This window comes from Lacerta agilis, chromosome 6 (genome assembly GCF_009819535.1).
Source record: "Lacerta agilis isolate rLacAgi1 chromosome 6, rLacAgi1.pri, whole genome shotgun sequence".
NCBI classification, from domain to species: domain Eukaryota; kingdom Metazoa; phylum Chordata; class Lepidosauria; order Squamata; family Lacertidae; genus Lacerta; species Lacerta agilis.
In genome coordinates, this window is record NC_046317.1 from 25,779,226 (window position 1) to 25,916,020 (window position 136,795).

General features: G+C 41.1%; 3 protein-coding genes across 7 annotated transcripts in view; 1 reads left to right on the forward strand and 2 right to left on the reverse strand.

The window, feature by feature from the left end:
• Positions 1-7,462: 7,462 nt before the first annotated feature.
• HS2ST1 (heparan sulfate 2-O-sulfotransferase 1) lies at positions 7,463-91,298 on the reverse strand. Of its 2 annotated transcripts, none has more exons than XM_033151654.1 (7): positions 91,031-91,298; positions 26,390-26,628; positions 20,172-20,257; positions 14,457-14,601; positions 13,000-13,097; positions 11,731-11,888; positions 7,463-8,992 (listed from the first exon to the last, which is right to left on the reverse strand). In XM_033151654.1, the coding sequence occupies exons 1-7, from the start codon at positions 91,152-91,154 to the stop codon at positions 8,766-8,768; spliced, it is 1,077 nt and encodes a 358-aa protein (XP_033007545.1). In that variant the 5' UTR covers positions 91,155-91,298; the 3' UTR covers positions 7,463-8,765. The 2 variants fall into 2 exon arrangements, with proteins under 2 accessions (XP_033007545.1, XP_033007547.1); XM_033151656.1 differs by having other exon boundaries at positions 14,463-14,601; positions 91,031-91,296.
• A 751-nt stretch (positions 91,299-92,049) lies between these two features.
• SELENOF (selenoprotein F) lies at positions 92,050-116,316 on the forward strand. The gene is made up of 5 exons (XM_033151657.1): positions 92,050-92,159; positions 94,348-94,515; positions 109,018-109,081; positions 114,720-114,769; positions 115,367-116,316. The coding sequence occupies exons 1-5, from the start codon at positions 92,091-92,093 to the stop codon at positions 115,496-115,498; spliced, it is 483 nt and encodes a 160-aa protein (XP_033007548.1). The 5' UTR covers positions 92,050-92,090; the 3' UTR covers positions 115,499-116,316.
• A 16,086-nt stretch (positions 116,317-132,402) lies between these two features.
• SH3GLB1 (SH3 domain containing GRB2 like, endophilin B1) overlaps positions 132,403-136,795 on the reverse strand; it is a 20,017-nt gene continuing 15,624 nt past the window's right edge. For all 4 annotated transcript variants that reach the window (XM_033151661.1, XM_033151660.1, XM_033151659.1 and 1 more), the window contains 2 exons: positions 135,077-135,317; positions 132,403-132,881 (listed from right to left, as the gene is read on the reverse strand). In XM_033151661.1, the coding sequence (XP_033007552.1) occupies positions 132,774-132,881; positions 135,077-135,317 (349 nt within the window). In that variant the 3' untranslated portion in view covers positions 132,403-132,773. The remainder of the gene's footprint in view (positions 132,882-135,076; positions 135,318-136,795) is intronic.

Genomic DNA, 136,795 nt, shown 5'->3' on the forward strand with positions numbered 1-136,795 from the left:
CATCCATTCATTTTGTATTCTGGCAGGTTTATCTGGAATGCCAGAAAGACAATTTATGATTATCACATCAGTATCCGGCACTATGAAAAAAATGCCACTGAGTCCAGCCATCAAGACTGCTGTTATTGCTTTGCATAAGACTAGGGCAAGATCAGAAACAGACTAAACAGTATTGCTTTGTATCCAGAAGAAACCCTTCCCTAACCAACAAGCATCTTCTCAGTGCAACAGTACTAATTTGTATTCAGACTTCCTCTTAAGAATGTGGTACCTGGCCTTATGCTTGTCCCCCTCAAAGTTCTGCCCATTTCCCAGGTCTGTCTACTGCCTTCACCAAATCGGTTTTCCTATGTTTGCCTGAGTGAAATCCTGTAGAGTGTAGATAATATAAAACATCCATGTCGTACCAGAAAGTGTTCATTGAATATCTTAGCAATGTCTTCTCAAAGCAGTCGAGCTTCCGGTGGGTCATGCATACTTGAAGCAATACATCGTGTGCCACATCCGTTTTAGTAGAAAACCCAAATTGCACTTGCTTTGAGGATCCAATTAAAAGTATGTGAATTATCTTGCAATCACATTCATTTTAAACAGCTTAATGCTCAAAGCGGGAAGACAACTTGAAAGGGCACCATCTAAAACAAGTGTGTTTATGGGGGGGGGGCTGGCAAACTCTTGCCTGGCCCCTTTAATTTTGATGGGGTTACCCTGGGTTATTATCAGAAGTTGAAAGGTCCCGAAGCTTTTGTTTTGAACCCACAGGTGTTCTTTGTAGGGCCTATTTTTTAATAAAGAGTCTTATTTGTTTTTTTAAATTAGCTCATATTGTGAGTTACCACATCTGTGCTATGTGGTAATGAAACCCAGGGGGAGGTCACAGCAGGAGGGGGAGCTTGAGCAGGCAGAAAACATCTGGATGTCGCTTTCGAGATTCACTTGCAGCTTCTTGCATTATATTAAGCAAAGAAACGTACACTGTGCTCAACTGTGGCACCCAGGAAAAATATATTTCTACAAAAATACACAAACCTAGCTCTAAAGCAGCATTCTCTCTGCTCAGTAAGTTTGGGCTATCTAGCAGGCCATCGGCAAGACAGTATCCACCTTTAAAGATCTTTGCACAACTTATATGACATCATTTAAAAAATGTGCATGTTTTACTTCACAGCATGCTGGCCTTGAACACTGTGATATTGTCATGCTCCTTGGTAACCGAATGGCTCCATGTTTAAAGTTGGGGGGAAAGTGACCTAGTTTTACAAGCCATGCAACTGCCCATTTCTAGAGCATAAAAGCTGTATCGGACTGCACCTGTAGCAAAGTTGTACATAGGGCAGGTTCTACATTCAAGTTTAGAAATACAACAGACCACTCTCCTTTCATCTGCTTCCCAAGCTAACAGTAGATTTAACCTTCAGGAGTCTCCTTGGCTGGATGTGCAGGCCATCCTAAAAAGGGCTGAAACTCCAGACAACAGTTGCTTCGGCGCTTAAAATGCTGATGACTAAATATTTAGGAACTATCCCATTAAGAGATCAAAGCAAGCACTTAAAAGCGGAGTCAGCTGACCGTCCCTCAGCTAAAAGGACAGCTGCGGCAGAGAACTGCTAAGAGTTCAGAATTTCCATAAAGGTTGCATTGATGCATTACAGCTTTGGGGTAACAAATGGGCAGCGGGAGGGGGTTGCACCGCCTCAATCGCATGCCAAAACGTCCCTCCCTGGAGATAGCTCACTTTTACAGAAAGCAGAACATTTCAAGAGGGCAGTTAACATGTGTGTGTGTGTGTGTGTGTGTGTCTAAGTTTCAAAACAAAAGCTTCCCTGTTTTTCAAAACTAGGGGAGCTTTCCGAGTCCCAGTGGCATGGCAGCAACTGCCACCACCTGGAAGTCATCTTCAAGCCTGTGCTGGTAATTGGAGCTCCACTGCCATTTCCTTGGGGAGGAAAGTCAGGCTTGGATAGGCCAAGGTTATATGTACTGCAGGTCGGGGTGGTGGCTGGCTCGGGCTTCAGCTATCCTACTTCCAAATTAGTTGCTTTCCAGAGCCCTAACCCCAATGCTGTGCATCTGTGCCTTTGCTCCTCCTATTCACAATTTCCTTAAGGCCTAGGGGTGATGCCCAAGAGTTTGGTTTCAAAGGCAGACACTCTTACTGCGTTGCCTACCTGAGCAAAACTGGAGTCTGTTCCAATTGGAACCTCTTTAAAATATGGACACTCAATCCACAGCTAGGTCTTGCCACCATGTACTCGATCACCCATTGAATTTCAAAATTTCATAACACAAGGCTTCTAGAGTCCTACCTCCGTGTACATGACTAATGAAGGATTTCACCGCTAATGAAGGATTTCACCGCTAATGAAGGATTTCAACGCTGCTTCCTATTTGAGGCTGGTTTGACTGCAGAAATGGGACGATAAAGAGAAATCATCCCTGTGATATTTATACTTTTAAACCCAATTGTGTGCATTTTCGTACTGGCTCCCCCACCCCGTCCCCAACAAGGCAATTTGAATATGTGAGATTTTCTTTTCTGGAGGGAAAAAAAGACACTAGACTCTCCTCCCCCTTTCCCATTGGGCATTTTATTTTATATATCATTTGCATTAGGTAATCAACTGAAACACTTCAACAACAGAAAGCTCTCAGCAAAGTACGGGGGGGGGGAGAGGAATGAAGCAATTATCTCAAACAGATGTGACAAAACGGTTTTAGATTTGGGAGTATTGCACAACTGAAATCAGCACGTGAAGAGAAAGGAAAACGAGAGAGAGGAGCGACCATCTTCTAACATGGATTGTGAGGGGGGGAAAGGCACCATTTAGCTGTGTGTATTAAAAAAATAATGAGGCACAATCCAAGTTCTCAATATTACATTCGACACTGCTTCTGAAATGCTCGAACTAACACAGAAGCTACGGCTTCATTTTCTAAAATTTCATTATGAGGGGGGAAAACAAGCATCTAAACAGATTTTTGAAAGCAAACCTGCTATTAAAAAAAGTCTTTACAAGGGTTTCAGTTTATAAATAGGTGCCACAAAAGTATACATAGCTACATGGTCTTAAAATAGGATATATTCTGGCAGTTGATCGTAGATTACACGCTTTCCCCCCTCAAAATCTCTTTCTGGTCTGATCTCTAGGACTCACAAAATGATACACCTTTTAAGAGCTAAATTGGCAGTACGTGAGACAGGCTTTTCAGCATGCTTTCTCTGCAGCATAGTTTAGGCACCATATTTTCTTTATACAAAACACTTCTAATGCCACATGATGTATTCCCCCCCGCTTAAAAAGCCACAACTTGATCTGCTGTTCTGGCTGCAATCCTATGCATACTTACTTGGAAGCAAATCTCACGGAAATCAGTAAGGCTTTGTTGCCAAGGGCATGGATGCAGGACAAGCTTTTAAACACAGGCAAACGTTTAGGATGACATGGCAGCTGCCTGTATTCAGAAATGTAAAGTGTCTCGGCAGCAATACAGATTTGGAAAGAGACCGCTTTTTCAGAAACCATCGCTCAAGCCTCTAAGAATGAACAAGTCCGTAAATGAACACATTTGTATATTTTGAAGCACTTGCTCGCAAAAATATTCCATGTATAAAGCTTTGCTTCAGACCACATGGCTCTGCACGTTAAGGGTTTCCAAAAAGGTACCAATAATTAGAATCTGCTACAAATACTGTTCGGCTCTTCAAATTGCATGCTTTCATAAGTGAATATGTGAGTGGCAGATTCTAGAAGAACAAAATTCAGTGAATTCAGGAGGGAGGGAGCATCTCCCATTTGTAAGGAAGAAATGTAGGCTATTTGTCAGATTTCTAATCCACCTTCCAGAGCCTAGCTGTTCATAATTTTTTATACAAAACAAAAACAAAGGGCCCCAAACAATCCTCTAATGAGCAGTAACAAATAAAATTAATGAACCAGCGCATCAAGCACACATGGATTGAAACAAAGTCTTAAAAGTTCTTTTAAAAGCCAGTATCAATGTGGCCATGCACATTTCCCTGGAGAGGGCATTCTGAAGCCAAGAGTCACCACTAACAAGGCCCTGTATCTGGTACCTGCAATTTAATAATTGTATTGGTGAGCCAGACAGCAGAAGCTGATCTTAAACCTTGGTAGGCTCATATGGGTGCAAGCAGTCGTTCAGATATACTACTGGGGTTGTTTAAGGGCTGCAAAGGTTAAAAGCAGCACATTAAACTGTACCCAGAAATGAATAGGATATACTTAGGGTGCCTGACCATGCCAAACCATGACTAAAACAGTTTTACTTGCAGAGTAGACAAACACTCATAGACCAGTGCCACAATGCAACGTCTCCATATTTGCATCCCAATTCTACAGAGTGCTTGCATGTACAGATCTCCCATATAAATTCAACACAGCAAGGAAAGCGCACAATGATGTGAGTCTCCCATCCACGTGAATAGTACTGTCCTTCCCCGTATGGATGTGGCGTCTCATAAAATAATTTGTAATAATCCTAAATAGCTCAAGGAAATACTATCATTATCAGGAATGTTATGGCAGATATAGAAAGCCATCTAGAATTCCAGGTTTCACCGAACATGTATAAACTGGCAAAGAGAAACAGAGTCCCTCGCTAACTAGTGATTTGTAAATGAATTCCGTAAGATTTGTTCCAATGTTCCTAACTGTACTTTTCAATTCATGCATCAAAATATTTCAGTGAACTTAAATCTACAGGCAACTGTCACCAGGGATTGTGGGCTACAATTGTAAAAAATGTGTTTTATTCAGTAGCCAATAGAAGTTTATTTCTGGTTGACAATTAAACTGGGAAAATAAGTTCCCCATTGGTTTGTGTGTGGGGTTTTTTCTTGGGGGGGGGGATCAGCCACAATAGTCCTGGCATATAATATTAGGCTTGGAATCTCTGGCATACATTTTTCTGGTCAAAACACTCCTTTCCAACCCTTTCCAACATTTTACTTTCAGATCTAAACATTTTTAACACCTTTCCCCCCCATAATGGTATATTCATGGCTCTGTGTCGAGAAAGCAATGGGCGAGATCCATAATCTGTTAATATGCTGTGCAAATTTTTCTATGACAGTAGCCCCTTTATAGGATGCTACTCTGGAGGGCTCCTGACCTTGAGAAGAGCTTGGGGGGGGGGGGGCTGCCTCTTAAAGACCAGGAGAATTCAAAACAGAAATGATTCCTGATCTCCAATCTCACAACAAACCATGGTTTACAAACAGTCATCAAACTCAGGAACTGAAAACACGATTTCAAACTGGTTTGCAAACCTTGCCTGCAGAACAATGTTCCAACAAGCCATCATGGCTTGTCAGCAACACAAAATCACCGTCTGGGTTGGGATGAGGTTTCACACTCTACACCATGGGTTTGGGAGGTTATCCAGGGATTTGCAGGGAAAAGAGGGGAAGAGAAACCATGGCTTGCCTGTATGTCTGAAGGACCTGCCATGTGTGAGCAGGGCAGCCACTCATACTTGATTATGTCCCAGCCAATTTTCTAAGCACTGCAAATGAGAACGCAATCCGTATAACCATGTTAGCTATAATGGTTAGCTTTGAAACCTTGAGAAACACGGTTTCAAAGTATTTGGAATTGTCTAAAAAATGGGGTGGGGAGAAACGATTTAAGGAACAGCAGAACAGTAAACCGTGATAGCAAAGTCCAGAGTATTTTAGTCCTGAGTGAACAAGACCCCAGAGACCTAAGCTCTGAACTTCCTCCCTTACACCCCTGAAATTCAGATAATGAACCCCCAAAGCTTCTCCTTGCAGCTGTTGAACCAGAAACTGGATTTCAGTTTTTGCACTTGAAAAGCAGATCTTATACATGCAGAACATAAAAACAGCCATAGGTGAACCATTCCTTTCTAAACTTTTAAATACTGTCCATATGAGCAGACGGTATGAGTCACATTTTCAGTGTCTCTTTGCAAAGGGAAGCATTTAGATGTCTGCCTTTCACTTTGTAAGCACCTTTATTCGGTGCTCTCCTTAAAAGTAGTTTGCCGCCACTTCATGAATAAAGTATATATTATGGAAGAGAGTGCAGGGAGGATGCCCATTATAAATTTCTGCCAATATTCTCAAAATTGCCTACCTCTCAGTTCTGCAACATCTTACACAACTAGTGAGAAGAACCAAAACGTCATGAGAAATGTTATCTTCCCCAACTAGAGTGGGGCATGGCAACATTGTCTCCCGAAGCCAAACGCAACGCAAGAAATTTCATTTATGACTTAGAGTCACTTAAGCTAAGCTGTCCACAATTGCTCAAGCTTAAGATGAGCACATGGGAAACCAACACTTTCTACTTTTATTATCTACCCGTGAACTATTTTTCGCTTACTACGCTGCCAGTGTGGTCTTAGACATGGTTATTCAGAAGCCCCGCCAGGTTCATTAGCGTTTTACCCTCAGATTACTGTACACTGGGCAGCCGGAATATCTAAAATAAACCTTAACTACCAAAGCCGTTTCTACAGGCTGCCTAAATATCTTAACACCTAATTAATATACACGCACCTCTTGTTTTGAGGACATGTCAACACAGTGGATATAGTATTGGGAATTGTAACCAGCCTACCTCGTGAAGTCTGTACCATGGCTCTGAGTTAAAGGGTCCAAATGGCAGCTTTGCTAATCGTTTGCACAATCATACTTTCAGTCAACATGGTGGCACTATGCTACACCACCCTTGATTTTTGAGGCACCCATACTCTCTTCCTAACACGTAAGAATGGAATCAACAGGCCCACTAAGATATCAATCAGCCTGGACAATTGTGATTCTAGTTGTGCTCCGAGCATTAGCACCTGACGTTGGTAAGTAGCCAATTGGTCTAATGATAGTTTGTTTTGTTCTGTTTTTTGTTTTTTCTGTGTCTCGTTCAGTTGAACCAACATGGCTACGAAAACACTCTGGCTCATGGTCATACATTGGAAAAAAATTAACGAAGAACACTACGAATGACTGCTAATTGAAAAGAAGAAACTGCCTAGAAAGGCGGTGCTATTTTTATATCTTTAAGAGCAAGGCAAAAGGAAGAAGAGCAAATTAAAAGCTTTCCTTAATAGTCTCATTACCCTTTTGTAACAGGATCCCGTTTTTGGCATCAAAACATTCAGTTTACAGACAGCTAACAACTTTGTGTTCGTATAGCGGACAATTTTGGTAATGTTCTTCTATCAATACATCTATGCTGCACTTTGACATCCTATAGAATATGACGCTCAAAGGCTGGATTTAAATGAACTAAAAAAAAAAAATCTGCAAACTTTAATATATTTTAAAAAACAAACAAACAAAAACCTTCCAGTAGAAACATGCAGCAAGTGAATTTGAAGAACTGCAGTTTTTCTATAATTTTGTTAAAATGTAGCTTCCCAGTATACAACCAACTGCTAAACAACCTCGTGTATAGAAGTTACTTTAAGGTGCTAATCATGGCAAATGCACATTTACTGAAGTAACATAAAGCAGTGCTCTGAACACATTGACGTCAATTTCTTTGTATCTCTTTTGGCCAGGCCACAGGCATCCGTTTCCCTTTTCCTTTTAAGCATGATAAAAGGATGCAGATTAAGGAGGGTGTTTCTTTCTCTTTTTTTGCAAAGGGGACTCCTGGACAGACACACTGTGTATTTAAAGTTGTTGAGGTCACTGAAGTGCATTTCAGCAATGTCCAAGAGTTAACTCAAAACTGGAATTTGAACGGCAGGTGGGATGCTTCTACTTCACATACGGCAAAACTGGTGCAAAAATGTGTGAAACTAGTTATCCGTAACCTTTTGGCCCAAATACATAAAATATGCATTATTTACAGCATTTTATTCCTTTTTTTTTTCAAATGCAATGCTTTAAAACACATTATAAAGCACCTTAGTAAAAATATTCTACAGGTAAAAGTATCTAAATAGGAAACCCCTAACCATACCACAGCTCACTAGTTGAGTCATAATATGGATTCACCAGTAGTTCTTTAAAGTACAAAGAATCTATGGAACAAGGATACAGAATTCACTATTTGTTTTATATTGATGTGCAGGCAAAAGCCAGCTTCTGAAGAGGTGTTTTCCCAACATTAGTTGGAAGTGCAGAGAATATTAAAGAAACACTGCCTTGGTTTTCTGCGTTCTGACAAGATCACTATGGAATTCGAATTTTCAAACACACTGATGATCAATTTAGCTCTTTAAAATGAAAACCCCACACTGATAAAACATGGGCAAGTCCAGCTGCAGCATTTCTCAGCAGAACATGATTGAACATGATTCATGTGATATGAATTCACAAGAACAAAGCACAGATGTCAGCCGGTTATTAACATTATTCATAAACGTATACAACCCAAATCTCCATGTTGAAGCTAGGGAACCAACAGCTTCCTCTTCCCAGGAGGTTAACTAAAATAAGCTGTTCTATGAATCAAAAAGAGCGTAAAGGGAAGCCTTTCATCTTTATCGTTTCAGCAACGTAATTGGTAAGTGGTTAGTTTCTGTAAATGTGTATGTAGGCTTCTGCAGGAGTTGAAGAGCAGCCTTCTTTGAGATTAAACTGAAGTTTATACTTTTGGATTACCAACGTATCTGGTCAGCAGCCATCTTCTTTGAGGAACCCCCAATGCATTTTACTGAGCTCAAGGACCGAGGTGCCTCAGCTGGTGCATCAGCAATCTACACGTTGGGGCTGAAAATAAGAATGTGGCCCAAAGGTTTAGTCCCTAGCCTAAAAAGACGCATCATCCTTAGTTCGATTTAGGGTAAATCTTTTCATAGAAAAAGTTTTGTGCCAGAATGTACAACTCTCCATCTTTTTCCCGGACGGCGTGTGCTCTGACAAACTGAAATTGCTCCAGTGCAAATTCGTAGAACTCATTCTCCATTTTCCATATTTCAGACTGCTGCAGCTTTGCAATGGTTTCTTTTGTGGGGAGCTTCTTTTCTGTTGTCTTCCTAAGATGAGACTTCTTGCCTAAAAGCAAAACGTACAAAGTCATAACTTCACTTTGACTCATAGCTTGAATTGCTCCCAGAGGAGCAGAAACATAGACCGCGAAAAGTTTGTGTGTCTCTGTGCAGAGTATTCTTTCATCAGCAGGTTGCTAAATGGGTACATAAAGTGACAGAACTTGGGCCAAGATTTATTAAGCCTCCGGGACTGAGAAACTGGAAGCTTTGACATTAAACATGAATGCATTTGCATTAGTGTGCTCTCTCAGTGCACATTCCTCCCGCTGTTTAAAGAGCTTAATTATTAAAACCATAAAGAGGAAGTGTTTGCATTGGTAACTGCATTTCCTCACATCACATCCATTTAAGATATCTATTTCAATCATGATTAATGCTTCTTTGGAAATTCAGTACAATCGACAATAAAGTTAGTAAAAAAAAATACTTCACAACCGGGCAGACAATTTGTTTCACCAAATTCACAGCAACCTCTCACATGATGCCATCAACAATTTTCATTTAAAGGCAAGGTGGTAAGTGAGTCAACCTGAATATTTGTTGCGGGAATATGCTATTTGCATTCTTTGCTGCAATGTGTTATATGCATTATATGCTTACAGTACTAATATACAGGTGAAACTCGAAAAATTAGAATATTCTGGAAAAGTCCATTTATGTAAGCAATTGTTTTCATTAGCTACTGGAGTTTAATATATGAGATAGACTCATGACATGCAAAGTGAGATATGTCAAGCCTTTATTTGTTATAATTGTGATGATTATTGCGTCCAGCTGATGAAAACCCCAAAGTTGAGATTGTTAATTTGGGGTTCTCATCAGCTGTACGCCATAATCATCACAATTATAACAAATAAAGGCTTGACATATCTCGCTTTGCATGTCATGAGTCTATCTCATATATTAGTTTCATCTTTTAAGTTAAATTACTGAAAGAAATGAACCTTTCTACGATATTCTAATTTTTTGAGTTTCACCTGTACCTCTTATTGCTATCAAAGCCAGTTCTTAAGGTTCCAACAAATGGGGACAGTCAATGTATATGGTGGGAGTACAAGTTTCACCACCCCTGACTACGCTATCTAGGGACGATGGAACTGTAGCCCAATAACACCTGCACATGGGCTACCCTTGAACTACAGCATAACCAAGAAACAGAATCCAGAAATAGAGGTGCTTGTACAGGAGCAGGCTTCGTTCTCAATGTCACTTAATCCTTGGGGGGATAGAAAACAGTTCCATTCCTATTCTTCCTTTGCATTAGACGGCGGCCCCAAGAGTCTGCATACCAAGTCAAGTTGCAAACCACAATGAGCTTACCGAAGCAGGCCGGTCATCAAGTTATGCGACGAGAACAAGAGTAGAGTGTTATCGTTAATCATTCAAATTTTACTTGAATCAATCTGGTCTGATTCCACGTTCTTTGTGGACTTGTGGACTTTGCCTACACTGCTCAGCTTCCTTACTGCTCAGCCCTCTTCCTTCTTTCCAGCAACTCGCACAACTATTCTCGCACTGAATAACTACAGACATTAGGAAGAACCTCCTGACAGCAAGAGCTGTTTGACTGGAAGGTGGTGAACCCACCTTCCTTGGAGGTTCTGAAACAGAAGTTGGATGGTCATCCATCAGGGATTCTTTTGTTGTAATTCCTGCGCTGCAGGCGGTTGGGCTAGCCAGATGAGCCTTGTGGTCCCTTCCAACTGTACCATTTATGATTCTATGACGCTGTGACATGGGCTGGTATTTAAAGCCCCATAAGGACCTGGGAGTGCAGTTCATACTGCATGTAGCTTCTCACCCACAGGCAGAGAGGAGCCTAGTGGGCAATACACCCATGTACTTGATGCAGAGTATCCAAAAGAGGAAATTGGAAATGACACTGGAATTGCACATGTACCAACATGGGTAAGTCAGTCTCTTGAGGTGGGATGGGGAATGGACTGCTGTTTCAGGAAATCTGCTCATTCATGTCCCAAAGCAGGGGTCCTCAAGCTACAGCCCACAGGCCACATCCAGCCCGCCAGGGTCCTGAACCTGGTCCACCCAGCAACTGCAGAACCTGCGACGCTCCTCCTTCTTGTTGCCCAGATGGCCACAGCCAATGCAACCTTCCTTCCCTCCAAACCGCTACTACTCCAAGCGGCTGGGTCCAATCTCTTCCGGCTTCTTCTCAGACCACACCCTCCAGGCCCTTCCCACTCGGCTGCCCATCAATCCCATCATGATCCCAGGTTGCCAGGCAAAGCGTGTCTGAAGGGGGAGGGACCAGCCGGGCCTGGAGCCAAGCCCAGAGGAGCCGCTGCCACCACCGAGGAAGGCCTGTGAAAATGCAGAGGGCACTGAGGAAGGAGCAGCTGGATGCTGCTGCTGCCGCTACTGCCCAGAACGTGAGGCGGCGCCTCTTTCCTTTCCTCACTCTTACTCAGTCACCCTCCCCCCCTCTTGTATCCCCCCACTGAAATACTTATAAGTTTATGTTGATCAAAACCGTTCATTTTAAATATTGTATTGTTTTTCCTGTTTTTTGTGCACTACAAATAGAATATGTGCAGTGTGCATAGAAATTTGTTCGTATTTTTTTCAAACTATAATCTGGCCCCCAACAGTGTCTGAGGGACAGTGAACTGGCTCCCCCATTTGAAAAGTCTGAGGACCCCTGTCCTAAAGGTTATGTGAAAGAGAAGCTTTGGGGGGAAAGGAGGAAGATGAAAATGGCCTAGTGGGTGGCTATTTAAATACCTGTGCGATATAGTTCTGTAGCACCCCTGAAGAAGCGGGGCAAAGCTGCCTCCAGCAACATAATAAAGTCTTCAAGCTCTTCAGTAACTCCCACTAGGAAATATTCATTAATCAAGTTGTATTTGGCTTGTTCCAAAGCCCATCTGCTTCCCACATTCCTAAAACGATAAAAAGTAATTACAGGAAGGTTTTGATGTCTGCCAAGAATTTTGGTTCCCTTCATTTAGATATTCTCACACCAGGCTAAAAGAATGGCTTAGCTGTTATCTTTGCACAGGCAAGAAAACAAAGTTTCAGCCACACACATTTTTAATTTCCTTTGCTTCCCCCCTTGCTCCCCCCTTTTTTTTGCTCTCTTCATGGCCTAGGTTAGATGTTCAAAGATTTATGGCTCTGATTTCTAACTTTTTGATAACACTAATGCCTTTTTTCAAGTGTGTTGCATGGTGTTCAGTATGGTAAATTTTGCTGCTATATCAAAGAGTTCAAAAGTATCAATTTTGACGTGGCATAAAAGCAGAAACTGAAAGGCATGTTGGAACTTTGTACCAGTCTTCCACAACCAATTGCAGTTTATCTGCATTTTAGCAAGATTGCTCTATAAGAGGATAAACAAAGAGAGGTTTGCAGAATGGTTGAGAATTTGTATATCTGATACTTTGAACTTTGCTCAGATGATGCTCCAGTCATTTAAAGGGAGAGGGAAGAGACTTAGGAGACCATCCACAACAGCCGAGGAAAGACAGGGTGAGGAGCAAATCACTGCCACTTCTGCCAGTGGGACTGAAAGTTTTCTGTGGATGAAAGAAGCCTTCTATCCACAGAAGGCTAAGTTTAGATCCAAGCCATGACATTTTAAACCGGGGGTGGGGGTGGAGAGATCCCATAGTTACATGGTTTTTAATCAACATATCCAAACAGTGACACTGGTGTTTAGAAAGGGGATACATAGCACAGTTTGAAAATGGTTGACAGTTTTCTATATCATTCATGGAAAATTAATCAATAATAATGGGGGTATTGTTTTTGTTTATTACTGTGTTATGTATCTGTGTGATCCTCAGATGATGGGTGGTATAGAAATTTAATAAATAATAATTCAACCATTTTTCAGTTTGATACTTTGGAAGATAACCACAAAGTACACTTCTTAATCAAATGTGTTCTTTCTCAAAATCTTAACCTCTGCTATACATTCTGATTTAATAAAATACACTTCACATGGATAATTTATTAAATCTGCAATTTAAAGCAATTCCATCGTCTTACCAGCACTCAGAGCTGTGGCCACAGAAGAACGGAATTTGAAGCCAGAGTTTCTCAGGGGCACAATCTGAGCCTCCAGCTGCTACACATTCATCAAATGTCTGGAACAAAGACAAAAACTCAAGAGTGAGCTATAAATTTCCATCTTAAATATCAAACTTCTTAGTGTAGTTATTTTTCTACATGAACTTGGGCTGTGTTACTTCACAATAGCTTACTAAGAGGCCTGTCACTTTGTGCATCAGTACATGCTGACTCCCAGCTGTGGGCACCGCACAATGAGATAGTGAGGGGTGGCTGGCACACACAGAATTCAGTGTAGTGTGGCTTTTGGTATGCAGCTGCTAGTGCCCCAAAAGTGACAACTGCACTAGTGTGCAGAGCCACAAGCCATTTTGTGGGCACTGTCAAGATTCATAATTGCTTCAACACACGGTAACCACAGCAAGAACTGAACGGTGACTCAAAATAGCCCACAATGTGTCATGAATGTGTCCGACTTCCGAAGTTCTTGGATTCCGTTTTATTAACAGCAACCAATTTAAATTCTACTTATATTTGTAAGCCAGTGTGTCGGAAAACAAGTCATATTGCTGCTACCCAGGGAAATCAAATGCTAGTGTTGAAAAGTCATTCTGAAGGCCTACAGACAAATGCTGGCCTAGGGAACGACATTGGGTGGGAAAATTTATCTAACAAGGAGGGACCCCACCCTGTGCTCTGTGCCTTCTTATTTGCTCTTTAAAAATAGAAGGCCGGAGAGCTGCGTGTATGCGCATGCGCCATTGGTCTAAGACAGTGATGGCCAAACTTGGCCCTCCAGCTGTTTTGGGACTACAACTCCCATCATCCCTAGCTAACAGGACCAGTGGTCAGGGATGGTGGGAATTGTAGTCCCAAAACAGCTGGAGGGCTGAGTTTGGCCATCACTGGTCTAAGACAATGTGAAGCTCTTCATTCAACATTAAACTATATTTCCATAGCTCCATTTGTCCAGAGTTAATGCACAATTCATTGCAATCCCATCTTTACACAATTAATATTGAGTCAAATGCAAATCTCTTGTGAGTGGCACTTTACTCATGGAATAAGTGCTTCTGGGACCTTCTAACAGGTATGAAGACCGAGACGGTCTTTGATGAGCCCTCTTAAGATGCCTAATAATCTGCTCCAGAGAGTTGAGAGACAATCAAGAATGGTGTGGAAGGTGGTGCAGGAAGGATTAGATTTAAAAATATTAATAACAACACACACACACACACAAACACACAAAAACACACAAGCAGATGCCTCCTTTGGACCAAAGGTTCTTGCATTCATGGAAGACTCCTGTGAGTGGGAACTGTATTTTAAGATTGAGCCTATTGTTCTGGACTAAATTTGCTTTTCAAAATTGTTATGTTTTGAGTTCAGTTATTATCTCCATAATTGAAGCCATGAACAAAGCTGCCAAAATGTACTTTTACTTTTTTATCCCCTTGCTTTCGTCTTCGGAGTCCAGGCCTGTAATCATCGCCAAAGCGCAGGAAGTAATAATAGGAAACCAGCCGCTCTATAGGATCTCTTATGACATTGATGTATATTGGTTTCTTTTTAACACCAAATCTGAAACAGAAGAGATAAATCCGATTGACAAATCAAAGAGTTTCCTGCATGATGTAAAAGTGGATTTAGGGTCAAAGTTTGTTCCAGACCATTCTATTTTGCCATATTAAGGCAAGTTAGGAGGAGTGCTGAGAAAGTGACAATACTACTTTTTCCTGTTTCAAAGGTATTAAAGGGTACAAATGCTTTAGAAAACTTTCCAAGAAATCTTATCCTAACAGCATTCCATTGAGGTAAATTTTAAACATACACATGTAGTATTTACATATATTCATCCAGTTTATTGTGTCTAACAAGTATTATCAGCAAAAGTCCTGTCTGGTACTTCTTACTCCAACAGATGCGGCCTCTTAAAACTATGCTTTGTAACAAAGAAGATAATGCAGCTGGTGTGACCACAATGGCCAGATGGGGAAAAGGTAGGAGGACAAGAGAGATACTAAGAAATTGCCCTTGGCTTTCTAAAGTGCTGCTGCACAAAAATGATCATGCTTGGTATGGAACAGTAGATGAAAAAGCAGTTAACTTTTAGCTCAATGCAACAGATCTGAAATACTGTAGCACTGGCTAGAACATAGCACTTTGGCACTGAGCATGTTTGCCATAATTAAGACATATTTTGCATGGCTATTTTATGAATTCTTAATTGTGCCAATGACATAATAATCATGTTGTTGTTGTTGTTGTTGTTGTTGTTGTTGTTGTTGTTGTTGTTACCACCAACATGCACCCGACAGTTTTAGAAGCAACGCGGGTGGTGTTGTGGTCTAAAGCACTGAGCCTCTTGGACTTGCAAATCGGAAGGTCGGTGGTTCGAATTCCCACAACGGGGTGAGCTCCCATTGCTCTGTCCCAGCTTCTGCCAACCTAGCAGTTCAAAGGCACACCAGTGTGAGTAGATAAATAGCTGTGGCGGGAAGGTAAACAACATTTCTGTGTGCTCTAGCTTCTGTCACGGTGTTCCGTTGCACCAGAAGCGGTTTAGTCATGCTGGCCACATGACCCGGAAAAGCTGTGTGTGGACAAACGCTGGCTCCCTTGGCCTGAGAAACGAAAGACACCGCACCCCAGTCACCTTTGACTGGACTTAACCATCCAGGGCTCCTTTACCTTTACCTTTAGAAGGAACCCAAAGAGAATGTGTTCTATTTATCTGCAGCTCACATTGTGCTTTGACATAGAGCATGCCTCCATGCTAGGCAGGGCAACCTTCGTACACTAATTAGCACTATGTGGCTTGCAGGCAAAATAAGCATGGCCTGTTGGTTGAACGTACTCTGCACTTCGTACTGAATACTGCTGATTTAGCAGAATGCAGTTAATATACTGTATGGTAAGAACTACAAAGATGCTTTTAAACAGCTTTGATGTATACTAGACCAACTGCCTTCCAACGTGCAAAAATAAATCTGTTTAAAGAAATATGAAAATCAATTACATGCCAGGAACAACCATCAAAGCTAGCCTATAAACCTGGACATTCAAAAAGAGGGCTGTAAATACAGTTTCGGTGCTTTATTGCTTTAAGGACCAAAAAGGTGCTTTTAAACTCTTCCCCGTGCATTACCAGAGTTACAGCAATGTTAGCAAGGCAATGGACAGAACAAAGGTATCAACTGCAACTGCTTCTATCTGCCAGCCTTGCTTGTTTTGAGGATGCTGATACTCTTCCCAATCCGGCTCATTAAGCCCAGCCAAGTCCACTGACCAAATAGTAAAATTGTCACATTGGGAAGGAAGGTTCTGTCTTTTGTTGGAGAAGTCCCCACCTATGCCTGAAAAGGCAGTCTTGTTATGACAAGATTTAGAAGGGCAACCCAGTCAGGAGGGTGGGGTATAAAAATTAGAATAGATCTTTCCTTTTTAGAAAAGGTCACTGAGCACATGATGGCACAACAATGGCAGACATCTTTCCTCACTCCATTTGTAAACAGGTTTCCAACCAGATTATGGCCCTGAGTTGCTGCCGTTCCTGATTCTGTATACTGACTGCCATTACTTTTATTATTATTGTCTTTTTACTGGAATCCGACCCAGGATTTGGAGAGGATGAGACACCATTAGTCTTTAATTTTTCCATTACAAAAGCAAAAAGGGAGATGAGGCCAGGCCTCTGCTGAGCCCACTCCTGCCCTTTCCTCAAGCAGAGGCAAGAGAAATGCATCTGGAAAGGCAGAGCTGCTGTCACCATGATGAGAGGAGGCATTGCCACCATCATCAGTCATGTCGCTTATGATTTAGGCCTGGTGAGCATTTAAGGTCCCCATGCCTAATTTGCGGGTTGCCATCTGATTAGATTTCACTTTGATTCTGATTTGATTTTAGGTTGTATTTTAATTGATTGCTTGATTTTAAGGTAATATGTTATATATTTGATGTTAGCCACTTTGAGCCTGGTTTTGGATGGGAGGGTGGGGTATAAATTATTATTATTATTATTATTATTATTATTATTATTATTATTATTATTCTACCATGGCAGAAGTAAATCAACATATGCCTCACTGCTCATCCATGATGGATTTAGATGGCTAGTTGCCTTCACAAAACTGAAATGGAGTTAAAGCAAGTTGTTCCTTCAGATTTTTTTTTTTTTACTCAAATATTAATATAAAGGGGGATCCCAAATCCGGTCAGGCCCCCTTGGCATTTCAAGATAAACACTTGGAATCCCTGTATGCATTCATTCGCTCATTTGACAAATGATGGATCCAAGTACCCAGAGCAATGAATAAATGAATTAAAAGGAATGAAGAATGAGGCAGAATCAATGGGGTTTTAAAAAAAAAATGGTGCATGAGTTTTTGTCCTCTACCACTTAAGTGAAATTTCTAGACAGCTCCACCACCACTGTCACAAAAGTTTTGAAATTCAGTGTAATTTTATGAGTGTATATACTGAATCAAAGCATTGCCAGAGTGTTTTTTTAAGGAGGATGAATCTTTGCAGAAAGGTTTTAAACTTCTCTACTGCAATAACGCAACATCACAAGTTACTCTCGCCTATTGCCAAGAGCAAGCACAGCACTCAATTTGTTATTTTAATAATCGAAACCACAAATAGAAGAAAGCAAGCTGTTGCAAGGGGGGGGGGGAAATAAATCATTTAGGTGAAAGGGTAACAAACAAAAAAACCACAAGGATAATGCAACCCTGGAGGAAAATATGCATATGAATGAAGTTACTTAGCTGCCTTTCTTGAGGCAAAATGTTTTTTTAGACTGAAGTTACAGTACCTACAAAATGTTTTAAGTTTTATTCTATGAATAATGTAGAGGATAGAGTAACGCTTACCTAGCTGTTCACAAGGTTATTATTTCATTAGGTATTCAACACAAGAGGTTTATTAATATAGCATATTGCACTTTTGGATTTGGAGGAAGCAATGCAATTTTATGATCGGGGGATTCTTTTTTGAGATTGAAGTTTGGCAACCATTTCTTTACATGTACATTTCAGCTGCTGTTGTAACCTTCACCAATCTCTGTCTGATATTACGTAGAATGCGCGAAATATACGGAATATAAAACTTCTGGTGCCTCCCCCCCCCCCTGTTTTCCACATTTGTCACAGCAAATAAATTAAGATGGATTCCAGATAAAATGAACAGCTGAAGTCCATTTCGCAGACCTTTCCCTTCATCTTGGTAAAGCAATAGTGCAGCCTTCACCAGCCTGGTGCATATAACTTCATATATCTTGGGCTCCAACTCCCATCAGCCCTAAGCCAGCTTTGCTCATGGTCAGGGATGATGAGAACTGTAACCGCAGACATCAGCAGGGTACCAGCCTGGGAAATGCTATAATAGAGAGCTGGCCAGTAAAAAAGGGGCATACATGTCAAAAGGGTGGGAATGGAAGGGGGGGAATAGTATCATTTTTGACCTCTGCTTGTTCCCATGATAAGAGCACATCTGGTTTCACAACCTAGATGATGTGCAAGAGATGCAGGCAGATTCGTTGCTGAGGTCACACAGATGGGCAGAACGGAGTGCAAACAATGACGTCTACAGCTGGGTGGTAGCAATCGTGATGAGCAGCTGCCATGCAGTTTTGGTGTGCCCACTTCTGGGCTCGAGAGGGGACTTCTGGTGCCAGTTTAAGACTCTGTGTCAAACTGGGCACCGAGGAAGCTCCTGTTCCAGTATGGTTTAAGTGAGGGTGAAAGAAATGCACTTCTTTCAAAGAAAGCCTAATCTCTCCCCACCTGACCACACTGCTCAATACGATTCCTGCCATCACATGTAAGTAAGCATTTATGGAGCCATTTTCTACTAGTCAGATTGGCTACAGCAGGCAATGCAAGGCCATAAAACATGATGTTTCTCAAGAGGCAGCAAGTCCGATAGCACTGAAACCAAACTACCACAGCCTGTTGTTAGGGTTGCCATATTCCCAAAAGTGAAAATCTGGGAAAAGATGTTGGGCTTCCGGGGGGGGGGGGTTAAAACAATTTCTCTTGAAAGAATCACCCTAGTTGCCATACGTCTCTGGGTTTCCAAGGATGTTTTGTCGATTCGGCAAAAATCCGCCCTGACGTCATTTTTGCAGCCAGATTCTCCGATGTGTCCAGGGAAAACCCAGGCGTACGGCAGAACTTACTGTTATGAAGTAGGCCTGAAGAGATACTGACTGAAACCTAAACAGAGGGTTTCTTTCCATGTGTTCTGGCACTACCATCAAGTACTCTGTGCTACTGAAACACTGCACTGCTGAAGGCGGCAAGTTGATTTGCTATTCTAAAGGAAGGCTGAAAGCACTGAGTAGAGTCATTAACAGCTCAGTCAAATATTAAAAATAAATAATTGCTTCCTTCATTTGCATGGACAAAATTACCAGATAGTTGTTGTCAAGCGCATATATCCATTTTTGGCTAGTGTTTCAAATTTGTCATGGGGATGAAGATGACAGAATGACAGTCCAGCTTCTTACGGTTCTTTTGTATGATATGGTAGAGTCAGCCCAGGGAACAGCAGGCTTTTTTATTATTTTGCAAAGCAACTTCTAATATGAAAGGCTCTATGGGAGAGGAGGTGGTCACTAGTAAGTTTTGGGAAAGGGGTGGCACCAACAGATTAGTAGCAATTAGAAGACAAAAGAAAATGTGGAGAATCTTAACTACTTAAAGGGCTAAATTCACCAAGCGGGAACTGGTTAATTCCTTGATTTGCTGCTCAGCATGACTGTTCTGAGGTTTATCTCCACAGCCTTCTCTACCACAGTTATATATTTCTGCTTTCAGACAGCACACAGATTTTTTGAAAATTAAGAAAGTATGTATTCCAAGAGCTTAGTCACCAAAGCACATCAATAGGAAAGGATGGTGCATGTCCAGGAGAAGAAGACTGAAATCAATCTGAATGAGAAGTCAGTGGGGAAGAAAAAAGCTTTACTAAAAGTAATGGGGGGGGGGGAGAAAAGAGCATGTTCAGAATGTCATGGTGCAATTTCTGTTCATGACCATTAGAGGGCAGTAAACGCTTAAGTGAATCAGTGCAGTGCTTGAACAATAAAAAATAAGCTGACAAGGACTCAAAATGCTGCAAACAGAATTGTATGTTATGTGGCTTACTTTGCAAAATCCAGGAAGGATATATGTCCATGATAAAACCCTGGCTTCATTTCTTTCCAGGAAGTTACATTCTTCACAAATCGTACCTGGGAGGGAAGAAGAAAAGTTTCTTTAATGCGTAGAAGAAAAATTTGTGATCAATTAAATAGGCTAGTATTAAGAGATGCAACTCAGCTAATAGCAAGTGATAACTGTAAATGCTCCACTCGAAAGCATTATTAACATACCCATAATGATACTTCATATTGATACAGCATTTTTCAAAAGGGCTCAAAGTGCCTCTCAGAGATCCTCTTAGCAATCCTTAAAAGCTGCCATTTTGCTGGGCAGAATGATCTTCCTTCTATTACAGGTGAGAGGCTGAGAAAGCAGTGGCATGTCCTAGGCTACCAAGAACCTCATAGGTGACCTGGGTTTTGAACTAGGGGCTTCACAGCATAAAGCACACACTATTAAGGTTAAAGTGCAATAATTAATGGAACAGCTCAAAGGAACCCACATATAAAATTCTGTAAATCTGTTTGCTTTCTCCTGAGTGATTTGTTTTAAAAATAGGAGTGTTGAAGTCCTCCTCTCCTAATGTCCGTATTCCAGGGCAACTGCACCATAACCTGAGCTTAGCTTATGGGCCTGTTAACTGCAAACCCCAAATGGTTCAGCTTGCCAAGTAGAGTCTGAAATTTGCAAACATATAAATAGACGTGAGCCAAGGCAGCCCAGTTTAGGGAAGTTTTTAACCTGTGATATTTTAATGTATTTTAATTGGAGGCCGCCCAGAGTGGCTGGGGGGACCCAGCCAGATGGGCGGGGTACAAATAATATATTATTATTATTATTAAGAGTTATCTATTGGCTGATTTCACATAGGAACACCTATTGATTCTGCACCCTGAAATTGCTACTGGAAAAGATATCCAGGAAAGCATTTCTGGCACTTCCAGCAAACAGGTTACCTGCTTCCCAAGTAGGTCTACCACCTTCCCTTCCTTTCAGCTTTTGAACATATCCCACGATCCCTTTCACTCATGCCAGTGCCATAATTTGTGTGAAGGCAGACAGATGCACACATGAATGTGGACACACATAACTTTGGAACATTATTCAACTGGGCTTTCTTAAAGCTGGTGCCCTCCAGATGCGGTTGGACTATAACCCCCATCAGCCCTTGCCAGCATCGCCAAAAAACAAGGAAAGATGAAGGCCAAATAGATACAGGTAAAGCTTATGGAAGCAGACTTAACAAGTGGGACCTGCAACAAAATGTGTTTCAGGTGTCAATTCACTGTATTCCTGCTCCCCCAAACTCAGGGGGGAGAGCAGTAGCATACAACAAAGGAGGCCCCCCCAAAAAAAACATTTGAAATTCAACCTGCCACTTTTAGTAAATACCTTTTTTTGGGGAGGGGGGAGGTTGTTATTGGGAAATTAAGATGGCTCTCTGCTACCATGCTTGTTGTAAACCACCCTGTGATGTTTGGATAGAGGGTGGTATGCAAATTCTAATTCTAATAATAATAATATTTCTCTGCCATCCTGATCAAGCCATTCCTATTTTATATACCTTGCCCAGGATTTCCCCCTCTTGGTTTCTCAGCTTTATGGGGCTGTTCTGGAGTGCCCACTTTGTTTTTTTGTTTTTGTTTTTTCCCCCTGCAGATTTAACCTTGGGGTTAAGTCAGGTCTGCTGGTAATTCTCTCTTCTGTGTAGGTGGATGTGGTTTTGGCTACATAAACATCAGCACAGGAAGATTTGAGCTGGTGTTAAGAGAAGGAATTATGACATTCTGAAGGTAGCAAAGTGACTCAAAAGGTCCAAACCAGCTGCCATTTTTGAGTAGTTTAACCAAGTGGAGCAGCCAGAGGTTGTTCGTTTGGCTTTAGAAAAAGAGTTGATAAATCTGAATACCACCATCTGTTCGGTTCTTAATACTGCAATTTCAGAAACTGATATACTAAGGCACACGCAAAATGAACACACCAGGAAGTATCTCTGTACCGTAACAGATAAAGGCATATGGTCTTAACAATTAAAGCAGAGACGTCCGACTGTACTGATCTCATAACTGATCAAGGAGTCCTATATTCATGGTAACATATAATGGTGCTTTCACATTAGAATGAATGCATGGGGCATGTGTAGAGACATAAATATATGCATAGAGAGATCATAAATGACAAACACAGAGAAATATATGTCTGTAACGTTTCCTATCTAACTGTGGAATGTAATCTGAAATTAAGCTTTGATGTGCTGCTATTTCTTCTAGCACTCAACCAGATAGCTTTAGCTACTTGTGCAAAAAGAAAGAAAGAAAAAGACTGAGAACTCGACATAAGCTGAATTTTGCTTTCTCTGGCATTGTCTGTATTGATGTTTACTTGAGGCAGCAAGACGGTTTAAAATGGAGAGTACTTCCAACTGCAGGATGCTGATATCTCTCCCTCAAATAGCAAACGCAAGCGACGACAGCCAGCAGCCACGTGGTCAAAACGAGGAGCAGCTATCAGTCTACTAAGGTGGAACTTGAGGTTTACAGAAGTCCAAATACACGCATACACATGAACCTAAGAGAGAGTGAAAAGCCCCGCAGAAGTAAGCAGGCTCACTAACCCCTATCAAAAGAGAAATGGCATGGGAAGGAGATGGAAGGGGAAATAGCTGGCCGGCAGGAACACTGCTGATAAGTGACTAAATGCTGCAACATTTTTATAGCATGTCTCATATGTGGTTTTCTGATGAGGCCAACATTTGCTAGTTATTTAAGTGAGGAGCATATTGGCTTTTGTTAGAATAATCTTCAGTTCACTGTGGTATGTTGTAGGATGGGAACATGGGATATAGTAAACCATTAATGTACAGTGGTACCTTGGGTTACATACGCTTCAGGTTAAATACTCCACTAACCCAGAAATAATGCTTCAGGTTAAGAACAGAAATCGTGCTCTGGCAGCACAGCGGCAGCGGGAGGTCCCATTAGCTAAAGTGGTGCTTCAGGTTAAGAACAGTTTCAGCTTAAGAACGGACCTCCGGAACGAATTAAGTACGTAACCAAAGGTGCCACTGTATTTCCTTTAATTGTCAAATACAATGATCTAACACCAAGAAAGAACCTCCAGAGGAACAGCTGCAACAAAACAGAGCTGAATCCCGCTCTTTTAATTCAAAGAAACTTCATAGATAGATAGATGAAAATAAAATAAGCATTTTATGGTTTATTAAATTTGTATACTGCCCTTCATCCAAGGATCACAGGGCAGTTTACGACATACAAACACATACCATAGAAACAAACAAAAACAATATCCCCCTCCACCCAGTTTAAAAGGCGATAGATTATTTAATTAGCCAAAGCAAAGGCCTGGGAGAGGAGGAATGAATTCATATGGTGCCTAAATATATGTATTGAAGGTTCCACAGGGGCAAAGAGCACTGCACCTTCTTGAAATGACCATGAAAGTAGGACTGGAACCACCACAAAGTATTGCCATATGAACTCCCAAGCTCAGGCAGCTGCTCTAGAAGGATGCCATGGTTGATGGTTATCAAAAGCTGTTGAAAGGTCAAGGAAAATTAACAGGGACAGATTTCCTCTTTCTTTCTCCCAGCAGAGGTCATCATACAGGGTGAGCATCATACAGGGTGATCTGCACCCAAACTGGGCTTAAACCCTGATCAAAACGGATCTAGAAAATCAGTTTCCCCCAATAGTGCCCTTGTCTGTCATAAGCAGGGTCACTGCAGTGCACCAGGGGCTCATCCTTAATAGCCACTCAACACCAACACTCTCAAATTGATCTGAATGAAACAAAAAGAACTGGAACAGGCTTAGTGGATAGAAGTTGGTGAAAAATTGTCCTAGCAACTGCTGAAACATGGTATAATGAAGCAAGTATTAGGATGACCCAGAAGCACTCCAACGATAATACCCTAGTTGGCTGGGAAATATGAAACCTCTGAAATCAAGTCCCCAGTTTCTATAGGTCACAGATCCTGCCAATTTTGTTGATATTATCTAGATTGACATATGACCAATCCCCAACTGCAGTAAGAATGGATACTGCAAATAGGGTGGGTTGTCTTAATCCCCAATCTCCACCCAAGTCTGCTCTCCCAGAGTCTTCATAAATGCTGAATAAGGGGTCCCAGTGAGGTGAACTGGAATGCAGAAGGCATAATTGTCCTTTGCCAAACTCTTGAATATCCTACATTCTATTCTAGGGGAAATTGTGTTTTCACATTTTCTGTGGCCATCAGAATGGCAGATTGGTCCAAAATATTTTGGTTGTGGGAACCATCTGCTCTCTCTGATATCAATATTTTGTCTGTCATCCAGACTTATGAATTAACACTTAATTTGTGTTGATATTGCTGCATTTGCTGGCCAAAGCTTTTCATGGAACAGGTCAGCAGTAAGCTAACAATATACCCACTAGTGACCAATATATTAGAACTATTCAGGGTCAAATATAGTCTTATGGATATTTTTGCCATTATTTAGGAATTGCACTTTACAGATAGTATAGAAAATTGGGGCAATTACTTAGTATTTTAAATTCAAGATAATCTTTGGAATTTAACTAACAAAGACCAAAATATGTGAACAAGTTTCTACAGATGTATTTTCTCCCTGGCACTTTTAGAAAAATAACTGAAGAGCTATTTTTGAACTTCTGGTATGTTTAAGCTGTTTATGTTTTAAGCTCAGATGAGCTTCACAGAATTGAAAGAGAGATCAAATGTACACTGATGGAGAACAAGAAATCCCGCAAGGAAAAAAAAAGTAGAAAATGAATGGTATAAAGATTTCAGTTTTCTTGGCAGATGGGAACGTCAACAATTCTCTAAGGGTCAAAGAAAACAAGCCAGACAAGCCACTATTGGCTCAGCAAAACCTGGGAGAAATGCATGCTTTATAGCTACAGAATAAAATGGCTTATCAGTTAGAGAGTTCTCTGCCGATATGGTACAGGGCACAGTATAGGTTTGTATTTAATAAAGCTTTGTTTTGTTAAATCTCTAGGTCTTGGACCACTAAAGGTTTGTCAGCTAACTATCCTCTGGATAACTGGTGGACACTAACTTGGCTGCCCTGGAAACTCTTGGGAGTTGAAGGGTGCTGGGTATTAGTTTATGAAATAAAATTAACGAATGATGTTGTCCAGATACACAGTGCCAGAGTGGTGTTTCCTCTTGACCAGAGGTGGTTCTGCCATACAGCGAAATTAGCTTCTTTACTACTAAAGTGTGCCAGGCACTGTACAAAGTATGCCCTCTGTAGAAACACAAATTTGTATGAGTCTGACAAAACAAAAGGGGGGGGAGGGAAGCAGAGACACGGCTTATGAAAACTTCAAGTGATTAATTCTGACAGCTGGAAATAAGTGGAAGGGCTGAAGGATGGCAACAGAAGGCCAGAGAGTGGAAAGTTGCCGTTCTCAAGGCGGGAGACGACTCGAGCGTCAACGAGGAAATTGCCAAGATATTTTGGCTGATGAAGGAAAGAACATGATTTTGTGATAGGCTGAGTATAAAGGGCAAAAGAGAGGCAGGGGTTAGAGAAAACCAGGGCTTTGCATCTGATCAACAGCAGGGAGGGAGGCATTATCAATTCATATAAAAATTAATTAAGGAAAGAGGCGCTTTGGCGGAAAACACTGGAAATTTTGCCTTAATGTGTTAAGAAATCACTCAAGCTTACCAAGTGACAATATCTATATTATTATTATTATTATTATTATTATTATTTAGTTGAGTTCAATTAAAATACAAATTTAATAGTAAGTATGATATCAGCATCTCCTGTTCTGCCAGGTTCTAAGTTAGGGGTAGTTAACATGGTGCCATCCAGATGTTGTTTTATGTATTTTACCTTTTATTTAGCAACGTTTTTAAACCGGTTACTCAACAAAAGACCTCTAAGTGATTTATCATGCACCTAAGTGATTACAAAGAACCATTTGTTGGACCCCCATTGGCCCCAGTCATTACATCCAATGTTGAGAGATGATGGGAACTGTAATCCAAAACATATGAATTGCTTATTTTTGCTCTAAGGTAACAATTTTACTAAAACCTGTATGTTGTTGCTCTCTACTGGGTGTTACTCTCAAATGTTTCTTCATACTTGATACTTTACTTCTGGTGTACCAAAATACCCGACGTAAAAATAAAACAAATTAAGGAAATTAAGGCTTTTATCTTAACCAATGCAACCTACTTGATCTTGCAGAGACATCACAGGATTGTTCTTGGTTGTGTTGATATGCAGAACATGGTACTTGTTCCGTGCACAAAGATCGTATGCAATGTTTGTAAAGGACGTGCTTGCAGTTTTAGGTACTCGGTTATAAATGATCACCACATCATCATCTTCATCCAGAACAACATCTGACCGAAAGCCATCTATTGTGTGACGCTGCTCAATTTCTCGGACTTCGTGTTTTGCAATAGCCCTCTCTATAAAAAGAAACAGAGTACACAAACCATTTTATGAGCAAATTTTCATTCCTTCATTTGACCAAATTTCAATTTAAACCTTTAAAAAATGTGGTGTTAAGATACAATGCCTGGGAACTTTAATACTGAAACCTCCATTAAGAGTTAACAAGAGTAAGGGAAGAAATATCTACGAGAAGACATTTTCCACAATAATCCCCCCCCCACCAGCCAATCTAAAAATAATTGCTACAAAACATCTAGCATTTTGCAATGATAGATGAAATGATACTGCACATAATATGAATTTTACAGAACATTAGCTACTGACCATTCAGGGTTTAGTCAATTAATTGCAAAGAGGAACTGAAATTTAGATAAAACGGATGTTGTGCTTATTTTAATTAAGCCCACTCCCCTGTGTATGATATAACAATGAATGGCTTTGCAAAATCCAATTAGATATATTAATTGCAAGTCTGATAAGAATAGAAGTGGAAGCAGCTTACGACACGATCATCATTTTTTAAAAAAAGGTGCAGAATGCCAATCTTGAATACAAAAACGTAGCAAAACAGAAGAGAACAAAGCAGGAGAGGCAACTGCAATCCTTGAACTGAACAGCAGATAAAACTGGGACAGCACACACTTCAGCTCAAGTCCACAACATCTTTCCATGTAATTGCTAACTGACCTTACCCCACAGCATAGCCAGTAGTTGAATTAAGTGCCTTTTTTAAATGTATGCTAGGCTGGACGCTTCTGTCTGGCCTGAAAGCAGACTGCCTTGCCTTAATACTACTAATACTTGTTGCTGTCCAGCCATGCAACTCAAACTCAACATGGCCAAACTGATTAATGCTCTCTCTCTCAGTTGCCCTCATTTCACGGCCACCATGCTTATAATAATAATCCCTCCAACTATTTCACATTCATTTAGCAAGCAAGGTGTACACGACAACTCTACTTTTCTATGTACGAGTGCTTTGTTTTAAGCTTAGCAGCAGAACAACAGTGAAATGGAATGCTTGAGGTATTAGGGACATGCCCATGGCTAGTTTGCAAGTAGGAAAAAGAGGAAGCATTGCCTTCCTGTATTCATTTCCTCTTTAGGTGCCCTATCACATATTCAATTATGTATTTTTACTACGTGCACACAACCGTGGCATCATATGAAAGGGCTGAATGGAAACACGAGGAGCTAACAAACAAAGCATATAGGTTTTGCAAACTAAAAGGTAGGACTAGGCAACAGAGGCCTTTCTTGAAAATGGGGGGGGGGGGGGGCGTGCAACAGGCACAACTAAACATATGCAGCTAAATGCTCGATTACCTGATATGTTCAACATTCAAAATGTTGGAAGACACAAAGTAAAGCAACACACAAAAATGTCCATCATCGTAATCCAGCGGGGTCCACAATATGAAATTAAATTCCAAAGGTTGAATTGTGGGCATTTTTTATGGCTACCAGATGCTCAGACGACCAGCTGTCTTTCTTTGTCCTGCCCTTCCTGCCAGGTTTGCTCAACTCTTCGCGCAGCATTATATGCAAATTATTTAATTAGCTAACTGGCATAGTTGTCAAGAATATGCATAGGTTCATTCTTGATGTTAATTCAGCGCTACTGAATGATGTCAGACTCTCAAATCCTTGCATCTAAAAGCCTGTAAAGAAACACTCAGAAGAGCCAAAGCAGACTCCAACCACACTGTCTCAATATTCAAGTTGGCTCTATTCCATTTACAGACTTAAAGCATATGAGATTAAAATATTCTTTTCCCCAGATTAAGGAGTAAAGTGCTAGACCAGACAATAAGAACTTGAGATATCCTAATTAATAGTTACCTGTACAACTTCATATCTGTTCCCTTAGGGTATATGAATTATGATAGGGTCTAATTACATGTGGGCCTTTTCTCTCAGTTACAGGATTTATCAGCATTTCAAACTAGGATATTCAGATTAACAGAAAAGGCTTTTCACTTAAGATAAAAAGATGTAATTGATACAAGCATGGGGAAGTAAAACACACTCTCTATAGGTCAGAAACCCTGGTACTTGGTGGTGTTTTTTTTAGCCTAATTTTTTGTCTTCCTGTTCTGTGCACACATGTAAGCACACTGTTCATCTCCTTCCTTGGTCTCGTACCTGTATGTTTATCCAATATTTTACAGGTGAGTCAGGACTGTCAGGACCTCAACATCTCCTAGATTTGTGTTAATAAATTCCACTTCTTACCTCATGATTCCAGCCCTTTCCAACATCACAACATCTAATGTTCAAAATCATACACAGTTTTGTGGAATGCAAAAATCACGAGACCATGCAATCACACACAACTTGGTCCATCCACCTAAACAATGATTTGTTGGATCAATTAGGGAGGCGGGTCTAGTATCATCTAGTCTAACATGCAGTCTCCAACAGCCATCATTCATATTCCTCCGGAAACTCATAAGCAAGATATTAACTTATATGATTATGGTGATTTCCCATATTCAGCATCTCGCCACCAGAGCAGAATATATAGGCTCTATACCAACTGAAAGACTTATGTCATTGTAAATCTGTCCATTCTTTAAGCCAGCTATACTTATGGCTGTCACATATGACATTTCTCAATGAAATTCCAGGTTTTCAAAAATGCTGAACAAAAAAGCCCCTTCCCTCCTGGGTATGAATGTATTTTACTGAAGACAACCACACAACTATGCATAGATCTTGTGCTATTGAATGGGATTAAAGCAAAAGGAGAAGGGGAGGGGAGAAAAGAGAAGGCTGGTGTTACTGAATATGGCTGGCAAGTAAGCACAGCTTGAAAATTTCCCTATGGCAAGCCAGATGGACATGAAATTGCTTTTAGAACTATTGGTGTGTTTTTCCCCCAGTTTGACTATAGAAGCTCTGGTCGTATGTTTAACCAAGCTGGTATATCTGGGCACTTGGTGTTGGAAGGCTGAGGTTCAGGGTGGAAAACAGCCACACACACCTGTGGTAGCTGCCCTCAAGCAACTAGCCAAGGTCCAATTCTCTTACATGGCTCAAAAGAGCTGCATGCTCTTTAAGATCAGGTTGCAAAAGACGACCTGCAACAATGAGGTGGGTACACACTCTTCCCTTCCCTGTCTCCTGGAAGGTGGAAAAATAGATTCCCATTTTAAAGAGGGGAGCTAGGTTCCAAAGGAAACATGTAAAACCCTTCCTACCACCTTTTGGGGGGTGGGTGGAGAGAGAACAGCTTTACACACTACCCTCAAAATACAACGGTGTGTTAAAAATCAGCCCTGTGTTCTGAAAACTGTTAAAGGAAAAATACGCTATCTTCTCTATCCCATGGAGCTGTTGGTATCAGTCTCCCCAGGTGCTGTGGGGTGACAATCCAGCTGCAGCAGGTCCTGAGGTGTTGGGCAAAGCTTTATAGCAATAACAGCAGCTACTGGTAATAGGGGTGAGCGAGGTCCGATTTTTAACATTGTGATATATCACCAGCTAACATCACAATATACCAATATATCACAATGTCTGAAATGAGGGTGGAACTATGCAGAGGTAAACGGGATAACGTCCTGGCAACTGCTACTACTTAGGGGGTCTAAAACTGATACATTTCTACTAACAGCTGTTATTTTATAGTACAGAGCAACAGGGGTAGCAGGAATCATGAGAGAAGTGATGACCTGCTTCACAGTTTTCCTCATATCACAATTTTTTACATATCACGTGCACACACACACACACACACACACATTGTGATTCACAATTATCACCATGCCAAATATTATGAAACCATTATCACAATGTGTAATTCAAATCGATTTTGGATGATATATTGATACCTCGCCAGCCCTAGCAGCTAACCCCAACTGGTCTCTCCTTGTCTGTGGTGGGCATCGCTTAAGCAAGTAAGGCAGGGGTGGCTTGCTAAGCTAATGATTAAAGAAACAAAACATTTTTAATGGTATTTTAAGCAAACAAACAAAAAAACCTCTGTCAAAGAAGAAAGTTCTGTTGCTTCTGTAACAATATTTCCTTCAAAAAGTGGAATGACTTTTAATTCACAGACAAATAATTTGCAGAACCATGCTACATTTTGGATGAAAGAATGCCCCACTGGCTGAGAGGTAATGAGAAGAAACCCTTGGCATTATCAGCTCCTCGAGAGATAATGTTTGTTTCTACTTCATTCTGCCTATGGATTCAAATTATTACACACAGCAATCACAGCTGGGTTAACTTTCAAACAATCCCTGCCAAAGGATCACAATTTAAGATATTGTCTACAAAGAACAAGAGGGGAGGAACAGGATAACAGTTCTAAATCTAAAGATGATAGAAAAAAATCCTGAGAGCCATGCATTTCAAGTAATATGTATGTGAATGAGATATTTATTCCTAAATCATAAAAATCATGTGCCAGATACAAGTGGGCAGTAGATCCTAGAAGAATTCCATCAAACACTAGGCAATGATATATGAAAATAAGTGAATGAACTACCAAAGGTAGATTTAAATCACCTCTATTTGGTTATTCATTTGTTTTCTAAAAGAAAAGATAAAAAGACAGCAGAAGATGAACAGGAAGAGAATGCATGAAAAGGAGGAAGTCGAGAAAAATTGGAAGACATAATATGTAGTTCAAACAATGTGAAATGGATGGTTTGAAACAAAGATCACCAACGAAACAAAACTTAAGAGTACAGAGGCACAAAGCAGCTCAAAATGAAGGGACTGAAATGTAAATAGCTCAAGCTGAATGAGAGAAGATAATTTAAACCACCAAAGGACAGAACAGTGAAGAAGAATGTACAGTAGTTGAGACAACAAGCGAAAAAGAACACACATACAGTGTTTATTGTAGGAAGTGAAAAAGGGGGAAACAGATGTGGTGAGAAACAAGTGGTTTAATTGTTCTCAATGTTGCTGTAAACTTTAGGGGGGGGGACTTCATAAAGTCTCTTAAAGAAAAAGGACTAAATAATCAACTCAAAGTCATAGCCAAAGAGCATGAGCAGGAAAAATCAACACAGCAGCAGTCTCTAAAATAATGCTGGCAAAGGAGCAGTGTTCGAAACTCCCATTGTTCTAGGTGCATTTTGCAACAGGGAATTTCAACAGCACGAGTCATTTCTGAGTTCTGGGTGCAGTACTGCACCTAAGATTTCAGATTAAAACTGCAGAGTGGAAGGAAAGGACCACCTTTTTCTGCCTCCCCACTTCCAGCTACTCTCCAATGACTGGAGAAGGGACTTCATAAGAATATTGGGGGTGGGGGTGGGAAGGACTAGACCCTGTGAAAAATGAACAAGATTTTAGCTGAAGTTGATTCATTTTCAGCACAGAATTCTTGATATTTAAAAAGTGTGCCTGGACATTCCGTTGTTGCGTCCATAACCTCTGTTTAAGGTGCCATTTAGCACCTAGCTTTCATATATCAGTTTCTAACACTGCAGAGGAGTAGAAAATAAGCTGTGGAGCAAATGTCTTGAAGTGACAGCAAAACTTTGGAACGTTATCCCCATGAAATAGGTGATACGGGTGAGCAAAGTCCAGTTTATGTCAAAGTAGTCAAGGTTTGTGTATAAGAACAATGAGCATTCTTGAATGCCCCATTCCCGATAGTGTAACTAGTTAGAAGAAAGCTACCCAGACTTCACACTTCTTGGCAGCCCTCTCAGGAGAAGACTCACTTTCAGGAAAGCCACTCAGCTTGCAGTACAGAACTGCTGACACAGCAGCTTTCAGCTTCAGCAACCTCCTTCTCTCAGCTAGAGCCATGTACACAGTGTACAAGCTGCATGTGTTGATTTTCCTATGTAGGAAAATAATCTGTTCAGTGTGTGCAGGTGCTCCCTGAGTTTGAGACATTTCTAACTATGTCACAGTTTCCCTAATGTAAAGCTATTCTTCTGCAAGCCTGTGAGTTGTCCCACTAAGCTATCTTTAAGACTACGGAGCAGGGTTCAAAATTACCGGCCGCATTTTGCACCTAAGAGTCTCGATTTGCAAGCACCTCAAAAAGTCTGCCATTTTTTGTGCCTGGCTGACAATCAAGGATTACTGAAATGTACATGCTTTGAAGCCTCGAAGTATATGTTAAGGACAGACAATATGTTAAGGAGTTTAACAATAGAGAGTAGAGTGTTTTGAAAACTGAAGTATGGTACCAATCAATATTTTTATTGTAAACACCAAATTAAACATGTATAACAATTTCTGCTAAAAATGTGACATTAACATTAAATGTGACATGTCACTTACATGAATTGCATATTAGTTCATGCTTATCAAAATAATAAATAAAAAGTGTTGCCAACCCCCTCCCCCAGTAGCGATTAGGCATTCTGCTTCGGCGCTCACAACCCAGGTCCCAGGAGCCATTTGGCTCCTAGCTTTTCTACCCCTGTTTCTAACACTGCTACGGAGTACCTTTTTGCACCACAAAGAGGAAAAGGATTGGATTATCAAGTGCAAAAATGCAGATTTATATTATCAGCTTTCATTGTGCACTTCACTTAACTCCCCACCCCAGTTGCAGGCTACATTCCCACTAGAGTGATAGGGTCAAAGCCAGTTGTGACTGGAGTCAGACCAAAATACCAAGGGGCACCCCTTTGGTATGTTTTTCATCTTCCTTTCTTGGGCATCCCCTTTAACCTCATTTCCCTCTTCTTGGCACCTGTATAAAATTTCATTGAGTACCCTAGGTAGCCCTGGGACCAGAGGTTGCCTAACATTATGTGAACTATTAGTTATTTAAGGAGAGCATAACCTTTTGAAGTTGGATGGTGAAATTTTCCAGATTTTAAAGATGCTGAGTACTAAATGACTAATATTTTGCTCACTACTTCTGATGAGATGCGTTAAGTTGGTAAATGGAATTTAAAATATTCCAGAATACATTGGAATATTTTACTTGTATTATTCAGAAACATCCATCAAATTGGAAGTTATTTAGCAGGTTAGGGTTCTTTTGCAATTGTCACGATAAAATTTTTCAACTCAAGGATATGTTTTTAAAGTGAGATGCAACTAGAGAGGAAACACACATTCAAAGGGCACATGATAATCCCTGGAATCAATCATTAGGCTTTCAGTCAGCCCAAGTGACTCCTAAAACTGTTGGAAGAGACATATTAAATAAAAAGATTGCAAAAACCCAGCACTGTTAATACATCTGGCCTGTGACGCTAGTGCTATAAAAGTATAGTTTTGTCTGCAGAGCATGTAACCAACTTAAGCGCTTATATCTTTCTACAAGAATTAGAAACGATTCCGTTAGGACCCAAAATCCAGCCAATGCATTAATCAGAGTGCAACGGACATTTGGTAGGATGAAAAAAGCCCCTGTTTCAAATTATCCATACTTCATCTGGGTGTGTTAGTATGAGGCATAACTCAAATAAAAGCAGTATTTTGCTTCACTTTAAAAAGCACTGCTCCTTTCAAAGACCTATTTACAAAAAAAAATCTTATAAGGATATAATCTGCAGCTCAGAGTAGAGATGGATTTATGATAAAGATGATGAGATTACAGCTATTTCCAGGTCTATGAGCTGGATGCAATTTAGACTAAAGGATCACATTTGCTACAACGCAACCCTCAAAATACACACATTTTTTAAAAAAAATAAATGAAATTGGAACAAAAAAACAAAACCTCAGAAAGTCATTCAGATGTAATCCAAGTTCCAATGCAAAAAATAATGATTATGTGGCAAGTTATTTTTCCCCTTTTGCAGTAATTAGGATTCGGTTTTTAATGGATCTGATTTTTAATTTCTATTTCACTGCATGATTTCCATACATTGGTCTCATTCAGCTCTGTGCTAGCTTAATTTGAATCTGAAAAACAGTGGGTTGCATAAGAGACATGTACCATTCTTTACAATGGCCTCTTGGGTGTTGCATCTACCTTGGTGACAGAAGAAAGGGCTGAGTGCATAAAACAACACCGTATTAAGACAAATGGGACCGACTTTGCACATAGGCACTATGCTCATTCCTGACAGGACTGAACCATTGCCATTTAAAATTATATCTGCTCTTCCACACTGTGTATGTCTAAAGTGCACTTAGATTTGTGCGCATTTTGGCAGTAATTTAGTATTTTTGAGTCTATTTTGTCCACAAAGGGACCATTTTGTAGTTTGTAGTAATAGCTTAGAAATGTGAAATGCTTGTTTCTGATGCTGCTATGCGATTTCGGTTAGACTTCAATCTCTTGGATACAAAAACTGCATTCCATATAGATGTATACTCAATGTATAGACTAGAAAGATTAGAACGCACAACCACATGGATCAAATTCATATAGATTATAATGTGGATCTTCCCTAAAAGTCCTAGTGGCCATAACTGAATTATCAGCAAAACTAGCTTTAGCTCACCTCAATTATTTTGTATTCTTTATTTCGTTAAGGCTAGCTAAGACATACCTGGAATACCGCAGTTGGTAGCAGTGTCTAAGCAGAAATTGTCTAAGTGTCCGGGAAAATCAGGACGTATGGCCACTTCCCCTAAAAATAGCTCGAAAACGTCCATGTTTGAAATATGGCAACCCTAGGGGAGGCATGAGAAGCACATGCAACAGCAATACTGGCACTTTAAAAACAGCACAATGCCATGGCAAACGTATAAGCTGATGCAAGTCCACTGCCAATCTTTTGCTGGTGACAGCCACGATGGGATGGAAAATGGTTGGCAAGGCTGACTTCTCTGAAGAGTTATTGTACGAATGCCGTAAGTTGGAAAGTGCCCTCTGCTCATGGAAAAGCTATTTTATATTGTGAACTGGAGTACTGTGCAAGAAAGGTGGAGCTAAATCCAAGTGTGTTCATCCACTTGCAGAAAAGCACAGGCAGATTCTTCTATGGAGCCTCTTAGCATTGAGCCAACTTTTACGCTACCACTTATACAAGTGTCTGTGAGCAGCTATTTCCCTTCTGTTCATGATTCGTTGGATACAACCCCATGTAATTAAGCACTATCAAGAAACAAAACTGCCCTGGATCACATTAACAGCCAAACCCACTAGCAGCTAGTCTTCTACACTTAATTCTAGTATGCCCCTTCACCAAAGACATTAATGACTATTGTAGCCACTTTGCTATAAATAGCATTAGACTAATGAACCAGTATTTACTAACAATGTCCAAAGTGTTTATTTTCTCCAACAGCGAGTAAAAACATCTTTAGATGAGAGAGCAAATAGCATTGCTGATGATAGCCTATGCACAACAGAATTATTTCCACACTCCAGCAATCACACCTGGTGCTCTGTTCGACTGGTAAGCAAAGTCAGCTAAGACAACTCCAGCTGGGCCTCGGTATCATTAAATACAATCTAATGCAGCAGCTGTCTGAAAATTAGAGCTACTGATGCTGAAAACCTGCTAGGGTTTCATTAGCATCACATAATCCTTTTCAGGAATTCTACAATTTCTAAGATTGTATGAGCCTACTGCACCCTACGGAATACACACACTGTACATTGGAAACCTCAAAAGGTTTAGCTTGCTGTACTAAAATAAGGCCATTATGCAATGCTGAAGTCTGCTACACTTAGTGATGTATGGCAACTTAATTTGAGCATCCCGTCCTGCAAGACGCATGGAGTCCCAGATTACATGGGGGTGAGTGAAGGGGGTTGCAGATTCCTGTGAAGCAGTGTTCGCCAAACTTGGGTCTCCAGCTGTTTTTAGGCCACAACTCCCATCATCCTTAGCTAGCAGGACCAGTGGTCTAAGATGTTGGGAATTGTAGTCCAAAACCAAGTTTGGGAAGCACACTGCTGTAAAGGTTCATTCAGTGGTCATCCATCCATACACAATCCCATGTGTGTGAATGTGCAGAGGCATTCAGTTCTAGGCTTGGGTGAGGAGCCCAAATATAGGCCTACTAAGGCATACTATAAAAAAGGTAAAGGACCCCTGGACAAGTCAAAGGCAACTATGGGTTGTGGCACTCATCTTGCTTCAGGGCAAGCTTTTCCGGGTCATGTGGCCAGCATGACTAAACTGCTTCTGGCACAGTGGGAAACCGTGACAGAAGCCAGAGTGCACAAAACGACACCTACGTTCCCACTGCAGCAGTAACTATCTAGGTAACTAGTGGGTGGCGCTGTGGGTTAAACCAGAGCCTAGGGCTTGCTGATCAGAAGATCGGCAGTTCGAATCCCCGCGACGGGGTGAGCTCTCGTTGCTCAGTCCCCGCTCCTGCCCACCTAGCAGTTCGAAAGCACGTCAAAGTGCAAGTAGGATAAATAGGTACCGCTCCGGCAGGAAGGTAAACAGCAGCTCCCTTGGCCAGTAACATGAGATGAGCGCCGCAACTCCAGAGTCGGACACGACTGGACCTAACGGTCAGGGGTTCCTTTACCTTTACCTTTACTGGTGTGCTTTCAAACTGCTAGGTTGGCAGAAGCTGGGACAGCACAATGGGAGCTCATCCCGTCGCGGGGATTCAAACCGCCAACCTTCTGATCGGCAAGCCCAAGAGGCTCAGGGGTTTAGACCACAGCACCACCCACATCCCTTTACAGGCCTACAATACTCCCATCATCCCCTATGGCTGACCATGCCGGCTGGTCTGATGCAGGCAGAGTCCAACAATATTTGGAAGGCCACAAATCCTCCACCCTTGCTCTAGGAGGAAGGTACGTATATCCACCCTCCCCTTCAGGTCTTCCTGCTCAGTTATTTTCCTCACTGCTGTGCAATCAGAAGGACAACGCTGTGATATTACAGAAACAGCAACTAATTCCGTATTTGACAGTTTCATTTACATACACTATACAGTCGCTACCATCATGCAATCTAATACATAACTCCCAAACTACTTATTTACTGAGGGCTTCTGACAAGGACATTAACATTTAACAACATATAGCGTCTGTGGTGAGGGTTTTATGCCATGTGGGAGTGTGTATGTTAATGACTGGGGGAAGCTGCTTTCCATTCTTGCTGATGTATATGTCTCACAGCAGGAAGGTTGACTCTTGGGAAGGGCAACTGAAAGCACTAAGCATGGTCACTGGATGAAGGACTGCAATGCTACACCAAACACGGCCACCTGATGCACCTTTCCTGACAATTGTGCAATGAATGTGCGGAAGCAATGTTCCTCTCAGCAGCGCACTGTATGTTTGCATTGAAGCCATGCTAGAAATTGCAAGTAGGGCTTTAGAGTTAGTAGGTCTTCAGCCCAAAGAGCATATGAGCCAGCTGCATGCAGAGGATTCAGTGCATAGATAAAACTTGGCTGGGAGAGCATTACTCACCACAGGCAACCAGGCCCGCTGCTAAATCAGAAGCCAGGATTTGTAACATTTTACATTCGGAAGGGAGGTGTTGTGTGTGTGTGTGAATTGTTCTTAGCACTGATTATCTAATGTTAACCATGTGCAAACAGGTTATCCTACTTCCCAGTTCCAGAAATAAAAAGCAAGCTATAAAGGTTTATTTCTTTTCATTTTAAATATTTTTATTGATATGTTAAGCGCAAAAGCAAGAAAGAAAACAAGAAAAAAATGCTACCAAGATTTCTAAAATATTCATTGTTTCCTTATTAGCAAATGATGCTTTTTGATCTGCAAGACACATTTTTGCTCAACTGCAGTTTCTCTGAAAGCTCTTTTTAGGCACATATTTCATACTAGAAAATTCTACAGACATGAAACTACCATTCTTTCCCTACGGCTTTTTAGAAGCATAGTAACAGCCTATCAGAAACTTATTTATACACTTCTTGTTCTTTTCTTCTCCTCCTGTCATTACTGCTTCTTTATTTTTTTTTCTGTTCAAAGTGACTGCAATGGCTGTTTGCTACAAAGCTGCTAGATTCTCTCAGCTCAGCCAGAATCAAGCCAATACTATATTTTCTAACAGAAATGCCATCATACCCAGAATCTCAGATGAACCTGATCAAAAGAATAATTAGCGGTGAGGAAGGAGCTCTCAAAAACATTACTGTATCTCACATTGACAAGATGTAAAGTCTCACAGGACGAGAGGTTGTTTTTTGACAAACCGACAGTGCCCAAAGAGGGAAAGGATTTAAAGAGCAATACTCTAGGTATGCAGATGAAATGCATTTGCAAAGGAATGTACTCCAGCTGGTAACAGTGAGTGGATGCTCATAAGAGCTTCTGGGAGTTAATCCAGTTCAGTGCCAGATTAAGCTTCTAATTAAAACAGTCTTCCCTGTCTGCATAAGATAATACTTTTGGCTGAAAACCAGTTCCCTTCTCTCTCTCTCTCTCTCTCTCTCTCTCTCTCTCACACACACACACACACACACACATATGAATACAGCTTGATCAACCAAAGTATCAACATTAAATGCTTCGCCTGTATTTTGGCAGGGGCTAGCAGTATGCTCTATGTCCACGTATGCAGAATTAAACAGACTGAATACCAGCAGAAAGAAAAGTCCTACTGTAAAGACAACCAAACACTGCTAGTGTGCATATTCATGTGTGAACGTGAGGACCTACTTTACTGCTTCCGTCACAGCCTCAAGCTATGGGCCAGTGGAGTTCTTCAGGATGGTCTGTAGGCTGCTGGTGCCTATATCAGCAGATGGAGTCTAGGACACCTCAGAGACCCTATCTGAGGACCATTTTTTGCCACTGTAGTGAGAGCTAGATGCCATGGTTGATGCAGTTATGAGTGAGTTTTCCAATTCTCCTCTGAAATCACCATGCAGATTCAGTGTCCTGTCTCTGGCCACAACCAGTTTGAGTGTTATAGTCCTGATAGACACGGTGTTACCAAACTTCATTCAGGTGGTACTCAGCATGTCCCCATCAAATACTCATATGCATTTTAATTATTTTTATTCCTTCTTTTCTTATATTTTATTTCACTGTGCTACATTACAATTACATTACAATTTGCTACAACGTGCAGAAAAAACAGTAAGTGATCCACCAAAACACTCAGCAGTTTTCAAGTCGTTGGGCAGGGGGACGACATCAGGAAATGACTGTTAAAACCATTGGCATGACCAAGCAAGCCAATCTTCATGTGCTTCTAAGTGTTCGGTTCATTTAAGATTAGACACAATGAATGTCAACCAAATCAACCAAATCAAAAGGTAGCCTTACATACTGCTAAATGAAGGATTACGCACAGCAGAGTGACAGTAAATATGCAAATTTAAACAGTGAGACGATGTCAAGATGCCATTCCTATGTTATTCTCATACTATGATATTCTTAAACAAGAGGGAAAGGAATTCTCCTTTCCCTCTTGTTTAAGAATATCATAGTATGAGATGCCTAGGTGCCTCATCACTGCATAAATATCTGCTCCTATTTAGACTTTTTAAATTTAAGGTTTTATTTTATGCAACCGAATTAATCTATTTCCTACAGCAGTCAAGACAATGAACTCTCACATTAACCCATTTCTAATACAGCTGAGAATCCCCTGCTTTCTACAAGGAAATAATATGTATGCTACTTATATAAACAAGTGGTTCATATCAGTAATATTGAGTCATTTAGAAATACTTTCCATAATTTGATTTCACTTCATGGATATGCTGTGGAGAAATGGAAGTGGCAGAATGGGAACGGAACCAAGGTTCATGAAGGTTCATACTCTGAAGGTTAAATTAGGGTGAGGGTGGGGATAAGCTATTTCACATCTCACAATTATAGCAATGTTTTCAGCACAGGCACTTTTTTCGAAGCAGAGCTTGCTTCTGAGCAAAAGGCTTGCCGACCAACATTATTATGACAATACACAATCTCAAATCACAGTCAAACAGAGAAAACCAAAATTTCAGAAGCTTGTTGTGATGACACCTCAACTCCAAGCTGACATGCTGTCATATCAACTGCAGGCAGAGCAACATTGAAAGAAAGGCACAGGGAATGGATGAACTCAGCAGAACACACTCAGGAAAGGTGCCACAAATGATCACTAAATTCTGCCATGACATGACCTGCTATGAACAGGACCACAAAAATGGCCCCCTTTATCATCATGCAAATACTATCTTCCCAAATCCAGCTCTTCCAGATAAAATAAGCCCCCTCCATTCTCCCCTTCTCTGAAGCACTGCCTGCAGTCTTCACCAGACAGCAATTCTGTGTTGTCCCCCAGCACTGGTTGATATCACAACAGGCAATAAAATTTTGTCTTGGTGAGAGATGATAGATAATGTTACAGTAAAGGTGATCTTGGGTACAATCTGAAATTGCAAAGATTTTGAAGAGGTGAGAATGACAACTCCTTTCCTCCCTTTCCAGCTGTGTGTCCTAGAAACATGCAAATGATTCTGCAGTGCTAAAACAAGAGACACTAAAGTGTTGGCTGTATTTCCTAGAAAGGCAAAGAGGTTACCTAGAGAGTATACATCATACACAGCTAGGAATGTGTGAGACCAGTTATTTCAGTGGGTATTCTGGCTGTGTGAACAGTAACATATGTACTACGTAACTGAAAGAATCTGAAAAGCATTTCAGATTTCCAAAGAAAATGACATACACGCATTTGTCACTTTTCCACCTCAAAAGACTAGAACAGAGCTTTAATTTCAATCTAAGGATCTCAAAAATATGTATATAATGTATGCAGTGAACCTTGCAAACTAACAATTTAGTTAACTGCCAAAATTTTGACAAGCAATCTACATATACATCTGGTCAAGTTACAAACATTATTCCAACTGAAAAACACACAGAGAACCTTTTGTGTTTATTAAGCATTCTATTTATTTATTTTATTTCTATACTGTCCTTCATCCGAGGATCATAGGGCGGTTTGCAATATAAAAACACAAAAATACATTAGCATAGTAACAAAAACAAAACACAATAACCCCACATATTTATTTATTGAATAGATTTTATTCCACAAATGCAACATGAACAAATCATCAGTATCTATTTTTCCCATTGATTGAACAGGATGATGGAGCTTAGGACACACAAAATCTACCTATCAGCTTGCTAAATGAAATTCTAAATATTGTTATAATATTGATAAATCAAGTAATGAACATTTCAGTTTCTGCAACATACAGACTACAAAGTATACTTCTTTCTAATGATAGTTTTTTTTGTTTTGTTTTTTGAAGCGGCCACAGCACCGCTTTTAAAAACAGTTTTTAAAGCTGGAAGCAAACAGCACAGATAGAGCTGATATTATGGAGATGTAAAAGGGTATCAAACTCTACTTCGGTCTTAAATATTTGAACTGATAGCATTAAGGCTATTCCACTTATTTTAGAAATAATTTCAGCTATTTTCTCTTTCTTCATAACTGCAAGTTTCACCTGCTTATTCTACCTCATTTAAAAAGAGTCCAAAATATCCTAATGTATACCAACACACTGTACTTTGTTGGAATCTACACACACATAAAAAATGCTGTGAAAATGCTTTTTAAAAAAAGTTTTGAAAAATACATTGAATTTGGCATAGCTCACTGTCACCATCTAGTGTCACGTTTGTATATTGAGCTTTACAACACATTTGAAACGTTTTATTTGCAGCTGTATTGCTGAGTCCAGGATTCTTGAGGCTATTTGCAGATGGAGGAATTATAAAACCATAAGTTTGTTTGTTTTTAAAATTGCTTTTGATCATGTGGTAAATTGGGTGGCAGGAATATCAGGGGCTGCTGGAACCTTCATGTGGCTCTCCCATGTGATGAAGCGCCAAACTGCAGATGGCAGGCTTCTTAGGGAAGAACCTCCCAAAATGACTTTGACCATCTGGCTGACCACCAAGTCTTTCTGAGCCACTGATACTTGCATGAGCAATAAGGTCGTCCAGAGCTCTGGTGTGTTCCTGTATTTTGGACTGTCCTCAGCTCTTTAGTTCTGACTCCTGATTCGTTCCTGGCTCAAGTGCCTCGAGGTTTATTCTTCCACCTTGCTCACTGGTTCCAGCCACTGGCTTGACTCACAGTTCCTGGTTCCCGACTCATTTCAGACTGCAGACATAATCCTTTAAAGATTAATTTCTTTGGTGATGTTTCCTCTCACAATATCATGTTAATTCTCCAAAGCTGGTAACTGAAATTCCATTTGTCACATTCTCAGAATAATGCGAGTGTGTAAATAGTATAGCTGGATCCTGATACAGCGCCCCCCCCCCAACCTACTTGGCAACACAGTTATCACTTCATCAAATATAGATGAGATTCATATTCGTAACTGCATCAGTATTTAACTTTTAAAAATCTGAACTGGCTTTCCAACCACATCAGTTGGTATTTTGGTTTACAAGGGACTTCAAATAAAGCCATTGTTTATGATTATGTAATGCTTTTGTTTGGAAGGGGGAAATCCATTCTAATGCATGCTTTAAACCAGGCATAGGCAAACTCGGCCCTCCTTGCTAGGGTGGAGTAAACTAGGAATCAATTTCAGAGAGAAAAATTGCATCTCCTTCCTTAAAAGAAAGTATGTACTACAAATCACAAAATATGCTCATGAGGAATACATGGTAAGGAAGAGCACAATCAAAAGAAATGTAATGGCACTGTCTAGCCCTAACAGATCTCATGAACTCAGACTAGCCATCTTTCAAAAACTGTCAGAGGCAGGCATTTGACAATCTTTATTTCCCATCTAAATTCTAGAGACTAATTTGTTAGATATCTTTGTAGTAGAAATGTATGCAGCTAGCCGGTAATCAGCAATCAGTTCTATTTTTTAACCCTGTTTTTTTAAAAATTCAGAACTGATAGTCTTTGACCCATGAATAAAGTACCAGATCTAGAAACAATAAAGGATTATTAGATATAAATCATATGGGAGGTATTTGCATATAGATTATTGTAACCAGATCACCACTAGAGGGAGTATAAGATCATGCTTCCCTGTGATACTTTTGAGGTCCAACCAGGCAAAAATAGTTTTAATTTTTAATCATCGTTGAACAGAATTCCTCTATGGACTGATACATCAGAACATCATTTTCAAAATATTTTCCACCTCAAAAAGGTATCAATGTTAACTTCGGTACAGAGTAACCCTTTCTACAAGACAAATTAAGACATGGGTACTAGGCAAACTAAGACCCGGGGGCTGAATCTGGCCCAATCGCCTTCTAAATCCGGCCCATGGACAGTCCGGGAATCAGCGTGTTTTTACATGAGTAGAATGTGTGCTTTTATTTAAAATTCATCTCTGGGTTACTTCTTGGCCATAGGAATTCGTTCATTTCCCAAAAAAATATAGTCTGGCCCCCCACAAGGTCTGAGGGACAGTGGACCAGCCCCCTGCTGAAAAAGTTTGCTGGCCCCTGAATTAAGAGGTTTTTTGCTGTCAGGCGAATAAGGGGGTCTGTAGGGTAGCCCGGCAGCAAAAGACACTACCCTACAAAACACCTGGTTGACCTGGCAACACAACAGCAAAAAAGAATGTTTTTTGGAGGGTGGATGCCGGGCAAATCAGGGGTCTGCAGAGTAGCATGGCAGCAAAAGAAAAGGTTCAATGCTCCCCCCCCCCCCCGTATGGGACAGCTGCATATTCCTGCACTGCAGTGGGTGGGACCAGATGATCCTCAGGGTCCCTTTCCAACTCTACAGTTCTATAACTGCAGTCTAAAACTAGCTGTGGTTCCTGGGAAGTGAAAACACTGTGCAAAATGAAAAAAAACAGGCTCCATATTCTGTGTGGTTGACCTATGCCTCTTAAAGAGGCTGGGAGGTAGAAGGAAGGACAGTTGCTAGGAACAGAAGGCAAGACTTGAGAAATGGAAGTCTTAGTGGACATCTGTCTTGGCTTGGATGTGCTCTTTGGTAGTAGAACACCGAGGAGTAAGATATGGAAAAGTGGGAGCTTTGCTGACAAAACATGGCAGAATGAGCCCAACAGAGCTAAGGACAACTTACAGGAGCTGTGGGCGAGTACTGTTTTGTAGTAGCTCATGTTGGAAGAAAACAAGTAATTGTCTAGAGATTGACATGGCCCAAAACTGCCCTTCTTTCACATCCACCCTCCTGGATAACTATGAGGTTTCTCCCTGTTTCTATTCTTCCCGCCACCCTTGGTCCTGAAAACCACAACCTCTCCAGTTTCCAAGAGATTTCCTCAACCTTCAAACCAACTATCACCTTCCCTGTCAGCAGCTACACCGCTCTGCCAGTATCAGATATTAACACATACTGTGCAAATTTCAATATCCCATGACTGAATCTGAACTGACACAATATTTTCCAGATATCTGCACTATCAGTGACAGGACTCAAGTTGAGGGTGTGGGGTGGCACTGGCAGATGCAAGAGTTTTAGCCCATTATGACATATGATCGTCAAAAGCAGAGAGCCATCTGACATGATGATTACAATACTTTTGTGACTCAGTAGCTTGCACCAAAAAGAAAGGAAGCTGCTGTTCAATACAGCTGAATTCTCTTGGAAAAGATGAAGAAAATGGAACACTTATAGCTCTATGTAAAAACAGAGAGCCAGGGAAAGGTTTTTAGAGTTGAATAAGCTCAGTAAGACGGCAGAGACCTGAAAATGCCATCTCTTGCCCATCGGCATTATGCAATCACTTGTCTCCGCCTTTTTCCTGTAGCTATTGTCACAGAACAAGCACAAATGCTTTCACTGAGAAGCCTAGGGAATTTTGGAGGAATGGCCAGGCTTTACATGTACAACGAATTAGACTAGAAAAATCTTTCAGTCTGGGGTACTTCAGGGTAACGACATTAGTGTTTCCTTAATGGATTGTATTTTAATCATTACCAATATGTGCATCCAGAGAAACGGCATGCAATCTGAAAGCCTGGAAGTAATAAGGCAGCATTTCAGCACTAAGTACTGCTCCAAATCCTAACCTCCAGATTTGGGGGGGGGGGTGATGCTCACTATGGACATTTAAAGATGCTGCAAAAGGCAGCACAAGAATGTAGGAATTTTCACTGATCTTCCTTGGGCAGCCAGTCATAAGCACTAGTAGATGAGAAGTTTCAAGTTAGAAGTATCTGACACAACTCAAAGCCCGCAAAGTTGTAACAAATTAAATGATAGGGGGAGCTGCCAAATCGACATCATCTCGCACAAGGTAAATCACAAAAAAATATTCAACCCATCAAGTAAGGCAGGCAACCTTTGTCCTGCCAGGCCGCTTTGGGGGAGCCACACAAATGCACCCAACACCTGATGTCAGGTGTGGGGTGCAGGTGTGGGGTGGTCAGGGACGCGGGTTCAAAGGAACAAGAAGGAGCTTCAAGTGCACTCCTAGTTGTCCTTTCACAGGAGCAAGCTGCAGTCCCACACATCTATCAGCTGGTGGCAGTAGGAGTGCACCTTGTTTAAGGAAGTGGAAATGGCTCCCACTTAAAGCACCCCACGGATGTCAACACACTGCTGAAAAGGAAGGGACAACCAACCGTCTTTCACACAATTTTTGGTTCATATTGACGTAATATTGGCTGACACAAGCTGGCTTCAAACACACCTTTAAACAGCTCGTCAGCTTCTAATGTTGCAAGCTAGCTCATTTGGTTAGTGTGGTGCTGATGATGCCAAGGTTGCAGGTTTGATCCCCATGTGGGACAGTTGTCTATTCTTGCATTGCAGGGGGTTGGACTAGATGATCCTCAGGGTCCCTTCCCACTCTACAACTCAATGATTCTATTATTCTAACATATAGTTAATCACAAATGGATGTGACAGCTCTCCAGCTCCTCTTGGCCTTGTCAGAAGGAAGGAGTGCATGGGCTCAAGACTTGCTGAGGTTCATTTGCCTGTCAAAAGAACATGGTTTGTCATGGTGTCCAAGCCGGATTAGTGTCAAAAGTGAACAGATACATCCACTTTGGAAAAAGGTTCCAATACTAGTAGAAAAAAGAGGGCAGGACAGCTAATGGAATGTGAAACAATGTGATGTGTGATATTTAAACATTAGTGCCACTGCTCTGTGGGTTCAGCCCATAACATTAATGTTGCATTTTAAGAGCCCCACTCTTTGGACAAACAACATAAAATATTTGCATCAATCTGGTAAGCTCCAGGCTTGTGTGTGTATACAGTATTTGCATTTTAGATGGCATTAACTACCTTCAGTAGCACATTAGGGGACTGCCCCTAGTCAGCAGGAGAGCTTGAGGCAAGCAAAGAGGGCAGAACTGAGACAAAAAAACATGAACAGGAAGCCAACCTTCAAATTAAATTATCTATTTGCTCTGAAAGTGAAAAACAGTAAGCAAGACTACAGAAAAACATGAAAACAGACTACAAGTTCCATTCTGGACATGATGCATCTGAGGAGTTGGCAAGTAATGGATGAAGTCATAGATAAGAAAAGAGGAGGAAAGGGTCAGGGTAGAATAGCAGGGCTAGGTCAGCCTACCACACATGAATTTACGAGGATGAATCATTAGGATGTTAATAGCTCCTCAGTCCTGCTCCATAGAACTGATCTATAATAGAGCATTCTTCTGGTTAAGACCACGGTCATTAATTTCACATAGTTTAAATATAGCATGACTAGTCAGTTTGTTTCTTTAGAAGACAAGCTACACTCTGTAGACAAAATCTTCTTGTGTGTTCCTCAGGAATACAGGAAACTTACGAAACCCAGAAATATTATAGTTCTTAACTTCTACAGTGCAGATTGTGTTGCACCAAAGGTGAAATGTTGCGGTTCAGAACACAGATCAAGTGTTGTTGAGTTTTAATACAGAAAAACACTCTTGGAATTTATCTTGAAGATTCTAACGTCACTGGCCTATAAATGAAGAGCACAGGGCTTCTTCAAGGTCTGTCAATATAAATAGTTAAGTAGCCTGATCTAAAGTACCTAAAGCATGTTTTAAATTTAAAAAAAATTAATCTAAATGAATTTGTTTAATTGATACATTTCCTGGACAAGCATACGCACTAATTGGTTGCTATAACAATTGCTCTTGTTGCTTTAACATAAACGTTTTAAACTAATAGTCTATATATAACATAAAAGCATAATTCAAACCTTTACACACCACATATGCTTGAAGCCAGAGAAAAGTTTCCCTGTCTGCTCTTTCCTGCTGTAGCCACTTGTGCCCCCTAGGCTGCTTCTGAAGGTCAAGGGAGCTTCTAGAAAAGTGGTATATAGATGGGAGATTGCAGCTATAGTGCTTATACGCCCTTCTTGCAGACAGTGGAACTACCCATCACTTTGAAAGCAGTGTTAGAAACTGAGATACGGAAGCTAGGAGCTAAATGGCACCTTAAACTGAGGTTACGGGTGCAACAATGGAATGTCTAAGCATGCTTTTTTATAACAAGAATACAGAGCTGAAAATGAATGACCTGCGGCTAAAATATTATGTTCATTTCCCACACAATCTAGTCCTTCCGCTGTCCACCCCCTAATATTCTTAAGAGGGTCTCTTCTCCAGTCTTCAGAGAGTAGCTGGAAGTGGGGAGGCAGAAAAAGGTCCTCCTTTCCTTGCACGCTGCAGTGTTAATGGGAAACTTTAGCCACAGTACTGCGCGCAGAGCTCAGAAACGGCTCTCGCAAATTAAATTCCTTGTCGCAAAATGCCCCTAGGACAATGGGAGTTTCGAAAACTGCTTGACAGGGAGGTGGTATATCAGTATATTCAACAAATAATAAATCTAGAGACAAGGTGAGATTAAAAACCCTGCTTGGCTCACTGTACATGTCGCCAAACATCATCCAAGGACTAAACACCGATAACGTTCCAGAAACAGTTCCTTGTAATTAATAGGCAGGTCTCCATGGAAGGGAAAGGGCACAACCCATCTCAACTCCCACTGATTATATGGATGTGGAGGCCTAACACTCTGCCTTTGAAATATATGAGACCTAAATTGCTTAGTTTGTTGTCATGAGGTACCTACGCTATCTGGCCAACTGCCATATTCGTAATGACCAATTGTGTCATGTTGCTTGAACTCAAAAGTCAGGGTGGTCTCGTGTTTCTTTTATATGGCTGGTTTCAGCTCACTTTATTTGCTAGAACAGGTGCTGAAAAGCATTTCTGAGCCAGTGAGAACACTGGGAATTTTGAGGAAGTGTCAGTCACAAAATTGCTGTGAAGCATAACAAAGTGGCTACCTGAAGAACCGAGCAGGTTCTTATCTGCTAAGAAAGAGACAAAGTTAAATGTACAAAAAGTTGACTAATTTGAAGCGATGTTTTGTAGTTTGTTAATTATTGCTAAAGATGGTCAACTGTACCAAATAGCGAATTGATGTATTAGTTACTGTTGATTTATTGTCGAATCTTGAATAATAATAATAATAATAATAATAATAATAATAATAATAATAATAGAACTGAGCAGGAAGGACAAATAGCCTCTAATGTATTGTGAATTTTTGAGAGTTATTTGCCAAGGCCTTTTGTGGACACCACATGGGGCACTCATGGGGGCGACTCCTAGTATTAAAAATTGAATCATGATCTTCTAAAGGATACTAAGTACACAAATTACTTTGGTTTAAATGGAGCCTTATTTGCCCCTACGGGTTCCCATTGTTGCGCCCGGTGAGAAAACATGGAAGCAAAAAAAAAAACCTGAGGCTTCTGGCTTCAGAGAGAGAAAGATTTAATTTCTGCATGCAGAGGTACTTCGGTGTTTAGATAGCCAAGCAAGTACAAAACTAGTCAAATTTCAGACAGTTCTTATAGACAGTTCTCTGGCTCTCTTCCCACCCCAGAAAACTTCCTCTTGTCCATATAAGGAACATTTCCTGTTGTACATATAAGGCAAATGACATTTAGCCAGAGTTGGTTCATGCGCACTTCCAGCAAGGCCATCCTATCTCTTGACCTAGACAACAGTTCCTCTCAATGAAGGACAGCTACAGTACTCTCTGTGTAAGGTCTACTGTTCTTATCTCCAGACACTTAGTAAGGCAAAGCTTGCCAGAGAGAAGTACAATGCAGATCAAAGTTCACAGCTTTACAGAGCAGTTTCATACAGAAAAGCTTAACAGGGGCACTTTTATACTTAATACATTCACTGGACTAACAATACATTCAGGTAAATATATAGGTTAGCTAATTAACCCCTTCCATTCCCTCCTGTTCTCTTGGACCGCTGGAATTCTTTCTCCAGCGCGTCCCTGGGAAATGACTGATATTCTCTAGCAAGGGCAATGAGCTAAAGAATCTGTATACAGGTTTATAAATCATCATATGCATGCATTACATTAAACAGAAAATACAAAGGCAAAATAACAATGGGGGACACAATATCAACAGATACAACAAATACAACTAAGGAGCTTTTACTTCAAATATTCCTAACACTAATTACAGAAACTGTTCAACTGGTCACATTATCTGGTAACTGGTCAACACAAATTAAGGCAATATGATCACTCAGTCCTCCCATTCAGTGTTCGTTTCCTTCCTTCCTTTTCTTCTATTGGCGTGCGCTTTGGCAGCAGGTTTGTTGCTTCTTGGCCTTTATTGCTTCCCTGGATCTCCAACTTCAAGGGATGTTTCAGCACACTGTGGCAGGTCCTGTCTCTACATGAGGAGGCGGACACCAGCCACTTTCACCACGATGTTCTGGTCTTCAGTATCACAATTGCCTATCCCCTTTTAAGATGGCTTCCTCAACTTTATCTGCTATTACTCATATTCATTTTAAGCAATAGCGATGAACTATAACTTACAAGTTAGAAAAGAATTCTCTATACCCTTTCCCAATTGCTAGGAACAAGAGCTTGATTAATTTTATGTAAATACATTCCCATTTTGATCATGACCAAGCAGAAAATGTTAATTAAGATGCAAGCGAAGCATTCCAACTTCTCTGCAAGTTATTTATTAGGACTTGAATATAGCATGACTATGGCAGTAGTAAGAAGTACAAAAGTTTTAAAGTGACCTCTAAACACAATGCAACGTAAAAGGTTGCTAGCTAGCACTGGCATGCTGCAAAGTTTTCTTAAACAGGCTAATACTTCAGGCTTTTTCTAGGTTACAAGAAACATGAGGCTAAGGGGGAAGTATCGCGTTACGAAACTGTTAAGAAGTGGGTACCGCAATGAAATAGTTCAGTACAGAATACTCCAGCTCAGGGCTCCAGTCTGCCATGCCCTTTTCCAGAATATTCTGGACATCATAAAGCTGTGGACCTTGAAGGAAGCATGAGTGTCATCTAGTCCAACCCCCAGCAATGTACCATGCCGTCTAATACTCAGCATTCCTTGGACACCAAAAATGCTCAGTTCTTATTGTACTATTTTGGGGTGCATCCTTCCTAGGCCTTCCTCTAAGCCTAAAACCTCCCCTCTTGTTGTAGATGGTGTTGTTTTAGCTACATAATGATTGACATTTGTAGAATTAATTCACTATTTATATATAGCATGCTAGTAAATTAGGGAGGTTAGTTATGCAATCAACTTGACATAACAAGTTCAGCTTAAAATTAGCATTTATGAAGTGTCAACATGGTAAACGGGTAAGCAGTATTTCTGCTTGTGTATATTGTGTATATTTTCCACAGAAGATAAAGCAAACTTCCAGCCCACTCACCTCTTAATTCAATTGCAGACACTCTCTGTAAGCCATGCCTGCGAACCCCTAGGCCACACCCACACCTGTTCAATTTCACAACATGGCCAAGGAGGAATTCTATATCTTAGTGACAAAAATCCAAGGAAAGTTCTCTTAGAAAGGACTTTCCAAAGTTGCATAAAAGTGTTCACTCAATGATACAAATAGGGAGCTCATTTACTGAAAATATTGCAACTAATACTGAAATAGATAATTGTGATTATATTTAAAGTGTTCAGGATTTATTTTAGATAGATTCAAATAATTAGCCTATGTCTGCATCAAAATATGAAGACAGCTTTGTTAAAATAGCAGAATACATGTACTCACTCAGAGCAAGTTCATGAGTTTTTCCAGTTATCAGAGAATTGATGTGACTGCCTGAAATGGCAATAGCGAGTCATACTGTGAACAATTGTGAGCAGTTGTCTTTTGTGACAGACAAATTAAAGCAACAACAGAAACCAAGTTCAGAAGCAAAGGCCTTTCCAGATGACATGAGGATCCCAGAATGTTTCAACTGTGAATGAACTAGCCAAGCTTCCTACTCCTCAAATCACTAATTCCTTTTTACAAAATGTTTTACAAGTACCCCAAGGCACTGGTAAACAGCAACAGTTGAACCCATTATTCATGTCTCTTCTGGTGGAGGAGTGGTTGCCCAATGGGTGTAGCCAAGTGGGGCAGCTGCCCCCCTTAGATCAAGCAAATCAATAAAAATATTTAACTAACCGAGGTTTTGCACAGGGGCAAACGAAGGCGTTGTCACACCCGGGGCAGGGCGGGGTGGGGCGTCGCTACGTAGGGCGCATGTGTGGCGTTGCTACGTACAGTGCATGCGACGCCGCACATGCACTGTACATAGTGGTTTGCCGCCGGTGCTGGGATCCTCTGCTGGCGGCTGCAGCCACGAACGGAGGATCCTCCACATGTGGCTGTGGCGGCAAGATAGCTGCTCTCACCACTGCAAGCCCCCGCGGGGTGCCTTCTTGTCACACACACACCCGACATGGCACCTGAGGTGTGCCGGCCCCCCTGCCCCCGTTGCGATGCCACTGGTTCTGCACCCCCCAACACAAAGCCTGCTCCCCCAACATAAATCCTGGCTATGGCCATCCACCCTCCCTGCAAAACAAAACACCAAAAAATTTAATCTAGCTTTCAGGAACACACACCCCGTGGAGATCTCTCTCTGACACCCTTCCTTTCCTCCTCCTCCCAATGCCTGTTTGTCCTTGCTCCCTCAATCACCCTGCTTGTCCAGTTTAAATTTTCAGCAGATCCTCGGTCTTGAACAAAAGCTTCATGGCTTCATGGCAGTGCAGAGGTGAATAGAATTGCTAGTAAATGCAAATTAGCAATTGCTTTTGCACAGCAAGCACCCAGAGAAATTATCTGCAAGTTGGATCTAGTCAAGCCACAATACCAGAGCAAGTGGATAAGGAAATGCCCTACAGTAGACCCTGTTCTTCAATAGGACTGCAAACAGCATAAAGATTAGTTGTGTTAGTAGACACTACACTTCAGTATGCCCTATGCAGCTACCACATATCTTGCTGATCAATCATTATACTCATCTTCTCTTAAAGAGTCTTGGCTGCTTCCTTCTCTTATTCGCGCTAAGCACCACATTTATTTCTTATGAAATCATGTAGAAATATGATATCCCCATTATGCAATCTAAATAGGGGTTTGGGGGGGAATTGTTTAATCAATATAGAAGTGATACAAGAATTTACCTTCCCAAGATAGTAAGGAGGCCTCTTTTACCATAAATCTTAATGCAATCCTAGAAATATTATGACAGGCTTTTTAGTGTATCAATAGAGCTGCTGCAATATGCTTGCTATTTTCCTTGGAAGAGATTCCATTACCTTAAAGCATACTGTGAACTAGTCACAATAACTTTCTCCCCTGGGAGCCACAGCGAATTAAAGGCTGTGTTTTAGCATTGATGTTACCAGCTCAGCTGAATTCTGCTGCCAAAATGTTCAAGTAAGAGTTGCAGCAATGTTTAGAGGCATTATCAGTTGCTTGCTAGCTTGCTATTCTACATTGCAAACACAGACATGCAGGGAATCCTTAGTAAAAGGCATTATAGTAAATAATGCAGGCAAAGCATTTAATAGTCAGCAGGGGCTGGTTTTCATAGACTTAGATGGGCTGTCACCTGATTGATGATATCCATTACCCAAGGTTGTAGTTTTTAAGACAACAAATCAGTAATTACGTGCATAGTCAAATGATTAATAGGTTTTCGTTGGTTTGAAGAGTTAGGTATAGATGGAAATTCTCAATGGGGTGAATTTTAGTTCTTAATCTCATTGATCAGTCCACTTTAAGACTATTGATTACTACCTGGAAATGTGTGCTGTCAGTGTTGTAGGGAAAATAGGTTTTTTTTTTCCTGGCAAAGAAAAGGAAAGCTAATAAATTCTGTTGAACCTATTTACTTGATCCAAAACCTTTTGAACATTAGAATTACACTTCAAAATATAAAAAATAATGTTTTTAACTGATGTGGAAAAGAAACATTTCTCCCATTTTTAAAGAAATGGAAACTGAATAAAACTGAAATAGCTGCATTATTTATTTTATTTTCAGTTCTAAACTTAACTCTACTACTTTAAGAACATGAAATGTATAACTTAATACATAAAGTTCTTGTTTCCCATGTGGCTGATTGACAGAGTCCTAAAGTCTACTCCAACATGTTCACTCCCTCTGCAGAATATCTGCACTTTTTGATAGATTTAGTAACTTTATTAACACCTTCCTTTAATTCAAACAATAATTTCCAATTTTACCCAGTGTTAGAAACAAAGCAGCAAAAGCCTGTATTTTAAAGTATTAAACATAAACCTTTTTGTTGTTGTTGTTGCCAACTGGTAAAATGGGCAAGAGGAGATACAGTGGTACCTCGGGTTACATAGGCTTCAGGTTACATACGCTTCAGGTTACATACTCCGCTAACCCAGAAATAACGCTTCAGGTTAAGAACAGAAATTGTGCTCTGGCGGCGCAGCGGCAGCGGGAGACCCCATTAGCTAAAGTGGTGCTTCAGGTTAAGAACAGACCTCCAGAACAAATTAAGTTCTTAACCCGAGGTACCACTGTATTTAACAGTGCATAGAATCATAGCACGGTAGAATTAGAGGGGACGCTGAGGGTCATCTTGTCCAACTCTCTGCCATGCAGGACTCTGGCCCACAGTTGTCCCTGGGACGGCGCAAAAGATCAAGCTTTTGGCTGCAATCCCATGTTTACTCAGAAATAAACCTCCCTGAGTTCAAAGGGACTTTCTCCCAGATAAGCGAGTGCAGAACTGCAGTCTAACACTAAAGCCAGCTATTATGTAGTAACCAATATGATATATGTTATTATCTGGGCTTAGAAATGGCCTCCGGTTAATACTATAAGGAATCTGAAGAAGCAATACTGAAGGATTTCTCTTTCAAACTGTTTCCAGTTCTCTTAGAAAGGAATCTCTAGCCTTTCAGAACTGGGACTTAAGTTGTACAACTGTACAATAAACAGCAAGTGTATTTATTGAACACTGTAGGTTCTCTGTTATTAAAAATCATTTTGAGGAAGTGCAGAAACACAAATAGTACCCCACTCACCATATTTCTGGGTTTTTGGCCAGACCTTGACATTGTTAAATACATTTTCAAATTACATGTGAAACTCGTCTATTTTAATTTTAAGACTTACAACCCTAACTTACAAGGTAAGGGACATTAGAAGCTTTTAAGGCAAGGATAAGAAACTTGTGGCTCCCCAGAGGCTGTAGACTATAATTCCCATCAGCCATTGGCCAGGGATTATGAGAGTTGTAGTCCAGCAACATTTGGAGGGCAAAAATCATTCTCCCCTGTAGCTAAATTTCTGTAGAGATCAAGGATCCAAGGGGAAAAAACCAACCCTATCTAGCTGTGATCCTATTTTCCTATCTGTTAAGAGTTTCAATATTTTTCTATCCAATTTTTCTGTGCAAGCTTTATTCTGACAGGATCAATGAATGCATTGACATGAATGTTCAATTTTCATAATCCTGGCTTACCCTTACATTCAAAACAGGGATTCTGGTTCAAAACAAATTCTGGGAAGATTCATAACAAGCCAACTTCAAGCCCATTGTTTGAAGTTGGCTTGTTGTGAAGCTTACCAGAATTTGTTTTGAACCAGAATCCCTGTTTAAAACACAATTAGATTATTTATTTTTTAAAGTGAAATAAATACTGCTAACATTTCTCTCCCAGCTATGAATGAGGTAGATAAAAGGGGGAGCACAAGACTGTTAACATTTTGCTTGTTCTGGCTTATGTGCATAGCCCAAGATTGACTCTGTGGTCTGGAGAGTGGAACCAAGTCTGCAGGTGACATATTTTTCCCATGCCATACAGGAGCCCATGTATTAGTAATTCAGAGCAACTGCCTCCCTATGAAGTCAGCCTCCTAGTGAATTTACCACACTTCTGTTTGTTTCAATTAGTTTTATACTGTAGTACAAAGCGTAAAGCAATACATAAATCTTTAAAATGAAATGTATTACCATTTATTCAGCAGGTTCCATGGTATATTTCATTCTATGATAAGAAATTTAGACACTGAAGAAACTGGTATGTTTCTCCCCAGCATTAGTGGATAGGAATAAATTGGAAAAGAGTTTCACATTCCTGGTAAACCCTTTAACTACGGTTTACAATTACTTTTGAAGTGGTCAGAGTCACTCAGCATTGACTGATACTTACGTCTATCTACAAAGGCAGCAGCACTGGGCTTTAAGGCCACAATCCTGGTACGTGCATATCACAGTACAAATGAGGTCACAGTAAACCAAGGCATGATTGTATGAGCACACAATCCTTTTCTGCACTAACTCCTACAAATTAAAAAAAAAACCTGCATAATACAATTTTTAAAATAAGAGTTGCTCCGAGAAATGGTCTTCTATCAATACCAGGAGAAATGAAAGCCACCGCAGTTGCTTTAAAACTATCTGTTTTTTGAAACAGGCACTTTTTACAAATCCAAGTTTTTAAAAGGCTGGAGAAAAGAAGTGGAAGAGGGCTGGGACAATAACTTTTTTTGGGCAAAGTTCTCACACATGTTCAAGAGGGAAGTTCTAGCCAATCTAAATTTCTAGGCTTATTACTCTATTGGGAGTCTTGGCACTGGTGTTATTTTGAAAGCCTAAGACTGTCAAAATGTGATCTATTAATTCATTCATTCCACATATACATCAGGGATACCTGTCCAAACTCATAACACTGGTGTAATAAACTTCAGGTGCTTAGTTCACCATGGCCCTCATACTGCATTTCTTTCTCCTTGCCTTACATACTCGATTTTCAACAGGGAAAGAGTCTGAAAGAGCTAACAAAGGACTCGGATTGGGTCATGACAAGCCTCTGAGACAGACAGCTCCATACTCTTCCTTTCCGTCAAAGACTAATGCTACCTATATCTACCTTTTCTGTAATAACTCTGGTCTGTTTGCTTTCCTCCCTGACACTGGCCTCATTTTTGTTCTGACAACATTTGAGGACTTGGGCATTTTTCAAACTGTATTCTACCGCTTCTGTTATTAGGTTTTATTTGATTCAGATTTTAACTGGTTTTAAGATTTTATTTGCTTTATATTTTATACTGGAAACCACCTTGAAAATCTTCACTGAAAGACAGCCTATAAGCATGGCAAATAAAATAAAGCTGTAGTGAAAGGCAAACAACACGACCCTTACGACCCACATCCTTCTCAAGGTGCCCAGTTACCGTAATTGTGTATCTTGCGGCACTTCCTCGATACAACAGCTCTCCTGATCAAATTATGGGGAAGCTAGTTTGGCAGCATTATGTCTTAAATGAATAAACTATGTTTTTAAATACAGCTATCCCCCTAGACAGACTAGTTCTAAGACATGATAATATTTTAAATATAGCCACAAACAGCTGTTACTGAAGCCAACAAAATTCGTAAGGTAAAGAAATAATATAACCTTTGCCTGTTCTTATTCTGTTTGCACATCCAAAAGCAAAGTATTCTGAGGTCAGAGCCAAGTCTAACAATAAGCAAATCAAGAGTCTCAACAAAAGTGCCAATACCATTTCCAGCTGGTTTCTTAAAACATTCTTCGTTGCCTTTAAGCTAGACCTTGAGGTTCAGTTCTTTGTCGGTTGTTCAGTTTGTTTGCATTTGGAATAATATAACAATTCTAAGTGCTGAAGAAAACCAGAGTTCTTTCAATGCAGTATGCGCATTAGAACATCCTCAGGATCACTACTACGATTAACAAATGACCCAATATATTAGCTATCCAAGAACATGCAGCACTCAGCAACACACTTTTACAGGTCAATGGGTTTTGTATAGAGCGACTGCCGAGAACTACACTGAAAGTAACTTCTCAAGTACGCCTGTCTAAGTCAATATGTTCATTGTAAAAATATGCTGCTGGGCATTAAAATAAAGGCAGGCTATTTATTTTCCCGGGCACTGTACATAGTTTAGTTCCTTTTGTGCTATTTCAAAATGAAGAAAACACTATAGCTAAGGTCATTTCGGTTAAAGTTAAGTAATGAAACACACCAACCATGCATTTCCCCCCTGCACAAATGAATTTCGTCTAAATGGCAACACAGTATTTGTCAGGGCAACTGCTGCCTAATAATAATAATAATAATAAACCTCTGCCAAACAAAATTACAGCTTTTTAAGGTTTCACATGGAAGCTGTAATGGGGGCATATTAACATAAGAGCCTTGCTGGATCTGACCAAAGGTCCATCTAGTCTACAATGGAAATCTTGAAGTCTATGGGAAATGAAAGAAGCAGGACATGAGCAGAAAGCACCCTCCCACTCAGACTAAGTTTTGGTTACTAGCCACCAAATTTGTAGACCCATGCAAATGTTAATGACTATCATTCAATTTGAACTAGTTAGCACAGAATTATTATTTATTTTATTTTATTTATTTATTATGCCCCGCCCATCTGGCTGGGCTTCCCCAGCCACTCTGGGCGGCTTCCAACAAAGTATTAAAATACAATAATTCATCAAACATTAAAAGCTTCCCTAAACAGGGATGCCTTCAGATGTCTTCTAAAAATACATTTAACGATCTCTTTCAAACCAGTGTTACTTCCCCCCCCCCAACACCCCTTGGATTTTGCTTTCTGGTGCTAAATGGTGTATCAGATGAGACATAGGCCACAGATGACCAAACATGCTCTTTGCAAATACTGTATTATCCAACTTTTAACGATCAAAAAATGGAACCATAGAAGAGGCATGTTGAACTGGTTAAACCCAAAATGATTTTAAGTAGGAGAAGTCAATCTAAGCACAGAGGAATAAAGGTGGTGCATAGACAGTTTGTGTTGTTTTTGGTCAAAGTTCTGTTTTCTTGTTAAACGGCCATTTCCCCTCCTTGTTCCCTTATGTTTGACTGTGTACTTTTCCCCAAGAGCAGTTCCAGCCTTTTCTGCAGTGTTCCATAAGGACTTTTGCTGGACGGCAATATTGCAGCACATGGTAAAACATGGCTTTGTGCATGGGCACAAACCTTGGGCCTCCCTTCCCTCACACAGCCAAGGAGGACAACTTCAAGCAGCATTTCATTTTTGCTTTCCGTTAAAAGCCAGCTTGTTGCTTTCCGTTAAAAGCCAGCTTGTGAGGTTTATAACAAATTCTGTTTAGTTGAACAAGTCAGCTTCAGAAACCATGGTTTGAAGTTTATTCATTCAAATAAAGTGCAGTGTGGGGAATCTGCCAGAGTCATCCTTCCAGGAGGAGGAGAGATGGAGTACAAGCCCCAAACAGCTCCTTCCTGCTCATGTGAGTCTTGCTAAGCATCTTAGCATGACATGCAAATTTGAGGTTAATGTTAATTGAGAACCATTTCAAAAAATGCATGCACTGTTATGAGCAAAACATGCAAGACATTTAAAGGGTTGATATTTTATTACTGTGTAGTCAATTGGATGCCAACTACAAAGTGTTGTGGCTACCAACCACAATCCTGCCACAACTCTTCAGACTCTACTTCTACTCGGAAAACCTCGTTGCATTTTACAAACATTCCACACAACCAGGAAAACCATCAAGACACTGTGATATAGAAGTATAAGCTAAATTTTCAGTCACCCAGTTATTTATTTCCACTCCTCATGGAAAAAAACAATGCTTCCAGAACGGTATACTAAAGATCAATAAGAACTGATAGTCCTTGCTCTTGAGAGTACAATCTACAAAGATAGTAAACAAAAGGAAAAGCAGTTGCAAGAAAGAAAAAGTAAACTAGTTTGCAATCCTAACCTCACTTAAGGGAGGATAAGCCCCATTGAATTCAATAGGGCATACTTCCATATAAAAATGTTGTGCTGTCAGAGAAAGATCACCTCTACTGGCCAATAACTGTATTACATAGAGAATGCTGAGGAGCAACCCCTGTAAGGAGTTGTAAGGAGACAATATAAACAGCCATTGTAAATCCTTGCATAATACATAGTCTAATCATACATTTCAACCATCACATGTCATGTTGGCAGAGTCTAACAAACATTGACATTCTCCCAACACTTGCATCCAAGATAGTTTATGGGAACACATTTAATTGTGCTAGAATAAACATTCTTTGATATTTGGGAATTGTTGAATTACGGAAAGTACCGGTAGCTGCAGAAACTTTCACTCACTAAGTGGCACCAGAATAATAATGGAACACAAGGGGGGGGGAGTGCCAGTGAGAGTATTCAGGAAAAGATCAACCATTTGCAATCTTGGGTTGTACCCCAATTTAAATTTATCAGTTTAATTTATAACTTTTGTAGCATAACAACTGCATTTATCTTCTTGTTTTACATTAGTAGAGCAAAAACAGGTGTTGGCTTCCCAAAACTCTTGTCTTCCTTCCAATCATTCTGATATACTGACTATTACACAAGTACTTTTAAAATCTATGCTTTTGTTCTTCCCACAACAGACCTGCAACAAAGCCAACTATTCCAGTAAATTTACATTGAAAATGCTGAATAATGGAATTGCAGTAGTGGAGATGCTTTATGTAAAGAAAATCAATCCCACGTTATTTCCAGTTTCAAAGTGTTTTCCGGTTGTCCCACTTTGAAGCTATGACAAATGGAGACTTCTTCTCAACAAAATAGCTATTAAGCCAAAATGTATGAGGCACACACTTAATTCTCATTCTTCGAAAATCTCTGAAAACTGCATATATTAAGTGAAGAACATTTACACATACTCCATTTACTAAATTACATCAAGAGAGAAATATAATCACAGAGAATTGATTATAAATTATGAAATGATTATGTTGCATTTTGCCTCAGTATAATTTTGTAAATGTAACTTTATGTAAATATAAAGCAATGTTCCACAGGTAATGTAATTTACACTTAATTTTCTCTGCCTTTAGAAGAAAGCACACAAAGAAACAGTACGCCTTTAAACTCGTAATGCAAAACGCATATAATTTATAAGCTTTAAAACATTGTCAAAGGCAAAGTTCTTCAAAACTGATGTTCCCACCTTGAAATTAACTGACTGCTCTGAAGTGAAACATGGAAGTTTCACACTACTGCTAAAACAGTGTGCTAAAACAGGCTTGCCATACGTCCAGAATTTCCTGGACATATCTGGAATACTGCAGCCACAAGCAGTGTTTAGACAGAAACCAGCAGAATGTTTGGGAAAATCTGGATATATGGCAGCCCATGTCGGCAGTGTCAATTTTCCTCAGAAACAGCTCAAAAATGTCCCTTTTCGTGATTTTGCAAAAACAGCTCAACAGCTTTTCTGTCCAGATTTTCACTTTTTGAAATATGGCAAACCTAAAATGAAAGACGGACAATACTACACACTGAAAGCAGTACAACACATATTACATAGAGTCTGAAGTTGTGCCTTGCTAACCCTCTTGAAGAAAAAGCTGAGGTTTTTTAAATGTTCATCTGGCAGCATTCAATCTCATCCTTAGCAATGCTTGCCAATCATAAAAGTAGGAATGGAAGAGGAATATGTTTTAAAACAAATTTATACAAGGAATTTGGAGGTTTCAACTGTCAAGTTTTGCTTACACCAGACTGCCTTTTGTGTTCAGCACCCACTTATGTCAGAGACACCCATGCATTATAGAGTTAAGTATGCAAGTCTACAATCGGAAAGAATGTATAGAAGAGTCACACCCCATACAGTACCATATTTCTGCAGCCTAATTTTAAAATACATATATAAATTATGGTTACTCTAAGAAACCGGGAGTGTATCAGCATGAGATACATACAATGATACGTGTAAGAATTGTTTGATTTTTTTTAACAGAACTGTGGAAGGATGAAACACTTGCTTCCTTTGCAAAGTTAAGCAGGATCCTGTTTCCAATTGGTTGGGGAGGTGGCATGTGTTGAGATTCCTGCATTGGGGGGCCTTCCAACTCTACAATTCTATGATTCTATGAAGATTGAGATAGGAATATGAGGGTGCAGAGAATCTGAGTAAATAAGCTCAATATCAAGATTTTTTTTTTTAAAAAAAATAATCCCAAGCAGGGAGACGAATCACTTAGAACCACAGCACAATTGCCAGAGGTAGAAGACCCACGGTAATTACTCATATGACAAAGCAGTGTATTTTACATGACAAATCTACATCAATTTGTCATAGGGAAATGTGGCCATCTATTCATATATTAATGAAGCCCGCTGGCCTCCTCACAATCTGATTGCACATTAGTCGTTGGAAGCAAAAGTAATATATTTATTGTCCCAAAGTTCTTCAAGATACCTTCATATTCTGTAGAGTAAATAACATTTACGTTTAATATGGAAATATCTAATGTATAGTGATCAGTATGAAGATTCATGAACCACCTTCAACACAATGCAACTGGTCAGCATTGTTTAGTGTTAGATTCTAAAATACTTTAAAACAAGGTAGCCAATGCATTTGCTGCTAGGCTACAACTCTGATTAGCAAAAGTCAGCAAAGTCGATAGTTAGTAGTGTTAGAAATTCATATATATATATGCTAGGCACCAAACGGATCCTTAAACCAGGGTTACAGACGCAAAACAGAATGCCTAGTTGCCATTTTTGAGCCAGGTGGCTCAAAAGTCTTATTTTTCAATATGACTTTTTGGTTCCTGAAATTCATTCTGATTGTGCAGATAAAATATAATGGAGAGAATCCTACAGGATGTGTTGCTAGTGTGTGAAAACAGTCAAGATCCCCAGGAATGCATCTCCTGGCTCCTGGGCATCTTCACTTGGTCGCAAGTGGCCAATAGCCAGGTGCAAAATGCGCCTGGCATCTGGCGAATTTCAAACCCTGATAGTTAGGAATGGTGGAAGTTGGTGCCTCCTAGATGTTGCTAGACTATGTGTTGACTACTAGACTATATGTTTTAAAGGCTAAATTTGCAAATTTGTTTAATTTCTACTTTCCTATTAGCGAGTGAAACTTTGGTGAAAAGTTTGCCTAGTAGGATTTAAATATTTTCCTGTTGTAAGAGTTTCAGGATTTTATAGAAATCTGATGTCTGGGACTTTGTTTCAACTTTGTAACTAGCACTGGGTTATCTTAACACCTCTACATGGTTTGTGTGGATTTCTTTGTCCTTTCTTTTTCTGCAGATATGATTTCAAATCCTGTTCAATACATTGGGTACCAATATCCAATTAATTTATCAACAAAAATTAGCTGTCTTTATTCTGGAATGAGGCATCAAATGTTTGGCCAAGCAGACCTAGTTAGTAGGCTAACAGCATGCAAACTATAGACATTAGTGCCATCAAATGCATTGCTGCTTACTACTCAGCTAAATTAGCCTATGGAAATAGATTGTCTCTTTCCAGATTAGAAGTTTAATTGTATCGACTCTGCTTCCAAATACTGAACAACTTTCCTCAGACAGATTACAACAAAAGGCAGACAGAAGACAATATCTTAACCATCAGTGTTGCAAGCTTCTACCCTCAGTAAAAGACCCGTAATTCATTCTAGCTTCAGATAACTACATCTGATATTGTTAAGCTCTGGGGTTTTTCAGTACCAGTCTTTCAGCTAAGTTTAACCAGCGACTGTGCAAACTGCACAGTGTTTGCAAGCACAACAGTGAAAGCAAATCTATGCTTATTAAAAAGAGATAAAGCTGCCCTCGTGGATTGAGAGAAGCAAGAGCTCAAGATGTTGGACAATGCACCTAATCTATTTGCCATCTCTTTGCTCTTTCATAGAAACACAGGAAAGTATGTATTTTTTCTGAGGTTTCTTAAGCCTTTGTGCAATCTTCACTTGAAGCAACCAATTTCCTCTGTGTATAATTCTCATTTTGCAATTCAAACTGCACACCCATTTTATTCTCTGATGTCATGCTGGAACTTGCAATAAACATTTTTTTTAAAACTTGAACTGGGACTCAGCAATTGCTGCTGACCAGCAATAAGAGTATAATATGGTTTTCACACACCACCCCAAAACTGCCACTTTTCATGGTGACAATTGCATACATACAGGTTATATAGTATGCTACCATACCTGGATTTGTCCCTGATCACAATACCCAACTAGTGGTTCTATACATGGTGCAAGCACTAAAATGTCACAGGAGAGACATGGACATATTTATTTCTTCTCAACTGCCTGCACAGCTAGTACTATTCTCCCTTTCATCTCCCAACCACTACCAGCATGCAAGATACTATCCGCTTCACCACGTACTTCTGCTGAGAAATAGAATATTACAGGCTTTATGCAGGGACTTGTTTCTAACATATTGTGAATGTCCAAAACAGTGTTACAAATTCTGCATAACTAAACACCCACAGTTGATCTTTAATATGTGATAACTATCTGAGAGACTACTAACTTTCAATTTGTTACTGAATATGTGGATTGTTTCAGTATCTAAGTCATAACTACTCCCTTGTACCATATTACTACAGTCTGCTCTCTATGACAAGGAGACAAATCAAATGTTCTTGAAAGTCCCGATTGTGAGAAGTCTGGTTTTCATACAGCTTGTGCTACTGCACAGCAGTATCGGAAACTCCCACTGTTCTGGGCTCATTTTGCAACAGGGAATTTCATCAGCACGAGAAGTTTCTGAGCTCTGGGCGCAGTACTGCGCCTAAGATTTCAGCTTAAAACTGCAGCGTGGAAGGAAAGGAGGACCTTTTTTCTGCCTCCCCACTTCCAGCCGATCTCTGAAGATTGGAGAAGAGACCCTCTTAAGAATATTAGGGGGCTGGGAAAGACTAGACCATGTGAAAAATGAACATAGTATTTTAACCACAGTTCATTCATTTTCAGCACTGTATTCTTGCTATAAAAAGTGTGACTAGACATTCCATTATTGCGTCCATAACCTCAGTTTAAGGTGCCATTTAACTCCTAGTTTTCATATCTCAATTTCTAACACTGCTGCATGGTGAACACTGTCACCGGGCCTTCAAGCCCTTTCACATTTCCAACACTGTCCACTATTAAATTAGTCTCTGGGAAAGGTCTTACCTGACTGTAAAATTTGTTCTTTCAGTTGTCAGCCTGGATAGCTCAGTTGGTTAGAGCATGGTGCTGGTAACTCCAAGGTTGCAAGTTTGATCTCCATATGAGACAGCTGCATAGTCCTGCACTGCAGGAGGCTGGACTAGATGATCCTCAAGGTCCCTTTCCAACTCTATGATTCTGTGATAAAGTCCTCATCTCCAGCCTCAAAGGACAACTGGCAAAGGCAGGGATCCTTTCTTTTCTTCAAAGGACCTGAGCAGTGGCAAGGAATCCATATGAGAAGGTACCTGCTCAAGCCAAGCCTCAGGAAGCAAACTGCTATCAGGCAACTGGATTGGAAAGTGTGGCCATTGATTCTTGTTTGCATGACTGGCAGATGACAGAGACAAACCATTAATCTGGTTAGTCAATAAGGAGAACACTTGCTTGCTATGAGACAGCATGAAAACACTCACTTCATTTCAACTCCTAATTTTCCCGTTATGTTACATGGGGAAGTCATTACTGGACTGTCACCCATGAAGTTATATGTCTTAAAAGCCATGCATTTTCTCCTTTAACTACAGAATCCATTCCTGTTGAAAAATTACACTTGCTTACTTATCTGCAGAACCAGTCTTGCCAAGAGATTAATCTCATGCCTAGAGAGACAGCGGTTCTGTAGAAGGGTTACATATTTTAGTTGTTACAAACTACTTCGTTTTTTCTGCCTCACTCATCTAGATTAATGGATATTAATTTTTATTTTACTTCAAAACTGTTTTCAAGGCCATGGAAAGTAATCAGTTGTCCACTGAATAATCATCAACTATAATTGGCCCCACTGGGACTGTACGAAAGTGACAAAACAAAATGTACAGTCTTAACCAACCTGTTGCCTTCCAGATGTTTAGAACTGTAATTCTCATCATTACCAACCATTGCCCATGCTAACTAGAATTGATGAGAATTGTAGTCCAAAGTGTCTGGAGGGAACCAGGTTGGGGAAGGCTGCCACTGTGTAAGAGAAGAGAAGAACAGCATTGAATATATTGTCTGATCAGGGTTGGAAAATAGCAGAGTGCCAGGCACATTTTGCACCCAAAGATTCTCCATTTGCGAGCACCTCCAAAAGTCTGTGTGCTTTGAAGCCTCAAAGTATATGTTAAGAACAGACAATATGTTTAGCTCTCCTACTCTCTCCCTTCTTCTACTCAGAGTAGTCAATGAAGTCTCTAGAACAAGAGTTCAATAAAGCATGGCAGGTGTGAGCAAAATCATATCCTATAAAGAGATGTGCCTTCACTTGTACCAGGCCCTATTTCTCAAAAAGTAAGCTTCATGATCCATGATATATTATTCCAAATGCAAATTACCATTCATGTCATGTTTGCCCCATATTTTTAGTCAGATATGCCCTGGGTCAATATAAGCCTGGAAAGAGCCAGGTCCTGGATTATTCATCCTATGTGATCTATGTTTTCCAGTATTTGCAGTACCGGTGAATTTGAATTGCAGGAAAGAGCCACAAAATGTCAGAAGACAACCTCCTTCCCAGTGTATTTAAACCTAAATTTCAAAATAAGGTAAAAGCAACCCCCAAGCTGAATAAAAATGATGTTTACATACTCACCCTCTTCTTAAGATATAAATATGGCACTACTTCTTCACTAAACACATGTGTTGTGCCAGAAATGTTTCATGCATATGTTCCTGCATGTTCAGGGGTCATCGTCCCCTTTTTAAGTACTCTTAATTAAATCTACAGGAAGTTCAGAGAAGTAGGGATGGGAAGTGTTTGAACTTAGATGACATTAAGCATTCACCTGAGTGAAAGCTTCCCAAATTAAAATGTTCATGCTGCTCATGACTGAGAATAGATGTCCAGTAGACTGCCTCACTGGGAGATGATAAAGTAACAAAGGCAGTGAGCTGTTTTACCCTAGTAACAACATTTAAAATTCAACACAGATCACTTTTTTCCTATTTAAATATAAATGCAGAGCAAAGCAGCTGCTTCAGTGATTGACACACACCCAATCTGAAACTATTACCATGAGGATTTGCAACTTAGAATGCGACTCAGTCACTTACGACAGAGAAATCAACTTCAGAAGCATTACTAAAGATGTGTTTTGCTTAGAAATGATAAAGTAAAAATTCTTGCATAGAAAATTAGTTTCCTAAGAGTGTCAAGAACTAAATTGTCCTGACCCTCACTGATGGATGTAGTACTCAGACTCTGAACAGTTTTTGCCAAAGGCTTTAATGTCAGTAGGATACATAAGTCAGTCCACAAAGCATTCAGTTTACAAGTGTCTCAGTGGTCTAAGTTCATAGCTAGGCACTTTCCCAACACCAGTGTTAGAAACTGGGATAAAAAAGCTAGGAGCCAAATGGCATCTGGGACCTGGCTTGTGGGTGCCAAAACAGAATGCCTAGTCTGCCCAACACTTGACACATCCCTGAAGTTCTCCTTTGGAAGATCGCAGAAGGCACAGTCATTCATGCGACTGACATCCTGAGCCTCAGGACTGGGCAAGCAAGCAAGCAAACACTCCTCCAAGTAGACTGAGTTATCCAAGTCTACCTGCACTAGGACTGTCATGACCACATACCTGACAATGAAGGCAGAGCCAACAGTCACATCAATCAGCTGTGAGCTGTTGCTGGGCGTGTCCAGTGGCACTGAGACAGGCTACTCTGTACTCAGCCGTCCACTCAGCCCCTTCCCAGGGTGTAGAGCAGCAAACTACTGGGCCTCTCTGCAGGATACAGTTCATTCAGTTCCCTGTACCTACCCCACTCTTCCTCACTCTCTGACCAGTCACACCAATATGTATTCACACAATTCATTACACAAATAACCAGGCGATGATCTATAACCCAGTTAGTTAACACACATACCACTCCTTACAGGATATAGTGCTATCTAATTCTGATTGTTATTTCAAATAATTCTGACTGTTATTTCAAATCTCTATATCAATCAAGGAAAACAGTTTATCCAGTCAGCTCTAATTCAAGGACCCAAGTGTGAATCAGAGCTATCTTGGATCAACTCATAAGACAGTGTAACATTCACATTTATCCTAAAACAGTATTCTGCTTAAAATCCTGGTAATTCCCACTCCCCATTTGTATCTCATAGTAGTATCTCCTCCTCCCCATTTTCTTCCCAGAACAATCCTGTAATGTAGGTTAAGCTAAGATTGAGAAAGACTGGCCGAAGGTCACTCAGTAAGCTTCCTAGTTGAGTGGGGATTTGAACTCTGCTCTCTCATGTCCTAGTCCAGCACTCTAACCACTACACTACCCTGAGCTGAGGACTCCTAACACACACAAAGCAGCATTAAAAATAACCAAAGAACCACAGAGGCCATTTAAGAATCCTCCACAAAGCCACCAGGAAAAGCACATTTGCAAAAGAGGAACTAACATCAACATCTTATTTTCCAATTAACACACTTATATCCTGCCCCTATAAAGGAGTTAAAATGAGCAGTCATGCCTGCTACTTTGATCTGCATAATCACTCTGTTAATGTAACTTGGGCAGAAAGGCAGTGTGGTCTGAAGCATTCCAGCAGCAAGCTTCACTGAGCAAGAATTTGAATCTCCATTGCTCTTGCTACTAGATTAGGATTGAAATAAATTTTGCTTTGCATTTTAAAAGGATACATATCAGCAAGACAAAATCAAATATGCACTCTGACCAAGCTTTTGCCATCTTCACAGTTGAAAGCTTTCTGGGAGTTCATTCTCACCATGCATAGCATTATACAGATGTTGTCCACCTCTCAATCTTCCTGCACTATATGCAGTCTTAATCATGAAAATACAACTCATCATTGAGATATTAATTCCTTAATTTTGCTCTAAACTGTCTGCTACGTCAATATATCAGGTTGGTGTTCCATGTCAGGTATACAGATTTTTGAGTATCGTGATATTTCTCAAAAAAACTTATAGGAGACATTTCATGTCTGCTATCATTTCTTGCTAGGCAGGAAAGTGATTTTCTTGCCATAAAGTAAATTTCTATCAATATGAAGTAATGAGCCACACTAGACACCGAGAGGCAAATGCAGCAGCATGCTACATCACAACCTAGAGTAACCTATGATTTGATGGTGCTTCAAATTACCAGCCTATGTAGAAATATGTCCATAAGATTCAAGCTGGTCACAGCCATTCTCTTTACAAACCTAGTAAATACAAATAATTTTCAGACAGTAGTGAATTTATCTCTTTCCCTTTATGTTCCGTCATCCCTAATTAGTGTATATACTTCTAAATGCCAGCTGGAGAGAGAGAAGGCATTTGGCATGCTAAGTGTATTTGCATAGCAAATTGGAGTTCAATCCTTGAATGCAGTTGCAATTTACACTGAAAATTACATGCTTGTATATTCACCACCTATTCAAATTCCATCATAGCTCCAAGTCTGCATCTAATAAGAAATGGCTGAACAGAACCCAGCATAGACCTCATTATATATGCACTTAACACATTAGAAGCAATTTTTAACTGCTCCCACTGATGCAAAATTATCGTTAGATTGATTCAAGTACATCACTGAATTGCCCTCTAAGGTCTCATATTGCATAACATATACTATTGTTCTAACTGGTCCATCACTGGTATTTTATAGTAAAGTAAGCACACCAGGGGTAGCTGTTAAAATTACTATAATGCCAGTAATAATTACAATCAGACCAGAAGTTTACATGCATGTTGTCCTGCCTTTATTTATTTATTTGTTTATTTATTTGGAATGTGTTTTAACAGAAGAGGCCTTCATGATTGATGGGGTTGAAGCATCACATAGCTGATAGGGTGAGGCAGGGCGCTGCAAAGCAGGGATTCTAGAAAGCAGCACAGAAGGAAAAGGGATGTGATCTCTCTGGTGAAGGGTCAGATTCTTGCAGAACTCCAATTGACTCCATTATTCTAGCAACCGCAACCATAACAAAATTGGAGAAACTGCTTATTCATTCGGCATGTAAACATGGAGTAGCTCATTTACAACCACATCAGGAAAAAGCCCATGGGATCGACTAGGTTTTCCAAATGGGAGAGAACACACTATAAAGCACTTTCCCTGTTAAGAGGGGTTATAGGCACTCATCATTACAAGAGGAAAGATTCTGAAATGTGACCAATTTCAGCTCTGTGGTTTCAGATCAATAACGTGTCTTCGGGGAAGGAATGTGACTATTTGAAAGCCAATGCGTCAATTCGGTAGACAGGAAAAACTGAATCAATAATGGAGGGTGCTTTTTCTAGAATGTTTTGTAATCTTAATATTTTACAAGTGATTCTACATGCCTTTCCTTTCACCAGCAGCTGGTGGTGTAAAATTCTGTCACTCAGGATCTGTGCAGCATTTGCCAAAATGAATTAATTTGTGTTCAGACTGCTTAAAATGAAGCAGTCAGGCAGTGTCACTGCAGGCTGACCTCTTGAGACAGCCAGTGGTATCTTTCCAGAAAAATTAATTTAAGCTGCTTCTGAAAAAACAGTTCTGGATAAAATACACCACCAACGGATATGAATCTTAAAAAATATTTGGCAATATTAAACGGCAGAAATATTTAAATATGTTATCACCATCACTCATAATCTCTCACACATACAAGGAAGTTAGAATGGAACCCATAATTTGAAGGTTTATAAGCATGTTTTCTCCTGTGTAACTATGTTCCACAGAATTAACTCAACCCTGTAATTTACCATTCCCCAACATGCATTCTCGTCCCCACCCCCATGAGTCAAATTAGCAGTTCTACATTTAGTTCTCACCGATCTTCAACAGGCTAGTAGTCGTTCAGGAAAAAAGGGAGAAAGCAATGTAATGGTGCACAAACTAGCTGATCAGGAAATGGGCAACTGTCCTTAATTATTTCTAAGAATGAGACATTTTAGACACTATCTTATAAAGTCCTCCTTGCCTTAGTTATCAGTGTGGCACACTGTCCAAATAAAAACATAGATCTAGAGTCAATATAAGATTTGATTTACAAAGTATGAGGTCTGGATTCACATGAACATAAGTCCTTCAAAGAAGTTAAAATCCTACATCGGATTCTAACACTGCCGCTCCCTAAGGTTTAATACCACACAAACTACAAGTAGGGTCCAGCATATCCTGAAACCCAGTGCTACCGTTTATTAGCTGGATCTGTACAACTACTTCTTCCCGATGGATTTTATGTTTATGCAAGTTAATATATGCCTATGTACAAATGTTCTGCAAGCTGGGAGAAACATGTATTGAAAGCAAAGGGTGTTTTCAATACTGCTCTGTGTAAAGAATTCACAGATCAAGCAAGGTTCTGGGGTGACCGTGAAACTGTGGGGGTGCATAGATGAAAACATATACAGGATAATAGTACAAAACAAAAACCTAAAAGTTGTCTGGAGGACCCATTATCAATTTTTAATTCATCATAGGAAATAATGGTTAATTTATTAATTGTTAAATGCACAGACCATAACCTTCAGAAACATCATCAAACAGATATTCCAGTAACCTAATCACTTAAAATCCACTTCGCACTTCACCATGTTAATCTTTACGAAGCTGGCTCAGATTTCTCCCTCTAGACAGCTAGACACATTCCTCATCTAGCAATAGTGGACACTTCAGGCTTGCTACAAGAAATCCCTTGCTCAGACAAGTAGAAGCAAAAAAGGGTGTGTGTGACTGTTTAAAACGAATATTCAAGTAAGAAGCAGAGACAAAGCAGTCTTTTGGCAACAGAGAAACAAAGAATTTGTAATGGTTCTACTATCTCTTAAATATGTACAAGTCACAAATATCCACTAGAAGATCAGGACATTCCCATACAAATGCATTCATCCCACTTTCCAGGAATTTTTCATAGAAATTGATTATTTAATTTCTTACAGCTTAATATATTTAAAATATCTGTAAGTGTTGCATGAAAAACTGAAGCAACAACAGCAAACTTAAACAAAATGTTACAAAAATAAAGTTACATATGAAAATGTTACATTAATGTCGTTACTAATATATAAAAATTATCCATTCATTTTCCTTCTGACACATCCTCCCCTCTAGACCTCTGGTTTCTCACCCAGGGTCCAAACAAACTCTCAGCTCACCCACAAAAGTCTCACAACAAGGAGAGTTCTTGGAAACAATGGAAATCAACCTAGTCTCTCACTCTAGACCAGACATAGCCAAACTTGGCCCTCCAGGTGTTTTGGGACTACAACTCCCATCATCCCTAGATAACAGGACCAGTGGTCAGGGATGATGGGAATTGTAGTCCCAAAACATCTGGAGGGCCATGTTTGGCCATGTCTGCTCTAGACTTGCTAAAGAGTTGCGATTTTTGGATATCACCTGTTAAGTATGTGTACATCTCCCTAATTTTAAAGTTTCCAGAGTTCTAGCCTAGGCTAAGTTCAGGGAGCTTTATCGTTTATGGAAAGGGTCTGAAGACAACCAATGTTGGAAAATTAACAGACATTGTAGGGGCCAATCATTCCCTCTCTAGCTGCTGTCTCCAAGAAGTCCAACCTCCATTAAACTTGAAAAAGGCAATCCCACCTTTTCCCAACACAAATAGCTGGGAGTGGGAGAAGCTTGAGTGTGTGCATGTGCCCATAACCATTGCTCTGGTTTCCAAATTTAACTATGGGCACACAAAAACTGAAGACAACCTTTCCCAAACTTGGGTCCCCTTATATCACTGGGTTACATTGGCCCCAGTCAGTGGTCAGGGATGATGGGAGTTGTAATCCAACAATTTAGGACCTAAGGTTGAAAAAAGCTGGTCTAAACCAGGGGTCAGCAAACTTTTTCAGCAGGGGCCCAGTCCACTGTCCCTCAGACCTTGTGGGGGGCCGGACTATATTTTGAAAAAAAATATGAACGAATTCCTATGCCCTACAAATAACCCAGAGATGCATTTTAAATAAAAGCACAGATTCTACTCATGTAAAAACACCAGGCAGGCCCCACAAATCACCCAGAGATGCATTTTAATTAAAAGGACACATTCTACTCATGTAAAAACACGCTGATTCCCGGACCATCCATGGGCCGGATTTAGAAGGCGATTGGGCCGCATCCGGCCCCTAGTTTGGGCACCCCTGGTCTAAACAATACATACTGGCTGCGCTCTGATTTTCTTTTCTGATTTCACGTGTCAGGCTTGCAAACTCTTCTTTTGACCCCTTCCACTCACATGGCAGCCTCAGAGCTTTATTCTGCTTTGCAGTAAACCAGAATTTGTTATGTCTGAAACAGGGAATTTTTGATTTAGTCCACCCAGGAATGAAGCACAGAAACAAGATTGTTCCAATGTAGCCACATTTAAGAATCATAGTGAAAGGGTCAATATGCCTCTCTCTACACATGTCATGTAATTTTAAAGATTATCTAATAGTGCCAACATTTGCCATAAATATGTTTATGTCTGCTTTAATGGGAAAAGTCTGTCCTACCCACCCACCCACCCCCGAAGTCCAGAAAATACCTATGTATTTCAGTTTCAAACTGGGAGAGAAGCAGTAAGTTAAGCTGATTAACAAGTAACTAATAATAGTTTTCTTTTTTCTATAGGTTGCTGTGATTAATGTGGAAATGGCAAAAGGTTTAGGTTAAAATAGAACTCTGACTAAATGGAGAGAACTCTGAGACTATCATGCTGGCTGGAAAATGAAGCACATTCACAAGGAAGTCATTGTCCTTGAATGTAAAAGAGAGTAAGGTGTGTTTTATTATTAGACTGGTCTTTCTTCCTATAAAATCCATAGGAGAGTTCAAGCCAAGTTTAAATGCAAGACAGAAGTTTGTTGACTGGCATGTCTGACATTCCAAATCAAATGTTTCATTTAGTACCTGAAGCCTTTGCCAGTATCATTTATTCATTTAAAATATTTATATACTATCGTTCCATAATAGTATTCAGTACTATTGACATATTGTTTGAGGTTTGGCTAAAGCAGAAAGATGTACATTTGTAGAGTTCTCAAAATGGGAGCAGTATAAGCAATGTTTTCTTTTTTTATGTCTCTGAAGCTCTGAGTACATAATGATAATACCCATCTCAAACCATTTGTATACCCATCAATCTGATTCAGCTAACTAGTCTTGCTAGCAGAAGCCCCAGCAATGACTTCCCTAGCCCAATGGGCTTTTTTTCCCTCTCCACACCATTCCCCAAAATAGGCTGGAGGGGCCAGAAGAACCTCCAGAATCACACAAAGGGAGGAGAGGGGAGATCATTTCACCAGGCAAGCAGAATGCTTGTGCTGATGGACCATCTCCTTTAACTAGGTAAGATTCAACTGTGAATTACATTTAAACAACAAACAGCCCTCCACAATCCAACAAGCTTAAGTATTTTGGGGTGTAAAATTTGTTATGTATTAATTTTTTCTTTCCTAAATCGGCAGTTCAACTGAGGAATGCTGAGGTGTCATACGCTATAAAAGGCCATGCTACCAAAAGAAAAGAAAAGCAAAAAAGATTACCACCTCTTCCCCAGCATCTGGCTCTAAGTTGTAAACTGTTAACTATTTCAATATCAATAATATTGTAAAAATACACACAGAGAGACTATGGTTCTGTATTAAGCTATATCAACAGCATGGGCCCAACAATGATATACTAAGTTTGCATCACATTAATCACCTCCACTCACTATGGTAGCAAGTCTATCTGCCACTGTTATGTTTTTTTTAAAAAACTGTGTTGTTGGGAATGTGAATGTGAATGTGTATGTGTGTGTGTTTGTGAGTGAGTGAGAGTGGGGGGGGGGGAGAACAGACAGAGACAGAGCATGTGTTTTAATACCTGGTCACTTACAAGCTATTTTATTTGCCTTTTAATGTCTTGCAAGTTAAAAAAAACTGATCAAAAATATAAAACGCATCACTTAAAAGCAATTATAAGAATGCACCAAAATAGTCACATAAAGCATTTTATTTCAAGCATTTTATCAAATGACTTTAGATTAGAATAACACTCCATGTGTCACAGAGAAACATCCTTTGTTTTTTTAAGCAAATATCGAGTGTGTACGTGACGTGGGGAACTATGATTAACACTGTGAAATCACTGAACGGGGCCCAACATGCATTTTCACACATTGTATGGACACTATGTTCACACATGGTATACATGTTACATAACCACTAGTTTGGCAATACAGTAGGCCCGCAACGTATGTAGGAGTTACATTCTGGGGACTGAGTCTAAAGCCAAAATTGTGCATACTGAAAACCCATTGAGTTCAGTAGTAGGTGGGATTGCCAAAGTCATTTCCCCCCGGAACCCCACCCCTTTTCCATTTTTAATTTTTGCCATACACAAAAAGCTGAATGCGCGCACGCACACACACACACACACACAAGTTAAATTTGTGCAAGTTGCAGGCTTACTGTATGTGAGGATGGTAACCATGCTAAAAATCAAAGTCTCCATGAGGGACTTATTTTTTTGTTCCTCGTGGAACTTATTTCCTACATTCTTGCTTGGTGTTAGGCAATCTGGAGGCCTGGAAAATATTTGAATATGAAATAAAACTTGCACAATTAGTCCACACATCAAACTTTCCTTTTATAAGATAGAAAATCTAATGAAGACTTTGAAACATACACAATTTTCATTGTGGGGAGGCCATAAGCTCCAAATTAAAATTCAAAATTGAGCCATTTAGGCCGTCCATCTATGGGGAGTCCTAAGACTTGAGTTTATTTTTATTGTCATTCTAATTCACTTTTCATTTTGAAAATTCTTTGTTGGCGGAATCACTTAAAGCCCTCTTCACCTGCCATGGCACGCCCTAATCAATAACAAAAAACCAAGGTAAGACAATCAATGGCAAGTCATTCCAATACGTTTTGAGAATTAAAGGCCAAACAAATCCTATTCATCACTTAGAATGTAGAAAGCATTGATTTTATATTTGTCAGAGTATTAACTACTGATGAAAGAGTTGGCCTGTGAGAGCCACAAGCTTAACAATTCTGTTTGCCAAAGACCCAGCTTCCACAAACAAGAAAATATTGCTTCATCAGTTTCATGCAACAGGTGGAAACTGCATTTTGAGATGGGAATATCTAAAGCTGGCACAGTAATAAGGCATGGGCTATACTAATACAAATCTTATTTCTTATTCATAAAGCTATATTACATTTTATCAGCCAGTCCTAAGTGTAGTGTTGCTTGGGCAAGACAGTGCAATGCACCTTTAAAGAAGCATCAACAAAAGAAAATGTCATTTTCAAGCCAAGTACATTTCCTAATATTAAATGTGAAATATATTGTACTTTAAAATGGTCAAATGAGTTGTTCCGCTAGCAGAAGACAGTGTAACAGGTCCCGCTGAAGCAAAGGGAATCCTCCCATCCACCCCACAATCTGCTCCAGAGGATTGGGAGAGTCCCAATAACAGGGCACAAGGGAGAAGAGGGGAAATTGTTCCATCTGCAAACGGAAATGCGTGTGTCGACAATCACCTTAGCACAACGTTGAACTCCATCCTATGAGTTCCAACACAATACCATCACATTCATGATCACTCTGCCTAAATGACGTAACTACCCTTGCTGGATTAAAATACCTAATTTAGGATTTGGATTCAGACTGGCCATTTCACAAACTACAGGGCTCTTTCCATTAATAGCAGGGACAGAAATCCAGCACAGCAGCGGCTCCTCACTGAAGGAATAGGGAGGCAATCTTTGCAAACTCTTCCTGCCCCTACAACCTCCTGCATTGTATCTCACACTGCTCTACAGGCTTCCAAGATTTCCTCATGCACATCCCTTGCAAAATGAATGTCCGGATTCAATCCAATGTGCATTTGTGGGATCATCCCCAATTTGTAGCCTTATTTTTGTTTTAAGGGTTTTTCTGGCCCAACTTTCTCCTAACAGAAGGGATTACCAGGAGGACATTTCCTGTGCATAAAGGTCAAGTTCTTTTTACTTGTTGCCTAGGCATGAGTGTAGAGACTCAAACAATGAATGCTCCATTAAGAAACATGTACTTCAGGCACACACTAACCAAATAAGTCTTCTGCCAATAGTTTTTAGTTTTTAAAACTCCCTTAAAGTATATAATATATGCCTACCATGTACTGGCATAACACTAATCAAGAACACACAGGGAAAAGCAAAAAAGAAACTTTGAAAAGAAATTATTATATTCAGAATTAAATACTGTAGCAGCAATCCACATAAATACAATTTTTTATTCATATTACTGTCAGGTAAGATTCAACAAAATACATTTCTCAATGATTTCTTGTGACATACATAACTGAAACCAAGAAGACCTGCATTTTAAATGAAGAAGTATAAACCAAACATTTAATAGCAATTAAAAATCTTAGGTCCATATGACAGCTGTATCTTATCTAAACATTTAAATTTCTCACGTGGTTCATTATCCATTTCTCTATATATAATATAAAAACTGTAGTTCTAAAAAGGTTCAGCTCAATGAATTACTTAAATTATTCTACAATTTATTTACAAGCTAGACTTAGTCTTTAGTTCTGAATAGGTTGAATAGCTGCAGAACTCTTCATGAGTGATAGAGACCACAATTTTAATACTGTAAGAATGCAATTCTAAGCCCTTTGTTTAGTATAGAGCCATAAAACTACCCAGTTAGGTTGTATATTGCAACCTTTATTCTGGAGTAGTTTCCATAATGTCAGTGGCTAGGGTAGCTGGTTTGCAGATTGCTGGAGGAACCCAAGAGCTACCTTGGGATTTTCAATAGGACCATTCAAAAGTAAAGTGATTTGAGGACTGCAAAGAAAAGCCTGGTGTCTAAAGAAGTTTGCTATTCAGAGTCTAGATGGAGTCCACACTGCAACATAACTGTGAAAATAGTCCCATTCTAAACACACAGTAAATAAAATGGTATTGGCCTAGAAGGTACCATTGTGGTACATAGCTGCCAAATCACCCAAGCCTTTACAATAAAAATTGCAACCCTCACAGTAATATGTTCAGACTTATTTCCCAAGAGATAAATCATCTTCTACTCAACAGGGTATCCTGAATTCCTATCCCAAAGCATGTGAAACAAGGAATCGAGAGTGGCTATATACAAACGCAACAGAGAAGAAAATAAGAAGCACATCCTATAGGACTTGACCTATATAAACACAGCCGTTTGTTAAATGTAGTCCTATTATATCACTCGTTGTCAAAGCTTGCGGATTGCATTGACCACAAACTGTCAATGCCATAAGGCAACAGGGATAACACTTCCCCTCCCTCCCAATTTTTTTTTTCCAAGGCAGAGGCTGCCAGCTCCCTGCCTTATGTACGGGGGGGGGGGGGGTGTCAAGATTCTCCTTAAGGTTCTCTACTTATCAATCAAGGTGATTCTTCCAAGATTTAGTTTGTGGAAAAGGGACCACCCAAATATTTCAACACCAGTATCTGCAGCAAAGATTGATTGTTCAGATGCCACACACCAACAAAAGTGTAAATCCTTAAGTGGACACAACTAAAAAATCTACAGATAAAAACCGCATCTTAAGGGTAAAACACTTTTCTACATGTCCCAAAACTTCTGTGAGAAACCCAGTACTATATGGAGAACTTAAAAGCTGTACTTTGTCTACTATTCTGAACTTGTTCTGTTTTCAGCGAATTAACACACCAATGACTTTGGTGCCAAAACCTAGAAACTACCAGTAGTTTTCAAAACAAGAGGAGAATATTAGCTTATTATGTTATAAATTATGGCTACTTGAAAATACACATCCAAAAGTGCAAGACAGACAGTACACAAACTTAATGTTTACTCCAATCTGCTAACACAAACACAAGTAACCAAAAAGGGAAAGACATTATAAACCAGACTGAACAGTGGGTGGTTCAGAGAGCAGGTACAGCTGCAACACAACTCTAGGGTTGCCATATTTCAAAACTGAGCTCCCCACCCACCCACCCACCCAACACGCCAAAAAACGTGATTTGACTTGCCTAAGATCCAGGACAAAGGACTGCCTTTCAGAAATTTTCCCTGGACGTCATTTCCACCTTCGAAATCCTGGTAATGTCCGGGAGAATTTGAATATATGGTAGTCCTACACAACTCAGTCTGAGGTACCCTCACTCCTGAGGATCAATCACGACTTTCCATGCTTCTCAACCAGTAAGCATTTAGAAAAGGAAAACTACACATGCCTGAGGTGCCCATTTAGAAGAGATGCCACTGGCATACAATGATGTACAGAAGGGTCCCTGTTCTGTTCACAAATTTATAAACACTTCTTTATCCCTCCTCATCCATGACAATAAGCCATGCTCTATTTCACTGTTCATCTTCTTTTCTTGGAAAGAAACTATTCCCTAACCTCAGGAACTATGTCCTCTGCAATTATTAATTTCATTAAAAATTTAATCAGTCAGAAATGGCATGCCTGCGTTACCCTTTCATACAGCCTTGAAAGTAAGCCCACAAAAGCAACCAACAAAAAAATCTTACTAGCTGACAGGGGACTTGCAGAGAATGATAGAGAGCTGAACTTTTATCCCACACATGGAGAAGGCAACTTCCCCCCTCCAGCAATCTATATGCTTTCTATGCGAGGTACTCAGACCCAGTGTTCGAAACTCCCATTGTACTAAGCGCATTTTGCGACAGGGAATTTTATTAGTGCAAGCCATTTCTGAGCTCTGGGTGCAGTAGTGCACCAAGATTTCCTATTAAAACTGCAGAGTGGAACGAAAGGAGGACCTTGTTCTGCCTCCCCACTTCCAGTTACTCTCTGAAGACTGGAAAAGAGACATTCTTAAGAAAATTAGGAGGGTAGGCAGGGGAAGGACTAGGAAAAAAAATGGCTTCATCTGCAGTCAGAAGATGCTTTTTAATGTTATTTTTTAAAAAAAAACTCAGCACAATCCTCAAAAGTATAAAGACAGGATTATATATATTATATATGCTGTAGAAATGAAGAAAAAAATACAAAACAATACTGTAATTAGATTTTCAACACCAAGAATGTAAGAATATGACAGTACATTCAGGAACTTAAAAAGTGCCCTTTCAGTAATTGGTGTTGGCAACTGAAACAATCTTTTTTGTACTGTTAAATTGTTATTGTAGCACATGCCAAATATTTCAAATCCCTATACAAATCAGCATCAGAATTTAGGAGCCTGCATCAAACTTCGCAATTTTTATATTTTCATTTTTAACAAAATGCTGACATTTGTATCCCACACTGCCAAACCAACTATTCCCTCCTCTCTTCTGAAGCTCCTCAGACACCTCAAAATCTACTCCAGGGAGTTGAGCAGATTTTGGAGTAGATTCTGGGGCACAAAGGAGGCAGAAAGGAAGAGCAAGTCCCATTGCATAAGTGGCATTCTGCTTATACAGCATTGGATATGACCCTGAGTAGACTTACTGGCATCAAAATAGTAAACTATTCAAGAAAGAAAAACCAGGGACTAACTTTCTATTCTCTCATGATGCATCAGAGAGCTATAAATACCGCTGATCAAGTTTGTTTTGCTGGGTTGCGCACAATTAAGATCCAACATGACATTTCAAATGTAATTTGTGTCAAGGTATTTATTCACAAGAAAGCAGGAAACAAACATGAATTAAGAATATGGAACAGATTGGTTTTGAACTAATTAAGCAGGGATATATGGAAGATGAGACTGAGAATCAGAAGCATGCATAATTTTCTAAGGACCTGTCACACAAGATGTTCAACACAGGCAGAACAAACCATGCCACAGTTGCTCCAAAACCCAGTTGTACTGCCTTTTTCAATAATCAGAGACATCAAGAATTTGTGGTAAATAAATACCACCCAATTTCTAACGTGCATTTCTTTAAATGAAGAATGCTTAAAACAATTTATTACAGAAATGTAAGGGGAAATTTACAGCAACCAAAAAATAGGTTTTATCCACAGCTTAAACTAGATATTTTGAAGCAAGACACTTAACTTAGAGGAGCCTTACTGTACTTTGCTTAAAAGCAATGATATATGTGGAGCACCTCACACAGCTAAGTTTCTAGGAGACATGTATTTATATACTGGCTACACATTTAGAAGCTTTCCATAAACTCCACATTTAAGAGGAGATAATTCTTCACTGGGACTGGGTGGAAGCTAACAAAAGTAGTGCATTAATGTAGCTGAATTAAATATAAATGCATTAACATTCTCTCTGGCTAGATTTCAATAGTGGTAACAAGCTTCTTCAATACATCTGGGGGAAATGTGCCCTGTTATTTCTAGTTTAAAATGTTAATATAAAAGCCAAAATATCCTCTCAGAATGAAAAAGGAAAAGTAAAGAAACAACCTACCATACCTCTGAGAATTCTCATCTTGTTCTCAACTTTGAGGTTTGCATACATACAGGTGAAATTCAAAAAATTGGAATATCATGGAAAGGTTCATTTCTTTCAGTAATTCAACTTAAAAGGTGAAACTAATATATGAGATAGACTCATGACATGCAACGCAAGATATGTCAAGCCTTTATTTGTTATAATTGTGATGATTATGGCATACCCCAAATTAACAATTTCAACTTAATCATAATCATCACAATTATAACAAACAAAGGCTTGACATATCTCGCTTTGCATGTCATGAGTCTATCTCATATATTAAACTCCAGTAGCTAATGAAAACAATTGCTTACATAAACAGACTTTTCCACAATATTCTGATTTTTCGAGTTTCACCTGTATTCACACCCTGGAAAGCCCCAAGTGGCTATGTCTTCCCAATGCATACATACCACATCCATGGGTTTTCTCTTTACTCTTACACTGAAAATTACAAGAAGAAATTTCCCACATTTATAGCAGCTTTCAGTTCTTCCTAAAGTAATCTATTTGCCCAAGAAAAAAATAACTGTTTTCAACTTTGCTAATGCTACACCTAGTTCAGGGGCTGGAAGAATGGTGTCTGCAAAGGCCTTTACTGACATCTGTAGGGTCTTCCCCCACATCTCTCTACCGCCATCAGGCTTGAAAGAAGTATTATGTTTCAGTCAATGGACTAGATAATGTTATATGTTTGGGGGAGGCGGTGGTACAAGAAGACATACAGTTTGAAAAAGCACTCACAGGCCCAAAAAGCTTGACCTAGACTGAAGCCATGATCTTATTCTAAGTATCTGCTATCAAGCAAGATAGCCAGAGCACATCCAAATTCGAACTAAGTTTATTTTGCTGGAAACAAAGATTACATATTGCTTGGAGGAGAGGTTCAAATATAACCTCTCTTCTTGCTCCACTTCAAATAAATGGAGCAAACAAACATCAGCACTTAAAGCTGCCATATCCAAAGTCCAAGGTTGAACCAAAGTCCCTGCCAGCAGAATATTTGGGGGCAAACCGGCAAGGATATGAGCTCCACAAACCAACTTATCTCAAGTTGCCTCCTTTGTGGTTATCACTGCAATGGTAATCAGAATGCCAATTTTGTTGTTTCTGGTGCAAGGAGCAAACTTCATGCCCCACGTCACAAGAGCAGAACCAAGCACCTTTCTAGCAACAAGTGGCTTTGCCAGTTTTGCTTCCTAAAACTATTTCACTGGACATGCCAGCGATATAACTTGCAGGCTTCTGAGGACAAAGCCATATGTTTTGCAACTGACTGGTGGGCTCCATTGGCCCAAATAAAAACATCATCTTTTAAATGTACTTACGGTAAGTTATTAAGAGTAGCTTACAAGGTATGATTTAGGACAGCCTTTCCTAACCTGGTACCTTCCATATGTTTCTGACAAAAACTTCCATTAGCCCTAGTTAGGAAATCATGTTCTGGAATATTATGCAAACATCTGCTTATACTGCCAAAGAAGTTGAAACATGAAGTACCTACAAGGCAAATGCAAGATAGGAGAAGCCCAGATCAATTTTCTTGAATGCTTGTAACTGTATATCCTAAATTATTAAAGGAAAGGGTTCAGCAAGCAAATATAACCATACTCTGAACTCTACAATAAATGGGCATCTTTTACAAAGCAATAATTTTACAATTATAACATCATTATTTCATTCAAGATACAGTGGTACCTCGGGTTACATACGCTTCAGGTTACATACTCCGCTAACCCAGAAATAACACTTAAGGTTAAGAACTTTGCTTCAGGATGAGAACAGAAATCGTGTGGTGGCGGCGTGGCAGCAGCGGGAGGCCCCATTAGCTAAAGTGGTACCTCAGATTAAGAACAGTTTCAGGTTAAGAATGGACCTCCGGAACGAATTAAGTACGTAACCAGAAGTACCACTGTATAGGAATATATTTATCTACCTTAATAGATAAGTTATATTTGTGTGATATATGTACATAATTCTGTCATCTATGTATCTTGCAGAAGACTAAAAGACTCAAATCAATTTCACCATTGTATTTCATCTATTTGCCAAATATTTTCCAGCTATGAAGTCAAGTCATTGTTCAGCAACTAAAAAATACTGTCAAGTTCTATTATGCCTCGTAACTATTCAAATTCTTAAAATTGCATTAGCATTTGCATATCCCAAAAATGAAAAACAATGTAATTTCATTGCGAATTTGCTGTGAAGCATTATAACCTTTCCCCTCCGTTTCCTATTGAGGAAACAACCATACCAGATTCCATTTTATTTTCCCCCCCGTCACCTTTTTCAACTGATCTTCATATTTAACCGATGGCTGTCAACAGTACAGCTTCTTTATCTATTTGAATCAGCAAATACGAAATATGTTGTTGCATCTCTTGGAACCTATTCTGAAGATACCATGTAGCTTTTATCATGAATTTAAATAATCTAATCCTTTCTCCAGTTTACCCATACACTGAGGCTGCAACTCTATGCTCATTTAACTCCTAAATTCAGTTCAAGGGAACTTACTTCTGACTAGACATGCAGAGGATTGCACTGCAAAGCAATCACCTAAAGCAAACAAAGATAGCAGAATGTGTGCTGTGGTAAGTGTCAAATGGAGATGCAAAAGCTCTGAAGGAATATAACACTTCTTGATAGTTTCAGTGGATTCATTTCTTCAGATATATCATCAGTCTTTAACTTTGGACTTGCTCACTTGCCCAAATCACCAGATATGTAGCAGGAACATCTTAGCTGCTGCTGCTCACACCACATCCAAGTGAGCTTGGTTCATTAGTAAAACTAAAGTGCTGCAAATCTGGAGGATGCATACAATTCAGTACTTGAAAAATCCTGCACTGCTAAGGCACTGATGTGGCTCATAGTGGCATTATTGCTTTTAGAATGGGGACAAAGCACATTGGTACAATCAAAGAAGTGTTTACTGGGTGTACTATTGCTCTAGGCAGGGACTGACATGTTGCTTCTAAGTATTAATGATGCGGATCATATATGTTGGGTAGAAGAACTGCTACTCAGTAGTTCATGATCAGTTAATTACTAGGCAAAACACCAAGTTTTCCACAACATTTAAACAGTTGTCTTCTACTCTGCAGTGCTCCTTTTGATATTTTTGTTCACACAATCAGGTAAGATGCTTCAAATGAGTTCTCCAAAAAGCTACCCATTTCAATAGGATAATTTAGGTTCTTATTCATTTCCATTTCACAACCCTGACACAATCACCCGTACTGCATATAAACCGATGCAAAACTATGGTGCAGTTCATCTTCATCCTCAAACAGCATGTGAACTGCTACATATTAGCACCCACTATAACTATCATCTTCATAATATATACTAACACTGATCTCAGTTCTCTGAGTGCCAACATTTATGGACCAGCACTAGCCATGTCCAAGAGGGGGGAAATCGGCAGACCCAGGGAAATCCCAAGAGTTGCCTAACTACAAATATGTTTAGGAGAAAAGCTAAGGACCAATGGCTCCTAGAACCTGGGTTGTGGGCACCAAAACAGAATGCCTAGTCACCACCAGGCGGGGGGGGGGGGGATCAGCAACACTTTTTTATTTATTATTTTGATAAGCATGAACTACTATGCAATTTACATAAGTGACACATTGTTAATATCACATTTTAGCAGAAATTAATACATGTTTGATTTGGTGTTTACAAGAAAAATATTGGTACTGTACTTCCGTTTTCAAAATATTATTCTCTTTATTGTTATACTTCTTCACTTGTTTATCCTTAACATATACTTCTAGGCTTCAAAGCATATACATTTCAGTAATCCTTGAGTGTCAGCCAGGTGCAAAAAATGGCACCCAAACTTTTGGAGGTGCTCACAAATAGAGGCACTTTAGGCACAAAATGCACCTGGCACCCTGCTAATGTTAAACCCTAGAGGAAACCCCAAACATTTGAATGAAGACTGAGCATGCTCAGTGGGTATAGAATGCTGACTGATTGTTTGTGGTAGAAGGAATGAAAACCCATTAAGTCAGGGGGAAGCAGTGGCTGGATAAAGAGACACCTCACACTAACATTTTATTGGAAGCCCCACTTGTACTCATCTTCAGCAGGGATACAAAGCAGCTGAAAGTACACACAACACATACTAAATAACAACAGAGGAAATACCATAAAGTGAAGATACCAGGGAAGATAAAACTGAGAGAAACTACAAGGCATCCTCATGTTGCAAGCAACTGTGTAGGTACAGGTAAAGTGTAGATTTTGTCCAAGTGCACACAAAACAGAATGTACACAGTTAAATACACACAGCAATTGCACTTACGTATCACATTAAGACAGGATTTCCAGCTTACTATGAACAAGCAGGATGTTAGTGCACACAGCCTGTTTAGGTTCAATTTGCTTCTCCCTTTAGACAGTAGGTAAATCAAACCAGGAAGTCAAAACTAAGCTTGGCTTCTTATGATGTGCAAACCTGGCAACCTAATTTGTTGCTTCCAGAACAAGCAGGGTTTGAAACATGCTTACAAACCTTGCTTATTTCAGAGCAACAAGTAGGATGCTTGATTTGCACATCATACGAAGCCTGGTTTAATTGTGCTTTTCTGGTTTCCATAACCTGCTCACATGAAGGGGTGGAGGGAGTGAACAGGCTGTATGAACCAGCACAGTGCTTATTCACAGTATGCCAAGAATCTTGACCACTCTTTCACAAACAAGGCCTGCAGGCTCTAGTCATTTAATTGAATTTTCAAACATCTCCATTATCAAAATATGCACACAGCACTTATATTTGCATTGTTGTGCTTTTTAGCATAGGAATGCTCTCAGCAGAATACTAACTAAATTCTAACACATACTAAATTGGGAGTGTGGAGGAAGGTACCTTGTGAAAGTGATTTCCATTTATACCAACAGAGGATTTGTGGATTTAAGATAAACTGCATTATATATACAGGTAGGTAGCCGTGTTGGTCTGCCATAGTCAAAACAAAATAAAAAATAAAAAAATCCTTCCAGTAGCACCTTAGAGACCAACTAAGTTTGTTCTTGGTATGAGCTTTCGTGTGCATGCACACTTCTTCAGTATCTGGAAGGATTTTTTTATTTTGTTTTGCATTATATATGTGTGAAACAGAATGTCGTCTCTGAGAAGGAGGAAGAATACAACATCTCATCATATAGCCAGTTATTTTGTGTTATTCATGTCAGAATGAGAAGCCCATTTTAAGTATAAACCACACTTGCCAGAGTAAGAGTGCTGTTTCATCAGAAAGTATCTAGAAAAATTGTTCTACAAGCAGTTTTTTTCAAGCCTCCAAGACATATTTTCTGCTGTCATACAGCTTTGTTTGTCACAGCAGAAATGAAGCAGACATTCAAATTTCAATTGAAGAGGCAAAAATAGCAGTCTGATTTATCATGCTAAATTTTACATATAATACCATGGACTTGTTCTTAGTTCTTTTAATTAAACAGCAGTTACTGTAATCAAACTACAGACTTGTTCATATTAGCCTATGGAGATAACTTTCAAAGAACAAAAGCACTTTATAGAACTCGAATGATTCAATTGCTGAAAGGAATATAACAGCATGAACACAACTGAATTTAACTTTTTTGGCTGCCAGTTCATAACTGATGTTATGTGGATAATTTCTTCCTATTAACAGATACATAGACAGCACCAGATAACTTTTATTGTTAACTTTGCGGTGCTGCTTCTGCACTGATATTAAAAGTAACTAATATTCTTTACTAGACATTTTTCATTTTATTTCATTTTATTTTTGTGTATTATGTAACAAATTAGCATTTCTTTTAACAGCCTTTTGCCCAAGGGAGGGTGGACAAAATTAATGGTGCTTTTATTGGTAATTTTAAAAAAAATAGAATTTGACATTTTAGAGTTTAACAATAATGACAGTACCTAAATATATTATGCTAAAAGCTGTAGCTCTCTTAAACTTAACCCATGGCTCTCTACCACACACATTCACTTAAACATGCTTTTTGTATAAAAAACCATGAGGAAACATACTTGACATTTTCATCTCATGCATTGTATTGGATTGTCTTCAACTATGTTCTACTTAAGAGTACAGTGGTACCTCAGGTTAAGTACTTAATTCGTTCCAGAGGTCCGTTCTTAACCTGAAGCGTACTTAACCTGAAGCACCACTTTAGCTAATGGGACCTCCTGCTGCCGCTGCATTGCCAGAGCACGATTTCTGTTCTTAAGTGGAGTTCTTAACCTGAAGCGTACTTAACCTGAAGCGTACTTAACCCAAGGTACCACTGTACAGTATACCCATTGAAATTAATGAGGATGATGAACTTTAATGGGTCTACTTGAGTAATAATGAGTTGCATACAACCCATAATATTTATTGCATCCTCATGTATTTATTCTTAAGGCTTACCTCCTATAGTTGAGAGTGGCAGTCACCTCATGCTAGGATCTAGGACAGAGGTAGGCAACCTAAGGCCTGTGGGCCAGACGCAACCCAATCGCCTTCTCAATCCGGCCCGCGGACGGTCCGGGAATCAGTGTGTTTTTACACGGGTAGAATGTGTCCTTTTATTTAAAATGCATCTCTGGGTTACTTGTGGGGCATAGGAATTCATTCATTTTCCCCCAAAAATATAGTCTGGCCCACCACATGGTCTGAGGGACGGTGGACCTGCCCATAGCTGAAAAAGGTTGCTGACCCCTAATCTAGGAGATGTTATCTTCTATCTTAGCAGGATCATCCATTGTACCCACCTGGGTGTACATGACCCTTCTAATTATTCAAGCTCTATGAACTACACATAATTATTACTCTACCAAACAGCATGAAGAGTCACCATTACTCAGGGTCTATTTCATTCCAGTCCTTTTTTGGAACATTCTGAAGGCCTAAATCTTAAAGGAAATTATCTCCTTAGAGTCCCTGTATGTATAAAGGTAAAGGGACCCCTGACCATCAGGTCCAGTTGTGCCCAACTCTGGGATTGCGGCGCTCATCTCGCTCTATAGGCTGATGGAGCCGGCGTTTGTCCGCAGACAGCTTCCGGGTCATATGGCCAGCATGACAAAGCCAGAGCAGCGAACCAGAGCAGCGCACGGAAACGCTGTTTACCTTCCCTCTGGAGCGGTCCCTATTTATCTACTTGCACTTTGACGTGCTTTCGAACTGCTAGGTGGGCAGGAGCTGGGAATGAGCAACAGGAGCTCACCCTGTGGCAGGGATTCGAACTGCTGACCTTCTGATCAGCAAGCCCTAGACTCTGTGGTTTAATCCACAGTGCCACCTGGGTCCCCCCTGCATGTATAGAGACCACCAAATAAAAACTTATTAATCCCTCAATCCTACCCTATCTCTATATACAATTCTGAACCACAACATATATGCAGGTTGCATGGTCCAAAAACTACAATTTTTTGCATATCAATACAGTATGCTTAATAGTATGTTTGACCACAAAATGCAAATTACAAGTCAAATTATTTCCTTTTAAGTGTGATTTAAATAATGATTTCATAGAATAACAGACCTGTAGATTTGGAAGAGACCAGGATAGTCATCTAGTGCAGGCATGTCCAACAGGTAGATTGTGATCTACCAGTAGATCACTGGACATATGTGGTAGATCAGTGGTAGATCATTGGCTCCCCCCAAAGAAGCTGAATAACTGTGGCTCCTCTAAAAAAAGCTCAATACCTCCTCCCTGAAAAAACTCAACAACTTTGACCTGAATCTCCAAAAAGGGGGTAGATCACTGCCAGTTTTTAACTCTGAGTAGATCACAGTCTCTTGGGAGTTGGCCACCCCTGATCTAGTGCAACTCCCTGCAATGCAGGACTCTTTCAACCAACATGAGGCTCAAACCTAAGAGTCTCGTGGTCTAACGACTTAGCTATCCCGACTATTTAAACCAGTCCATCCTGTTTTGAATATAGACAACAATAAAAAGAGAAAATCAACTTTTACTTAAAAAAAAACTGCACTTTGTTAACTCCCTTATACTGGGGATTTACACTCTCCTAATAAAGACAATCTAAAACTGTTGGTGTCAACTTCTCAATGGACAAATTGAAAAACTTTTCCCTTGTTACCACTTGTAACAAATACCTCACAGAACAAGACCTTTTTCACACGCATATGACATGCCACACACTTAAGGGCTAGATTCACCTAATGAGTTCCATTAGCGCAATTGGGTTTTCCCCACCTCCCCTATGCCCCCATTGCCTATAGGGGAGTCAGGATAACCCACAGAACAGTGCACAGGGGGAAGAGAGGAAAATCCTTCCCTCTGGCAGACTGAAATGCTTGCACTGATGGAATGAGCGCCAGAGCACTAAGAAGAATTGCTCTTCCCTTTCAATCCAACAGATCAAGTTCAATGTCAGTTATTTCTGTAGGGGTAACTCAGGATAAGGTCTTCAACATGTCCTCACATATCGGATATAACAGTTATTTTGCCTGCTTTTTGTTAGTAAAGGAATAATAAAGGCCTGTGGAAATGACCTTCTTTTTCCTGGCTTTGTGTGGATACAGGCAGATAGACACAACCTGGGTAAAAAAGCAGGTTCCAACTGAACACATTCATATAAAGGAATATAGGAGCCAATAACATTCACTTTTAATATGAGCTTACATCATTTTTGTTTTGTTTTGTTTTACTCCTGACACAGTGAGAGTTCCACAAGAGTTGAGAAACTTTTCATGAGCAAGGCCAAAGAACTTGTACATCATAAAAAACTTGATGAACAGCATCTGGACCTATCATCATACATCATAGCATACCTAACAGTGGGGAAAAACTATGTTTACACATGGGCCACTCCACCTACATACGTACTTACTTACACACACATGCACACATACACCAATTATACATATCCAACCTTTATTAATTGTACAACTATTTCAGGGAGGGAGTGGGACTTGTTCTGGCACACCCTCTCTCCACAATCGCTAACTTGCCTATCTAATGAGTCAACCCATTTCCACAAACTTCAAACCTTAAACAAAATGTGGCCATTTCACAGGTTTCCAACAGCGGAATGATAAAACGATGAAATCAATAGACTGCCTCTAAACATCGCCGCTATTTCTCAGCACCAGTGGAAACTAACTGTGGGCCACACTGGTTTCCTTGAAGTCTTCTTCTTCCAGAGCAGCAACCCCCCAAAAAAAGAAAAACCCCAGAAGGTGGGTCCTTCATGGAGATAAAACTCCAATGTCTTTCAGCAATTTCGATACTGGTGGGGAGAGACGCACATACAGATCAGCTCCAAACCCAATGCATGCTGCCGCCGGTCCAGTTATCATCACAGAATCGTAGAGTTGGAAGGGAACCCAGGGTCATCTTGTCCAACGCCCTGCAATGCATGAACCTCAGCTGAAGCATCCATGACAGGTGGCCATCCAAACTCTGCTTAAAACCCTCCAAGGAAGGAGAGGCCACCACCTCTTGTCTGTTCCACTGCCGAACAGCTCTTACGGCCAGAAAGACCTCCCCCCCAAATGTTTAGTCAGAATCTCCTTTCTTGCAACTTGAAGCCACTGGTTCAAGTCCTACCCTCCGGAGCAGGAGAAAACAAGCATGCTCCCTCCTCCATGTGACAGCCCTTCAGATATTTGAAGGTGGCTATCCTATTTCTTCTCAGTCTCAGCTAAACATACCCTGCTCTTTCTACCGCTTGTCATAAGGCTCAAGTTTCCAGACCCTCGATCATCACGGTCGCCCTCCTCTGCACACGTTGGCAGTCCTCCTTCTTGCGGAGTTCTCCTCCCAAACCGATTCCGGTCATTTGGAGACACGCGCGGGAACCGACGGCGATTTTTGCTCTCCCAAAGCAATTTCTGACATTCTCCCCGTCCCTCCCCAAAAAAACCCCACCCTCGATGTCCCCATCTTTGCCCCCTCTCCTTCTAGTTCTGCAGTACAACGAGGGGGCGCCGCCGCCGCCCCCCTCAGGACCGGTTCATCCAGACCTGGTCGCCCGCCCCCCCCCCCCACCCGGCCAGCCACCTTCTCCAAGGCCGCCCCTCGCTCACCAAGCTTCCCTCGGGATTCCTCCAGCTTCTGGATCTGGTTCTCCAGGAAAAGGACGGACACGCCGAACGCCAGCACGGCCAGCAGCTGCAACTTGGGCGGCAGCATAATCCGGAGCAGCCCCATCGGCAGCAGCAGCCGCAGCAGCCGCCCAGCAGCAGCAGCCGCCGCCGCCGCTGCCCGCCTGGTCGCACGTCCGCCAAGGGATCACGACATCACGCGAGGCCCGGGCAGGGAGGCCGGAGGGAGCTTCGGCTCGGCGGCGGGGTGGGGGGGGGGGGCGGCGGACACCACACACACACCGCGGGCAAGGGAAGCGGCGGCGGCGCCTCACATCTCTCGGGAGACGTCGCGGCAGCACCTCAGCGACGGTCCCTTCGGCCACCGACACATCCGAAGAAAACACCTCAGCGGCTCCGTCGGCGACTCCCGCTCGCAGGCACGAGCTCAGCCTGCGCGCGCTGCTCAGCAACCGAACGCCCGGGCGTCCTCACGCCCACCGACGTCGAACCAGCCAGGACGCGGGCTCCGCCCCGGCGCTCGCTTCTCATTGGCCGTCGTTCGCCGCCCTCCCGGCGCCTATTGGCCGTGCCCCTCGCCGGGCCCGCCTGCCGGCGCTACGAAGCAAAGCCCCGCCCAGGGACGTTTGGAGCTCCGATTGGGCGGCTTTTCGTCCCGAAAGCCCGGCCGCTTCCACCTCACCCCCCACCCCCGTCCCGAAGGGATTGGATGGTGCGAAAGGGCCGTTCGTCGCGGTCTCATTGGCCGAGCTCCTTTGCTCCTTTTCCCGTGTTCCGTAGCGCAAGAGGCCCCCGCTGGGGTGTTTGCGGAACTGCCTGACGAGAAGCCCCCCAGAAAATAAAAGGTTTGAAACGTCCCACCACCAATACAAAGACACCCGAACTCTTCCCCTTCTTAGAAGTCATCTTGATGGTTATGCGAATGCCTGAGCAGCACTTTACTGTTTCCTTCCGATCAGGCGGGGCTATGGACGCCTTGTCGGTTGCGAGGGGGGGCTATCAAGGCATTTCCGTTTGTGCTGTCGTCGGTTGGGGCGCCAACATGGCGGTGGGGAAAGGAGCAATGGGGTTCGGGCGCTGCTGGGTGTGGCTGCTGGCGGCGTGGCAGGCGGTAAGGGGAGTCTTAAAACGGGGGATCGGGAGCGACGGGGCTCCGCGTGAGGGAGTGGACGGAACCGTGAGGAGACACGAAGTCACTTTGACCCCAAAACCAGACCAGGCCTGTCTGCCTCTTGTCGTGGCACCTGGGACCATGGCCAAAGCCGGGATTATTGTTGGGGAGTAGGCCTTTGTTTGGGGGGGGGGGAGGAAGAACCTCAACTAGCTATGTGTTTTTATTGATTATGAGGGGGACAGCTGCAACTCCTTGCCCCACCCCACCCCTTGGCTACGCCCATGCGTGGGACATCTGTTTCTGCGGATTTGCTCCCCTTGGTTTTCTCACCTTCCACTGTGCGGGAGCGGTAGATTAAAAAAACCAATTGTGTGTGTACATATAGGCATGGGTGCAGCCGGGAGAGGGGCAGACCCTCAAAAATTATTGGAACAAACTGGTTCGCCCCCCTCCCCCCAATAAGGCAGAAGCCAACAGGCGATTTGGGCAATCTCCCCCAAAAAACGCAACAATTTTTTTCACCCTCCCCCCCCCAAAAAAACCCCTACGCCCATGTATATAAAGCTATCTCCCTGGTTTAACTGGGCGTCCTTTTCTCTCCCCCTTGAAATGTTAGCCTCGCTGCAGATCGTGTATTAGAAAGCCTATGCCGTGGCTGATACGCGAGTGTGAGAACCTAGAAACACGCCCCACGGAAGGAAACTGCTAAAGCCAGTAGGTGTTACTAATGTAACGCGTAATGGCTGAGATTCAAGTCTACGTGTTACCAAGTGTTACAAACAGATATGAAAGCAAGGAGCTTAATGGCAACTTAAACCGAGGTTGTGGGCACAACAGAATGTCTGGGCGTGCTTTTTTATAACTAGAATACAAAGCTGGAAATGAAAGAACTGCAGCGAAAATCTTACGTTCATTTTTCACAGGGTCTAGTCCTTCCCTTGGCCACCCCCCCCCTAATATTCTTAAGGGGGCTCTTCTCCAGTCTTCATAGAGTAGCTGGAAGCGGGGAAGCAGAAAAAAAGTCCTCCTTTTCTTCCACTCCGCAGTTTTAATCTGAAATCTTAGACGCAGTACTGCTTCTAGAGTTCAGAAACAGCTCGCGCTAATGAAATTTCTGGTTGTAAAATGCACCTAGAGCAATGGGAGTTTCGAACACTGCGTGTTATGTTCTAAGAGACCCGGGTTCGAAGCCCTTCTTAAGCTATAATGCTCACTCAGCATAGCCTGCTTTGCAGTGTGGGGTGATTTTTTTTTTAATCATAAGTTCATCAGTTAAAAAATGAATGGATGCCAATTCTGAATATGACATTGAGCAAAGTTGAAATCTTTGGACATTTTAAAATAGACCTTTCTCTCTTCCTGCTCCACCCTCATCATCAGCTGTCATGATACTATAGACATCAATGACACTTGTGAAGATTGTAGGGCATTAGTGCCTGTTTTTGAAAGGAGAAAAAAATAAGAACAAAGAATCGATTTAGTTTAGCAACTTGGAGTAGTTGTTAAACCAAAACGGCAACATTACCTGTCTTTCTTTTGCTCTCTACCTCAATGAAGAGTTACCACAAATTTGTAATAAGTGTTAACTGTACAGTTTAATATTATGTTAATCCATAATAAGGGGGTTGCCAAAAGCCTGTTTTCGTGACTGTCTTCAACTTGTAACACGATGCACTCATTCCCCTATTTTAATAATTTACAGTACTTTTAATGCACTTTTTCTTGGAAGTAATTCACGTTGTGTCCACTGGGGCTAAATCTAACTTTTATTTAGCATTGTCACTTTAATACATTATATTTCTATTTGTGTTTATGGCTAGCATTTAGGTATGCATTTTGTGCTGTTTTGTTTTACAGATTGTGATCTTACTTTGTATATATCAGGCATCCCAAAATTCGGCCCTCCGGATATTTTGGGACTACAACTCCCATCATCCCAAGCTAACAGGAACAGTGGTCAGGGATGATGGGAATTGTAGTCCCAAAACATATGGAGGGCCGAGTTTGGGGATGCCTGGTATATATCTTCAGCTAAGTGCCATTGCATAGATTTTTCAGTGATGAAGTGAGCTCAACTCCTTAAAGAAAGAGCTGTGTTATGAAGTGATGGTTTGTTACACTTTGGAATGGTATGGTTGTAGATTCTGATTTTAAAGTGAATTGTACAAATCTTAATTGCTTTTAGGCATCAGGATATGGAGCAGAATTATCATCAGAGGCCTGCAGAGAGCTGGGCTTCTCCAGTAACTTGCTGTGCAGTTCTTGTGACCTTCTTAGCCAGTTTGGCTTAAATCAGCTAGAGGAATTCTGCAGAAAGTGCTGCCAAGAAGAAGCCCAGTCTGAAACCAGAAAGGTAGGTTGAATAATTAGATTTGAAGACCTGGACTATTATTTAAAGTGTGTTAACATGAATGAATTCCAGACCTAAAGCTAATTGTTTTATTGTATTTTTTTAGCAGCCATTTTAATACAGGTTGTTGACATGGTTCTTCTGTTAAAGTTTTCTGTGATTGAATCCCTTAATTCATGAATGTCACAACCCTCTCTATCTTCTGTCTGCTTTCTGCATCTTGAAAGATTGAGGTATATTACAGGCTTGAACAGAAGGGAAATGCACAATTAGTGAGGGGAAGGGTGGGCAGTTTCACAAATGCAGAAATGTTAATGTTATATTACTGACGTTTGGTAAAAGGGCTTGTTTTAGTATTATAATTACGTATTTGTCAATTTATATACTGCTTTACTGCCAAAATGGGTGGGGGAACTTGGAAAAGCTACAGCTCCCTGATCATTGTTGTCTCTACAATATTCTTTCTGAGCTGTCGTGATCAGAACCAGACGCAGTAAATCCAAGTCTGGTCACACCATAAATTTATATAAAGGCATTGGGATACTGGCAGTTTTATGCCTTGCACAAAATGTGAAGAGTTCTTGTTCTCTTTCTACCATTTTGTTGAAAACAACAACCACCCAAAACTCTGTGTGGGGCCAAGTGAGGCTTCATTTTCAATTCATAATGCTGTAGCATTCAGCAATACACAGACACCATGATATAATAATTAGCATCCTCTTTGCAATATAGATGAAAATTGACATTCCTATTCACATGATATAGTTAAAGAAGGCTCCATCAGAAGCCCTGCATCCAAATATGCATTGCCGTACAAGTGCGCAGATGTCTGTCCACAATCAATCTGCACATGGGGTTCCAAATTGAGTAATGGAATCTTTGCACAGAAGCAACCTTCCTGTACATACATCCTGTGCTGGATTGACCAAGCAATACTTGCAGTAGCTGTAGTGTCTGAAAGGATTGTGTTGTTCGGGTTAATACCTGCAAAATAAACCTCCACAAAGTTAGTGAGTCCAATGGGTCTGATTTATAGTGGTGCCTCGCAAGACGAAATTAATTCGTTCTGCGAGTGCTGTCGTATAGCGGAAAATTTCGTCTTGCGAAGCACGGTCGGAGGAAGCGCGGCTTTACGGGGAAAAAACCACAAAACGTTTTCGTTTTGCGAGTCACGGCCATAGGGAAATTCGCCTTGCGAGTCTCCCTTTCGTTAGCGAATGCCTTTCATCTAGCAAGGCATTCATCTAGCGAGGTACCACTGTATACTTTGGGAAATCCATTCATATTTTGAAATTTCCAAATGTTTGTTGAACAGTTTTACAAAAAGTAATCAACTTTGAGAGCATCAGAAATACCTTGGATAAGCGTTTTTAAACAGTCATGCATATGAGCAAGGAATAGAGGTTGAAACCATCAGGCTGTTAAGACTTAATGAAGCTACTGGTTCTAGAACACCAACTGACTGGATTTTTTTTTTTGTTATACTACATGGTATTTTGTGCTTTTGAAGGAATTTTGGGAAATCTACATGTTTTATGAAAATTCTACTGCTTGCAGAATCTACAGGATGCTATCATGGAATTACAGAAATCTTGGGAATATATTTGTATTATTTGCCTAAAATTGGTACTGCACAAATATTAAAATTGCACACGGCATATAATCTAAGAGGAAAGACCTGCACATTAAGAAAGGGAAGAGGATTCTAATCTTGCAGCTCAAACAATCTGTGGAGATGTTTTTCCCAAAAGGATTTGGGATGCTATAGGTAATTGTAAATAATTATTTCAAATATGGAATCTGAAATAGCTTCCTGTGCTAGAAAGTATATAGTATATTCATTCATTCACACTTCTATGGAAGTAGCTGCTCAGAAAAGTAATTGAATCAAATACTAGAGATGCTCATTGGGTGTGTTAAAAAAAACACACCCCTTTTAAATCATTTGAGTTAAACCCCAATACTATTAAATTAAAATATCCATATGCTGGAATTCAGTTTGCAGAAAGTGAACAGGAAGCAAATGGAGAGAGGCAAAGGAGGGTTTGGGCCCAGAAAACACATGTCCTCTGATGCCAACTTCTGTCACCAACCCCAGGATCACTTCAACAGCAAACGGGGGCTGGCCCTTCACAAACCAGAAGTGGCATGTGAATTGGACTTGCAAGAGGCATGCCCTCTGACACCAATTCTCCACCCTGCTATCAGTGACGGCAAAGTACAGCTGCTCTTCTGCTAACATAGAAAAGATGACAGCGTGTAAGTCAAGGGAGAAATAAGCTAATCTGAATAATTTTTCCATTTTAAATTGCCGCAATAATTGCATTTCCCATGGATTTTCTTTTTTTAAAAAAATATTTTCTGATATAACAAAACAAAAATACAAAAACAAAACAACACACTACAAACAATAAAAAAACAATATCAATACAAAACATAAGTTCACTTACAACTTCTATTACATTGTCTTGGTGACTTCCTCACACCCTCTCTTTCTACGTACACTGCATCACATCTGTAGTAATTCCCTATCCTCATATTATATATAAAAAACTATTATACTTATTCTTCTATTTCTTATACAATTCCTAACTGTAGCCTATTACTTCTATCTGCTCTTTTCTTAAATCTTTATTTTTGCATGAGTTCTTAAATATTCCTTAAATTTCTTCCAATCTTTCTCCACTGCGTCATCCCTCTGGTCTCGGATTTTCCCGGTCAGTTCTGCGAGCTCCATGTAGTCAATCATTTTCATCTGCCATTCTTCAACTGTCAGTATCACTTCTGTCTTCCAGCTCTTTGCTATTAATATACTTGCTGCAGTCGTGGCATACATAAAATTACTCTATCTTTAACTGGGATTTCCTGGTTCACAATGCCCAGTAAGAAGGCCTCTGGTTTTTTAATAAATGTGTTTTTCAACACCTTCTTAAGCTCGTTATAAATCAACTCCCAGAAGTCTTTTACTTTCGGTCATGTCCACCACGTGTGGAAAAAGGTACCTTCTACTTGTTTACATTTCCAACACTTATTACAAGAACCATGATAAATTTTAGCTTCATTTCCCATGGATTTTCACGCGTGCTCTCTCCTCTTCTACTTGTATACATTGTCATTTAAGCAGCAATCACTTAGCTAGGGTGTGTGTGTCCCAATTGATTCCCACTGAGAATCAGCAACATCACTTTGTACAAGACTATCCTGCTAATTTTAGTAGATGAGTTCTCCATATTCATTATACTGTGGGTATTCCTGTTGATTCAGGGAAGGTCTTCAATCAAGTGCCCTTCAATTGTATCTCAGTGTTTCAGAAATCATCAGCTCCAGGGAGCAACGTTTGTCATGAACTTATTTATAGAGACTTCAGAGCTGCATTACTTACAATTTAAAGCTTCTCTGAATATTTTATCTTGAAAAGAGGCATGAGACTAGACTATCTGCCATCTTCATTATTTTCAAGAATGGAATCCTGACAGTTCTTATCAAACAAATGTCCTGTGAGCAACAGAAGGAAACATTGGCCTTTGCAGATAATCTATTGTTGCTTTATATCCAAGTGCCTTCACTTCATTAAGATGTGGGGGTCTTAGCTAGAATCACTGCATTGTTGGGTGCAACTTCAATTCGTTCAATTTCAGAATGAGTTGTTTTGATTAGAAAGAAGAATTAAGTTTGAGCAAACAGTTATCTATACTTATTCATCCCTTTTTACCACGGGCATACCAATTCATCTGCCATACTTGGCATGGCAAGCATCCCCCTCTCCTCTGTTGAGGACTCTGCGGAATCCAGTGTACAGAGCTTCCTTGCTTCCTGTTCCTCTTGTGGATTACTTGCGTTTCTTTTGGACATTTTTTTTTCTCTCTCCCCACCGACGTCCTACATACCAGCCCCTGAGGGCCACCAGTTTTTCATGCCAAAGGTCTGAACTGATGGCTTACAGAGGGATGTTTTTCTCCCCGCTGGCTGCTCCCACCTGCATTTCTCATCTTTATTCTAGAACAAAATCAATGGATACAGAGACTGCTATGCATGCACACACCCCTCTGACCAACCAAATCTTCACATAAGTGCTCCTACGTTGCACATTGGGGGCAATTTTGGGACTGGAAATTGCCACCAGATAGTTTTGCTCTGACTATTTCCAAGAGCGCTTTAGGAAATTTTGAAAGAACAAGCATGTTGTGGTTGTAATAATGACAACAGTGCGACTTTGTTCCAGAGAACAGCATGCTTTACAAATGATGAACAGTCAAGATTTTAAGGTTAATCAAAACGGATGACTGAGAGCATGCAAGTGCATTGCTGCTGACCTTTCACACTCCCTGACGCCCATGCCTTTCTGGGTTGGTCCTCCATTCCGCTCTGTGAGCTGTATTGTTTTAAGAATGTTTTAAAACAAATCACGTTTGACTTGAAAGAGGCCTTGCTAAGTGCTAATTCAATAAAGTTGATGATTAGAGGTCAGGCTGGTCAGAGCAAGCATCAAGAGAGTAACAAGCATAATTAACACTCTTACAAACTGAGTAAGATGATATTTCTTACAAGGGTCCATTGTTTCATGACTGCTTTGGTTGCTGAAGTGGCTTCTTACATGGGCTTGCTGTAATTTATCAAATACTCAAGCAGAGCACCCTAATGTGCCCGACTGGGGATTGGCATGACCCTTGTGGTCCCTTCCAGTCCTACAGTTCTATGATTCTATGACTTGGAGACAGGGGGAAGGAGAGAAGAAGGAATTGGAGAAGAAAAATGCTTTTATTGGTCTCATCATGAGAATCATCCTTCTCCCACTTCTGCTGCCTGAAGGTTAACTGCAGTTCTAGTCACCGCCAAAAGAAGGATGAGTTCAGGTTACAGAAGCAAAAGATGGCAAAGGGAGCCGAGCTGTTCTGGTTATTTATGATCACTCTCAGAGAACCAGGAAGTGCTTTTTAGGGACACAGAAGACGAGTTCTTAATGAACTACAGTGAGAGCAGTTGAGGCTGCTGATCTGCTTGTTAGCAAAACAGTCCTCCGAAGCTGCTTTGTATGATTTGTGTGATTCACATACCTGTCTGTGAGGAGCGTGAGAAGGGAAAACAGGCTTATCTCTCTTCCAGTATGAGACTGTAAAACTGTACTTTCACTTTTACGCTGTGCATTCTTCTGCTCTCGGAGCTGAGAGAGAGCACCATGATTGCTTGTCTGTATATTCTGTAAATAAATTAGTAGTTTAGAATTACAATGTCTCCAACTTCTTGCTGTGTTAAGCCAGAAGGATAGTGTGCTTACAGCAGCTGGTGTAGGTCGCTGGGAGCACCCTGGAGAAGAAGGGGATGCCTTTTCCAGAGCTACACTCACCGGAGTATATCCAGAGGAATGGGGGCTGCAGACACCCCAGGGCATTTTCTCCCAACACTGCTTTGGTGCTCAGTGGATCTTGGGGTCTGGTCATAGGGGAGTTCAAAGAGGTGTGGCTGGGGAGGATGCTGCGAGGACACATAGAAAAGGCTGAAGCCAGGCTGAATTAGTTCTGTGCATCATTGCCATAATCTCTATCTTTTTTTAAAAAAAAATGTTATATATTTATAAATAATAATTGTAAAACTATGAGGTAATTCTTAGCTGTCCTAAATATGTTTACCTGAAAGTAATTTCTGCTGAGCTGAGTAGAACTTCCTTCCTGGTGAGTGTGCTTGGCTTACCTTTTATGCTAAGGCTTAAATTGTCACAAGAGCTGTTCACCTAGGCCTAGTTCACATGGCCTTGGCTTACTGAGAACATGGAGTTCATACTACTTTGGCCCTCTCATGGCCTTTTTGCTGCCACGCTAAGTCATAGTTTAGCTTAGCATGTCATCTGAACCAGGCTCTTGGTTAAGCACTCTTCTTTGACTACAGCTTGTGGTAAGTCAAGAGTTAACCACTAGTCCCAGTTTGGACAACCTTGGCTTGACTTAGCACAGCAGCACAAAGCTCATGGAGGCTTTCATCTGTAAATCTTTTTAATAAATGAAATCCTCCAGCACACTTTTGAGAAATAATTGACAATACTAATATTTGAAGAAATTATTCTTCCATGGAAAGAGATAATGTGTTGTGTTCAGCGGATTTAATTGAATACGGTCCTAAGGTTTTTAAATGAAAGTGTTTATTTCAAATATGTACTTGTTTGACCACCCTTCATCACTAAGCAGTTCCAGAGTGCACCATATGGAAACAGTTAAAGACCAATAAAAGCAAATATACCATGGAGATAAGAGTTCCTCAAAAAGCAGATTTAAAGTAAACTATTACAGTCATACCTTGGAAATCGAATGGAATCCATTGCGGAAGTCCGTTCAACTTCAGAAACTTTCAGAAACCAAAGCGCGGCTTCTGATTGGCTGCAGGAAGTTCCTGCAGCCAGTTGGAAGCCCTGTCAAACGTTCAACTTCCAAAAATAGTTCACAAACCGGAATAGTCACTTGAGGGTTTGTGGCATTCGGGAGCCAAAACGTTCGGAAACCAAGGTACAACTGTATTTGATTACATTTGTAAGGTTTTCAAGTAAATATAAGTCTTCCAAACAAAAAGCAAGGTGCAGTTAAATCCATTCTTGCTACTATGAATTATTTGGATGACTGCAGGTTCAAGGCCTTTCTGCTCTGTACTTCATTTCCACTCCGTTTTTGTATTTGGACCAAATATGCCCCATTCCAATAATCTGTGCATATGAGCAGGCTTCCTCACACATGCTTTATAAAGAACTGTGGGCATAAATCACATACATCTCCATATTCTTGTACAACTAATTGCACTGAATGCCACATAGGACTGCAGCTGATTGAGGTGTTGAACCTGTAAGTACTAGCAATTTTCCATTGATGTTAGTGAAGACAAGGTTTTATCCTCTTATACTGAAATGCCCTTTGCTCCTTGCAAAGAAGAAAATATTGCAGTAGCAATAATCAGTTACAAAATATTGTACTAACACTGGCAAATTTGCTCCAAACAATGCACTGACGACTTTCAGCATCCGGAAATCCTGTATCCAATTTCAGACTAATTCAGAAACTTGCTTTAGCAGCATTACTTTAGACAGCTGCACATTGTAAGCCTCTCTCTTACCAGTGCAGAATGATGCTGGTTTCTGAAACACGGAAAGATGAAATGGAGGCGAAGGTAACTGTGCATGAAATTGTAGTAGTAGAAGAAATTGCCAACATTTTGCAGTTGCTGAAAATAGCTGCACTTAGGAGTGTCTGTTACCCTATATCATCTGATTGAATCAAAGAAGCTTGTGTCCTTAATTGCAGGTAAATATGATTGTTAGGAGAAGCCGGGCGCTCTTATGTTTTGGTTATGAATTGTACTAAAGTTGCATATAAAAATGCATAGTGCTCCTAAATCTGTAGAACCCACTAAAGCAATTTTAGCAAACCTATTACATACCATTGTCAGTAACATCTCTTATTTACTAAATTATCACTTTGTGTTTTTGTAAAAACGGGAAGATTTCCACCGAAAGAGCAGCAATCTAAAGATACTCCAAGTCAACTTTTACAAGCAGTGTTTTTTCTTGAAACCGAGTGATGGCTTTGTGCAGGTGGCTGCTGTCATCTCCACATTCATGGATGGCAAAGAAGAACTTAAGGGCCTTGCTTGAGTTTTTGGAGTCGACAGCCCTAGCAGAGCTATATGAGAAAGGGTTGTAGCTCAGCTAATGGTCATTGGCTGCATTTGGACATCACAACAAAACACTTTTGTGGTGCGTGGTTCCCATTCTGGCTCTCATGTTTTCCTCCTCCTCCCCCCATCTCCCCCAGCACAGGTGGTTTGGTTGAAATATGTCAAGTTCAAACCATGATTTATGAAGCAAGACTCATTTCAACAAACCATAGTTATGGTACACTACAATATATTATCATCATTATTTATTATTATTATTATTATCATCATCATCATTTGTACCCTGCCATCTGACTGAATTGCCACAGCCACTCCGGGCGGCTTCCAGCATATATAAAAACATAATAAAATCTTAAACCTTAAAAAGCTTCCCTGTACAGGGCTGCCATCAGATGTCTCCCAAATGTTATATAATTACTCATCACCTTGACATCTAAAGGGAGGGCATTCCACAGGGTGGGTGCCACTACTGAGAAGGCCCTCTTCCTGGTTCCCTGTAGCTTGACTTCTTGCAATGTGGAACCACCAAAAGGCCCTTGGTGTTTCCGGGCTGAACAATGGGGGTGGAGATACTCCTTCAGATATACTAGGCAGAGGCCATTTAGGGCTTTAAAGGTCAGCACCAACACTTTGAATTGTGCTCAGAAACGTACAGTGGTACCCCGCAAGACAAATTCCTCGCACAACGAAAAACTCGCAAGACGAATTTCTCTATGGCCGTTCTTCGGAAGACAAGGCATTCGTCTTGCACGGTACCACTGTAAGAAGAACCCTCCCCGCTCGCCCTCCCCGCTCGCCGCTTGCTCTCCCCACTCGCTCGGGGCAGGCGACAGGAGGCTCCGGCTGGGCCCAGCCAGGCCCAATTCCTGCCTCGGCTTCGGCCCCACACCCGGCTTCCTCCCGCCACCACCGCTCACTAACCGCTCTCCCCGCTCGCTCTCCCCACACCCGGCTTCCTCCCACCGCCGCCGCTCACTCACCGCTCTCCCCGCTCGCTCAGGGCAGCTGCAAGAGGCTCCGGCTGGGCCCAGCCAGGCCCAATTCCTGCCTCGGCTTCTCCCTGACTGCGGCCGGCAACAAGCCCCAAGTTTTTTCCCATAGGAACGCATTAATTAAATTTCAATGCATTCCTATGGAAAACCATGCTTCGCAAGACGAAATTTCCGCAAAACGAAAAGACTTGCGGAACGAATTAATTTCGTCTTGCGAGGCACCACTGTACTTCATATAATTTACATGCATATGAAGATTACGATTTATTTTCCCTCCCTCCCCTCCCCAGTCTTAATCATTCTCAAGTGTGGTACCAGTGTGGTGTAGTGGTTAAGAGTGGTAGACTCATAATCTGGGGAACCGGGTTCGTGTCTCCGCTCCTCCACATGCAGCTGCTGGGTGACCTTGGGCTAGTCACACTTCTTTGAAGTCTCTCAGCCCCACTCACCTCACAGAGTGTTTGTTGTGGGGGAGGAAGGGAAAGGAGAATGTTAGCCGCTTTGAGACTCCTTCGGGTAGTGATAAAGCGGGATATCAAATCCAAACTCTTCTTCTTCTTCAATATCGGAAGATAGTTCTGATGTTGATGTAACAATTCTTTAACATGTTGGTGGTTTTAAAATATTTTTCCTTTTATGCATTAGTCAGCAGTCAGATTAGTGTGATGTCTTCCTTGAGCTTGTTTTCCAGTGAGATTTGTGCTGCAGGGTATGCCTGAAGCTAACTTGCTTGCTGCGCTTGGAACTGTGGCATTTGGTCGGTTGTTCAGCTCTGTGGACCAAGGCTCTCCAGATAATTGCAGAAATGCTCAAGGAAACCAGAACACCGCTAAAAAGGAATCCCTCTACCCTTTCTTACATGTATTTTTAGGCAGCCTTCAGTTTCTTGCCTTCATTTCACTGGAACTATAGCAAGCAATGAGGATGCAAAAGGTTCAGTATTAGGGTTGTCATATGTCCAGAATTTCCCAGACGTAGCCGAAATACAGCTGTGTCTGGGTGGAAATTGCTTAAATGTCCGGGAAAATCCAGATGTATGGCAACCCGTGTTGGCAGTGTCATTTTTGCGATTTCCCTTAAAAATAGCTCAAATTTTGCAAAAACATTTGTGTCCGGATTTCTACTTTTTGAAATATGGGAACCCAACTCAGTATAGACATATAAAGTGGCCACATCCCAAGAGAACAAGGAGGACATGCTTCTTCCTCTTCCCTACACAGATTCCTCTTACAGCTTTTGCTCTGCAACCAAAGACAGCTGGCTTTTCAAGCTGAATGGCAGCCTCTCTCTTTGGTAGCGGAAAGAGCAGCAGTGAAATGGAAAGCAAAGTTCTGACTCTGAGCGCGTTCTCTTATATGCACATGTACACTCCTTTAAACCTTACACATAATGCTGCTTGTCTCGGGCAGTTAACTAAGCTATCAGACTTGTTCCCCTGTCGGACATGTTCACATTCACATCCTTGCGACTTTTTTAAAAAAAAAGTGGGAGGGGTGTTGCCCATTTGCTTGAACCCCATTCAGTGCTTTCAGGTCCTACTGTATGCACACACTTCTCAGAAAAGGGCAGAGGGAGCCAGAATGGACGGTTGCCATTTAATTGTGCTTTTTTCCATAATGCAGTGGAACTGCCCTTTTGTCCATTCTCCAGCCTTAGACCTACAGGAGTTAAAACAGCCTGCAAAGGAAAAGAACACACTGGCACCACTTTCAAAGCAGTGCTAGGAAGACCCTTCTGTTCACCCACTCAAAATAGCACTATTGAGAACACCAGGGCAGCATCTGTGGGTGTTTCTCGTAATTGTGGGAAGTTGGCAACTTTGGGGTGGGGGGGCAGTGTGGACTGGGAGCATGGCAGCAGACCCCAGAGTGCCAGAAAAGCATATGAAGGGGTGGGGTGGGGCGTGGAAAATGTGGGACTTAAGCAACGCATGTAAGCAGAAATATTGCTCCCCATCCTACCAAGGGTAATATGCCAGTATATGAAAATCCTTTTCACAATAACTTGATAAATCCACTTTTCCAGTAACTATTCACTTTAAAAAACCTATTTTGTGTAGCAAAGAGATAAAAGAGGTAGAAATATTTGAACGGCGTGGATCTTTGAGAATAACTTTATCTGGGTTGCCATGCAGTTCAGAGGAATTGATAATAGAATGCATTTAGTGCTTTGGGCTGATTTTACTTTGAGTGACCTGATTTCACTTCATTTTAAAGTCTGTTTCATTCTGTTACACTAATTAAAATGCAGCTGTCAGCTTTAAGGATTTTGACTTTTATTTTTAGTTCTATGCAGCCTTTATGTCTCTGGGCTACTGCCAGAGGCTCTATCAAAGTAGTGGTAATTGTTCATTGGGCCAGATTCTCATCTTGCTCATGACAGTATCAATTGATAATGATCATTCTCCTCCCCCCCCCCCCGTTTTTCCCAGTTGTCATGTCATTATTACAAATGAAACTTTGAAATTTTCTTCAGTATTTGCCTAGTGTGACCATTGCAGCTGGGGGTAAAATATGGATTTTGAGCATTCATATAGCTTGGATGAGTCTGTCTGTGTAGCTTTTATATGGGCAGTAGGCTGTCCTTGTCTTTGGCCGATACAAAGAATTGTCGGATAGAAATGGAAAAAGGCACTTCATTTCAGATTATGGTGTTTTCCCCTTCTCCGCACTTTTTCAGATTTATTCATTTTTATTGATTACAAATGGGGATTTAAACTTACACTGCTCGCCATTTACCCCCCCCCCCCCCACAGAGCATAGGACAATTGTTCTGCACTTGAAATGGGCCTTCCTAGAGATCTCTAGATAGTTACCCTGGAAGCTCTGGATTCCTTCTTGAGCTGGTGTCTCTTGGATTCTTTTGTGAGGAAGTTCCAACACAGCAAGTAGATTGTGGATATTCAATCACTCATGTTCCTTATCAGTGCTGGGCTATCCTTCTGTTCTGAATAATGTTTGGGGTTTGTTTTTTTTAGAATTCCCCGTGGTTTCTCCCAGTGAAATTTTAAACAGGGTTGGGGAACCTTGGACTCAGAGACCAGATGAGTTTTTGCCTGTCTGGAATGTGTCCTTGAATACTGATGATGCATCTTTCTTCTCCAGATGTAGGGTTTGGGGGGCTGTGTGAGTGTATGTAGAAAGCACTCTGCAAAGATCATATTTGTATTGGTTGTTCAACCCAACTTTGCCTTTGGGTCCATCTACCACTGATAATATGGCCCCCTGAAAGTTGCCCAGAAGGAAATGCAGCCTTTGGGCTGGAATAGGTGCCTCAGCTTTGGTCTCATCATCGTTGTTGTTGTTATATATTTATTTATACCCCACCTTTATCCGGCTTACGGATAAAATGAAGAACACCTAAAAACATAGAAAAAATAATAAGTAAAAAACAATTATGCAACTCCTCCCATTTGTCTCTGTTTGCCTTCTCTTTGCCAGAAACCAAAATGGTAGCTCCTTTGGTAATGGCTTGTCTTTTATTTTACATACTAGCCAGAAATTTACCAGAATTTTAGTTGGTAGATTTCCATGCTAATTGAAACCAATGAAAGTTGGAGTCCAGCAACATATGGAATGCTAAAGTTCTTTAATTGATGTGTAAATTCTCAAATATGTGCATATATTTACTTGTACATTTATTTTGTGGATTAATTCAAATAAATGTGTGTACTTTCAGTTTCTGAGTGATACATGTTGCTTTCCAGTGCTACCTGTTACTTGGCTTACATGCTACTTATTCCTCTGCTAGTGTTTTCTGCTTTGCTATTTGGAATTTGAATATGAAATTTTATTTTTTTTGCTAATTACATGGATTCAAGTGGTTTAGAATTATCACTTGGCCTTGACTCTTTGCAAGTACTGTATCAATAAGAACTCAAGCTGTCACTTGTCAGTGTGAAATGCCATTGCAGTTGAAGTCTTGGTTTTTATAAAATAGCTGTCAAATATTTTGTTAATAGTCCAGCATACAGATATTACTTGGAGAATGTTTTACATGGTGATTTGTAGAGAAGAATTTTGAGTAGCAAAATTGTTGCCAGTCATCCTGAGAAAAGCCAGATAGAAAGTTCTCAGCACTAATATTTGTAAATGATACAAATACAAAGGGCATAGAAAGCATTTAGACTCACTCTGGGTCAAACTTGACCATTTGCTTGTAAATCCAGATGGTGAAATATACCCAAAGAAAGGTTGATTGTTGCTTGTACACTAAGGAGTCCTTAGAAATGTCAGAGTATGCGAAAAGCTGAAATAAACATAGAAACCTTAAGTATGGCATTGCTTAATCACATGCACAGGAAGATTAAATTCAGCTTACTAAATTAATTCTAACTAGACTCTTGCAGCTGAAACAGCTTCAAATAAAACCTGGAGATAATTTTATGAAAATTTCTCAAATATATTTGTAGAACTGAAGGAACATATATTATTTTCTCTTGAAGTGGAAGTCCATGCTTAGATGGTTCACAGAGTTTACTTATTCACAATGAACAGTCTTGTGAACTTCAGTATTTTTTCTTTATTCCACCCTTTTTCATTCCGATTCTGGAAAGAAGAATTGACTAATGCAGGTCACAAAACAAGCACTTATTCATCCCAGTCATTAGTCACAATCCACACAATGTCAAAATGAAGGACAAAATTCAGATCTGACTTGAAACTTGGTTTTAACAAAGTTGGCAGTGCTTCAATTTAGGTAAATACCAATGCATCAAATACGTAAATGAACAGACTTACTGCAATTGCTTGCTTTTGCAGACAAACTCTTAACTATCGGAATGATCATGCTCAAAAGGAGTAGATTTCATTGGAATTCTGTCTTAATAATTATGAAAAGTATTGCATGGGGCAAACTTTGGTTAATGGCAATAACCATTGTTGCTATTGAATATCAACCCCAATCCAGAATAAGTTAAGTCGCTCTGCTGGCCCGGAGGTCCCCATTCCACCTCTCAAAAGTGTGGATGAGTGAAAGAATTGTAGAGTTGTCAGGGACCCCAAGGGTCCTCTAATTCAACCCCTTACAATGCAGGAATCACAACTCAGGGAAGCCCTGTTGTGGTGAGGGGCTGAGCCACACTGGGATTCATGGGATTGCAGCAGGCCTTATTGCTAAGCAACCTCCAGGCTGGCGTAGCTCACAGCAGACTTTTGCCTGCCCACACCTTCTGCTGTGAGCAACGCCGCTCCTGCCTGTCGCAGGTTTGGATTGCTCTGTCAGTTGTGTGCGGGGGAAATAGCGGTTTCAACAGAATGTCAGTGCAACTGACTTTCACTGGATGCGCACCATCACATTTGTGAAGATGTAACTCATCTTGCTCCATGAAGTTGCACATCTTCTGGTTCATCCAATCCTATAGGTAACTTTGCTTGGCCTGCAGAATGTATTCGTGGTCTGTGAAATGGAAAGTTAACACATAAGTGGTATTCTGGTGGTATTGTGGTCCTGCCCTTCGAACAATAACTGACTTAGCAATGCATTTGCTCTTGGAACGTTGAGGCTGTCAATGCTGAGTCCTAGATGAATTCATTTTTAGTGAATTATTATTCTGAACAGTGATACCATGGAAGCCACCTTCTCAGGTTGGAAAATTGGCAATTCTTCTAAATTTGCTTACTTCTCTTCCTAATTTCACTGAAGCCAATAGATGCTTTATCCAGAATAGATTAGACAGGTCATCATTCTTTCATTAGACTTTGAGTTTTGAATAGCAGAGCGATAATTATGCAACCTAAAAGGAATAAATAGGTTTCTCAAGTGACACATTACAACCCACTTATATACATCAGTTGTGTTTAGTTTGTTTAATTGATTTAATATTTTCTTCCCTGAATATATTTTTTCTGTTCTTTTGCAGCTCTATGCAGGGGCAATTCTTGAAGTGTGTGGATGAAAATTGGGGAGGTTCCCTCAAGTCCAGGGTAAGTGAATTTGTAATTTGTCCTTTTAGTTATTTAACAATGATCATCTAAAGGAAGACCTCATTGCACCTGAATTTTTTGCATGGACCCTGAAGCAAAACCCTGTCCTATTGTGAATATACATAGATATGGCAACTTACTTTTGTGTAAAACATATGAACTCCAAGTAATAAGAAAGAGCAGTGGAAAACACATGTCAGATTTTTTTCCCTAGGTGAAGTGAAAATTGAGCTGCTAATTTTTTTTAAGTAGTTGTCTGAAGGTACATTTCTCTATCATTTTCATTAGCCTTATTTTTGAGCAAGTACATTTTTAACAGACAAGTCGTATGAATGCAAAATGCCAGATTCACTTCCTACATTTGGGACTTCGTTAACCTTTTTGAACTGAATAAAGCCAGTCATTTTATGACTCTTCTAACTGGCAGGCGTCTTTTTTTTTTCCTGATGGAAGAAGTGGGTGAGATCTTGCTCATCATACTTGGATAGAAACAGAAGCAGAGGAAGGATTGAGGGTGGCAGTCCAAGGCCACTGAATTTTCCCCTTTGTCATGAGTTTTTTCTGTGTGTGCATTATTCATAATGCTTTAAAATACCCACATGTGCATAGCCATGCTTGAAAAGAGAATCTTAATTAGAGCAGCTTTAAGTTCTATTCTGCCAACTGATCTATCATTTGCGATTGATAGGTAGTGGCTTTCCTTTTTTATTTATCAAGTATTTATTTAAAGCATTGTTTCCCAAACTTGGGTTTCCATGGGGTTTTTTTTGGAGTACAGTTCCCATCGCCCCTGACCACTGGTCCTGCTGGTTAGGGATGATGGGAGTTGTGGTCCAAAAAGTTTGGGAAACACTGATTTAAAGCATTTTTATTTTGCTCTTTGCAAAATAAATCAGTAGTAAGACCATGACCAAGCTCACATTCTAAAAGGCATAATGCACAAGGAAAAATAGGAGGGAAAGCAATCTTTTGTGCAACTTCTTAAAGTTACAGTTATAACTGCGCTTCCTCTCTTCCCCCACAGCTTTATTATCGAAGCCAGGGTGATGCTCCTGGAGGTTGCAGCCAGAGAGGGAGGAGTTCCTAGCTGCACTCTCCAGGAAGGTCAGCCTCACCCCATAGCAGCTAGGCTTGAAAAGAACCTAATTGCAGTGGGGGGGGGCAGAGACAGCTGTGGTGGCACTGCCTTATCAGTCCTGTCCCCCCCGCCCCCAAAAAATGCACTCTCTAAAAGCAGCCTCTTGGTGAAGAGAAGGTGCTGGTGTCTCCTCCCACCCTTGTTCCTGATGTAGACCTTCTTTCCTGGTGGGTACTTGGGTGCCGGTTTGTGGCTCAACTAAGGTGCCAAAATGTCTAGGGCAAGCCCTAGGGCCACCCTGCTGGTGGTTCCCCACCCCACTATACAGTCTTGGGCATGCCTCATCCTTTGAACCCAAAATGCCATGGACTGAACCTGGGACCTTCTGTGTGCAAAGAACATGTTCTGCTGACCTACAGCCCTTCCCCTGATGGCTCTAGTAGGTCTGCACAAAATACAGATGAGGCCCCTTTGCTCCTTAAACGAAGAAGAAGAAGAAGAAGAAGAAGAAGAAGAAGAAGAAGAAGAAGAAGAAGAGGAGGAGGAGGAGGAGTTTGGATTTGATATCCCGCTTTATCACTACCCAAAGGAGTCTCAAAGCGGCTAACATTCTCCTTTCCCTTCTTCCCCCACAACAAACACTCTGTGAGGCTGAGAGACTTCAGAGAAGTGTGACTAGCCCATGGTCACCAAGCAGCTGTATGTGAGAGAGCGGAGACACGAACCCGGTTCCCCAGATTATGAGTCTACCGCTCTTAACCACTACACCACACTGGCTCTCTAAGCCTCATTCAGCCCTTTCTTTGTATGAAAGACCTGTCTTCTCCCTGAAGGGTTCTTGGGCATTTTTTGTGGAGCTAACCCCCTGCTTTTCTTTCTATGGGGATGCAGACCATTCCTGCATTTTGCACACCTAAACCAAAATCTTCTTGCATCTCAACTCTTCCTGTTTCTATAATTTAAGCCACATTTGTAGCTTGTAGGGGGACAAGGCAGCTGTGTTTGCCCTATCCTCCCATAGCCAGGTTGCCAGGACTTTTACACAGATTACACAGTGGAAATGCTGCTAGTCGAGCTGCAGCTGCACCTCTTTGCATATTGCAGTTGGTTTTAACCAGTGCTTTTCTTCTTTAAAAAAAATGTTTAGGGGTACTCTCATTTTCCTACTCATATTGAAATACTGCCCCTCAATGAAGCCAAACTCGGATTCACAAAGTGTATGCGTACCCCCAGAAAAATGCACTGGTTTTAACTGATGGCGAAAGGTGGATACTAAATATCTTATTATTTATGGAATTTCTTATTTTAATGCTGATTCTTTTCTGGGGTGGTTTCCTTTCTCTTCTTTCATATGCACACACTCTCGGGGCTAACAAATAGAACTTTAGCGGATAGGTTTTCATCTTGCATCCGTTTTTTCTCTAAGCTTTTGAAGCTCACTCATCCTCAGAAAGCTTCCCATGTTGAGAATATCTCATCAGAAAATGAAACTGTAGCAGGTTGTCTGCAGGGTGTTTTTTTTAACCAGAAGATGTCTCAATTCATTTTTCGCTAGATTTAGAAAGCTGCCAGTGCTACAATATGTCTGATAGTTTAAGTTGACATCAAACATAGCAAAGCTGGTGTTAGATTTCCCCCCGCTACCCTCCTGCTTCAGTTTGTTCTCCACATAGTGTGATCTGTTCTGTCTAACATCATTGCACCACTGAAACAGAAATGTGTCGACAAAGAGGTGTGCACAACGGCTAGAACAGTGTTTTTCAACCTTTTTTGGGCAAAGGCACACTTGTTTCATGAAAAAAATCACGAGGCACACCACCATTAGAAAATGTTTTAAAAAATTAACTCTGTGCCTATATTGACTATATATAAAGTAATTCTCTTGAATAGGAATCAAATAAACACAAAGAAAGTATTTTATAATTACTTTATTATGAAATAGTAAGTAAACAGAAATATGAAAAATTATAAAATACTTTATTGATGACCCCTGGGAGTCCCTTCCAACTCTACCATTCTGTGACTGCAGCTCGCCCAAAGCCCATATTCATAGGTGAGGAATTACCCCTGAGTGGATTTCTACCAAGGGACCCCTTCTCAGAGTCTCCCAGGGTGCAAGGACCCCGACAGTTCTCCAGCGCAGTCTCCGCGCGCAAAGAGCAGAAATGCCCCAAGCGCCGCCGCGACTCTCGGCAAGCGAAGCGGCGCATTTGCGAAAGGAGAAGACGCGAGTTCGGGGGCGCCTCAGCTCCACGCGATATTACTCACCCACCCCCAGGCTAGCGAAACCACGCGGGGGGGCGAGGGCGCGCACATGCCTCGCATGCCCGAAAGATCGGGGCTGGCGACGTGGAGAAGCGGCTGCCGTCGACTTCGCGTCACCGTCGTTGGTTGGACCCGACGCCCGAGAAGGCAACTCAACCTTCGCTACTGCGGGCAGTTCTTGGGACCTGTTCGTCGAGGGTCTTTCCCCGCCGCCAAAGGTCCCAAGAGCTGGGGTGTCCCCCCCCCCAAAAGTCCGAGGGTCCTTCCCCGCAGTGCTGCACCACTTCGGAACCGCGGGGAGGAGGGAGAGGCGTCCGTCCTCCCCGAGGCTTCGTCGCCCGTCTTGGCTGGGGCATAGGCGGGACGGACGCAGTTTCCACCTCTCTCCCTTCCCCTCCTGGGACGCAAGGTGACCTCCGGCGGGCGGGCCGTCGAGGCTGGGACTTGCAGGACAGGCGCTCCGCCGGCGGCCTCACCCTGCGGCGCCCCAGAGCAGCGCGCAGAGCGGGAAACCCCGCACCGGATCCGAAGCAGTCCGGGGTGAAACAGTCGCAGCGGCAGTACGAGCTGCCGCATGTCACGAAGGCTGCAAGCCAGGGCGCAGCGGCGCAGCCCGGCGAGAGCGGCAAGGTTTCGCTGCTGCTGCTGCATCTGTGGCTTGACAGGAGGAATTTACAGCCCTGCACCGAGAATCGGTTCGGAGAGGGGCGGGGGGGGGGAAATGCGCGCAAAGATCCCTTCGGAACACCAGGCAACTTCTCGCGGCACACTAGTGTGCCGCGGAACAGTGGTTGAAAAACACTGGGCTAGAAAAAGTAGACGCTTTTAGGCCGTCATTTGACCAAGCAACTTGCAGCTCACCTGGACAACTTAACAGTGGGCCTCAGGCCAGCAGCTGAGGGACGTGTTCATCCGGCAGCTGCCATAGTGCAGAGCTTTGCAGCTACTGCATAGGATCTATTGTCATACAAGAGACATATAGGAAGAAACAGCAAACACGCAGTGTTCAAAGCTCCCATTGTTCTGGGCGCATTTTGCAACAGGGAATTTCATTAGCACGAGCTGTTTCTGAGCTCTGGGCGCACTGCTGTGCCTAAGATTTCTGGTTAAAACAGCAGAGTGGAAGGAAAGGAGGACCTTTTTCTGCCTCCCCACTTCCAGCTACTTTCTGAAGACTGGTGAAGAGACCCTCTGAAGAATATTAAGGGGGTGCGCAGGAGAAGGACTTGACCCTGTGAAAAATGGAACATAAGATTTTAGCTGCAGTTCATTTTCAGCTTTGTATTCTTATTATAAAAAGTGCACCCAGACATTCCGTTGTTGCACCCATAACCTCAGGTTACAGTGCCATTTAGCTCCTAGCTTTCATATCTCCATTTCTAACACTGCACACATGCAGTGACAAGAGATAGGGGAGGGCAAATTAAACAGGAATGTGGGACTCTGTTTTTCCATCACACCCTTTTAAAAAAAAATGAAAGCCTAACCATTAGTCCAGATTGTAGTATTACTGTTTCCAATCTTTCCCCCCGGGGTGGGTTACAACAGTTCAAAGCACAACATTAAAACAGTTTTAAATATATAATCACAAAAATAAGGTTTGTCTTTGAAATATACATCTCAGATATAACTAATCCAGTAGCTTTTTATTTCTTTGAAATGCTGGTTGTTTCTGCCTAATTGCATCTGACATGTGCCTTCTTCAGGTGAGTGAAATAACTCGGGGGGGGGGCAAGGGGACACAGAATGGGAAGCAAAATGTCATGTGCACATTTAACAACATTTGCTCCCTGGTAGAACAAATATTCACTAGAGCTTAGACCACTTGCTGCAGTTTAGCTTCGGTGATCTGTTTATATTAAAAGTCTACCAGCACATCTGGGGTGCCACAAAATAAACCCGGGAAAAGGGTTGTTCAATAAGTGTCTGGTTCTTGTTCCTGCAAATGCTGTCTATATGTGACACAAGTGAGTATTGCAAGTCTGGCCCTACCATAGATTACAAGAAGGCAGCTGCCGCGAAGGGGCTAGGAGTTGTGCCAAAGTTGTGTCATTGTGTCCTTTGACTCAAGCAGCAAAATGTCTTGAGCCAGCCCTCTGTATTGTGGTGACTTGTTCGTATCAGGCAAGAGCAGAGGGCACAACAGGCACTACAATTCTCCTCTGCAATATGGTAGATTTTAGACTATAATTATACATATTTCTGTGTTTCATGTTGACTTTGAATCTTGTTTATAAGGCATGAGAAGAAATATTCAGTTTAGAATAATGCTTTCTCTTTGCCTCCACATTCTAGCTTTTGTCAGGAGTGACAAGCCCAAACTGTTCAGGGGACTGCAGATCAAGGTTAGTACTAGTTTCTGTTTTTTACTACTAATTTAAACCTATCAAATGTTACCTTAGTATTGGATAAAGATGTGAATTGTGCATCTGATGGGTGGAAGTTTTCAGTGGAAGGGGACAGCTCAGTTGGCAGAGGAGGAGATGCTTAATCTCAGAGTTGTGGGTTCAAGTCCCATGTTGGGCAAAAAGATTCCTGCATTGCAAGGGGTTGGACTAGATGATCCTCGCGGTCCCTTCCAATGCTACAATTCTGTGATCTGTAAATAACTGATTTAGCTTAGTATGGGGAGCACAACAATACTGAGTTTGTACATGAGTCCTGAGTGCATTTTGTCTTTTAAAATAATAGCTATGCTGGTGGCAATTCATTCTGTCTGGAATCAAAGTCTCGCATATAGTAGTCATTGTTTCAGAAAATCACCCTACATAGCTATACATTCAGAATGTATATCCGACCACAGCAGTTAATTCAACCTGGAACTTACAGTTGAACAACAGCGATAATTCTGAGTTACTTTTGGAAGCAAGGAAGTGAAGGTTGAGCTTGCCAGGTGTGTTGAATCCAGGCAGACAGTAACTTTGGATTTCTTTCCTGTGCAGTACGTACGTGGTTCTGATCCTGTACTGAAGCTCTTGGATGACGGTGGGAACATTGCCGAAGAACTGAGTATTCTCAAATGGAATACAGACAGCGTAGAAGAATTCTTAAATGAAAAGCTAGAGCGCCTCTAAAACAAAACAAAAAAAATCTTGATTATTATGTTTTGTGTTTTTTAAAGTTTTTATTTCTCACATCATTTTCCATCATGGTAATCTTCTCAGACAAAGTGTGATAAACCCCGGAAATCATTCCAGCTTCTGCATTAATTTCAGAGCCATCCCATACTGTGTGGTGCTCAACATCTTTTAATTAGGAGCTGAAAGCTTCAAGCACAGCACATTTGACAAATTGGCAGGCTGAACAAATGGCCTTTCCTGGTACATTTCAGCTCATCTTAGTGGATGGATATCATTAATGAAATGCTTTGAGACAAATGTAATGCAAATACTGAAATTTGTAATAATTGGGCCATTTATTTTTACAGGCAAAGCCTTATTTGTCAGCTCCCAATAATTGAGATGATTACTCTGCTTTTTTATTTTTTTAATACGCTGCCACTCTTTGTACAGCCATGGGAAGTTGGAGCCAAATAATATGTTCTCTGCCTCCCAAAGAGACATTGGTTAGCATCTTTGCATTTTGTATTTCCCAGCTGTCCTTTTTATAGAACCGTTATTTGCAATACTCGTAATGAATGCCTGCTCTGGAAGAAGAAGAAAAAAATCATTTGTAGTCTTGTTCTGATGGTGGAACTCGTGATCTGCAGTGACTGAAGAATGCTAGGGGAATGCACTTTAATGATGACTACATCTAAAACCTTTAACAAAAGGCTTGTGTAGGTCTGAGGTCAGGTGCACTTTCTTGGCACAGTTTAACCTTCATTCAACAGACATGAGTTCCCTGGAGGGGAAAAAGTTGGAGAGGGCAATAAAATCTGTATCACAAAATCGGTATTGAATGTCTCATTCTTCAAAACATTTTGCCTGAATGCACTTAAAGGTAACTGTTTTGCTATAGGCCAGTTTATCCAATCATTTTTATCTTGCACAACTGGGGTATCTGTCAAAACAGAATGATAGCTTAAGTATAGAATTGGTTTGTAGCTGGTGATTATACAGGTTCAGCAACTTGCTCTGATGTTGGCAGTGTGCAGTCGGGGTTGCTGGGCTGCAAGTGTTTTAAGTTCTACTGTTTCAAGTCTCTTAAATATTGTACCCAGTGTTAGAAATGGAGATTGGAAAGTGAGGAGATAAATGGCACCTTAAACCGAGGTTGTGGGCACAACAACGGGATGCCCAGGTGCGCTTTTTTAATAACAAAAATACAAGACTGGAAATAAATGAACAGTGGCTAAAATATTATGTTCATTTTTCACACGGTCTAGTCCTACCCCTGCCAACCTCCCTAATATTCTTAAGGGGGTCTCTTCTCCATTCTTCAGAGAGTCCTCCTTTCCTTCCACTCTGCAGTTTTAATCAGAAATCTTAGGCACAGTACTGTCCCCAGAGCTCAGAAACGGCTCACGCTGATGGAATTCCATGTCGCAAAATGCGCCCAGAACAATGGGAGTTTCAAACACTGGTTGTTCCTGAAAAACACAGGCAACAAACACAGACTCCACAGTACCCAAAGGAGACTCCATTGCAAAATTGCTTCTTAAGCGTTGCTTTGAAGTGCTTTCAGTTGCTTGAATGGCTAAAATATGCCAGCAGCTCTTTCGTACATTTTATTTAAGAGTGGTGTTGTTTTTAAAAAAAAAATACTTAAAAGGTGTGAATGCAAGAATCATACATCATACATTTGGCAGCCAAGAGTGGCTAGATCTCTGTGCAGAACTGCTACGTGCCTAAATGGGTGCAGGGAGAGAGCAGTCCCCAAATATATACTTTTTTAAATAACAAAGAGTTAAATATATGTATAGGTGTTTGTTTTGTTTATTATAAGAATAAACTTCCACCTTTCAATTCCAATTACAACATTTGCTCATCCTATCTTCAATTACTAGGCCTGCCGACTGCAATGCACACATTTCAAAGGAAGCCAACAAAAGAAAAATGTGAAATATTTAAGCGTTAGGAAAAGGAACTGATAGTAAAGTAAAACAAGCAACAACAAACTACAGCATTAATTTGTGAAAACTCTACACAGTTTTGTTCAAAGCCTGAGTGGCACAATATTATTACTATCACATCCCATTTAAACCACACATTTCCCTTTGAATCTATGTGTCCTGCCCAACACATCAGTTTGTTCTAAGCAGTGTGTGAAAATTGTGGCTATTTAGCTGGATGACGGGTCATTTCGCTGAAAACCCGTCATCCAAATTATGCCCAAGCAGTGCCAAACACCAGCAAAAGGCCCCCTGCAATGTTTGGTGGCAGAAACCCCATGTGTCACTGTGGCCCAGAAAATGAGTCTTTGGGACCTGAAAAATTTCATCTTGGGATCTGAATAGGTTCACATTTTTAAAAAAATATTTTAAAATGGGTCTTTTCATATACCTTTTAACTGAAGAACTTTCTAAGCAAATGCCTGAAATAACTGATATTACAGTTTGAAGTCTTGTTTATTCTGTTATATTTTACTTCAAGAAGACTCATTTATCCTAAATACAACCCAATAAGGCAGACATGTATGTACAAAACATTTTTTAAAAATGTGATCCCATTGAGATCCCATGATTAAATTTTGCAGGTAGCTCTTAGAAATATTAAATAAATACATTTGGGGGGGTTAAATCATATTAATTTTAAATCACTTTTTAAAATTTTCCATGTTGTAACTTAAATTTAAAATTTAAAGTAAGTCCATCATGTGACATATAATAAAGCCCATGAAGTTCTGAAGAGATTGGTGGTTTTAGTTTTGGTGTATCTCAAATCTGGACTGAGCTTTTAAGGTTTATGTGTAGTCCGGAAAGGCCAAAATTATTATTTTTAAAAAAATGCAAACCCTCATAACTCACAAATGAGATGAGATTTTTTTAAAAAATAACATTTCAGATTTAAACTTAGTTTTGATTATTCAACAAGTGTACAAAATATTTAAAAAATTGGATGACATGAGGTAAAAAAAAGTTGGATCACTTGATATGGAATGACCCAATGGAGGGGCACAAACTATATGCAACTCTTAACACACTGTGTCGTAAGTCTATGTAAAAATGCATCTGTTTTGTCTGTGAGGTACCACATGGCTCTATATTGCTTTGGACTACTGTTTATAACCCAGAGCACAATGCAAAAAGCTACTTAGGCTCATGTCTCCAGTTATCATGGTGTCAGTAATTGTTTTCATTCAGGAAATTTGCTCAGTTCTTTCAGCGATGAAGCACCAAAGATTTGCTGTTTTGTTTCTGCTCCTAGCTGAACAGGGAAGTCGCCTTTGAGGTATGGGGATTTGCCTCCAAAGTTAAAAATCCTTGAGAGCATTAAACAAAGCCACACACACAGAAATGTACGTCCGCCATTACTAACCAGGTGTCCAAGCCCCTCACTCAAGTATACGCACTTGCACTGCCTCCCTGAGAGAAGCTTTCAAACTTAATGCACAAAGTCTCGCTAATGCTCTCATTACACGAACTGCATTAGTCACAGAGCGTCAGGTTTTATGGCTCTTCATTCCCCAAAACCCATGGCCTCTGCCTGTGTGCTCACAGGTCAGTCCTTCCACCCGATACTCTCAACACACTGCTAATGCTTTACCGTTTTTCATGAGGGGAATTACCTTAATGGTGTGCGAGGATCTCAGCTGCGCAGCTGCATCTGTCATAAATGCCAGGGAGCCCCCTTTGTTGTTACCGAGAAGCCCTTAAAAGATTTTAGGCTTTTCATCTCTGCTAGGAATTGCTCAGACAGAGGTTCCCAGGGGTCAGGAAAACTTATTTATGTATGCAACAATGGCGGCTCGGATTTTGTTAGCCCAAAAATGGAAAAGTGAGAGAGGTCTCTAGTAAGGAAGATTGGCAATTTAAGATGACAGAATATAGGGTTGCCATATTTTAAAGAGCAGAAAAGAGGACGCGGTGATTTTAAACACCCCTACTATATGTAGTCACCTTGCCGACAAAGGTCCGTATAGTTAAAGCTATGGTTTTCGCAGTAGTAATGTATGAAAATGAGAGCTGGACCATAAAGAAGACTGATCGCCAAAGAATTGATGCTTTTGAATTATGGTGCTGGAGGAGACTCCTGAGAGTCCCATGGACTGCAAGAAGATCAAACTTATCCATCCTTAAAGAAATCAGCTCTGAGTGCTCACTGGAAGAACAGATCCCGAAGTTGGTGCTCCAGTACTTTGGCCACCTCATGAGAAGAGAAGACTCCCTGGAAAAGACCCTGATGTTGGGAAAGATGGGGGGCACAAGGAGAAGGGGATGACCAAGGATGAGATGGTTGGACAGTGTTCTTGAAGCGACTGGCATGAGTTTGGCCAAACTGCGGGAGGCAGTGGAGGATAGGGGTGCCTGGCGTGCTCTGGTCCATGGGGTCATGAAGAGTCAGACACGACTGAACAACAACTATATGTAGGCTATAGAAACTGTGATATATTGCTAAGGGGGGCAGGAGAAGAGAAGAGGAAAGCAAGACTTCAGCCGCCAGTTATATCTGTGTCTCATCCAGAAAGTATAGCCAGAGACATTTTTGGCAAATTTAAAAAATACACCCAGACAGAAATGTTACCCCTGAAAAAGAGGGTGTGTCCTGGAAAAAGAGGACACATGACAACCCGATTAAGAATATGCAGAATCAGTAGGTCTAACAAGTAGAATAAGAGGACAAGAAGAATAAGTATTTTAAAAGGAATTAATTTTTTTGACAAGTATATTGAAAATAATTGTGCACAGTTAAAAACTCTGGCAGTATTAAAGTAATTCAACATTATAAAATATTTTAAACTGATGTAAGATAGGAAAATTAAATGAGATGGATATATTAAAATATGCAGGAATGGTGGGTAAATCAAATGAACCTTGGAAGGGAAGGGAGGGAAGTCAATGAATGTGTGGTATAATAAAAGATGTTTAATTTGAAGTGTAAAATTTGAAAATTTAACAAAAATTATTATTAAAAATTAATAAAAGATTTTAGGCTTTAAGATTATATCCCTCAGAAATTGCATTAGAAGGCTGACCAGAGCCACTAACAGGCCTGTTTTACTAGAGGGCACAGGAAAGTGCTGCTCATCAGCCATCTTGGTTTTAGTTGGGCTCCCATGTTCTTAGGTAAATTTGAAAGGGCGTTTGCTGTTGAGGTTGGCCACATTGTTGTGATGGAGTAGCAGGTCTACAGGCAAAGATCTATCGGGCTTTTCACAATTGGTGAGCCTGTGGCCCTTCAGATGTTTTCAGGCTCCAACTCCCATCAGCCCCAGCTAGCCATGGTCCATGAGGGGTATGGGAATTGGAATTCAGCATAATCGAAGAAGAAGAAGAAGAAGAAGAAGAAGAAGAAGAAGAAGAAGAAGAAGAAGAAGAAGAAGAAGAAGAAGAAGAATTTATTATTGATACCCCGTCCATCTGGCTGAGTTTCCCTAGCCACCCTGGGCGGCTCCCAATCGAGTGTTAAAAACAATACAGAATTAAATAATAAAAACTTCCCTAAACAGGGCTGCCTTCAGATGTCTTTTAAAAATAGGATAGCTGCTTATTTCCTTGACCTCTAATGGAAGGGTGTTCCACAGAGCGGGCGCCACTACCAAGAAGGCCCTCTGTCTGGTTCCCTGTAACCTCACTTCTCGCAGTGAGGGATCCGCCAGAAGGCCCTTGGCGCTGGATCTCGGTGTCCAGGCTGAATGATGGGGGTGGAGACGCTCCTTCAGGTATACAGGACCGAGGCCGTTTAGGGCTTTAAAGGTCAGCACCAACACTTTGAATTGTGCTCGGAAACGTACTGGGAGCCAATGTAGGTCTTTCAGGACTGGTGTTATATGGTCGTGGCGGCCGCTCCCAGTCACCAGTCTAGCTGCCGCATTCTGGATTAGTTGTAGTTTTCGGATCACCTTCAAAGGTAGCCCCACGTAGAGCGCATTGCAGTAGTCCAAGCGGGAGATAACTAGAGCATGCACCACTCTGGCGAGACAGTCTGCGGGCAGGTAGGGTCTCAGCCTGTGTACCAGATGGAGCTGGTAGACAGCTGCCCTGGACACAGAATTGACCTGCACCTCCATGGACAGCTGTGAGTCCAAAATGACTCCCAGGCTACACACTTGGTCCTTCAGGGGCACAGTTACCCCATTCAGGACCAGGAAGTCCCCCACATCCACCCACCCCGTCCCCCAAAAACAGTACTTCTGTCTTGTCAGGATTCAACCTCAATCTGTTAGCCACCATCCATCCTCCAACCGCCTCCAGGCACTCACATTTATTGCTAAATAAGACATCTGGAATAAGCTGCAGCAAACAAACTTCAGGATCCCCCAAAAAATGCCAACTCTGAGGCACCCATAACATGTCTTCCCCTCCTTTAGTTATTATAATCCTTCAACTGAGGAGCGGGCAAAATTTTGCAGGGCTGTCTCTGTATTTTGTGGGCAAGTGTCAGATTCCCCAGCGACTCCACTTCGGCAAGCGCTATGGGCCAGGAGGAATTACTGCTTCCTTTGTAGCAGGAATGTCAACTCCTGATTGCTCTGGAGATGCTTCTGATGGTGTGTTGCTGCCGTTGAGTCGTTCTGTGAGGAATGCCTTTTCTCAATCCATTAGCCTGAACCACAGCAGCCCCCCAGCAGACATAACAAGCGTAAAGCTATAGCTTTGGACACAGTGTGCTAGAATCTCAAAGAAACTGTAAATCAAGGCAGGACTTTTGTTTCTTAATCCTCCTTTCAGTGCAAAGTGGTGGGATTTCCTGTAGAGAAAAACAGCAGCTGCTAGTGGCATTTGAACAGGCTAGCCAAGGAGCAAAGCTGTTCTCCAGTTGCTGCGTGTTTCTCGGACAAAGGATCGATCCTGCCATCGGAGCCACAGTAAATGTTTCCATTAACTCCGGAATGTTAAGCTACCCATTTCACTCGAAACCAAGTTAGGGCCCTCACAACTCCCATGTCAGTCACAATGTGTGTGTACATGATGGATGCTGTACGACAACAATATGGCTAGAGGCGAACCAGTTGTCAAATGTCAAAATGGCTTGGACTCGGTTCTAAAACTTAGGGCTTGCCGTACGTCCGGATTTGCCAGACACGACCAGGCCAGGATTTGGACAGCAGAAAGGCATATGGGCAGATATTTGCTGAATTGGCAAAACATCCGGGGGAAACCCAGATGTATGGCATGGGGAAGGGAAATTTTTTATTTTAAAAATCCATTAAAATGACAAAAAGAGCCCCCAAACTTAATATTTTTTGGAGTGAATAAATTTTTTATTTGTTTGTTTTGCTCAACAACTGTGAGCAAAAAAATAAGAAAAGCTCAACAACTTTTCCATTCGGATTTTCAGTTTGAAACGTGGCAACCCTAGATAATTGAAAAAAATATTATAGAAATTCAGTGGGTTTTTTGTGTGAATTGGGAAAAGACCACTATTACTTGATTCCAGGGACAGAACACCTTGATGGTCCAGCTCTCAGAACTCCAATATTCCATGGGAGCATGCTTTGGAAAGCACTGGTCTCTACTAGAGTGTTAGTGGCTTCCCTGGGTTTCTCTTCCAGCCCTCCCTGGAGATGCTATGGATGAAACCTGGGGCCTTCTGCATTAAACCAAGCTATTCTGCTTCTACAATGAGAACATCTTTAGTACTGATCCCCAGGAGAATTAGGGAGTCATCCCAATATTTCTGGATGCTGTGGGAAGGGTATCAGAAGGCCAAGGCATCCCGTATGAAGCGTGGCTCAGCACGATAGTCATCTCTTGAATATCATTGCCTTACATGGCTGATAAGTCTGCAGGATCAGATTCTGGTTGGGTTGTGAAGTTGCTTTAGCGGGGAGGTTGCCTTGAGAATGAACAAATAAAGAGACTTCTTACAAGTTGTTTGCCAAGTCTCCTTAGTGAAGGGCCAGAACACTTCAGAATTTGATCCTTCGTATGCTGGATTTTTATTACCTCTCTTGTTACACTTAGTCCTTGGCCTGACCTTCTCTAAGTCTGCCACTGCCCAAACCTCCTCTTCCCACCATTTCTTCATTGCTATCGTATCCTTTTTACATTCCCCAAATACTCGAGGCACTTTTAAGGTCACCTCTGTGCAGCATTGCATTTCTTTCGGCTCGTGCTGTAGGACAGCCAGTTCCTGAAGTCCACGATGCAAGCTGCATTGTTGCCTTTTCCAGGGATGCCTCTCTCATTTTCTCATTTCCAAGTATATGTAATACAGCAGGGGTCAGCAACCTTTTTCAGCTGTGGGCTGGTCCACCGTCCCTCAGACCATGTGGTGGGCCGGACTATATTTTTTTTGGGGGGGGGGAGGGAAACGAATTCCTATGCCCCACAAATAACCCAGAGATGCATTTTAAATAAAAGGGCACATTCTACTCATGTAAAAACACGCTGATTCCTGGGCCGGATTTAGAAGGCGATTGGGCTGCATCTGGCCCATAGGCCTTAGGTTGCCTACCCCTGTAATACAGCATCCACATTGGTGGCACAGAGCCATCTTGAGCACCATTTGGTGGAAAGCAGTTTGGCCACTTATGCATTGCCATTAAGAAGAAATGCACACATACACCCCCCCCCCCACACACACACAAAAAGAGGGCAAACGGTCCACGTAAAATGGGCATGCACTAATTAACATCTGTAGATGCAAATCACAGAATGTAGAAATAATTACTCTATTTTAAATAGAAATAAGGCACATCTCATCATAGGGAAGACTGTGACCAAGTGAGCCCTGTGTCTTGCTAACAGTTGGTGGGCAAGTCAGTGGTGCAGCTTCATAGTCCAGCACTATAATAATAATAATAATAATAATAATTTATTATTTATACCCCGCCCATCTGGCCGGGTCTCCCCAGCCACTCAGCACTGGGGTCGGAGAGCAGGCGGGGGCGGGGCACGCTGCCTGCAGGGACGTGGTGCCCAGCACAGGTGGGGGGCAGCCGCGATGGCACCCCACCGGGATAGCGCTGCCGGGGGCGGTGCGCTCCCCCCGCACTCCTCTTCCTCCACCAGTGGGGTAAGTATCTGCACAAAGGCGCAAACAAGCTCTGAACTTGGTAAGGCATAATGCAAAAATGCTTAAGTGTTTAAAAAAAAAACACGAGTTCACTGATCGAACTAGTTTCAATCTATGATTGATTGATTCATGACAAAGTCAATCAAGTTGCAAAAGGTAAAAAAAGGTAAAGGACCCCTAGATGGTTAAATCCAGTCAAAGGCGACTATGGGGTGTGGCGCTCATCTCGCTTTTCAGGCCGAGGGAACTGGCGTTCCGGGTCATGTGGCTAGCATGACTAAACCGCTTCAGGCACAACGGAACACCATGACGGAAACCAGAGCGCACAAAAACGCTGTTTACCTTCACGCCACAGTGGTACCTATTTATCTACTTGGCACTAGCGTGCTTTCAAACTGCTAGATTGGCAGGAGCTGGGATAGAACAAAGGGAGCTCACCCCGTCGCAGGGATTTGAACCGCCGACCTTCCAATCGGCAAGCCCAAGAGGCTCAGAGGTTTAGACCACAGCGACACCAGGTAGTGCTTGCAACTCATATGTTGCAAAACGACACATCAATGTCTCAGTGTGCCTATCAGTCCCCTGTTGCTTGCAGCCAGCACAGCACACACCCTTAGCGACAATCCAACACAGCAATATTAGAAACAGTTGAACAGACTGCAAGTATACGGTAAAAAAAATGAGTTGTGAGCATTGTGGTTCATGTAGAACATCCCTCATGCATAGAACATACATATTTGGACCGTTTTCCTTCGCTCATGACCTTTAGGAATGCAATGCACCCAAGCAACTCCTGTTTTCTTATGGGAATAAATAGTGCCATCTGCTGGCCAAATGGTGCCATTTGGAGGAGAATACCGACATCGCTCATCTCAATGATCAGAGAGCCGCAAAATTATGGCAGATGGGTTATGATTGCAGAGGAAGGTTTGTATGTTGCAACGTTCTCATGGGAGCAGGGAGTTCAGTGTGTCATTGCACCTCCTGAGCATTTGCCCAGGGCTGCACACAAAAGCAAGACTGAAAGATACCGGTACATCTGTCAAAGAGCAAGTAGTTTAGGAAAACATTTGCCAGGCGCATGCCAGGTGCCTGGCACCAGTTTGAAAGCTGCTTTCCGCTACACCCAAATCTTACCACTTACAGACTCTTGAAGCAAGAGCACTGAGTGGGAAGTGATCTTATTCCCAGACAGTTTCAAGCATGAGCATTGTGCACTGGGTTACTAGTCAGTTTAAAATAGTAGTTATTTGCCAAAGATGCTCCTTCCCTAGAAATGTGCAGAAAGCATTTGCCCACCCACAAACACACTGGATAATTTTTACTTGCTACTGTACAAGCAAAAGATGGTTGTTGATCTGGTGCCTGGAGGGGAACACAGAAAAAAATTGTCCCGATCCGGGTCAGAGTATCTGTCCATGTAGCTGAGCAGTGTCCCTCCCGAGTCTCATCTGCTTTGTGATCCTTTTTAACTGGAGGTGGCAGGGTTCAAAGCTGGGACCATATCCGTTGCAAAGTTGGTGCTCTATTATGGAAATATAGTTCCTTCCCAAAAGGAAGGAGGCTGTGGGAGGCTGATGTAGTGGCAGCAGACAGAGGGCAAGGTTCTCTGTGGGTCTTCTAGCAAACATGGTTGCTGAGGCAGCCCATCATTAGAGATGTGTTTGGGGTCAGGAACCCTGAGACCTGCCTCTCTAGTGAGTCTAACCAGCTGAACATCATCTGTCATCCGGTGTAAGACAAAGCAAAGAACGTAATATTGGGGTCCCCATTGAATAGCTAAGTGGTATGATGAACCACAGGCTGTGTTTGCAGCTTAAATAGCATGCAGATGAAACAAAGATTTCAAAAAGTAAAAAACCAGGACATCTCTTTAGGAAGACCTTAAGATCCAGGACAAAACGCTAACTGTACAGAGGATAAAGGGACCCTCCTGCATAATATAGGATGGGGTGTGTGGGGCTGCTCTAGGAGAAAGAAATCATCCTAAACCTACCCAGTTTAAGAGTGTTCCCCATTATTTAGGAGGGGCCCCTCATGTGGCTTCAGGGGATGTAAGTAAAATGAAATGCTCTGTCAACTTCCTTCACTTATTTTAGGATCCAAGCCGTCAGTGAATCCTACAATAGCTAGAGAACAGCAAGGCCTGAGAAAAAGTTTAAATAAGGCCGTTCAGTAGCTTTCAACATAGCTACATTTTCACAGACAAGCAGAATGAGGGGTGAATTGTACTGCGTTTTGGAAGTGCAACAGCAAAGATCGTTCAGTTTGCAACATAAAGGTTCATTCTATTACCAGTAAGTAAGTCAACCAGTCAAGAAGGAGATGGGTGGGTGTGTTGCTTAGCAATCAGGCAAAGTGGCATGATGTTAGCTGAGGTAGCACATGCTCTGATGGCTGTATAGTTCGGAGGAACTTTTTCTTCCGTATGTGTGGTTGTAGGTCTCCCTGCTATATACAAGGCCTGAAGCAGGGGGGTGGGCTCTGTTTCACCTTCTCCTCAGACTATACACTGCTTTTGTCAGCTTCTTCAGTGAAGTGTTACCAGGATTCATTTTCTTTCAGGGGTCCTTCCGCATAATTTAAGTGATGTTGATAACACAGTTTAGGTGCTCAATTGCTGCATCTGAGTGAAGGATAGGATAGGGCAGGGGTCAGCAAACTTTTTCAGCGGAGGCCGGTTCACTGTGGGGGGCTGGACTATATTTTTGGGGGGGTTAACAAATTCCTTTGCCCCACAAATAACCCAGAGATGCATTTTAAATAAAAGGACACATTCTACACATGAAAAAACATGCAGATTCCTGGACTGTCTGAGCTGGATTTAGAAGGCGACTGGGCCAGATCCAGACTCCGAGCCTTAGTTTGCCTACCCATGGGATAGGATGTAAATCCTAGGACGGCCTTTCTCAACCTTGGGTCCCCAGCATCCCCCACTGGCCACGCTGGCTAGGAATGATGGGAGTTGTAGTCCAACAACATCCAGGGATCCAAGGTTGAGAAAGCCTGCCCTAGGACACAGTCTCCTTTTCAGGCTCTAAGAAATGGAGATACATATGGAAGGTGGCCTTTCTTTATGCAAGAACCAGACTTCCTAGATCAATGGTGAGCAGGGGACTTGAGTGGAGTGTGTTGGGCAATGAAAGAGCGAGGAATTTAAAATTATAGGGTTCCGTCTCTACTCACACCAGTGCATGGTACTATCATCTGGCAGATGGGAACTGAGGCAGGTTTACTAAGGTGAGGAAGGAAGAGTGATGGGGAACCTTGACCTTCCAGATGTTGTTGGATTCCAACTCTCATCAGCTCTAGCCAGCATGGCCAATGGTCCAATGATGATGGGAGCTCTAGTCTAGCAACATTTGGAGGGTCACAGGTTCCTCAACCCTGAACTACAGAAAGTGACGAGCTTTATAGGCTAATGGGCATTGCTTTCCCCACAGTCCAAAATCTCTCTCCAAGGATCTACCCCACCCTGCATGTTTGCCAGACTAGAGCTTGATTTCTGAATTAGTCCCTTGAATAGTTGCATTCAGAGAACCTGCACTGAAAAGAAAAAGAAAACCCTTTATTTCCAGAAATGTAGTTTACATGCAGATTCTCCTTTAGAAGCAGCAATTTCCCAACTAATTATTCCAATTCTAGTCGTTGCGCTTCTGCCCACAACTGTGTAAAGACGTTTGAAAGCTTTGATTCCATTTTTACAATTCTAACAAGATTCCCTTAATTGCTCATGTCAGACTCACATTTCTAAATATATATATACAGTATAAGGCAATTCTGATCCCTAGGGGAGGGCGGAGGGGCTCCTTAGCATTTGCTTTATTAACTGGCGGCATGATCTGGGTACCAATGCATTTCCCAACAGTAAGTCTTGTTAGTAAACTATTTATAAAAGATTTAATATTCACAAAGTAATTCTGCATTTCTGTTTACCGGACATCTCCCACACCATGCCAAAAAGTTGAGGCGTAGCATCCATCCAACTGGCTCCATTGTTCAGGGCAGGTTTTTTCGCCTCCAACCAGCTGCCATCGCCTCCACATCATTAAACAGCAGAAAGAGGCAATGATCAGAAACGGGTGATCAGAGAAGGTGAGGGTTTGTGACATGCCTGCACCATGAATCTGCTGAGCTCAGATGAAAGCCAGAGTCAGTGTATGTGGTAGCAATGTGATTTCTTCCAAAAAGGGGTTTTTTGGGGGGGGAGGAATTCCATGGGGAAAATGGGGGGGGGACTTGTGTATGAGATCACCACACATTGTTTTTTGGTTTGGCCCAAAATATCCCAGCTGCAAAATAGCAATGACTGCATAAACAGTGGAGGAAGAAGGTACATGTATAGGCCAACCGTAAGCTTCCTGTGATCTATGAACATAAAACCTTGTGAATAGCGCACAACCCTGCCATTTGCTGGGTTTAGTTACTGTTTACACCTGAAGTCAAAGAAACACCTTCAATGTAGCACCGACTAGCAAAATAACAGGTTAACTGTTGACATCACTCTTGAACAGTTTGGCTTCACTGCTTGAAATGTGCTAGGTTCCTTAAGATGCACAACAATAGTGCAATCTGACGCTATCTCTTCCCTTGGCAACATGCAATCATGCCACCCTCCCATTCTTGTGTAGTATGCCATGCAGAAAGCAGGCACAGCCTTGACAAAGTTCTCTAGGAACAATGGGCCACCTATAATTGTTTCCTTTAGTCGCAATCAAGTTTGAACAAAAGCAGAAGCTATTAATACAGCCCAAGAGCAAGAGTGGCAAGACTTTTATTGCATCCTATGGCGTGCAAAGTAGTTAGATCACGAGCTGTCATTTCAGAAGTTTCTTTTTAAATCCTTCTAAAAATACTTCTGGATTCATTAACTACAGGAAAGCTACCGGTAAATTATTCAAGGTCAGGTATGGGTATGGGATCAAAGAACTGCAGAGGCATTTCCATATAAACTTGGGCACAGAGTATTCCACAACATGCCTCCCCACTGAAAGATTGGGGAACTTTCAGTGTAATATTCCATATAGTGCAAAACTACTGCCATGAATGAAAATAGGGAGTGTGGTGTTCAAGCCATTGCATGCCAAGAGAACGCTTTCGATCTCAGCGATGTACTGTGTGGATACAACTCATAATTTTCCCTTCTCATGCAACAGACCTAGAAGAGGTAGAACAGGTGGCAGGTCCTAGAAATCTTTTGGTAAGCCCTCATATGAGACACTATATATTTGAGGTCCCCTCTTTGGTACATCCCTTCCCCATTCTTCCCCTTTTTCAATTTCTTGTGAGTATAGCTCCTTCATGGCAAATTATGTATGAAGCTGTTTAGTATCTCTTCCTGAATGCATAAGACTACATTTAACTTTTCAAAATACAGTTCTGAAGGAACACCTAGCTCTTTCCATGACTTAATATATTATGTCTAAAATCATTTATCTGTTCAACATATTAAGTGTAAAGATATTAAGTGATCTTGGTCCCAGTAGTCCAGCCACTTGGTTAGATACAAGGGAGAATATGTCCTGCAGATGAGGCATACGCAGTGTCTTCCCTTTATATACTTGTCCCAAAAGCTCCAATACTGGTTTCATAGCTCTGCTGGGTGTGGTACCACATATTCAAGATACATGTGTCATTGAGAGCCTCAGTTCACAATTCAGACAATTTATTTTAAGTAGCCAAGGAGAACACCAATATCCAGTTTGATATAAGCAGGTAATCATTCAGGGCTTACCAGCTCGCCCTTCCCAGCCCTTGTACAGCACACCTGTATCACAAGTAGACAATCAAGAAAAGTTTTTTAAACTTTTCCACAAGCGTTTGGTGAGAATTCATTAAATGTTTTCTGCTGCCTTGAAGTGTGCTGTGAGGTTGCCGAACAATCTGACAAATAGCTTGAGGAAAGCAAGGGCATCGCAGCCTTGAACAGTGTTCTGTCACTGACAGCAAAAGCTGCAAATGCAATTGTGTCATAGACCCTGGAAAAAGATTTCACTGCACTTGTAACTGTACCCTATATTGTCCCTAATAAATTGGATATATTTATTCCAAAAAATACAAATATAAAAAAGAACAGCCGGGAACACTGTCGGTAGTTGCTGAGCTTTCAGTATACAGTAATCCTGCACCTTACATAGGGGCTTGGTTCTAAGGGTTCCATGTACACACAAAAATTGCATATACTCAAAACCTTTTTAGCCACTCCATGGCTAGTGGGTGAGGAAGTGTGTGTGCACCCCCAGTTCAGGTGCTGCAAACTGGGATTCCCTTCTTACTGTCCAAACTCTCTTCCAACACACTAGTCATAGGCTGTTTTTTCGCCTCACATAGGAAAGTTTGTGGGGTTGTTTTTTTACCAAAATGGCACAAAAAATGGTATTTCAAGGACAGATTATGTACAGAGCTGTACTAGGTATTAAAAATACTATCAAAATTCTGCATTAAGAAGAGCTGGATTCTGAATAATCTATACAGGTTGCAGGTCAGGCACAGTTTCATGTTTTAGTTTATTCTGCTTCTGCTAGTCATGGACAAACGCAGACTACAGAATATTCTCCTTGAACTACTGAAAGGATAACTCAGTCAGCTTTCTGACCTCTGTTGTTTTCATTTTCTGACTCCTGCATGCCTCCTGAGGAAATGCTCAGTAGTGTATAGTAAGTAGCATGTGCAAATTCAATTTCTGATTTCCCTCAATGTACAGAACTTACTTGAATATTCAGAATCTTTTCTCAGGTTCTTACTTTTTTGAGGAAAAGTCTTTTACGCTTTGAACTAAAGCTGAAATGTTCAACGGCTGCTCCTCTCCCTCTGCCCCAATTACTGCAATATATAGGCAGGTCTCTCCACTCTGGGATCAGTATTTAGTTCCTTTCATCACCGCTGGCAAATTCATACATGGAAGTAATTCATCAGTCAATAAGCCAAGCAATTAGTTTCCCTCGCTATATAAAAAGCTCAAGACTAACTCTCACACTCATCAGTCAGTGGATTGCTTTTCAGAAGGCTTAGCTAAGAAGCATGCATCTTGCAGACCCAGATAACACGGAACTCTCACCTATAATCATACAATGTTTCCATTCAACTCTTCTCAACGTAGACCCATTGAAATTAATGAACCTAAGTCAGTTATGTCCATCAATTTCCATGGGCCTACTCTGAATAGGACCAACACTGGATACAGCTGATGACATCACATGTTTTGATTACCAACTGTATTTAGCCAATGTCCTTCAAATGTTGGAAGCCTTCTTTCCAAATCATGGTATTTAATAAAACTTAATATGCACTGTCCCTCTCCAAACTACTCATGACAGTTGTATGCTGTTGCTCTTTAACACAACTGAACACAATACATTTTGCGAATAAATAAAATCAAGAACTATTTCCAAATCGAAGTTTTTCAAAATAAATAAATAACGAAAGGGTATGTTGGAGAGTGCACAATTTGTGGTCTACATATTTTCATCTGTGATGGTAACAACAAAACCAGTATAGGATTTGTGGTATTTACACCATTTATGTTCTGATGGGGATCACCATAGTTTTATTAGCTATTATTTGGGGTAATGCCACCTGGGCAAATTTGGTGTTATCAATTTTTAAAGCATATTTTAAAATGGAACTAAGTTTTGTGCTGCCTCCAAAATTGGGAGGCAAATTGTCTCTGAATTCCAGTTGCTGGTTAATCATACACAGCTTTTGTGTTGCCCATAGACATCTGGTTGGCTACTGTGAGTACAGAAAATTCAACTTAATAGGCCTTAATCTGATCCCCCTGGTAGGGCTCTTTTTATGCTGTACATTTCCTTTCAGAATTCTATTTAATGTTTTCAGTAAGTGTAATCTTCAGCTGCATAACTATAATCATAGCCCTTTAAGACATTAAACGTCAAGTATTTGTTTAGCAAAAGAAGTTACTGTTTAACAATTTTATTGTTGGTGAAGAAGCTTGCCATTATGAAAAGTTCTGTAGAAAACAATATCTCCCATTTTCAGTTTAGATTACTCAAAAGCAGAAGTTTGTTATTAGTGAAAATTCCAGTAGAAAGAAAATTCTGTAGAAACAGTCTTGGCACATAAAGTAAAAGCTTTTAAACAACTTAGATCTGAAAAGAGTATCTACCATGCAAGAATATTGGCAGAAAAGCCCATTTCTAATGGCTGGTATTCACATCCTTTAAGATGTTAACATGGAAGACACTTAAACCTGTTTTATATAAAGTTAATTGCATATAAATATGGTCTCACCATAACTGGCAGTCTTTATACAAGCCAGTTACTGTATTCAGTTTAACAGTTCTAAGTAAGTAATAGGCACTTTGCCCTTCTGATTTCCTCGTTCGCCCATCAACCAGTCTGAATCCATGCCAGGCATACTGTACACTGTTATTACCTAAAACAAAAACAAAAAGCAGAGTTTATTTCTTATGCTTGTGTCATGAATAAAGAAATTAGATAATCTGTTTCTGAAAATTTTGTGAATTCCCCTACTTTGCAAGTACGCACTAGCCTAGAAACCTGGGCTGCCGCCTAGTGTTCACTCTAAATATGTGTTAGTACTTTTATTTATTTAATAAAATTGATACATTGCTTAATAAAAACCTCCAAGCGGTTTACAAAGAGAATAAAACAAAATAATCAGTAAAAAACAGTTAAAAACTATTATCTAAACATGAAAAAACAGCAATAAATTGAAACAAATTAAAACACACGTCAACATTCACGTATCTGGGTATGTGAAAGACAGACCCAGGCACTGAAAAGAATGCAGTGAAGGCACCTGCCTGCTGTAAATAGGCAGGGAGTTCCAAAGTTTAGATGCTGCCACATTGTTTCTTACAAATGCAGAACACAAGTATTATGGGATGGATCCATTGTATTAATGTTATTTCCGTTGCTGCTAGTTTTAGGTTGCATTTTTGCACAACATGGTTTTATTTGTTTACTGATAAATTCCCAGAGAACTTTTGTTATTGGGTTGTATATAAATATTAAGAAGTATAATAAAATAATGGGTGAAGTAGTGTGTACTCGGTGTCCTGGAGCATTGTATTTATGTCAAAAATATATTCAAGAAGGCTAAGAGCCCCCCCCCCCAAAAAAAATCGACGTAGTTTTGGAAGTTTCAGTCTGCCATCTGTATCCAATTATATCCAAACATAGTTATGATATCCTAAAAGGGGTCCAAATGTATAGTGAAACAACTTTCCAAAAAAATATAATTGAGGCAGGTCAGGAAGCTGAAAGATTTTGCAATCCCAGCAGTATCTCCAAAAGAGGTGTGTGCATAAAATATCTTCCTCGTTAGTTTTACACAAAAAAATGAGTATTTAACATGTTAATCTATTGCTATAGCATAGTTCTCCTTCATGGATCACTGCCTTGTCGTGGTGAAGGGGCTTGAATAACTCAGAGAAGCTATGAGCTATGCCGTGCAGGGCCACCCAAGATGGACAGGTCATAGTGGAGAGTTTTGACTAAACGTGATCCACCTGGAGCAGGAACTGGCAAGCCACTCCAGTATCCCTGCCAAGAAAACTCCATGGACAAATACAACAGGCATGCAAGAGTGCCTGGCGTGCTCTGGTCCATGGGGTAACGAAGAGTTGGACACGACTAAACGATTAACAACAACAATGCATAGTTACATGCAAGATAATCAGGGACTGGAACATCCAAGTAATCCTATAGTCACATGATATACATTACAGTCTATTGCAGGCATAGGCAAACTTGGCCCTCCAGATGTTTTGAGACTACAATTCCCATCACCCCTGACCACTAGTCCTGTTAGCTAGGCATGATGGGAGTTGTAGTCCCAAAATGTCTGGAGGGCCGAGTTTGCCTATGCCTGGTCTATTGCTTGGTAAGATCAGAAACCTTCTCTAATAAGCCACTCTTTCCTCATTACTAATTCCTGGTACGTTGCAAGGGTCAAATGCAGGGGCATCGCTGGGGAGGGGCGGCACGCCCCCAGTGGCAGGGTGACAAGCGGCGGGTGGGGGTGACAAGCGGTGGCCCCTCCCGCCACTCCCACGCGCCGCCGCTCCCTCCGTCACCCCGGGAGCAGCAGCACTGCACGGACGGGGTGCTTGCTCGGCCGAGCGAGCACCCCGTCCTGCTGCTCCCGGGGTGACAGAACGAAGGGCGGCACGTGGGGTGACAAGCGGCGGCCCCTCCCACCACTCCCACGCGCCGCCGCGCCGCTCCCTGCCCGCTGGGCTCAGGGAGCGGAGCCCGTGGGAAAGGACAGGGGCAGGCCAGCTGGCCCAACCCCTCTCCTTTCCCCGGGACGGCTCCGCTCACGGAGCACAGCAGGAGAGGGGCGGGCCAACTGGCCCGCGCGGAGGCGTTGTTCCGTGCGCATGCGTCATGACGTCATGCGCACAGTGATGCCCCGCCCCCATGGGTGCCGCTGGGCTTGCCGCCCCCGGCAGCCCAGCGGCTAGCTACGCCCCTGGTCAAATGGATACTTATGTATGTTTATTGCCTTGGATGATGTAACACCAGAGAACTGGCTTTTGCATTTAGCTAGCAAAACATTTAATTTATTTACTTATATTTATAAGCAAGAATAAAAAAGTGTACCTCATCTGCAAGAAGTGATAATTCACTGCTATTCGCAGCATCATAATCATAAAGAACTCTGGCTTTTCTGTTGCCGCTTATGGACTTCACTTCACCCAAGCTAGAAGTAGCTGCTGAATTGCTTATTGAGGACAATGAGGCTGTAACAGAGGCAGAGGAGGCAGCTGTAGTAGTAATGGAACTACTTGGAGCACAGCTTGACGAAGACTGGTGATTGTTGGCAAGGAACGTAGATGGAAAGCTGTGAAACACAAAATTAATATAGTACTGATAGGTACATACTAATGTTACCATGAGCATTTCATGACCCAGATCTATCACTTACTATTAGCAACTAATATACTTTCGTTTTAGTTAAATGCCACCTCTGGCTTCTCCTTATCTTCCAACAGAAACCTCTTATGACAAGGTGAGCAAAACACAGTTGCAAACATGATCCACAACTCACAAAGGAAGCCTATAAATAATGCCTGGGGGTGAGGGGGAAGGACAATGAAAGAGAGATGTACACGTATATGCTTCTTTAGACGTAGTCATCCCTAATTTGTTTCTCTTCATAAAGAAAGGGTGCCCCTGTATCCTACCCTTATTACAAGTTACTGGACCTGCTCAGAACCTTTCCAGAAATCTATTCTCAAGAACCTGCCCTATCAACTTTAACAATGAAGAATACATCGTGGAAAATCCCAGTAGGGCTCCATTGTGTTACAAGAAACAGCATTCAAGGGGCATTCCTGGATCTATTTGCACTTTAGAGAAACAGATACTGTGTAGGTCAGGTTCTTTTAAGGAGTCCTGGGGCACAAAACCCAACAGGGGCTTTGTAGAGCTCAGCAGAGCAAAAAGTTAGGCAAAGGTTATGTCCAACAAGATAGGAAAATTTTTACAGGTTGTGGAAGAGAAATATTCCACACTAGTGGAACAGTCAACAGGGAGTTGGGAGATTACAGAGTATTGGCATGTGCAAGGGATGGAATTTCTATGCAGAAATGCTTTCACAGTCCCAGGACCACAAGCATAAAATCATAGAGTTGGAAGAGACCACAAGGGCCATCCAGTCCAACCTCCTGCCAAGCAGGAAACACCATCAAAGCATTCCTGACAGATGGCTGTCAAGCCTCTGCTTAAAGACCTCCAAAGAAGGAGACTCCACCACACTCCTTGGTGGAAAATTCCACTGCTGAACAGCTCTCACTGTCAGGAAGTTCTTCCTAATGTTTAGGTGGAATCTTCTTTCTTGTAGTTTGAATCCATTGCTCCGTGTCCGCTTCTCTGGAGCAGCAGAAAACAACCTTTCACCCTCCTCTATATGACATCCTTTTATATATTTGAACATGGCAGTTAGATCAAGTACCTCAGCAGGCTAGCCATGATGTGAAATTATACCAAACCAGAGGAATCAATAATGTACATCTTTTCTATTTACAATGATATGATTGGATACAAAGTAAAGCCCCTCTGAATCTTGCCTTGTCACCAACCTTCTTCAATTCAATTTTTCTATATGGCAGTAAGGATTTGAAGGCACACATGCAACATGCCCACAAACTGATTCTTTTGAATTATAAAAAGTCTATAAAGTTAGCTTTGAAAAATTGGAACTGTCTATGTCCTAACAAAAGAGGACTCATATAAGCCATAAAGGCTTATCACGATACACAAGCACATGAACATCCAACACAGCTAAGCACTAAAAATCTTTTCTTAATTACTATATTC

Excerpts from the sequence above, each read along its gene's own strand:
- HS2ST1 (XM_033151654.1), bottom strand. The coding sequence starts at position 91,154 with ATGGGGCTGCTCCGGATTATGCTGCCGCCCAAGTTGCAGCTGCTGGCC. Across the intron at positions 14,602-20,171 it reads TCCTTCCTGGATTTTGCAAA|ATTTGGTGTTAAAAAGAAAC; the intron begins GTAAGCCACATA and ends CTTCTGTTTCAG. Across the intron at positions 8,993-11,730 it reads TACAGAACTATATCGCACAG|GCAAGAAGTCTCATCTTAGG; the intron begins GTATTTAAATAG and ends TTTTGCTTTTAG.